Below are 144179 nucleotides of genomic sequence, written 5' to 3'. Positions count from 1 at the left end.
TGTATATTTACACCACAATCGCAACAAGGGGGAATCTTTCTATTCCCCACCAATACAGGGCAAAGGCACTTCTTCCAGTATCACGCCTAATTCTGTTTCATCCAGACAAAGGGAGGCAGGTCAAAATCAGGTGGTTTGGCAGAGGGATCATTAATGGTCAAGCCACAAGAAGGTATCTTGGACCGTTCCTCTCTCCAGGCATTTCTCGGACTTAAATTTGGGCAGATTTGTTAAGTGAAAAGCTTTTTTCCATGGTTGCCTATGGGATATCAATCTTGTAAATCAAATTTAACTCTTGTAGAAGACAAGGAAAGGTAGGGCAGGAACCTGGAGATGACCGAAGGATTCATAGGAATAATTCCATATATGTAATATATATGGAATTATATATATAATATATTAATATATGGAAACAGGAACATGGTGGCTCAGGGGCTAAGACGCCGAGCTTGTCGATCAGGAAGGTCCGCAGTTCGGCGGTTTGAATCCCTAGCGCCGTGTCATGGAGTGAGCTCCCATTACTCGTCCCAGCTTCTGCCAACCTAGCAGTTCGAAAGCACGTCAAAATGCAAGGAGAAAAATAGGGACCCCTTTGGTGGGAAGGAAACCGCGTTCCTCCGTGAGCCTTTCGCCATTGAATCCTGCCGACCACATGACCACGGAGACGTCTTCGGACAACGCTGGCTCTTCTTCGGCTTTGTCACAGAGATGAGCACCACCCCCCTAGAGCTGGAAACGACCAGCACGTATACGCGAGGGGAACCTTTACCTTTTATCTTAATATGTGGCCTCATTTCGTCTAGATGCATGCTTTCATCTCTACTTCTGGGCCTTCCCCAGACGGGGCCCTGACTTTGAAGTGATGGCTCTTGTTGGGTTCTTCCAACACAAGGCCCATTGTTACACGAACGCTTCCTCCCACCCCTCCGAGTCTGGAAAAAAGAAATGACGCTGGCGTCAAAAAGGGATAGAATAATTTCCACTCTTTCTGGAAAAGGAGCCCTCCATGGCCTTTCACACTGTCCTCTTCTTCAGACGGAAAAAAAAGAAATCGTGAACCGTTCAGACACAGAACTTCATTGAAGGGGATGAGTCTCTCTCCACTCCCCCGTTGACTCCTTGGCTAATTGAGATCTCTCTTCAGCCAGTAGACACATACTTAATTTTAGTCTCAGTGTGTTTACAGTAGTAGGGGAAGGATTTTAAGGGGTCAATACAATTTATTGTATGTGAATGGGGAATACTGGGGTTTGGGGAGCAGGAAAGGCTAAGGTTTGGCACGGAGAGATTCTCTGGTTTCCGCGTTGCGCTGATGCGTGCCAAGGGCTATCCCGAGTTTGCTTCTACCCAACCTTAAGTGTAGATAAGTTCCTTGTGCTGCCCTTGAAGGAATTTCAGAGGGCTCATCCAACAGTAAATTTTCACTGGATACTTTCGAAGCTCTTCTCCCAATTATTCATGAATTACACGAAGTTGGATCCCAACCTAGCTTTTGTTAACTCAGAACCCTTAAAAGCCACAGAGGGCAACTTAGGTGGGAATAAAGCCAAGCATTTTGAAAGCTCTGATTCTAATCAAGACTAAATCTGGATCTAAACTGTTCTATTTTAATTTATTGGCGTTTTAAGCCAATTTTCAACTAAGATTAGCACCTGAAGTTGTGTACGGTTAGACTGAAGGTAACTGTTTGATATTAACTTTACTTTTCTTTGGCACCACTTTATTGTGCTTTATAGCACTCTCTGGGCAGTTTACAGAGTCAGCCTATTGTCCCCAACAATCTGGGTCCTCATTTTACTGGCTTCAAAAGGATAGAAGGCTGAGTCAACCTTGAGCCAGTCAAGATCAAACTGTTGCTGTGGGCAAAGTTAGCCTGCAACATTGCATTCTAACTACTACACCTCTATGCCTGCCTGCCTGCCTGCCTGCCTTTGAAGGACAGAAGGCTGAGTCAACCTTGAGCCTGGTGAGATTTGAACTGCAAAATTGCAGTCAGTCGGCAGTCAGCAGAAGTAGCCTGCAGGACTCTAACCACTGCACCAGCGTGGCTCAGAGGTGGTATAATATTCAATCAGAGAGAAACTAGCATAACACCCTTTCCTTCTCCGACCAGCCCAGCAAACAATAGAGTGCTTATTGTCATTTTTTTTCACACTTATCTTGAGTCAATACAGAAGTTTTGCATTCCTGAAGTTATGTCAAGGGCAGCTGTAACAAGAACCATATTCACACGAGTGGCATTTACATGACCCTGGGGGCATTACAACCATCGTTAACACATGTTGGTTGAAAAGTGCCTGAATATCGATCCCAGGGCTGTGGGGAAGCTGAGACAGACATAAATGAGAGGCGTCGTAAGTCACTTTTTTCAGTCCCATTTTAACTTCAAATAGTCACTAAATGAATGGTTGTAAGTCAAGAACTCTCTAATATTATTTCATTAATATTATCTCTTCTCTTCTCTCTTGTTTCATTCTCTTCTCTTCTCTTTTTCCTCTTCTATGGGAGAAAGGAGAGAAAAGAAAAAATAGTTTCTTTTCTCTTTTCTTATCTTCCTCTTCTATTTTTTATCTTCTCTCCTCTCCTCCACTATTCTCCTCTCTCCACTTCTCCCCTCTTCTCTTCTTTTTCTCTCCTCTTCCTTTCCCCTCCGCCTTCCCCTCCCTTTTCTTCTCTTCTTTTCCCTTCCCTTCCCTTTTTTCTCTTCTCTTATCTTCTTCCTCTTCTCTTCTTCCTCTTCTTTTCTTCTTTCCCTTCTTTCTTCTTCTATTCTTTAACTTCTCTCCTCTCCTCCACTCTTCTCTCCTCCCCTCTTCTTTTTCTCTTCCCTTCCCCTCCCCACTCCTCTCCTCTCCTCCCCTCTTTTCTTCTTTTCTCTTCTCTTTTCCCTTCCCTTCCCTTCCCTTCCCTTCCCCTCTTCTCTTCTCCTCTTCCCTGTTCTGTTCATTATCCAAAGTATATCCCCACCTTTTGCTTGTCTAAGCATTTAACTTACTCAAGAGTCACAAAGTGAAGAAAACGATGTTCTGAACAGATCTTGTTGGGTTTCTGTGACCACCCAGTCTAAGGACCCATCAGTGTTCATTCCCACTTTTCCTTGCAGCAAACACCACTTTCTTTCTTTCTTTCTTTCTTTCTTTCTTTCTTTCTTTCTTTCTTTCTTTCTTTCTTTCTTCCTTCTTCCTTCTTCCTTCTTCCTCCCTCCCTCCCTCCCTCCCTCTTTCTTTCTTTCTTTCTTTCTTTCTTTCTTTCTTTCTTTCTTTCTTTCTTTCTTTCTCTTTCTTTCTTTCTCTTTCTTTCTTTCTTTCTTTCTTTCTTTCTTTCTTTCTTTCTGTCTCAGTGACATTTCATCGGCATGAAAGGCAAGTCAACGCAGCAGTTTGCAAACAGAAGAAGGCCTCAGAGCAAGATTGTTCTGTCAGCATCTTCCATCTTGGCCCACGATTGTGCTGGCCCAGTTCAGGGTCGGGGAGTTGAAAAGCCTTTTCATCATTGTATGGACAAAGTCCTACCATTGCAACTCTTCTCATCAAAGGACTTCTTATGTGAAAACTTATTCCCCCCCCTCCCATTCTCTCCCCGAAAGCCAAAAATTGTCCTCCAATCAGCACATAAACATTCATCCTATTATTTAACAGAAGCAAGTCAATCCTTTGGAGTCTAGGAATTGAACCCCCCAAAATCGGTTTTTCTCCTTGTAACTTTCAAGGGAGGAAGGAAGGGAGTATGGAGGAAAAAGAGAAAGGAAGGAAGGAAGGAATTGGGTAGGGAGGAAAAAGAGACAGGAAGAAAGGAAGGAAGGAAGGAAGGAAAGAAGGAAGGAAAAGAGTAGGGAGGAAAAAGAGACAGGAAGGAAGAAAGAAAAAGAGGAAGGAGGAAAAGGAAGGAAGGAAGGAAGGAAGGAAGGAAGGAAGGAAGGAAGGAAGGAAGGAAGGAAGGAAGGAAGGAAGGAAGGATGATGAGCTCTCTACCCTAATGTTCTATCACTGGAGGTTTTGAAGAAAAGATTGGACAACCATTTGTCTGAATTGGTATACAGTCTCTTGCTTGAGCAGGGGGTTGGACTAGAAGACCTCTAAGGTCCCTTCCAACTCCGTTCTTCTGCTTTCCTGTTGCATCTGAACCAGGCCATTGAAAACAGCCCAAGTTGCTTTTGAATCCTGATACTCCGTGATAAGTTACAACAAGCTAGCAGGTTGGCTTTGGAGAATTATCGCTCTCTCTCCAAGGAGATTTCCCAAGTTCAGCGTCACGGCCCTTTACCATCCACACACCCCTGCAGCTGTCTTCAGTTTTTTTTCTTCCCTGGGTCTGAACAACCCACCTTACGTAGGGAATTCTAATTACGGAAGCCCACAAGGTCATGCTTGGAGACGGTCTTGCGAAGCCTTCGAACTTGGCCGTGTCAAATGGTGATTTCATAACAAAGGAATGCTTAATTTCACACTTGGGATCACATCCTCCCCTCCTCCCCTCTGGCCTCTCCCCTCCCCTCATGCCCCCTCCCCCCAAATCAGTAAAGCATGTTGATGCAGGAATTTCCAAAAGTCAAAGACAGGGGAGAAAAATAATCAGTCATTAATCCGGATAATTAGATATTAACATTAGGCTGGGATGAGTAGAGGGCTGGAGGGAGGGGAACTGAGCTAAGGTTGAAAGACTTGGAGACATTTGAAGCTTTTTTCCTGGAGTTCTTGAGAACCTTATGCCACCAGACTCGAAAATCTAGACCTACAAAACCTAGAACTACGCCGCCTTCAGTCGGATCTAAGTATAGTATATAAAATCATACATTGCAATGTCCTACTGGTCAATGAATACTTCAGCTTCAACCATAACAACACAAGAGCAAACAATAGATACAAACTCAAGGTTAATTGTACCAAACTTGATTGCAGGAAATACGACTTCAGCAACAGAGTGGTCAATGTTTGGAATACTCTACCTGACTCTGTGGTTTCTTCCCCAAACCCCAAAAACTTTAACCTTAGACTGTCTACTATTGACCTCACCCCTTCCTAAGAGGCCTGTAGGGGGCGTGCATAAAGCGCACCAACATGCCTACCATCCTTGTCCTATTGTTTCTTTTTATTTTTCTTATATGTATCCATTTCATGTATTCATAACTATGTTTTTACTTATATCTATTATCTTGTAAGCAATTGACAAATCAATCAATCAAACAAACAAACAAACAAATAAATAAATCTTCCTTCAGTCCTTCAGAAGCCTCCTTTTCTTCTTCTCCAAATTTGATCAGATGGCTAAGTAGGTCGATGGCTGTTGAACTATTAGCAACATTATACAATAGATAGTCCTCAACCTGAAGGACGCGGAGGCTCACTGGCTAAGATGCTGAGCTTGTTGATCAGAAAGTTCGGCAGTTCGGCAGTTCGAATCCTTAGCATCACATCACGGAGTGAGCTCCGGTTACTTGTCCCAGCTTCAGCCAACCTAGCAGTTCGAAAGCTCGTAAAAAATGCAAGTAGAAAAACAGGGACCCCTTTGGTGGGAAGGAAACAGCGTTCTGTGCACCTTTGGCGTTTAGTCCTGCCGGCCACATGACCACGGAGACGTCTTCGGACAGCGCTGGCTCTTCGCTTTTGTAACGGAGATGAGCACCGCCCCCTAGAGCCGGAAACAACTAGCACAGATTTGCGAGGGGAACCTTTACCTTTACCTTAGTCCTCGACTTACGACACAAAGGAGCCCAACCTAACCCTACCCATCAGATTTTGCAACCACCATGGACATTCCTTCTTGGGCTCAGCCAGCCTTTTGCTCAAAAACTCTTCGAATCCACCGGTTGCTTGGCATGGTTTCTAGGTCACGCCGGCCCCGAATATCGAAAGAAGGAAAACAAGTCTTCTCGACTCATCGGGAAATATCCCTGGAATTTCTTCCGCGTGGGCCTGGATTCTGGATTCCAACCTGAATGTAGTCAAAACAAAACTGCAGCAAAGTCCAGGGGGAAAAGTTCAAGCTTTCCCTTGGATGGCTTTCACAGCTACGGGAGGAAAAAATAAATAAAGTCTGGTGTGTGCTGGAAAAAAACAAACGGACAAAGCTGAGCAGTGCTAGAAACAAGGGTAGGTTCATCTGCATGGACATGATGAGGTCTTCCCGTCGTGCTGTTGATGTCTAGAAAGCTTGCTTGGCCAGATCAGCTGAGCCAGTTGATGTCCCCTTCGTTAGCATCGGGGTACCATGCTGTACTCCAGTGTTTGATATCGTCTTCTACCAGGTGGATTCTGGGGATAATCGTCATCTAGAAGATCTTCTTGCCTTGCAGCTGTCAATCAGACTCTGGTCCTTTTAGCGGCCAAACTTTCAGCTCATCCTTGGCCCATCCAGTGTCATGTAATATATGGGGCCATATGCATGATTTTGTGTTTATTTATTTATTTCTTCTGTCGTGTTTTTGAAGTGTATATATTGGAGGGGGGGACCCTTTGAGTGCTGCATGCAATGAAATTTCATTTTAATGTTTGCCGATTAGTGTACATTCAAAGTGACAATAAAGCTATTGTACTGTACTGTATTGTATTGTACTGTATTCTATTGTGTTCCCTATTCCCTTTTCTGTTCTGTTCTACTCTACTCTACTCTACTCTACTCTACTCTACTCTACTCTCCTCTACTCTATTCTATTCTATTCTATTCTATTCTATTCTATTCTATTCTATTCTATTCTATTCTATTCTATTCTATTCTATTCTATTCTCTCTTCTCTTCTCTTCTCTTCTCTTCTCTTCTCTTCTCTTCTCTGAAATTTTGACATTTGGGAGAGCAATCCAGTGCCGTTTCCACATAGTGTGTATGTCAAAATAATCTCCTACAAGCCCTTTAGCAGTAGAAATAGATTTAACAGAATAACAGAGTTGGAAGGGACCTTGTAGGTCATCTAGTCCAACCCCCCGCCCAAGCAGGAGACCCTCCACCATTTCTGACAGATTGATAGTCCAGTCTCTTCTGGAAAGCCTCTAGGGATGAAGGTCCCAAAACTTCTGAAGGCAACTTCTGTTCCATGGGTTGATTGCTCTCACTGTCAGAAAATTCCTCCTTATTTCCAGTTTGAATCTCTCCTTGATCAATTTCCATCCATTATTCCTTGTCTGGCCTTCAGGTGCTTTGGAGAATAGCTTGCCTTCCTCTTCTCTGTGGCAGCCCCTCAGATATTGGAAGACTGCTCCCATGTCTCCCCTGGTCCTTCTCTTCCCTAGACTAGCCAGGCCCAGTTCCTGAAACCATTAATCGTATATTTTAGCCTCCAGTCTCCTAACCATCCTGGTTGCTCTTCTCTGCACTCTTTCTAGAGTCTCAACATCTTTTTTATAGTGATGTCTGGATGCAAATAGAGACTTGTTTCTATAACTGACATTGGTTTTTTGGGATATCTTCTAAGTAGCCAACCTCAAGCAAGAAGTGGTTGAGGTCTCAGGGGGCCTCTGGAAAGAGGCTGATGAAAACCTTTGAAAGTCACCTCAGGTTCCCTTCCCTGGTTGACCATCTGAGTGACCATCATTCCATCCTTGTGTCCACCTTCTTCCTTCTCCAATCCTGTAACGATACTATAAACATTTGGTAGAACACATAAGACTTTCCTGAAATGTTTGTTATTTCCAGAGGTTTGCCGGTGAGTCACTGTGGGGCACACTAACTTTTTTGTTACCTGGTGTGTACCTGGGGCCAGCTCCAAGTTTCTGTGGGCCCACCATGAGAGGCGTCTCTCCACAAAAGCTCACCACTTGTGCCCTTACTTTGATGTTTTCCCACTCTTCCTTGCTGATCCCCAATTTCTGTAGAAACAGCTGGCCAGGTGGGCAAAGGCCTTGCTAGAAGGAAAGCAAGCTGAGAGATGGTGAATGGACTCACAACTCAGATAGGATCAGGCATCTAGCCTTCAACATCTAAACAGAACAAACAGAGTTCAGTTCTCTCCTCACCTATTTGATTGGGCAATTCATTCATTCATTCATTCATTCATTCATTCATTCATTCATGTCTACCTCTCTTTTCTTCAGGATCTTCTTTGCCACTGTTGTTCAATGAATCACTGCAGTTGTTCAGTTAGTAATATGGTTGTTAAGTGAATCTGGCTTTCCATTTAATTTGCTTCTCAGAAGGTCACAAAGAGTGATTGCATTACAACATATTTAGCTGGGCAATTCATTCATTCATTCATTCATTCATTCAATTGTTCATCCATCCATCCATCCATCCATCCATCCATCCATCCATCCATCCATTAATTTATCCATCTATTTATTTAATCGTTCATCTGTCCGTCCATCCATCCACCAATTCATCCATCCATCCATTCAATCATTCATCCATCTGTCCATCTATTCATCCATCCATCCATCAATTTTTCATCCATCCATCCATCAATTCATTCATCCATCTATCATTCAATCGTTCATCCATCATCCATCCATCAATTTTTCATCCATCCATCTATCCATTCATTCAATCGTTCATCTATCCATCCATCCATCCATCCATCCATCCACCCATCAATTTTTCATCCATCCACCCATCAGTTCATTCATTTATCCATTCATTCAATCGTTCATCCATCCATCCATCCACCCATCAATTGTTCATCCATCCATCCATCAATTCATTCATCCATATATCCATTCATTCAATCGTTCATCCATCCATCCATCTACCCATCCAGAATGGAGCTGGAAGGTGATCTTGTAAAAAAAGGCTCAGGAGTTCTGGTATAAAATTTGGACATGGTTAGAGGGAATGACGGGGCTAAAAATTTGTTACAAACCAGAGATGTTCTTATTGGGAATAATGGAAGAGAAATTTAGCAAACCTGATACCTATCTAATTATACATGTAATCACTGCAGCAAGGATGATATTCGCCCAAAATCGGAAAACAAGTGAAATCCCTAGTGAGGAAATTACAATCAGTAAGATATTACAATGCGCCGAAATGGATAGGTTGACTTTAGAATTGAAGGGTCAAGATGAGTCAGAATACCATAAAATAGGGAATAAATTTTACTACTGGAGGGACGCAAAAGGGAGTTCATAAAATTGAAATACGAATTTAAGGTGAAATAGGCAAGAGATGAGGGACCTCATATTTGAGGATTAATGAGAAAAATTTAAAAAATACAACATCTAAATGTATATATGTATATAAATCTACATAACTTCTTTATCTTTCTAAATGCAAAATGTACTGACAGAAATGTGTGTCAAAGAAGACGACCACGTTCAATGTTTTTCATGTTTAATACTCAATAAAAAAAATTTTTTTTAAAAAAAGAACAGAATTAGAAGGGACCTTGGAGGTCTTTTAGTCTAGCCCCTATATACCTATATATACCATAGATCCTATATACCATAGATGCAATCCTAAAGCCATTTCTGCAAAGCAGAGATATCGGAAAAGGGAACAGGCAGAAGAGGGGAAAAAACAAAAAAAAACACCACGGTCCAAAATTTCTCTGAAAGAAATGCTGGTGGACAGCTGTGAGAGCTTGTCTTTTGCAAGGTCTGAGGACCTTCCAGAAAAATCCTTGGCTTGAAAGCTTGAATTCTACTGCCATCGTGTGGGAGGGAAAAAAAGGGTTTCATGGGCATCGCTTCACAACTTTTGGTCGCTGCTTGGCTCCCGTTTGGTGGCTGGCAGGTTTCATTGGGTGAATTTAGGGAAACTACCTAAAACCCTTCCACGCTATTTAAGGTTGGCTTCCCAAGCCAACAGCTGCGTAGGGACGGCTGGAAGGAAACCAGCGAGACGATCCAAATGGTTGCAGGACTTTGTCGGTGTTAAGGCTAGGCCAGCATGTGTGTGTGTGTGTGGGGGGTTGTCTCTCTCTCTCTCTCTCTCTCTCTCTCTCTCTCTCTCTGTGTGTGTGTGTGTGTGTGTGTGTGTGTGTGAAGGAGAAACAGCTTGCCTATGGCTTCCTGGAATCCAACTTCGTGCTTGGGGAATTTCCCAGTCTCTTAGAAAGGGTCTCACGATTGCACTGAAATGGACAAACTTACCCTAAAATTAAAAGATAAGGAAGAGCCTCCAAGAGGGCAAAAACAGCCTCCCGGGGCTCCGAAGGCTCTCTGGAAGCTGGAAACGGGCCCATTTACGGCCATCCGGGAGGCCCGTGTTTTGTCCTACCGAACCTCCGTGTGCTGTGCACTTACCTGCATCCAAAATGGGTCACCTGGGGACTCCTGGGAGGGGAGGGGAGGAGTGGGCAGGGCCAGAGAGGAGTGGGATTTGGGGGTTCCCCACACTGCACAGAATCTTAGCTACGGGGCTCACCCGAACCCCTGCGAACTCCTAGCAGCCCACCTCGGATCGTAGCCAGATGGAGTGGAATTTCCCCCTTGCCAATTTGGGCCCAGGAGATCCAGATGGGAAGGTTTCTCTGTCATTCTCGGTTCAATTTTTTTTACAACACAGGCAGTCCTCGACTTACAACAGTTCACACTCAGTGACCGTTCAAAGTGACAACGTCACTGGGGGAAAAAAAGGGACTTATGGCCGTTTTTTCACACTGACGACCATTGCAACGGTGCATTTCTCACACTTACGACCTAGGTTCATGGGATTTACCTTCGGACGCTCGACAGCCGACTCACATTTATGACAGTTGTTGCATCCCGGGGGTCCTACGTTCCCCTTTTGCGACCTTCTGACGCGCTGGATTTGCTTAAGAACTGTGTTACTAATGTAACAACGGTGGTGATTCGCTTAACAACCATGGTGAGAAAGGTCGTAAAACGGGGCAAAACTCCCTCAACCATTGTCTCACTTAGCCACGGAAATTTTGGGTTCGGTTGTGGTCGTAAATCCAGGATTATCTGTACTCCTTGCAGGGTTAGGTAAGCACGGAAAAATACAAGGGGCGTCCAGGTTGTCCTCTGCTGCCCCGTCTTCCACAAGTGGAACTTCCCAAAACTGGACAATGTTTAACCTAACATTCCTTAGTAGGATAGCTAATGGAAAGGCAATTTTGTTTTTTGAGAAGGTAATTTTAAAGGGTTCCTCTGTATTCTTCGGTTTAATTAAATAATTGCCATCGAGTCAAACAGATCCGGAATTAAACATTTGAAAGAATGTATGAAGCATTCAAATTTTTAAGTTTTAAATTTGTAGCAAAAAAAAAAAAAAGAAAAAAGTTTAGGACAATGTAAGGGTATAATATATTTCTTTACACCTTTAGAATAAGGTGCTTTTCCCTTCACAGTTGCAGTAATATCCTAGGAAATATTTTCTTTAGCTTGAGGTGCTTGCCTATGACCATAAGTAACAATGCAAAAGATCATCAATATTTGAGCTGCAGTGGTGCAGGGATTATAATGCTGTACTGCAGGGCTACTTCTGCTGCCTGCCGGCTGCCTGCAATTTTGCAGTTCGAATCTCACCAGGCTCAAGGTCCACTCAGCCTTCCATCCTTCCGAGGTCGGTAAAATGAGGACCCAGATTGTCTAAATGTAACGCAATGCAATTAAGCCTCTGAAGGAATGACACAGTGGCTCAGTGGCTGCTGAGCTCGTTGGTCAGCAGGTCAGCGGTTCAAATCCCCAGCGCTGCTTAATGGAGTGAGCTCCCGTCACTTGTCCCAGCTTCTGCCAACCTAGCAGTTCGAAAGCATGTAAAAAATGCCGGTAGAAAAATAGGGACCACCTTTGGTGGGAAGGTAACAGCAATCCTCTGTGCACCTTCGGTGTTTAGTCATGCCAGCCCCATGACCATAGAGACGTCTTCAGACAGCGCTGGCTCTCAGAAAGGCTCTGTCACAGAGATAAGCACCGCCCCCTAGAGCCAGAAACGATTAGCACGTATGTGCGAAGGGAATCTTTACCTTTTACCTTATTTTTCTTAAAAAAATAAATAAACCATGTTACCTTTTTTTATAGACTCCTCCTTTATGCAGATATTTCATCTAACCTGTGGTGTGTTGTTTTTTTTTTTAAATCTGGGATATTATAAATCATTACAATTCTGCACTTAGCGAAATTGTTTTTTTTTCAGGCAATTAATAGAAGTCAGGCACGTCAACGTTTCAGCCGACAGGTGTAAATATTCATTCCGTTTTGACAATGGGGCTGACGGAGAACAAGAGGGGGAAAAGAAAAAAAAGAGAGAATAATATCAAGGAACAAGGTAATCAATCTTGACGTGCTTATATAAACAAAACAAATGACCTAATTTGTTTTGGGTTAGAAAAAGCGGGCCTGTAACAGGAGGGGATTTGCGAATTTATATAAGAAAACATTGCAGCACCGACACCAAATTACATCTCAATCAATGTTAAAAGGCAACTGACATTTTCATTTTGATTTATGGATTAACCTTTACATCTAATGCAATCTTAGAATTTATTCCCCCGCCCCTTCCCAGCAGCAGCTGGTAGTACAGCAACTTACAGTTCATTGTGAGGAAGTTCACTAATTTAATAACTTCCAGCCACACTGCAAACACCGTGGTGAAGCAGCTCACACCGAGATTCAGATAGTGGATGGACTCTCTCTCTCTCTCTCTCTCTCTCTCTCCCACAGTGGTGCAGTGGTTAGAGTGCAGTACTGCAGATTACTTCTGCTGACTGCTGGCTGACTGCAATTTGGCAGTTCGAATCTCACCAGGCTCAAGGTTGACTCAGCCTTCCGTCCTTTCAAGGTGGGTAAAATGAGGACCCAAATTGTTGGGGGCAAGAGGCTGACTCTGTAAGCCACTTAAAGAGGGCTGTAAAGCTCTGTGAAGCGGTATATAAGTGCTATTGCTATCTATCTATCTATCTATCTATCTATCTATCTATCTATCTATCTATCTATCTATCTATCTAGCGATCTAGCGATCTATCTATCTAGCGATCTAGCGATCTATCATCTATCATCCATCCACTCACCTATTTATCTAAATTTTATTCTTTTCCCATCCATCCATCCGTCCATCCATCCATCCGTATCATCCACCTGTCTGTCTGTCTGTCTGTCTGTCTGTCTGTCTGTCTGTCTGTCTGTCTGTCTATCTATCTATCTACAGCATAGAAAATGTTCATCAGGTTTAGCAAAACCAGCAGATCTGAAACTTTTCCTTTAGCAGGAGATATGCCTCAAAAACTCAATCTTGATTTTATTCATTTCTATAAGAATAAAAGGAGGTCTATGGGTCAAATCAAAGTTGCATTTGTTTTACTCCAGATAGATAGACCAATGGGCACACTAGGAGATGCCTAGATATAACCAGACACACATTTTTAATGGCCTGGTAAAATGACCAGTTTGTTTGTTTGTTTGTTATTAATCTCTTATAACACAAATTTTAGCTGAGTGAGTTCCCAGTTAATTTTGTTTTATTTTATTGTTTCTTTGTAGTTTGGGTTTTGTTTTCTAGATGTAGCCTAAAGCTTAAAGCAGAAAATGGTTCAGGAGAAAGAGAGAGAGAGGGAGAGGGAGAGAGAGAGAGGTATATGAGAACATCTAATTTATAAGCTGTGGTTATCAACACACTGCAGAGGTTTCATTTTGTTCAAAGGAAAAATAGTTACTTAAAACAACAAAGCCATTGCCTTGTTTTTGTAATTTACACAAACCACGTTTGGTATTCAGAGGGATATAAAAATATGTAAGTTTGCAAATATTTGGCCTTCATTTAATTTCATCTGCAGCAAAACAAGGCTGTAGGTAATATGCAAAGGCCCCTATATTAGTATTTACTAAAAAACAAAAATCATTCCCTTTTCTTGTGTTATCTTAATCGATTTTGGATTTATTACTTAAAGAGAAATTAGAAATCACTGTACACTGAAAACCGAATCTGCTTGAAACTGCAACTTCTCTGATTTTTCACTCCATTTGAAAAGGAAAATGAGATTGTTTATCTGAATAAATAGGGAGGGAAGGAGATGGGTGGTTAAGAAATAGTAAGCATAACTAAGTAAATAAGTGGATTTTGGATCCTCCCAAATATATATATATATAAGAGTCGGCATGCAATATGAACATGGCATGGAACTTGGAAGTATATTTTATTATGAGACAATCCATGCCCCATGGGATCATCGCTTCAGAGATATTTTCATACCTAAACAGAGAAACAGAATAACCACAGGTACCAAAAAAACCAAACCCAAACCCAAAACAATAGGTGCAGGAATGACTTTTGACTTTCTGTAGGCTTCCACATTGAGTTTCCTTGTTAGAATCTGGCAGGGAACATAAAAACCCTTCCTTCCTCCCTCCCTCCCTCCTTCCCGCTCCCTCCTTTTTTTTCCTTCCTTCCTTCCTTCCTTCCTCCCTCCCCTCCTCCCTCCCTCCTCTCCCTCCTTCTTTTCTCCTCTTCCTCCCTCCCTCCTTTTTCTTTCTCCCTCTCTCCTTCCTTCTTCCTTTCTTCCTTCCTCCCTTCTTTTCTCCCTCTTTCCCTCCCTCCTTCGTTCCTCCCTCCCTCCTTTTTTCTTTCTCCCTCTCTCCTTCCTTCCTTCTTTCTTTCTTCCTTCCTTCCTTCCTTCCTTCCTTCCTTCCTTCCTTCCTTCCTTCCTTCCTTCCTTCCTTCTTTTCCTTTCCTTCCTCCTCCTTTCTCCCTCTCTCTTCCTTCCTTCTTCCTTCTTTCTCCCCTTTCCTCCTCCCGTCCTCCCTCCTCCTTTTTCTTTCTCCTCTCTCCTTCCTTCCTTCTTTCTTCTTCCTTCCTTCCTTCCTTCCTTCCTTCCTTCCTTCTTCCTTCCTTCCTTCCTTCCTTCCTTCCTTCCTTCCTTCCCTCCCTCCCTCCTCCTCTTCCTCTTCTTCCTCCCCTCCTGGAAGTCTAAAGGTCTCCTGGAAAACAAGGGTGAAACTAGAAGCTTTTACTTGACTTTTCAGCACAGCACTTTCCCATCAGTCTCTGTTTTGCATTCAAAGATGCCTTCCAAAACTCAAGTGGGATGCATTACGAGCACCTGGGGACACAATCCTACCTTTACAGTGCCACATTGCTGATCTCAGATCTGAATTAACACCCATTGAACAATCCCAGGTTTTGACATCATGAAAGACAATAACAGAAGAGTTGGCAGGGCCCTTGGAGGTCTTCTAGTCCAACCATTGGTTATTCTTAAGAATAGATTGGTTGTCCAATATTTTCTTAAGAATAAAACAGAGGGGGGGGAGAGGGAGGGAGGAGAGAGGGGGAGAGAAGGAGGGATGGAGGGAGGGAGAGAGGAGAGGAGAGAGGAAGGAGAGAGAGAGGAGAGAGATGGAGGAAGGGAGAGAGAGGGAAGGAGAGGGAGGGAGAATGAGGGAGGGGGAGAGAGAGGGAGGGAGGGAGGGAGGGAAGGAGAGGAAGGAGAATGAGGGAGGGGAGAGAGGGGAGGGGAGGAGGGAGGGGAGAAGGAGGAGAATGAGGGAGGGGGAGAGGGGGAGGGAGGGAGAGAGGGAATGAGAGAGAGAGGGAGAGAGATGGAGAGAGGGAGGGAGCTAGAGAGAGGGAAGGAGAGGGAGGGAGAATGAGGGAGGGGGAGAGAGAGAGGGAGGGAGGGAGAGAAAGGGAAGGAGAGGGAGGGAGAATGAGGGAGGGGAGAGAGAGAGGGAGGGAGGGAGACAGAGGGAAGGAGAGGGAGGGAGAATGAGGGAGGGGGAGAGAGGGAGGGAGGGAGACAGAGGGAAGGAGAGGGAGGGAGAATGAGGGAAGGGGAGAGAGAGAGGGAGGGAGGGAGAGATTTTATGTGCTAAGGGCTGAAGCATAGCAACTAGGAATGGAAGGATAACTCCTGAGTCCTGAAAAAAATAATAATCTGGAAGTTTCTTCTCTCCTCCTTCATCTTTATTCTGACGTCAAGGCCACTTACTAACGGCTTGTCCACGACGTGCTCCCCCACGGTGCCTCGCATCCTCCTTAATGGAAACCCGCTGATCCGTAAACCCTTCTGAGGGAGCCCGGCGCTCAGGGGCAGTGTGATATTAATGTTCATATCAGTGATTGATCAAAAAAGGATTTGCAAGGAAAGCATAAAGTATTTAATTATAATTAGACCAGGAACAGCTCCGTAATGGTGCCGGCATTTCAATAAGGTCACGTTTTGCCCATACACCTTTCATATTAAATGCCATTCGTTTCAAGGGCCTGAATTCGTTTTGGAAATCGTCAGCGTGCAACACACCAGGTAAATTAAAAAATGTCCCTGGTTTGGGTTTTTTTTTCTTTCTTTCTTCTTTCTTCTCCCCTTCCTGGTTTGGAAAGATGATTGATCTCCTTTGAAAAGCAAACACAGCAGCATCCATTGGTCCCAGAATGCCTTTGAGAAGAGTGTCAGGGATGTAAGAACTTTTTCCTCTCCTTTTGGACATAAATCGGGTCAAACAATAGCAATACCTCAACGTAGATTAGATTCATTTCTTCGGAATGGAGATGGATGTCTCCACTGAATGTTAACCTTTTCCTTTGGTGTTGTTTACTCCCCAACCCAAATAAATGAACAAAATAAAATAACCAGGGACTGATCTTACCAAGGTAAGGGAGCCAAAGAAAATTACGTGCAAAAAAGGAGACAGTAATTTGGAAGGGTCAAAGAGAATCAAAACTCCAGAGTCTGGAGATAATTTTAATCCTCGTTTTCCTTCCGATGTTTCTGCATTTGTGTAATAATTGTGCATCAGGTAATTATGACACGAGTGAGCTGGGAATAATAACCACAAGCAATTAATGTTGTGGTTTGCCAGCAGCTTGTACAGATGGCAGCGGAATTGGACAGTGGGGAAGAACGGGGACCAGTCAGGGAGTCTGGGGAGGACTCGGACGAGGGTCCTGCGTCCGATGCAGAGATGGGGCCAGGACCAACTAGGAGTGGAGTGCTGACTCCGGAGCCTCCAGAGTCTGGCAGCAGTGAGGCAGAGGAACAAAGGGAGCCTGTTCCAGTGTGCGTGTGCACAGAGCTGCTAGAAGGCAAGAGCCGCGGAGACAAAAGGAGTAAGGCTGGGAGGCGATTGCCCCTCCCCTAAGGTATAAAGGACAGGCAAAGGTAGAGAAACCTTTGTAGGAAGCAATGTTGTTCGCTCTGTTCAGATTAATCCTTGAAGCTCTGTGTGGACTTTGTACTTCAATTGGTTTTTTTACAGTTCATTTGGCACTCTAGTTGTTGGCAGCAATTCAAAGGAGAGAAAGGTGGGTGCTTATCTCAAGGGATTGTTTGAGACTCATTACGGGCTGGGAATGCACATATAATTCCCAGCGCTGAAATAAAACAAGAGTTGTTTGGACTAAGAGTGTGTTTAATTACAATCTCAGGAAGCCTTGGTCAGAACAAATAACCGAAGCATTGTGTGTGTGGTGTAGAACAGCACAACGATAAAGTTGGAGAAGAGGTGTGTGGCCGTTTAGTAAAACAAGAATTTACCCCAGGAAAATTGGAGAGGGTGCCAAAGAAAATCAAGAAGGTCTTGCTTTGATTCTCTTTGGCATATCCTACAGGTAGTCCTTGACTTAAGCCACCATGGAACCTGACATTTCTGCTTCTAAGTGAGATGTTTGTTGAATTTTGCCTCAGTTTAGGACCTTTCTTGCCACCATTGTTGAGTGAATCACTGCAACTGTTAAACTACAAAACACTGTTGTTGAGTGAATCTGGCTTCCCCGTTGACTATGCTTGTCAGAACGTCGCAAAAGAGGGATCAAGTGACACTGCAACCATCATAAATAGGAGACAGTGTCCAAGCATCTGAATTTTGATCATCACGGGGATTCTGCCTATGGTCGTAAGTGCCGTTGAAACTTTGAATGGTCACTCAATTAACTCTTATAAGTCAAGGACCACCTGAATGGAGAGGAGGGGAAAAGATTCCCCTTCAAAAATGCCTACTCATGATTGAACCTGCTGTCATTTGGGAACAGATACAATCCGGTTGCTGAATCCTGCTATAAAGCAATATTTTTCCATTTTTCATAAACAGAGGAAATGGAGTTTTCCCATTTTAGTTTTTAGCTGGTAAACTGATCTTCCAAGGAAGCAGAAAATTATGGTACAACTCCCACGTTATCTTCTGAGCTGGGATGCCCTTGCCACTCTCTCCGTGCATTTCAATAAATTTTAAAGTGTATAATTTTAATATATAGCTTTATTGATTCACAATCCATAAGTCAATGGGATGGGATTACCAATAAATTAGAGGTGGGGAGAGCAATCTGCCTGTCCCAAACTCATTTATAGAACTGGGCCCACAGACATACTCTCCTAAAATTAATACTTACATTAGGTTTTTAAAAAATATCAAAGAAGCAAAAAGGGAAAGCATTTTTTTAAAAACTGGGGTAAAATGCCTACAAAACCCTCATTGCATTGAAGATACTGCTTATTCTGCAATGAGGGAAAGGTTGCAAAAATGTACAAAAAATGCATATTTGAAGAAAAAGTGCACACGTACACACCAATACGAAACATTCGGGTTGACTTAAGCACACTGGGAAAAGGGACATCAACCTTCTGAAACCTCAAACTTTAATCAGTTAACAATTTAACCTTTTGTCCCTGATTCAACCTAATGGGGTTTTTTTTCGAGTCAGATTGTTATATTGGCTGATCATTCTGGAGTTTGAGGAAGGGATGCCATTAAAATGAGACTCTTGTCAAATTGGGAGCACAACAACCTTGTGGGTCCCACAGGAAATGCCACACATCCTGGAATTTCCATGGAAGAAGGGTCTAAAAAGTCAAGATGGCAGACAAGGGGTATTATAAACATTGGTATTTGTTTTGGGGGGCATGTCTAATTGAGAGCAATGGTTGAAGAAGCAAATTCTTTAGAAAACATAGCAGGCCATTTCAGGCATGAAGAAAAACACATGAAGGAAGGAAGGAGAAGGGGATGGAAAAGAGGATGGAGGGAGGGAGGGAGGGAGGAAGGGAGAAGGGGATGAAAAAGAGAGATTGAAGGAAAGGAAGGAAATAAAAGAAGGGGAAGGGAGGGAAGAGGAAGAAAGAAAGGAAAGAAGAAAGGAAGGAAAAAAGAGAAGGAGGGAAGAATGGATGGAAAAAAGGGAAGGAAGGAAGGCATCTAGCTTTATTCAAGAAGGAAGGAAGGAAATAAAATAAGGAAAGAAGAGGAAAGGGGAGGAGGAAGGAAGAATGGATGGAAGGAAGGTATTTAGCTATATGTATTCAAGGAAGAAAGAAGGAAGGATCTTGCTATATGTATTCAAGGAAGAAGGAAGGGAGGCATCTAGCTAGATCCATTCAAGGAAGGAAGGAAGGAAATAAGAAAAGAAGAGGAAGGGAGGGAAGAGGAAGGATGGGTGGATGGAAGGAAGGCATCTAGCTAGATGTTTTCAAGGAAGGAAGGAAGGAAGGAAGGAAGGAAGGAAGGAAGGCTTATATTCTAATGTTCCAAGTCAATATTAGGACAGCATCCAGTCTCCTTGATAACATTTTGGACCCCATTGTCTGTGTAGGGTATACCATTACTGTTCCATCCACCTTAAAGAATTTCATTCTTTCCCAGAATTCAAGCAGTGTTAGGCAGTTGGATGCCCCCGTGTCACCAGAAGTCATGAAGCAAGACCATCCAGAGTACTACTGTCTTCTCCAACAAGCCCCAACCCCAATAGATGGTTTAAACCCCGGGGTGGAAGGTGCAGGTCCCCACAAAACTGGAATTCGCCTTATTGCAAGTCATTTTGTGATATATTTTTTTCTGTCCCGGCTGCTTCACAATGTCCAAAACTGAACCTGTTGAACATCCAAGAGGTGGTATTTATTATCTTGCACATGGTATGGGGATCGCAGGACTGGCAGTGGGTCTGGAGATGAAAGAATGTAATCAATGCTAAATTTAATTTCGGAGTCAGATTTTCCGATGTTTGGGCTCTGTCGGCTGGCGGCAGCTCTTGGAAAAAACTCACCGGGCTCTGAAGATTGGAGCGGTTGGGATTCCAAACTCTCCCCAGGGCAGGAGATTTCGGGAAAGACGGAATCGGCGGAAGACAAAGTAGGCAAGGCAGCTTTTTCTCCAGCCATCCTTTGATCCCTTTTCACACTCCGCCTCCTTCGCCTCCTGTAATTCCCATTTTCAAACAAATCCAGCATGGATTCACACCCGGTGGCAAAACTCCAGTAATTTCCTTTGCCTTTGTCATTGCCTTCGGCTCGGGGAACCTGCGTTCGTTCAACCAAAAACAGCAATACTGTCAATTAAAAAGGATCTATCCACCCTGTCTGGAAACTCTCACAGTTTGAGATCTTCAAACATGAAAGATCTGAAGAAGGTTGGGCTCTACAGTGGGTTTCCGTGGGGAAGCTCCTTTGGACACGCGCTGGAGCTTGGAGGAGGTTAGGCCACCATGAGGAAGGTGACCTCTGAAGGTTAATGGCCAGCTGTACAGAAACAGGTTGTCCACCACTGCTGCCCATTTAGCTTTGTGGCCCTGACCTCTCAGCACGTATGCTGTGAATGTTGCCTTCTCCACATCTGCCTTCACTTAGATGTGAGGCTCATATAAACAGCTATGACACGTTGCTGAAATCCAGGCTCTCTAATTATAGAAATTGGAGGTAAATATACCCTTCAGTCTGCTACAGAATCTCTCTCTCTCTCTCTCTCTCTCTCTCTCTCTCTCTCTCTCTCTTCCTTCCTTCCTTCTCTCTCTCTCTCTCTCTCTCCTTCTTTCTTTTTCTCCCTTCCTTTTCTTCTTTCTTTCTTTCTTTCTTTCTTTCTTTCTTTCTTTCTTTCTTTCTTTCTTTCTTTCTTTCTTTCTTTCTTTCTTTCTTTCTTTCTTTCTTTCTTTCTTTCTTTCCTTCCTTTTCCTTCCTTCTTTCTCTTTCTCTGTCTCTTTCTTTCCCTCTCTTTTTCTTTCCTCCTCTTTTCCAGCAAAATGGCTGAACTTATATTTTAAAAAATCTCCACTTAATGGCCATTCATTCCCTCCACCTCTTCTTCAAATGAGGACAGTGGTTTTCTCCAAAATCGCCATAGTTTTGTTTTGTTTAGCTTTTTTTTTAAAAAAAAATGCCATAACCAGGATTGGAACGTTCACATTCATCATCTCTTGCTTATCATCTCTAATGTGGTTCTTCTTTGATCTGTTTTATGATTTCCTTACTTCTTCACTTGCAAGCTACTCAGGGTAGTTTGGAGTTGAGGGACCTCTTAATTTAATCAATCAATCCACTAATATTGCACTGATGATGTTCCCTACTTGGGTCATGGAACGTTTGCGAGAAAACCACCAAGCTCAGAGATCACCAAGGACCCCACACTCCTCCTCTTCTTCCTGCACTTTGCAAACCCAACTCCCTTCTAAGCACTGATGGTGTTACCTAGTTGGGTCATGAAATGTCTGCAAGAAAGTCACCAAGCTCAGAGAGCACCAAGGACTCCACAGTTCAGCCCTGAGCTACAACTATTCTCTTCTATCAATCCAATAATAACTTCACGGAAAGTAATTTGAAAGGCTTTCTCAGACAACCAAGGCTGAGCCAACTCATGCCCGCAACTGCAAATTGTAGGAATGACCCAACCCAGAACAGGATGAGTGCATGGATGGAGGGCACATGTTTGCAAAGGTGTGTCTTGAAGGCTTACCTTGACAAAACAGCTGTTGAGAGACAGGTTGTGACGAATGGAATTCTGCCAGGCTCGTTGATTCGTCCGATAGTACGGGAACTTCTTCATAATGAAATCGTAGATGCCAGAAAGAGTCACCTTGTTGGAAGGACTCTGCTGAATGGCCATGGCGATTAAAGCTATGTAGCTGCCCAGAGAAAGATGAACAAATGAAGAGCATCAGGACCTCATTGGATGCAAAGGGGAAGACACAGAGAGACATTGAAAATGGGATGATTCAGTAGACTTTGTAGCGCAGAGGCTGCTATCTTCAATGTGTTCAGTGAAGACTTAGTAAGTCTCTTCGAACACAAGGCACTGAACATTTTGCAGCAAACCATTATTACTTTTAAGTTTGATCTGCTGATTAAAACACAACTGTGACCATATAAATAGATGATAGATAGATAAGGATGGATAGATCAATAGATAGATAGAAGATAGAAATAGATGATAGATAGATGATAGATAGATAGATAGATAGATAGATAGATAGATAGATAGAGATAGATACTTGATAGAGATGGATAGATGGATAGATATGGATAGATGATGGATGTAATAGATATAGATATATAGATATAGACACACCACTGATAGTTTTCACACATTGTGTTGGAAAGGTAGAATGTAATTTGTTTAGTTTCTATACTGTTATTATTGGATTGATGGAAGCAAATATTTGTAGCACAGGGTTGAACTGTCATCAGTGCCATATTATTGGATAGATTGATAACCACAAACTACCCTGGGTAGCTTGCACATGAAAAAAAAACAATCAAAGAAGAACCTTGTATCGTTATACCCAGAAAAATGTAACCTTATAAGAAATGTGCAAAGGCAGCCATTCTCTTGCTTGGTGTCAGTGCCCTGTTTCTAGGTAGAAATCTGGTTTTTAAGTTTTATCCCTAATACAGGTGTCTTGTGTTCTCTCTCAGTCCACATTGCAAGCATGATTAGTGAGGAATATTGGCCAAATGGAAGCAACAGCTCTGAAATAATTTATTTTTTAAAAAAATAAGAAGCAAATATCCTGCTTATATTTTCCACAGATATAAAGTGACCACGATCACCCTCTTCGTTCTGTTATAGAATCTGTATTTTCTTCTCCGTAGGGAAGGGGAAAAAATGATTATTTAAAAATGCTTAGACACAGTCACTTCATCAACTCAAAGTTTCTGAGAGCTGTAACTTCTGTGAGCTGCAGGAGATTGTGACTTTTAGCCAGAGAAGTAATTATTTGGTGGCTATTTTGCAAGGATTAAATGCATTTGGGGGGGCAAAATTTGGGTCAGATTCTGCACCCCTGACTTCTATGGAAGTTATTTGCATAGAAAGCAAAAGTGAGTTACAAATAAGCTAAATTCACTCCTTGGGTATTTTTAATCAGGGTCAAGATGAATAAATCCATTTAATGCAAATATCTCACCTGGTGGAACTTAACAACCAAGGGCACCCTTTCTTTCATTGCTTTTTTAAAATTTATTATTATTTTGTTTTCTTCTTAGGGCGTTCATCCAGGAGGAAGTTTAATCATAAAAGCAACATCTAAAGAGTTAGAACAGTGGGTCCAGCTCATTTTTGTCTGGAGAAAAATTGGAAAACCCCTCTTTCTTCTCCAAAATGAAAGACGGGGCAAATTTAACTCAGGGTGCAAATTTAACCCATCAGAATTCATTGGAGGGGACCAATCAGTTGCAAAAGTCTAAAAGTAACTGAAAAAAATGGGATTTAAGAGATATAGCTAAGATACCAGTTTTCAGACTCAACAGCCACAACCCCACTTAGATTTGGGGGTGCACATCAGCATGAAATTCACTCTTTTTTGACCTAACGGAATGAGAACCTTCGTCTAAGGTTTCCCATCATTTTCTTTTTCCTACCAAAGAGCTATTTTAAAAATATTCAGGGGCTGGTTATTCCTCTATGAAAAGAAAAATCTAAAACCCGATCGACTTTCTAATCTTGCCTCCTACTCCTTGCTAAGATCTTTATGAAGGGCAGGGGAAGAAAGAGAGAGAAGAAAGAAAGAAAGAAAGAAAGAAAGAAAGAAAGAAAGAAAGAAAGAAAGAAAGTAAGAAAGAAAGAAAGAAAGAAAGAAAGAAAGAAAGAAAGAAGGAAGGAGGGAGAAAAAAGAAAGAAAAGAAGAAAGAAATAAAAAAGAAAGGAAGAAGGAAGAAAAGAAGGAAGGAAAGAAGGAAAGAGAGATAGAAAGAAAGAGGGAGGGAAGAAGAAAAAGGAAAGAGAGAGAAGAAAGAAAGAGGGGGGAGGAAAAAAGAGAGAGAAGAAAGAAAGAAGAAGGAAGGAGGGAGAAAAAAGAAGAAGAAAGGAATAAAAAAAGAAAAGAAGAAGGAAGGAAAGAAGTAAGGAAGGGGAAAGGGAAGGAAGGAAGGAAATATTTTCCCAGGCTCCAAAATTATGCACACCCAGCTTAAAGAGTTCAGCTTACCTGTAAGCAGGTCTGGTGAATCTTTTTTCTTCATCTGAAGTGCAGGCTGGGTAATCCTCTCCATCATAATTAAAGCAGTTATAAGGGTATTGTGTGTTATCAAACATTCTTTTTTTTTCCTCTTGGATTTCTTTTAGCTCCTGAGGAAGGAGGGAAGAGGTGGGAGAGCGATCTTTCTTTATGAATGCTCCACTCCTCCCTTGCTCCCTCTCTTTCCTTCCAACCCTTCTCCCCCCCCTCTCTCTCACACACACACACCGAGCACAATTCTACCCCCACTCTCGCACTTTCCTTAGGAGTCTCCAGTCCCGGGCAAAATTATTCCTCATAGGTTGGTTTTGTTCCATCCTCCCTGGCGTTCAACAACGTGCCAGTAGAAAGGCACCTTTCTCACCCAAGTCAGATGCGGGTGAGAATCTTTCTTGAACCTTTCAAGAAGGTTCAAAGCTTTTCGGAAAGCTTTCAACTTAGCGACTTTTTACCCTGGTAAACCAGGCACGGGGGGTCGGGGGAATCTGCTTGGGTGGTCCCAAGCGAGCGAGGCACTCTCAGGCGTTGCCTGTGGAGAGCAGGCAAGGTTAATGGGCTCGAAAAGATGGGGTTGCCTCTTCTACCTTGGCTTCTTCTTCTGGGGTTCAGTCCTTTAAGCGGAATGGCACAGGAGGGATGGGCCTTGAGTTCCTTTGGTCTCTCTCCCTCCCTCTTTATTTCTCTCTTTGTCTCTTACTGTTTCTCTCTTTCTATTTCTTTACTTCTTTCTCTTTCAGTCTTTCCCTTTCTCTCTCTCTCTCTCTCTCTCTCTCTCTATTTCTCTCTCTATTTCTTTACTTCTTTCTCTTTCAGTCCTTCTTTTTCTCTTCCCTCCCTCCCTCCCTCTTTTTCTCTCTTAATCTCTCTCTCTCTTTATTTCTCTCTCTCTCTTTTTTTTACTTATTTCTCTTTCCTTCTTTTCTCTTTCCCTCCCTCCCTCTTTCTCTCTCTCTCTCTTTATTTCTCTCTCTCTATTTTTTACTTCTTTCTTTTCAGTCCTTCTCTCTCCCTCTCTCTCCCCTCCCTCTTTATTTCTCTCTTTCTTACTATTTCTATTTCTTTCTATTTCTTTACTTCTTTCTCTTTCAGTTCTTCTCTTTCTCTCTTACTATTTCTCTCTATTTCTTTCCTTCTTTCTCTTTCAGTCCTTCTCTCTCCCTCTCTCTCCCCTCCCTCTCTTTATTTCTCTCTTTTTACTATTTCTCTTTCTCTCTTTCTCTTTCTTTACTTCTTTCTCTTTCAGTCCTTCTCTCTCTCTCTCTCTCCTCTCTCCTCTCTCTCTCTTACTATTTCTCTCCCTCCCTATTTCTTTACTTTTTTCTCGTTCAGTCCTTCTCTGTCTCTCCCCATCCCTCCCTCTTTTTTTCTCTTTATCTCTCTCTCTCTATTTCTCTCTCTCTTTCTATTTCTTTACTTCTTTCTCTTTCAGTCCTTCTCTGTCTCCCCCTCCCTCTTTTTCTTTCTTTATCTCTCTCTCTCTCTCTCTCTCTTTCTCTCTCTCTATCTCTTTACTTTCTCTTTCAGAGTCCTTCTCTCTCTCCCTCCCTCTTTCGTTCTCTCTTTCTCTCTTACTATTTCTCTCTCTCTCTATTTTTTTTACTTCTTTCTCTTTCAGTCCTTGTGTGTGTGTGTGTGTGTGTGTGTCTGTCTGTCTGTCTGTCTGTCTGTCTCTCCTCTCCTCTCCTCTCCTCTCCTCTCTCCCCCCTCCCTCCCTGCCTCCTTCTTTCTCACTTTTTAAGAACTTAAAATCCTGGGTCACCATCAAAAACTCTTGTGACAATTCTGTATACGGTGCACCTATGGTTTAAGACAAATTGGGGATGACAATTGAACGGAGGGTGGGGCGGGGCGGGTGCTTTCAAAATGAACCACTGTCAGAGAGGAAAAGGTTTTTTTTTCCCCCCAAAAAAAAGAAAGAAAGAAAAAAAGAAATTCAAAGCATAATAGCTGGAGGCAAGAGAGCTCCATGTGTGGGCTTTGATCTAGAGGATGAATTAGCTAATAACTGTGTGTGCTGGCATCAAGTCCTGTAACAATTTTGATCGTTTTCCTTCTTGTTCTCGGTTTCGTTTCTCTCTCTGTGTGTGTCTCTCTCCTTCCATTTCTAATTCTATCCTATCCTATTCATTTCTGATTCTCTTCTCTTCTCTTCTCTTCTCTTCTCCCTCTCCCTCTCCCTCTCCCTCTCCCTCTCCCTCTTCCTCTCTCCTTCCATTTCTAATTCTATCCTATCCTATTCATTTCTGATTCTCTTCTCTTCTTCTCTTCTCTTCTCTTCTCTTCTCTTCTCTTCTCTTCTCTTCTCTCTTCTCTCTCCTCTCTCCTCTCCCTCTCCATTTCTATTCTATCTATCCTATTCATTTCTGATTCTCTTTTCTCTCCTCCTTCCCTCCTTCATTCTCTCCTATCCTATTCATCTCCTCTCTCTCCTCTCTCCTTCCATTTCTAATTCTGATTCTCTTCCTATTCCTATTCATTTTAATTATTTATGGTCTCTGAGACCCACACAAGGCTTGTAAGTATTGCAGGAAATTTTGCCCCATACATATTTGAAATAAGTGAAGAGAAGCATTGATAGAATCTTATCAAACTATTACCAAAATCCATAATGTCTTGAATTCTACCACCGGAAGACCTGAAGTCTCTTTCTGCCATGCTGGCTGTTTAAGGTAACACCCCATTCACCCCCAAATACAGAAATAACTTTAATACTTCAATTGCACTTAGCAGATTTCAAGTGTTTTGCAGAAAAGAAACTGACTCATTGTATTCCTTTAGCATTCTGTTTGGCTGTTATAATTTTATCAATGTCACTGTAACCCAGCCAGGCTGTGATTGTAAAATTAAGATTTTCTTTTCTAGGCTGTTTCACCTTCCCTTTCCCCCTTCTCTCCTTGGCTTTTTAGAATGCATATCTCCGGAATGCAAAGCTATAAAAACCATTTGATCTGGGCGATTAAGCCAATGATAAAAATGTCGTGGAAGATTTGTTTTTAATATTTTGTTGTTAAAACAACATGAACCCAAATGGAAGGAAAAGCTTCACGTGAAATTGGGATGTTTAATCATGATGGCAGCTTTGGAAAGGACTTTTCAACCTGCCGCTGTTATCTGTTCACAAAGTTGGATTTATGTGTATGTGGGCATCATTTCATAATTGTTAGCAAAAGGGAGAGGAAAGAAAGAGAGAAGAGAGAGAGGAAAATAAGGAAGGAGGGAGGGAGGGAGGGGAAGCAAGAAAAAAGGAAGGGAGGAAGGAAGGAAGGAAGAAAAAGAGGAAGGAATGATGGAAGGAAGGAAGGGTGAAGAGAGGGAGGGAGGGAGGCAGAAAAAGGATGGAAGGAACGAAGCAAAGAAGGAAGGGAGGAGGGAGGGAGTTTGGATGAGGGGGAAGAGAGGGAGGAAGAAAGAAGAAAGCAAAAGAGGAAGGAAAGATGGAAGGAAGGAAGGAAGGAGAGAGGGAGCGAGGGAGGCGGAAAAAGGATGGAAGAAAGGAAGCAAAGAAGGAAGGGAGGAGGGAGGAAATGTGGAGGAGGGGGAAGAGAGGGAGGGAGGAAGAAAGGAAAAAGAGGAAGGATGGAGGGAGGGGGAAGAAAAAGAAGGGAGTCAGCTTTGCTATGAAACCTAAAACACATGTTATGTCAGGGATCCTATATTACATATTCCCAAAGTTAGCCCGGTATCCTGTCTCTCTCTGAGCTAGGAAATGTTGGTTACTGTTAGGGATAACATTGTTTACCCTAACTGGTTTGGGTAAAAATAATAAATATGGTATCATGGTTTGTTAGTTAAAGTGTGTGTAACTTTAACAGCAAGAATGTAATTAAGGGTGTGGTTGTAAAAGCGCAATATAAGAAGCAAGGCAATTGCAGCTCACTCTCTCTGGCTTGAAGATCCCTAATTACTGGATGGATTGATGACTGCGTTCTTGCTGTAAAGGAGTGTTGATTTTTCTCAACGGAGAGAAGATAAAGATTGGACTGATTTATTGTAAGTGAACTGACATTGGCTATTCAAGACGGACTTTGCAAATAGAGTATCCCCGACAAGACTTGTCTGAAATGGATATATGACTAATGGACCATTTATTTTGACTATGCTATAATTCTTAAATGGAATAAACTATATTTTTGATAGCACAAGCGTATCTGTATTTTTTACTGCGTGTTAACTAGAAAACTTATCTCACACATTTACCTGTCTTCCTATCTGACTTCGCTGCACGTTCTGTTTAGTTTGTTTTCCTTAACACCCGTTGGGGAATCCAGGCATAACAGTTACCACATTATAAAAAAGATGTAGAGACTCTGGAAAGAATGCAGAAAAGAGCAACAAAGATGATTAGGGGGGTGGAGTTTAAAAAATGTATGAAAAACCATTGCAAGAATTGGGTATGGCTAGTCCAAAGAAAAGGACTAGGAGCAACAAGATAGCAGCCTTCCAATATTTGAGGAGCTGCCACAGAGAAGGTGGGGTGTCAACTTATTCTCCAAAGCACCAGAAGGCAGGATGAGAAGCGACGGATGGAAACCAATCAAGGAGAGAACCAATTTAGAAATAAGAAGAAATTTCTTGACAGTTAGAACAATTAGTCATTGGAACTCAAGTTGCCTTCAGAAGTTGTGGTGCTCCAACACTGGAGGCTTTCAAGGAGAGATTGGTCAGCCAATTGTCTGGAATATTATAGGGTTTTCTGAAGAGGGGGTTGGACTAGAAGACCTCCAAGGTCCCTTCCCACTCTTGTTATTCTGTATATTCTGTTAAAATGCAAACCTCTCCCATGGGCCTGGGTGGAAAAAAATAAATAGAAATTCTTTTTTCTCCTGTATCTCTGCATCTCCTGTAACCTTGTTTATTCCTAAATTTCCGTCACTGCAAGCCAGCCAGGATCCTGCATTTCCCACAAGGGCCCTAAAGTCGCATTTGCTAGCCGTTTGGTCCCGGGATGGGAACCACAGTAGAAGCATCACTCCAAAAACCCAGAAACAAATATTTCGAGAGAAGCTCAGCTTACATTCACTTGCTTTCCTGTAGAGGGTGCAATCTGATAAGAATTTGGTTTAGCAAAGCCTCGCCTTGTTTCAAGCAGGATTCCCACTCAATCACAGCCCAAGAGAAGGGGACTCCTTGATAAGGATGGGCAGAATACTAACATGACTTTTGAAAAGAAAAGGGGGAGAAAAGATAGAATCAAGAACAAAGAAAAGGAGAGAATCGATGCTGCTGGAGTTGCTCATAATAAAGCCCTATTCCCTCCCACCCACCATCTCAAGAAACTACTGGAAAATGTCTTCTTTCCTTGAGGGGAAAAAAGGGGTCCTTCAGACAGTCATTCATGCCTTGGTCAACTCTCAGCTTGACTACTGCAATGTGCTTTATGTGGGGTTGCACTTGGAGACCATCCGGAAAATTCAACCAGTCCAAAATGCAGCGGTGCAGATAATCCCTTTTCTTTGTTTTTTGTTTTTTGTTCCAATCTGGATTCTTTCTTTCTTTCTTTCTTTCTTTCTTTCTTTCTTTCTTTCTTTCTTTCTTTCTTTCTTTCTTTCTTTCTTTCTTTCTTTCTTTCTTTCTTTCTTTCTTTCTTTCTTTCTTTCTTTCTTTCTTTCTCTCTCTCTCTCTTTCTTTCTTTCTCTCTCTCTCTCTCTCTTTTCCCTTCCTTCCTTTCCCTTCCTTCTTTCTTCCTTTCCTTTCTTTTCCTTTCTTGTTTTCCATATATTTATATCTATATTGCCCTCAACAGTCTGGGTCCTAATTCTACCAACTTCGGAAGGATGGTAGGCTGAGAATCAACCTTGAACTAATGAGACTTGAACTGCCAAATGGTTGGCCGTCAGTCGTCAGAAGAATGAGCCTGCAATACCGCATTCTAACCACTGGGCCACCACCATTAAATAATATATATTTAACATTTTGTAATCTGCCCAGAATCCCTGGGAGTTGGGCCGCCTATTAATTGACTAAATAAATAATGAAATAAGAGGGTGAATGAAGTCCCTTCATTTCTCTCTATCAATGTCCCCGGTCAACGATAAAAACGCAAACCGCAACATCGCAAGACAAATTCTCTCCTTTCTGCCCAGCGGTGCAACATCCCAGTGTAACTTGGGATGAGACCTTAAGCTTAGTGCACAAAATTGTCTGCTACAACGTCCTACCTGTCAACGACTTCTTCGGCTTCAACCACAATAACACACAGGCAAACAATAGATACAAACTCAAAGTAAACTGTTCCAAACTCGATTGCAGAAAATACGACTTCAGCAACAGAGTGGTCAATGCCTGGAACTCATTACCTGACTCTGTGGTTACATCCTCAAACCCCCAAAACTTTAACCTTAAACTGTTTACCACGGGCCTCACTCCATTCCTAAGAGGTCTGTAAGGGGTAGTGCATAAGCGCACCAGCATGCCTACCATCCCTGTCCTACTGTCCCATTTATTCGTACTCATTCATTATGTATATACTTATACCTGTTTATGCTTATGTGTTGGTATGTTATGTTCATACTTACACTTGTTTTCTCTTACATGCTTGACAAACTAAACTAAATAAAAAATAAATAAACTCAGCCTTGCACATTTGAAATGGGACCTTCATCCCGTGAAGTCACGGTGCCCATTTCATTGATCAGCCACCTCTGCAGTTAGTAACGGACGCCAGTGTGTCCCTTTCCCTGTCACTCATCATTTTCCAAAATCTATTTCCAGGGATAGGTGACTGAACATTTCGAGCCAACGATGTTCTAGGTTAATCACTAGGAGGAGCTGCAGCCTAGTTGGAACCATGGTGTGCTCCACGGGTGGGCATGAAACGAAAGAGCACATCAACGTCCTGAGGTCTGAAAAAGAAACCCAGGAAGGGTGCTGTTTTTGCACCCTTTCGCTAGAGACAAGAGATGGGGAAATGGGCTTCATCCAAAGAGGGAGACTTTCAAAAGTTTAAAGGTTCAATTTTATAATTGCCTGCCTTGCGAGGTACTCCAGGGAAGAAGCACATCCAGGAGTAGTGGCTGTAACTATGTTGTAATGTTGCATTAATAGCGTCTTGCAAATCTGAAAGTACCTCTCCCCTCCTGATCATTACTGTCCAATAAACTAGGGAGGGCCTTTTCCGAGATGTTTACAGTGTCCCTTTCCTTCAGCTGCCTCTTATCTGACCATTGTCTGGCCTGTGTCTTTTCCTTCTGTCTCCAAACGGTGATTCCCACATACCATTACATTATTAGTATAACATGGCTAGGTCCCTTGTGAGTGGTGCAGTGGCCGAGAGGTGGAGCTCTCTCCTCACAATCAGGAAGCTGTGAGTTCAATCCTAGGTAGAGGCAGATATATATCCGCTGAACAAAACTCCACCTTGGCGACAGGAAGGTCATCCGGCCAGTAAACGCTCGGCTCTATTCAGTTGCCCAGACTCTACCCCATAAGGGATTATGGGGTCATTAAAAGAAGATGAGGATGGCTAGGTCCCTTGTGACCACCAGACACAGAAGAAAAGGTCCTGGGCTCCTGAGAACATTCATATATGAGTAACTCATTAAAGAAAACATTTCAGTTCTTCTGCTAGGACTTCAAACCTTTAACCACCAGTATTGCAAACAGATGGAAAGGAGCTGGAATTTCTCAACCCATCGCTCAAGCTAGGACTGCAGTGGTTTTTGGTCCCTCCTGGAAAATTTGGAGAGGCTGCAAGACAGCAGCATTCAAAGATACATCTGGAAACATCCTCCGACGGAGAAACTCGGCATATGTTCAGCTCTTCTCTTCCCTCTCTTGCAATTGAAGGCCGTCTGCCCTTGGAGGGCTGAAAACATCATAATCAGAAATGGGACGTTGCTTTTAAAAAATGTATAAGCAGGGGACTTAAGGGCTGCTAGCCTTCATTCATAATTCACCAACGTTTATGTAGAAAGAAGATTTGATGCAGGGAGGGGTTATTTGTGTGTTTGCATACCAGGTAAATGGACCTCAAACCCTTTTTATATTCACCATGAATATATGATGATCTCAAGTGGATAGGAGCTCAGAAAGCACAGGTTAACGTGGAATTTCTCCTTCCTCTTCCTCTTCCTTCTCTCTTCTTTTTTTTTAAAAATTTTATTGGTTTTTAAAAACAAACATAAACAAACAAAACGTAAAAACATCAAGCTATCTTCCATAGGTGTACATACAGTGTGCCGGTTGGTTTACAAATTGTTTTGTGCTTCCATTTTGTAGTCTTCAATTACAATTACATTGCATATAATCTCATATTTTCAATCAAAAATTAAATACCTTAGTATCATTATTAATCAATCATTTGACTATACTTTTATTCATTCATGTTTTACAAGATAACCATAATTTGCTTAGTTTATTTTATAACAGTTCATATTATCTTCCCAAATCTATCCTAAAATCATTTTGTAGATATAATAAGAAAGAAGTACATCTTTATATATTTATTATTTTCTAAAAGTCTACATATTTCATTACTGTACTTTATTGTCTAACCATTGATAGAAAAGATCCCAAATTTTATAAAATTGTTTATCATCTTGTTCTCCAATTTCAAATGTCAATCTACTCATTTCAGCACATTCCAATATTTTCTTAATGATTTCCTCCTGTGATGGTATTTTCTCATTTTTCCAGTTTTTAGCAAATACAATCCTAGCCGCTGTTAATACATTCACAATCAGGTATTTCAAGTCCTTACTATATATTTCAGGTAAAATTCCCAATAAAAATATCTCTGGTTTCAAGTCTATATGTTTTTTGTCATTTTTTCCAACCACATGTGGATTTTAGTCCAGTATTTTTTAGCATCCGCACAAGTCCACCATATATGGTAATATGAGCCAGGTGTCTGATGACATTTCCAACATTTTTCAGATTTTTTCAGATCTTGTCGGGGGAAGGTGCCACCTGTAAAACATCTTATAAAAATTTTCTTTATATGCTGTTGACATTGTCATTTTATAATTTTGAGACCACAATTTTTGCCATTTCTCTAAATCAATCCCATATCCAAAATTCTTCCCCCAAGCAATCATAGTTTCTTTAACTTGTTCTTCTTCTAGTTTAATTTCTAATAAATATCCATACAATTTTTTAATCACCTTTTCACCAGTACCTGTCAAAATCTTATCTAAGTCAGTCAGTTTATCATAGAAACCTTCTGTTTTAGAACCTTTATCATACCTTGAATGTATTTGCGCATATGAGAACCAATTCATCTTTATACCTTGTTCCTCTAGTTTTTGCATAGATTTAAGTTCACCCTTTTCATTCAATATTTCACCATATCTAACTGTTTGTTCCTTTTTGTATATTATAGGATACGAAAATGCTTCAATAGTCGATAACCAGACTGGAATTGTCAAATAACATTGTCTTTTAATCTTCTCCCAGTTTAACCACAGAGACTCCTGTATATAATGTCTTCTAAAATACCCCTGTGTTTTAGTTCCTTTGTACCATAAAAAAGCATGCCACCCCAACAACAAATCATGTCCTTCTAATGTCAACAATCTAGTATTTCTTAGTGTTATCCATTCCTTAACCCACATCAGAATTGTAGCTTGGTAGTACAACTCCCAATTAGGCAAACCAAATCCTCCTCTAATTCTAGCATCTTGCAAAAGTTTTAACTTTATTCTCGCTTTCTTACCTTGCCATATATATTTCAACACAATTTTATTTAAATCTTCAAAGTAGTCTTTTCCAAGCCTAATTGGAATTGTTTCAAACAAATATAAAATTCTGGGTAATATATTCATCTTGATTGTTGAAATTCTCCCTATTAGTGACAGTTGTAAGTTTTCCCATTTCGCCAAATCTAGCGCTATCTGCTGTTTAAGTTTAATATAATTATTCTCTTTTAATGTACTACATCTTGCTGTCAAATATATCCCCAAGTACTTGATCTTATTCGTGACCTGAATTTTCAATAGATCTGCCAGTTCTTCCTTTTGTCTTAATAGCATATTCTTTGTCAAAATCTTTGTCTTATCTTTATTTATTTTCAAACCAGCCACCTTTCCATATGTCTCTATCTTTTCTATCAATTTTGATGCTGTTTCTAAAGGGTGTTCTAAGATGAAAACCAGATCATCCGCAAATGCTTGCAGCTTAAATTCTTCCTTTTTGATTTTCATTCCTTTTATATTCTTTTCATCTCTAATATTTCTGTTTAGCACTTGCAAAGTTAACACAAACAACAAAGGTGATAGTGGGCACCCTTGTCATGTTCCTTTTCTTATATTGATAGAGTCTGTCAGTTCTCCCTCTATCATTACCTTTGCCGTTTGCTTATAGTATATAGCTTCTATTGCTTGAATAAATTTTCTAGCAAAACCCATCTGTTCTAACAGTAATAACATGAATCGCCAATTCACATTATCAAATGCCTTCTGTGCATCTAGAAATATCAGAGCCATTTGTTTTTAAAGGATGTGCCTCGTAGTATTCCAAAGTATCCAAGATTACTCTCATATTGTCTTTAATTTGTCTCTTTGGCAGAAATCCATTTTGATCAGGATGGATAAAATTATTTAAATATTTTTTTAAGTCTTTCTGACAATATTTGGCCCTTCTTCAGTCTATGACTAGCACTTTTCCTAATTCAGCAACCAAACAGAGCTAATAGAAGCATTTCTCAAGCTTTAACAGGTGTAAGGCTTCAACTCCCAGAATTCCCCAGCCTCCCATCTTAAAATTTCCCTGACATGCTGGCTGGGGAACCCTGGGAGTCGAAGTCCACATTTCTTGAAGGTTGAGTGGTCTCTAGCAGAAGACAGGAGAGACAAATGGGCAGGCAGAAATAGAGAAAGAAGAGAGGTGTGGGATCTTTCCACTCTTTAAGCCATTGCTGAATAGAATTTCAGCTGCGTTGCCTCGCCTCCTTGGAATCAATATCGCATGTATTGCAAAAAGTTCTAATGCTTGTGTTAATGAGTTTACCAGTCCCTGGAGGCAGAGGTAGTATTCAGCAGGTTTTGGCTGGTTCTGGAGAACCGGTAGCGGAAATTTTGAGTAGTTTGGAGAACTGGCAAATGCCGCCTCTGACTGGCCCCACCAACCCCATCTCTTCTCTGCTTCCCATTGAGTCCCAGCTGATCGGCTGGGTCTCCTTTGGTTGCCCTGCCCAGGAGAACGGAGCTGGAAAGCAGGTTAGAGGGGTGCGGAAGGGAAATGAGGATTTTGCAGTATGCTTCCCCTGCCACGCCCACCAAACCACGCCCACAGAACCGGTATTAAAAAAAAATTGAATCCTACCACTGCTCTGGAGGTTTGTGTTGCAAATGAACACTGGATCGTGATTTCTTTTTCTTTTTTGCATACCTTGGGCTGTTTCTGTCATTCCCTCTTTTGCAGGTCTGGAAAGACTTACATATTTGCGTCAAAGCATTTAACGAGCAAAATCCCCGTCCTTAAAACTAAACGCAAGAAAACAAAACTTCTCGGTCTTAAGACTCAATCCCCTCTTCCTATCTCCCTTCTCAAGGAGCTGCATCCACAAAACTGTGTGGAATTAATCTGCCTTACTGGTTTTTCAAACCCTTCGAGCACTTTTGCCCCTTGTGACTTCAAAACTCTCCCTTTACAAACTTGGCAGGCGGGTGTGTGTGTGTGTGTGTGTGTGTGTGTGTGTGTCAGGAGCGAGGGGATCCCCAGGAAGAGAAAGAGGGCATTGATACAGATGCTGATGCAGCTTGGCTCAGCAGGTTCCTCCCGTATCTGTTCCTCTGCACGTATCAAACCGAAACCTGTCACTCACCACTTGTAATTAGAAGGGCTCTTGCAGCTGGCAGCCCATTCAGGTCAGCTTCTGCGCCCACACCTTCCTGGCCTTTGCTTCTCTGTTTCATTTTTAAATACAGGCAGTGCTTGACTTATGACCATCAGTCTTCCGTCCTTCCGAGGTGGGTAAAAGGAGGACCCAGATTGTTGTGGGCAAGAGGCTGGCTCTGTAAACCGCTTAGAGAGGGCTGTGAAGCAGTATATAAGTCTGAATGCTATTGCCCTTCCTTCCTTCCTTCCTTCCTTCCTTCCTTCCTTCCTTCCTGGGTGCGCAGGGGTTAGAATGCAGTATTGCAGGCTAACTCTACTGATTGCTAGCAGTTTGATCCTGACTGGGTCAAGGTTGACTCTGCCTTCCATTCTTCTGAGGTGATTAAAATAAGGACCCAGATTGTTGGGAGCAACAGGCTGACTCTGTAAACCGCTTAGAGAGGGCTGTAAAGCCCTGTGGAGCGGTATATAAGTCTAAGTGCTATTGCTATCCTTCCTTCCTTCCTTCCTTCCTTCCCTCCCTTCCTTCCTTCCTTCCTTCCTTCCATTGCTTATTGCTGATTGCTTATTGTACCCTATGACTATCATTAAGTGTTGCACCTTATGATTCTTGACTCTTGATTAATGTATCTTTTCTTTTATGTACCCTGAGAGCATTTGCACAAAGACAAATTCCTTGTGTGACCAATCACACTTGGTCAATAAAGAATTCTATTCTATTCTATTCTATTCTATTCTATTCTATTCTATTCTATTCTATTCTATTCTATTCTATTCTATTCTATTCTATTCTATTCTACTCTACTCTACTCTACCTATCCTACCCTATCCTATCCTATCCTATCCTATCCTATCCTATTCTATTCACAGTGCTTAGAATACAGTATTTCACGCTAACTCTGCCCATAGACCAGGAGTTTGATCCTGACCAGCTCAAGGTTTACTCAGCCTTCCATCCTTCCGAGGTCAATAAAATGAGGACACAGATTGTTGGGGGCAAGAGGCTGATGCTGAGAAGGCTGTATAAGCACTGTGAAGCGGTATATAAGTCTAAGTGCTACTGCTATCCTTCCTTCCCTTCCTTCCTTCCTTCCTTCCCTCCCTCCCTTCCTTCCCTCTATTCCCTTTCTCATTCTCCTTCCTGGTGGTGCGGTGGTTAGAATGAAGTATTGCAGGCTAACTCTGCCCACTGCCAGCAGTTCGAATCTCACCAGGCCCAAAGGTTGACTCAACCTTCCATCCTTCCGAGGTCAATAAAAGGAGGACCCAGATTGTTGGGGGCAAGAGGCTGACTCTGTAAACCGCTTAGAGAGGGGCGGGGCCAGCCAGGAGTGGGATTTGGGGGTTCTCCAAACTGCGCAGAATCTTAGTTAGGAGCTCTCCCGAACCCCTGCGAACCCCCAGCAGCCCATCCCAGGTGATGCAAGCGAATTTGGCCCCCAAAGTTGTAGGCTTCAGCCCCGGGAAAGAATACGAGGGTGTTAAAGAGTGATCAATTCTCACGTGAAGCTGGAAAAAAAACGAGTGACAAGGGAAAGAACACAAGGGACAGACCCGACCAAGCAGGGCAAAAAAGAAAAATTTCTATAGTCAGAGAGGCACCGCGGAAAAGGCCATCTGTACAAGCCAGAGGGCATCTGGGAGAATTAATGGGACTTAAGAGGCTCCTTCTGAGGCAGGTTTAGGCAGGTCAAGGTGGAATGAGCTCCAACTCATGCTTCAGAAAGAGAGAGAGAGAGAGAGAAACAGCCCTGGGCCTTGAGACGGTGCAGGTTTTTCTGCCGGAATAGGTGGAATCATGGAATCATGGAGGCCACGTATTTGCCATATCTTTATTGCACTGGGACCACACTGCAAACAAATCCACGGAAAGGAGGAGAAAGATGAAAGAAAGAAAGAAAGAAAGAAAGAAAGAAAGAAAGAAAGAAAGAAAGAAAGAAAGTGAAAGAAAGAAAGAAAGAAAGAAAGAAAGAAAGAAAGAAAGAAAGAAAGAAAGAAAAAAGAAAGAGAAGAAAGAAAGAAAGAGAGAGAGAAGAGAAAGAAAGAAAGAAAGAAAGAAAGAAAGAAAGAAAGAAAGAAAGAAAGAAAGAAAGAAAGAAAGAAAGAAAGAAAGAAAGAAAGAAAGAAAGAAAGAAAGAGGCAGGGAGGGAGAAAGGGAGGGAGAAAGAAGGAAGGAGGATGGAAAGAAAAGAGGGATGGAGAAAGAAGGAAAGAAGGGAGGAGAGATGGAAGGAAAAGAGGGAGGGACAGAGGGATGGAGGGAGGGACAGAGGGAGGGAGGGAGGGAAGGAAGGGGGAGGGGGTGGAAAGGAAGGAGGGAGGGAGGGAGGGAGAAAGAAGGAAGGGAGGAGAGAGAATGGAAGGAAAGGAGGGAGAGAGAGAGGGAGAAAGGAGACAGGATGGATGGAGAAAGGAAGGAGAGAGGATGGAGAGTGGGAAGGAGAAAGGAAGGAGACAGCATGGAAGGAGGAGGGAGGGAGGGAGGGAGGAAGAAGGAAGAAAGAAAGGAAGAAAGGAAGGAAGGAAGGAGGAAGCCATAAAATTCTACTGCTGCTGAAAGCAGCTTCTTGTTTTTTTCCCCTTTAATCTGTGTTTTTTTTTTTAAACTGGGATATGTATATATTTACATAAAAGTAAGCTATCAAAAGCAGACTTGAGAAAAAGCAGCAGCTCAGCTTCAGCAGTCCAGGAAGAGAAGAAAGAGCTGCTACCTTTCGGATGGATAAATAGTACAATTTATCTGTGGCTGTTTTTTTTCTTTTTTAAACATCACTCTGTAAAACCGCATTCAAGTATTCTCGCCGGTGCACGGATTGTCCCGCTCTCCTTTTTAACGAAGCTGCTGCACTTCTGCAGAGCGTTGTCCTTTCTGGGGTGGGGTTTGTTTGGGGTTTTTTTTGCTTTTGCCTTAGCCGTAGATGGATCAGTCTTGGAAATGTTGGGGAGCAAGTGGGGGACCTTTGGCAGCCCTGAAGGAGCAAGAGAAAAGGAGAATAACGCCTTCAAAGTAGACACAAGGAAGTATGATTTCACAACCACGTTGAAGGAAACCTCCGTAAGCGTGGCCTTCTCCGTTCCTGGCCCTTCCTTCTCTCCCTTAGTTAGGGAGAAAATATATATGCGCAGGGTTCCAAAATTCCTAATCCCTTCACCTCTTTCACTACTCCGACCACCCACAAACCCAGATTCAGATCTAGGATAGCTTCAAGGTGGGACTTCTCTTCTTTGGATTCCTCTTGGAGACCACCTTGAGAGTGGTAAACCTCAGTCAATCCCTTCCTCGTCCAAAGGTAGCGTTTTCCGTTTATTAAAAACAAAAGAAAGAGCAACACAACACAACCGTCTCCTCTATAAATACAAAATATTAAATAAAGACCGGCTTTCTGTACAAAGGAAAAGGAGGGAAGGAATGAAGAGGGTTGCTCCAACCAGTGAGACGATCCCGTTTCACAATCTTCCATATTTTTTCCCCCTCCTAATTTGATAGGATCAGTTTGGAAAACTGCGATGAGGACAAGTGGATGTCTTTTCCTCCAGATGCAGTCGGCGTCCAGGATAGGTGGACAGCTTTTTGGCATTTCCTACACGAGATCTTCTCAGCAGGGTGTTGCGCTGAAGGATTGGGGAGGAGAAAGAAGGTGGGGGCACGAAATCACTTGCCGCTTGGAGAAATGAAAGCTCAGACGGGAGAGAGAAGGTGGGGCTTGCCAGAAGCTCCGCCCACAGGTGGACTCCAAAGCCCTCGTTGGTGAAGATGGAGAATAATTTAGAAGCTAAGGCAAGCGAGGCTGGATGGAAAAAAAACCATGGCAGGTGGATGGACCACATCCACTTGAGAACACGTGGATTGCCCCGAGGGCTGTTGGCGGCCGAGCTTCCTGTTATTCTCAGTCTAGTCTGTTGCAGAGTCTACACCTTAGCTACTTGGAGAACAATTAGAAGAGCAATTTCTGAATTCACTGAATTCAAATGTGGCCTACACACAGTCTTTCGCGAGACTGTTGGGATGGTGGCTTGGTTGACGTGTTGGTCTTCTTCCGTGGCGTTGAAGGAAGTCTGTCCATTTCACTACCTCTCAGTCGTGATGGTGCTCCTAGGGGAGGCAAAGTCATTCTCCACCACCTTGTTGTAACTTTCTTTTTCTATACAGTCCCTGACGGCCTGGAGGACTACCCGGAGCCTCCGATCCATCGCTTCGAGGTGTAGTTTGTACAAGATGGGGGCGATTTTGTCCTCCAGCAAGGACTCTTCCATCAGCTGGCTCAGTTTGTACTCCTCTTTGGCCAGGAGCTGCAAACGCAGGTAGGTGGACTTCCGTATTCTAGGAAAAAGAAACAATTGGAAGGTGAGAGGTGGAGCGTGTTTGGGCTATGTTTTTTTTTTTTAAAAAAAACCAATCCTGTGTTTAGCAGAATTGGTTTCTGGAAGGACTAATTCTGGATTCCAACTACATGGGCTACCATGATTCAACTCTGAGCAGCTGGTTTAATCCATACAGAAAATTCTGTCTGTCTATCTGCCATCTATCTATCTATTATCTATCCATCTGAATATCATCTCTTTCTCCTTCCCTCCCTTTCTCTCTCTCTTCTTCCATCTATCTATCTATCATCTATCTATCTCTATCTATCTATCTATCTATCTATCTATCTATCTATCTATCTATCTATCATCTATCTCTATCTATCTATCTATCTATCTATCTATCTATCTATCTATCTATCTATTATCTATCTATCTATCTATCTATCTATCTATCTATCTATCTATCTATCTTTTATCTATCATCTATCTATCTATCTATCTATCTATCATCTATCTATCTATCATCTATCTATCTATCTATCTATCTATCTATCTATCTATCTATCTATCTATCTATCTATCTATCTATCTGTCTATCTATCTATCTATCTATCATCTATCTATCTATCTATCTATCTATCTATCTATCTATCTATCTATCTATCTATCTATCTATCTATCTATCTATCTATCTATCTTTTATCTATCTATCTATCTATCTATCTATCTATCTATCTATCTATCTATCTATCTATCTATCCCTCCCCTTCTCTCTCTCCCATCTATCATTTATAATCCTCCCCATATGATCCCCATGAAGAGAAGAAGAAGGAAAAATAAATGCCAAACATACCGGCAACACTGATTTAAAGGCACCAAGATAGACAGTTCGTCGTGAGAATATTTCCCAAACCTACAGGAAAGAAGAACACAAGAACCATTCACTAGAAATATACTTTCTGTCTCAAATTCTTGGCGAAAAGTCAGGGCAGAAGCTGAATGCACTCTTTATTGCAATGGTTTGAGCCATGGGCTGAGCCAAAGAGGTGTTTTTGCAGGAAACGTGGGCAGCCCTCCCGAAGCCTCACCACAAGTCTTCAAAGAAAATATCTTTTTTTTTTCTTGACAATCTTCACAGGTCTATAAAGCAATGGAAAGTTGAACTGCACTCCTAAGCACAGTGTCAGGGCTCTGACAATCCAGCCCCATTCAGATCATGAGTCTCTAGCTGCATCTTTCAGAGTTTAAAAAATAATAATAACTTATTAGGAGTGAACATGCCGGTGCTACCTGGGTTTAGCCGCCACTGAGGCACATCATTCATCTCACCCTTGACCCTGGTCTTCCCCCACCCCCTGGATGTATATTCTCCAATGGGACACATCCATAGCCAAGAGCCATCAATCATGCTCTCCAGTAATAATCTTGCGTGCCAGGAGCTTCGGCTGCCTAGCAATTATCTATGAAAAATATTTAAGATATGCATTACTCCCCCACTCCCTTTCTGCTGTCAACTCTAAAAGACCAGAGAAGTATTTTTGAGTTGACACACAGTCATGGTTTCACTTTGCTTAATGACCGAGTTGCTGGTCCCAACTGTGGTCACTAAATGAGGATGACCTATATAGGTTGCAGGTCTCTGAGCTAGAAAAAAAACTAGTGTTCTGGTTAAGTGACCTATGGGCAAATTTATGCCTTTTTTCAAGCAAAAGAAAAGTGGTGAAGAATAACCCAGAATAAAAAGGAAAGATGTAAGTTATGATCAACCAAACCCTCCCATAATTACCCTCTTCCATTGTCTAAGTGGATAATAAAAGTATTATTTCCAAACTTCTCAAAGGTCTCGTAATGGTGTCGATCCATATTACCTGGAAAGAGGAGGAAAAATAAGAAAAAAAAATGTTTAGCAGAATGTCCTATTGGAGATCTTAAGCAAATTATAGTATACGAACACAGAACATGGAATAATAGGTTTAGAAGGGACCTGCTCCTTGCTCAAGCACCATTCTGGCTGTCCAATGTCTTTCAAGAAGAAACTGGGTTACCTTGTGATCCTTCATCCCATGATCAAAATCAACCTAGAACTAAGAAGAAATTTCCTGGCAGAGGAATAGATTAGGGGAAGCCTTCAGAAGTTGTGGGTGCTCCAACCCTGGAGGCTTTCAAGAAGAGATTGGACAGCCATTGGACTCAAATGGTGGAGGGTCTCCTTCTTAGAGCAGGGGGTTGGACTAGAAGACCTCCAAGGTCCCTTCCAACTCTGATATTCTGCTATTTGTGTCACCTAAGGAAGTCATTAATGTTGTGCCACTGCCAAATAAGCCAAGGCAACAACTAGCAGCAAAAAAAAATAATAATCCACAAATTCTACACGTTCTACCACGAAAGGTAAAAGGTAAAGGTTCCCCTTGCACATATGTGCTAGTCGTTTCCGGCTCTCAGGGGCAGTTGCTCATCTCCATTACAAAGCCGAAGAGCCAGCGCTGTCCGAAGACGTCTCCGTGGTCATGTGGCCGGCAGGACTAAACGCCGAAGGTGCACGGAGGAACGCTGTTCCCTTCTTCCCACCAAAGTGGCCCCTATTTTTCTATTTGCATTATTTACGTGCTTTCGAACTTCTAGGTTGGCAGAAGCTGCTGGGATGAGTAACGGGAGCTCACTCCGTTACGCGGCGCTATGGATTCGAACCGCCGCACTGCCAACCTTTCTGATCGACAAGCTCAGCGTCTTAGCCACTGAGCCACTGCGTCCTACCACTAAAACTGCCCAAATTCTAAGTGGACTACTCCATTTCAGAAGGTGACAAACATACCCATCAGAAAATCAAATATGGTCATGTCCATTATATCCAAGATCCTGGTTCCCCGATCGTAAGGTGGCGTTTGCTTAACCTCTTCACAATATTCGGGGTCAACTTCCCACCTGGATGAGACAGGAAAAAAAAAATACAGATTGGGAAGGTTAGCCACCAACAGTGCTCTACGTTTTGATTGAGTGGGTGAGTGTGAGTTTAAAAGAGGAAATATGCCCATCTATATTTTAAAGATGTAACCCTCCTCCCACTTATGATCTTGTGGAAGGAGCAGAACGTTGCTGAACTCCCACAGGGGAAAATAATTTTTTAAAAATGCCTTGATAGGAATAAGAGTAGCTTGAAAGGGTTCAGAAAAAAAACCCCTCTATATTCCTATCCCACTATCTGGACTGGACTATAACGATACACAAAGAGGGGGAGGGGGCTTCCTTCCTTGCCACTTCTGTTAATTCTTAAGTCAATTTTAGCATTAATATTTGCTATTTGGACACGTTAATGTTTTCTCCTGTTGTTTAATTGGTGGTTAGCTGCCCAGAATCCTCCCTACGCAAGACAGACGGCCGATAAGTTTAATTAACAAATAAATAAATTTATGACCTAGGGTTGGTTAACTGGCTAGAGTGGCCTTCAACCATGAGATGGTCAGCAAATAAATTTGATAATATTAATAGAAGGAATGAATAAATGAATGAATGAGAAACTTCCTAACAGCGAGGACAATTAACCAGTGGAACAGCTTGCCTTCAAAAATTGTGGATGCTCCATTACTGATGGATTAGCATCTACTAATTGTGGATGCTACATTTTTAAGAAGAGATTGGACAGTCACTTGTCTCAAATACTATAGATTCTCCTGCTTGAGCAGGGGGCTGGACTAGAAGACCTCAAAGGCCCCTTCCATATTCCTATTCTATTCTATTCTATTCTATTCTATTCTATTCCATTCCATTCCATTCTTCTTGTACCCTAGGACTATCATTAAGTGTTGTACCTTATGATTATTGACTCTTGACAAATTTATCTTTTCTTTTATGTACCCTGAGAGCAGTTGCACCAAGACAAATTCCTTGTGTGTCCAATCACACTTGGCCAAAAAAGAATTCTATTCTATTCCATTCCATTCTATTCTATGCTATGTTATGCTTTGCTATGGTATGCTATGCTATGGTATGCTATTCTATTCTATTCTATTCTATTCTATTCTATTCTATTCTATTCTATTCTATTCTATTCTATTCTATTCTAGTTCTTCATTACACTGTTCTATTCTATTCTATTCTATTCTATATTCTATTCTACTTTTATTCTATTTTCTATTCTATTCTATATTCTATTCTATATTCTATTCTATTCTATTCTATTCTATTCTATTCTATTCTATTCTATTCTATTCTATTCTATTCTATTCTATTCTATTCTATTCCATTCCATTCCACTCCACTCCACTCCACGCTACTCTACTCTACTCTAGAAGCAATGAATGAATGAATGAATGAATGAATGAATGACAGGAGAAAAAATGCAAGGAAATTATTATTTCTCCCATACCTGCAAAATAAGTGCAAAATAAGTTGGATTCAAGTTTAATTAGGGCAAAAGCTTTAGTCCTACTGCATGAAAACCCAGAAGTTCTGGTGTTTTGGTTTTAGAGTTTAGAACAAACTCGACATCTGGGTTGAATGATGGCGTGGGCCATGCAGATAAAGCCCAGCCTCTGCTCTTCATCTTCCCACTGTGTCTCTTCTACATTTGGCACGCTGATGACTTCGTTCTGCTCAGCGGTGGTGGGATTAAAAGTCTGGCTAGGCACCAATGGTGAACTGACAGCTTGCTGCGTGGGGGTTGCAGCGGAAGCAGCAGGACGCCTTTTAGCCACAAACACTTACTCGGCTTTCTTGCGTTTATGGTAGGAACGTCGCCATGGGTTTCTCCAGGTTTTCCGTTTGGCTAAAGACAAATCGGGCAAAAAGGCAGCCATGGAGCCTTCAATCTGGTCTGGTTTGCCACAAAGGGCGTGCTCTGTTGAACAGTAGTAGGAGCATTCTCCGTAGAAGCAGATGTTATTGGCTGCAGAAAGAAGGAGAGAGACATGGTGGACAACTGATACGGGTGGAAGAGAATATCTGTGGCTCAAGGGGTCCTGGGTGCTCTTTGAGTTGGGTTGTTTTTTATGGATGCTTCATGACCCAACTAGGTAACATCATCAGGGTTGGAAGGGGATAGAGACAGGGAAAGGAGGAGGAGGAGAGCTGCGAGGTCTTTGGTGCTCTCTGAGCTTGGTGGTTTTCTTGCAGATCTTTCATTACCAAACTAGGTAACATCATCAGTACTAGAAGGGAGTGAGGTTTGCAGAATGAAGAAATAGGAGGGGGAGGAGGGGGAAGAGGAGGAGGACTGTGCGGTCCTTGGTGCTCTCTTGGTCCTTGGAGGTTGGATGTTTTCTTGTGGATGATTCATGACCCAACTACTGGTAGTAACATCATCACTGCTAGAAGAGAGTTGGGTTTGTGGAATAGAGGAGGAGGAGAACTATGGGGTCCATGATGCTCTTTGAGTTTGGTTGATTTTTATAGGTGTTCCATGACCCAACTAAGTAACATCATCAGTGTCAGAAGGAAGTTGGATTGGTGGGAGTGTTTTATTCTTGGTGGTTCCTTAATTAGGCTATTGTTTATTGTTAGCTTTTTGTCTATGTTGGTAGTTCCTTGATTGGGGTTCCGTTTACTTCTTGATTGTGGGTCTAGTGTGGAGTTAATCTCTCGTTATTTGGATGTTGATTGCTGAAGAGGAGGTGTTTTGGTCTTTTTGTTTCCTTCTGGTCTTTTTTTTTTAAATTGTTTCTTTCAAATGGTATGTAAATGTCATTTATCTCTACGTGCCTGTTGATGGCCGATTTGTCTGAGTACCAGACTTCCAGGAATTCTCTAATGTTTTTGAACTTGGCTTGGTTTATTAGGGGAGCAATCCCCACTCCCTTCTACCCTGATGACGTTACCCAGTTTGGTAATGAAACATTTGCAAGAAAACAACGTAGTTCAGAAAGCACCAAGGACCCCACAACCGACATCTTCTGGAATCAGAAACCGGATTTTATGGAGACCCCTAAGGGGGAACTAAACTCCTCCAAAAGAAGTGGGTGTGATGACCCGGGGCATGGCACAAAAGCAACAAAGTCACAAAAGTAGGTAAAGTCCCTTTAATACCTCCAACATGGCCCCCAATGTCCAGTTATCATTGGCTGGAGAAAAAACTCTCCCAAGAACAGTCTTTAAAGGGAAGAAATTCAGTCCGAACCCAAAGTACATATAGATTATAAATAAAAACCAACACAAACCATGCTGCAGCAATTAATGGGACAGGGCAGGATAAGGAATTGCAGAGTTCAAAAGCTAATGAAACACACGCAGTTGACAGGATGCCAGAACTCAGATAAGACTTGATAAACCAAAATAATTCATGCTTTGCTTCCAGCAAGGTGCTGTGTGCAAACACCCTTTTTAAATCCTGTTTTCCCAGCTGCAGCTAATGAAGGGAATCAGGGCCCTTTTCTCCCCCGTAACCCACATTGCTCCCTTCTCCATTCCTCCCTGCATGCCCTAGGATGAAGAAGGGGTGGGCCTGGGCCTTCCTCTGAATGCCCAGCTGGACTGTGCCTTTCCCCAGTTTCCTCCCCAGCCACCGGAGCTACACTCCCACTCCCTGTGAGCTACTCAACTTCCACCTCGGAATCAGATTCCAACAGGGGCATGACAGCGGGCCAGGGAGCGAGTAGAACAAGGAGAACCTCTGAAACAGTTGCCACAGATCACAGAAACATCCTTGGACCTATAGAAATAAGAGCTTTTGATCTGATCATTAAAGAACGAAAACCATCTTCCCATTGTCCCCTTGCCAAGGTCATTTTTCTGGGCTCAAGGGGATGATCTTGTGACTTGCTGAGAACTGGCTGACATGCCTAAGCCGACTGTTTGATTTCACTTTTTTATATTTGCCCAAATCAGCTTTTTCAACAGCTGCTGACTCAGACAAGCAAGTGTGAACTCAGTCCGCTTTCAAGCTGGCACCGGATGGTGAGAAAACTCTGCCAGCAGCGAGAAATCTGTGAATGAGGGCGAGTTGTGAACCAACTGTCGTTATTTCAGCTCCTGCACGCTGGCGTTTCTCAACCGCCAAGTGTGGTTCCAGTCACTGTAAGTGCTGATAGTGGTAGCACCGGACTTACGACCACAAGGGAGCCCCCAGATTTCTGTGGTTAAGTGGGACATTTGTGAAGCGAGTTTCACCCCATTTTACGACCCTTTCTTGCCACAGTTGCTGCAGTTTGATAAGCGAGTAACCCATTGAATCTGGCTTCCTCCCACCCATGGACTTCGCTTGTCGGAAGGCCGGGAAAAGGGATCACGTGGCCCTGGGAACTGTGCCCGTCATAAATAGGAGCCTTGACTTCACTTGTTTGAAGTCGGTTGCGTGACTTTGGGACACAGAAACGGTCGTAAGCACGAACCAGGTTGCCGAACGTCTGAATTCGGATCACACGATCAGGCTACAAAGGTGGTAACCGTGAAAAAGGGCCGCAGGTCACATTGTTCAGTGCTGTTGTAAGTGTGAACGGTCGCTAACTTTCCCATCCAGCCTCCGACAAGCGAAGTAAACCGGGGGGGACAGACGGGGACCTGGATTCACTTAACGGCTGAGTGATTCACTTAACAACTGCAGGGTCCAAAGAGGTGGTAACATTGCACACAACTCACTTCACAAACGACGGCTGCAAGTCGAGAACGACCGGTTTGTCTGACGTCAATTCCCAGAAACAATCGTTTCTCTGACGTCAATTCCCACACCATTTGAAACAATCGTTTCTCTCCCTTGGTGATAAGGACAATTTAACAGCTTGTCCCCTATTCTTCCCTTCCCGGCGTCAGAACCTGGGGAATGCAAATAATCCTGAGCACGTTCTTTAAAAAAAAATCTAAAAGAAAATTTAAAAAAGGGGGAAAGATTCTAATCTCCCTTTCTTCTTTCAAGCCAGTGAAGCAGAGCTGCTATTGTCAATTTCCCAAAGGGTGGGTGGGGGGAATGGGGGAGGGGGAACGACAGGGGTGGAAATCCATAAACCTCTGTGATTGGTCAAGAGGAACAAAAGTCCCCAGAACTCGCATTGATTTTCGGCAAATGATTATTTCGAAAATTACAGCCGGAGTTATTGAAGTTTTCTCTCCCACCTGAGTGCTAACAAATCATTCCTTCGCGCCATTCTTTCAGGCAAGCGGAGAGCTAGCAAAGATGTAGAAATGCATTTCAGGGAATGACTGGTCTATTTCCATTCATTGCACCGGGTGCAATGTTTTCCTTCCTCCCTCTCTCCCTCCCTCTCTCCCTTTTCCTTCCTTCCTTCCCTCCCTCTTTTTCTTCTCTCTCTGCTCTCCTACTCCTCCCTCTCTTCCTTCCCTCCCTCTCTCCCTTTTCCTTCCTTCCTTCCTTCCTTCCTTCCTTCCTTCCTTCCTTCCTTCCTTCCTTCCTTCCTTCCTTCCTTCCTTCCTTCTCCAACATCTCTCTCTTCCCTCCCTCTTTTCTTTCCTCTTTGCTCTCCCACTCCTCCTTCCTCCCTCTCTTCCTTCCTTCCTTCTCTCCCTCTCCCCTTTCCTTCCTTCCTCCCTCTCTCCTCCCTCCCCTCCCTCCTTTCTTCTCTATCTCTCTTCCCTCCCTCTTTTCTTCCCTCTCTGCTCTCCCACTCCTCCTTCCCTCCTCTCTCCCTTTTCTTCCTTCCTTCCCCCCTCCATTCCCTCTCTCCTTTCTTTTCCAACATTTCTCTCTCCCTCCCTCTTTTTCTTCCCTCTCTGCCTCCCACTCTCCTTCCCTCCCTCTCTTCCTTCCTCCCTCTCTCCCTTTTCTTCCTTCCTTCCCTCCCTCCATTCCCTCTCTCCTTTCTTCTCCAACATCTGTCTCTTCCCTCCCTATTTTTCTTCCCTCTCTGCTCTCCCCACTCCTCCTTCCCTCCCTCCTTCCCTCATTTAAACATTTAAATCCATTTTAAAAGTCCATTTATCAGTGGACTTTTTCTTGTTTTGACGGGGAACAAGAATTATGCTTCCCCGATTCTTGTCTTTATCATGAGAACTTTCCAGCAAGGTCTCCTGGATATAGTACTGAGAGATTTGAGCTCAGCAGCATCAACCAAGCAGCAACCTTGCTACTAAAACGGAGTGAAAGATTCCAGCCTCTTGGGAGATGCAAAGCGCACTCCAAGGTCTACCTGGAATGGTTTCCAAGACAGAACATCACCAAAGCAACTGTGGATTTTCAGAGGCATGAAACGCCACGCTGGGGTTTAAGATCCCTTTCCTCTCCAGAAGCTGATATAATTCAGGCTTTGCACACACACACACACAACACTATCTCCTTTTGGACCACGAGAGGCAGCCAATCAAGCCTTTCGCCTGGCTGTAAATTGGGATTTGATTCAAATGTTTACATCGGCACCACCATCTTCTGGGTTTAATTTCTGGGGTTGCTGCTGTTGCCGTTATTAACTAAAGTCAATGGGGTTGTCCTTGCCAAAGCCCCCAAGCAGATGAACGTAACCAGAGTAAGGAACGCTGCTTTTCGGTAGCAGCAATTCAGACGCAACCACAAAGCGACAAAACAAAGCAGAAGTGCAGAAACAGGAAGGTTAGGATCCAGTGGGAAGCCAACATTTCCAGTTGGATCCTGCCTACTAGATCCCTGGCTTCCCTCTGGATGGAAATTATTCCTCAATTTTGCTGAACGCATCGGAGAGGCTCAATCACGAGGCTGACAAATTGATAAGACCAGGATGGCCACAAACCTTTTTGGTGGACCTGAACATTGATAGGTGCGATAGTTGATGGTCTTCGTTTTAATTGCTGCCTATTTTGATGCCCAGGTTATTATCTAAGTCTTCCCATACCTGGTGAGATAAAAAATGTCCTCCATAGTTTCTTGTCACGAGTAACGTCCCTTATTTCTCTGGTCATATTAACCAGTCTGCCTGCAACTGGTGGGACACGACGAAAATCCAGGATCCTGTAAGAAAAAAGCAGGAAGAGATGGTTTTAATCTGCTAAATCCCACAAAACAAAATCTTCTGCAGGATGGGCTTTAAATATCGTAATGGGTGAGTCAGTTAGACCTCATAATAATGTGCCAAAAAATAATGCAAAAAAGAGGGGGGTTGGAATAAGTCAAGATTAAAACCTGGCTTGTTCATTCTGCTTGTTGGATTTATTGAGATTTGAACACACGGGGCCTTAAAGAACTTGAGAAATGGTCTAGTGGGAACCTCTCCTAGGATGTACCAGTTCAGTCCTTCAGACTTTGGGAGAAGGTTTTCTTTTTAGTGCTACAGATAGAGACAATTTATAGGGGATTGTTCACCACAAGGATAGGTCTTCCCAGTGCTAATATTCACTTGGTGGAACTCTCTACCTTTGAAGGTATATCAGAAATCACCATCAATTCTACTTCACTGTGGACTTCCATGTGATCTCACATGGAGGAGGAGGAGGAGGAAGAGGAGGAGGAAGAAGAAGGAGGAGGAGAAGGAGGAGGAGAAGGAGGAGGAGAAGGAGGAGGAGGAGGAGAAGGAGGAGGAGGAGGAGAAGGAAGAGGAGGAGGAGGAGGAGAAGGAGGAGGAGAAAGAGAAGAAGGAGGAGAAGAAGGAGGAGGAGGAAGAGAAGAAGAGGAGGAGGAGAAGAAGGAAGGAGGAGGAGGAGGAGAGAAGAAGGAGGAGGAGGAGAAGGAAGAGGAGGAGAAGAAGAAGGAGGAGGAGGAGGAGGAGGAAGAGAAGAGAGGAGGAGGAGGAGGAGGAGGAGGAGGAGGAGAAGAAGAAGAAGAAGAAGAAGAAGAAGAAGAAGAAGAAGAAGAAGAAGAAGAAGAAGAAGAAGAAGAAGAAGAAGAAGAAGAAGAAGAAGAAGAAGAAGAAGAGAAGGAGAAGGAGGAGGAGGAAGAGAAGAAGGAGGAGGAGAAGGAGGAGGAGGAGGAGGAGGAAGAGAAGAAGGAGGAGGAGAAGAAGAAGAAGAAAGAGAAGGAGGAGGAGGAGGAGGAGGAAGAAGAACAACAACAGCAGAATGACCTCCTACACAATCCTGTTGCAAAATACTGAAAATCTGACTCAATTATTTGGACGTCCAAACACTGCATTCAGCTCACTCCCCTGCCCCCCATTTTACCCCTCTCCCCCTCCCACCGTTTACCTGTCCAGGTGAAATGCTGCAATCTCAGCATTGTGTCTCTCGTAGTCGGAAAAATAAAAGAAATCAGGGGGTGTTTCCTGCTCTCTCGTTTGCCTACAAAGGAAAGAGAAAAACAAATGCTCGGGTGACATAAAATGGCAAAGGGGGAATTCCTGATTTTTATCCATCCCTAAAAATGCATGCAACTTGTATTACCGTGGAGATTTTGGGGAAAAAAACCTGTACAAAACATAGCCTTGCCACGTTAATTTGGGGGATCCTTTTGCTCCCTATTATCACCTCCGGGTTGGGGTGCAGAAATCAGAGGGTCACCCAGCTGCCCCCAACCAGAAACTGAGTTAGAGAGAGGCACAGAGAAAAAGAAGAAGAAAAAGATTTAATTTACATTTTTCAATACATGCTGGCTTAATTCATCCTTTTCCCCATCAAATATGCAACCCACAACCGAATTTTCCTTCGGTTCTCGCACACCCGCTGAATTTCCCTCTTGCCTTTCTAAACAATTAGCCCGCCTAGGGCTGGCTTTGTGAATAAAAATTCTCCGCTAGGAAAACAGCACACAACAAGGCAGACATTCAGGAAAATTGCTTACACGGTGGGGAAATTGTGAGAAAACACGTGGTTTTAAACACGCAGGCTTTTTATAAAGCCTTGCACACTGGTGTAAAAACAAGAGAGGGCCAGGGTGTGTTTGGAAAACAAACAAACCAGGGGGAAAAAAAAAAGAGAAAGCAAAATATTTTAAAGTCACAAGATGGAGGGTGTGTAAGTTTTTCCTGGCTGAAGGCAGACACACAGCCTTGAGGCTAACCAAAGTAAGTAGGATTAGGACAAACATCAATATCGTCGGATTTTGTTGAACTTGAACATGACTTAAAATCAGCTTCGATGCATACCACCGTCACAAAATTTGTTGTATGGTCTTTTGTTTTTTAAAAGAGGCATTTATGTTCACAGCGATTTAATCTCAGTGCATCGATTAGCTAGCTTTATATGAAGGGACAGGCTGTATACACACAATAACTTTCTGACCTACAATGGGATGGAAGCCAGATTTGAAGGAAAACTCACGTTTGCAATGCACGTGAGTGGTGTTGGAAACATTAGGTGTTAGTGCAATTGGTAGAAGAGAATAGTTGTAGCTCAGGGTTGAACTGTGGGGTCCTTGGTGCTCTCTGAGCTTGGTGGTTTTCTTGCAGACGTTTCCTGACCCAACTAGGTAACATCATCAGTGCTAGAAGGGAGTGGGGTTTGCAGGAAGGAGGAGGAAGAGAAGGAGGACCTAAAACTCAGAGTTTGGTTGCAGATGTTTTGTGATCCAACCAGGTAACATCATCAATGCACTGAGTAACTCAATGCAATGCACTGATGATGTTTCTCAGAGAGCATCAAGGACCCCACAGTCTTCCCCTGCCCCCCCTGTCCTCCTCCACAAACCCTACTCCCTTCTAACACTGATGATGTTGCCTAGTTGGGTCATGAAACGTCTGCAAGAGAACGACCCAGTTCAGAGAGCACCAAGGACCCCACAATTAGTGCAATCATTGAGTCACAGCCTTGTCAGATTTCTGGAGATTTTTTTTTATGAACATTTATTTGCAAGTTTCTCTGCTATTAATGAAAAGAACGGCCTCTTCGCTGGTTCCCAGACCGTGGTGCAAAGAAATGAAATCCCCCCTTCAAATATATCCAGGGATGAAGTTCTAACTTGGAAATCAGCTCCGTGGCTAACATTTCTGCAAAAAAGCTTAACCCTTCCACCTTGGGAAATCTTAAGGAAAATGTCGTAAGAACCCTTGTTTGGAAATCAGTTCCTCTTTGCTGAGTCAGCTGCCCACACAAACACAGGCTCCATAACCGAGTTAACTCATTTTCTGGGATTGCACAATGCACCAAACCACCATCATTCACCCCAGGGGTGAGGCTTCCCAGCATGTTAAGCTCTAAAGTTGAATGTTCAGCCAGACATTGCATGTTTTGGGATTTGTGGAAGGAGGCTGATACTCCATGGTAAACCCATGTAAAGCCTTGGGTTGTTGTGTCAGTGCTTGCTCCTAGAAGTACACAACCACAATCTGGTTTTCCCACAGACAGTCACATTCGTGTCTTGCAAGCCAGGGTTACTTCTTCTTAGAAAACTGGCCCCACCGAATGACGAATATTTGGGACGCGCTTGGCTTGAAGCCAGTCTAAAAAAAAGTGTTTGGGTTTTATACCAACGTGTGCAGGAACACAAGGGTTGGGGACAGGGGAGGGATTCGACCGGTTTGGACCGGTTCAAGCGAACTGGATGTTAAATTTGGCAAAAACTGGTATTGAACCAACTAGCTAGCCCAGGCCACCCCTCCCCTCCCCTTCCAGGAGCCCAGGGTCTGCACGGAGGTTCTGGGAGGGGGGAAAATGGGCCTCCCAGGAGTACTGGAAGTCCGGAAATGGGCCTTTTTTCCTGTTTCCGGAAGGCTTCCAGAGCTTCCGGTAGGCCACACCCACCATGGCCACGCCCACTCAGCAACTGGTTGCTGGGATATTTGAATCCCACCCCTGGTGGGGGGTTTAATCTCCTCCGCGTGTCAAACTTTGTGTGTGCATGTGTGTTTAGTCTAGAGAAAAATAGTTTCAGTGAATTTTTTTTCCACTTAGCCACATAAATTCTGGGCTCAATTGTGGTCATAAGTCCAGGACCACCTTGTACTGTCATTTGGACTTATTTTCTGCTACAAAACACACACACACACACACACACACACACACACGGATGCACAATCCAACCACCCCATTCTTCTCCAGGACCTTAGCATCTCGTTTGATATTGTTGGGTCAATTGGCTTGGCTTTGTTTTTAATCTTCTCTGTCAAAAGAACCGCGCAGACTGATAGCTTTGACAAAAGCTAGGCTGGCATCCTTTCCTCAGCTCCCTTAGAGGGTAAACTTATCTGCAACGAGAGAAGGCCGGGAAGGGGGGTGGTGTCTTAAAAAAAAAGACATTTTGGAGGGGAGGGGGGAACGCTCGCTTCAAGGGCACAGCTTTTATCTGGAAAGCAACTGTTAGTCCTTCTCGCTATACACGAAGTGCTCATTATATCTCCACGGGAAGGGTGCATTGTCAGAAATTTAACTTTTTCTATTAATTCCCTGCTGAACCTAGCCAGCCACAGATTACAATTCTCTGCAGTAAATGTGGTTTGGCGTTCCTACCCTGCTGTTGCTCTGGTTGATTGGATTTAAGTTCATTACATTTCCATGCAATTATCTATCTATCTATCTATCTATCTATCTATCTATCTATCTATCTATCTATCTATCTATCTATCTATCTATCTATCTATCTATCTATCTATCTATCTATCTATTCACACTCACACACATTCATCTGGATGGCTGGGCTTACGTTCATTGCATTTTTATAGATTCACATCCATTTATTTAAATAAATAAATAACAATAAACATCCATCCATCTGGTTGGTTGGGCTTAAATTCATTATAATTTCATGCATTCAACTCTCTCTCTCTCTCTCTCTCTCTCTCCCTCTCTCTCTCCTCTCTCTCTCCCTCCCTCTCTCTCTCTCTCTCTCACACACACACACACCTATCCATCCATCCATCCATCCACCTACCTATCATTCATTGCATTTTTATAGATTCACGTCCATTTATATAAATAAATAACAATAAACATACACACATTTGCACCACTCAGGTAACCCTGAGGACACAGACAAACCTCCAAGTGGCCTCAACAACTCTCTAAAAGAATGCAATTGGCCATCTGTCCACAAGGAACACAAATCCTTCCATTCCCCACCATCCAGTCAGAGGTGAAACTTCTCTGAACGTCTTCAAAGAAAAGAAAAGAAAAGAAAAGAAAAGAAAAGAAAAGAAAAGAAAAGAAAAGAAAAAGAAAAGAAAACCAGAAAATCCAGTTGTCTCTTGAAAAAGCACCTTTTCATGCTTTTGAACTTGGTGCTTGAAGCGGAAAAGAATGAAAATTTGATTTGGGGTTTCACCAAGTAGATTGACAGATCTTTACAGAAATGGCTGGTTCATATTATTACAAAAAAGCAAAATGTTGTGATTTGATGTTAATGCCTTATTTTACTGCAACAGAGACATTTCTTTTTTCTTCTTCTGATCCTTCCTCACTTCTCTTCCCCCTTTTTTCTCCCCACTGCTTTTCTATTTACTTTTGTATTTTATAATAGTTTATAACTCAATTAAAAAAAAAAAAAGTTAAACAGAAAAAGCACCTTTGGGACAGCCGTGACGTGGATGATGGAGAATCTCCACAGATTTCGTTCGCTAGAATATTCACATTTCTATTATGTCCCAAAATCTCCAGCAAGAGCTTGAAAATGTGTGGGGCGATCCGAAAGATGCTCGCAATGGCCTGACCCACTTTGGCTGAGCTAAGAACCGAAGTGATAAACTAGAACTGAAACTGACATAAGTCACGAACTCTTGCATTGTGGCAAATTATTTTAAGACCGATCGGCCCACCGCTAATAAAAATAGGGGTGTTGATTCTTTAAAAGGAAACAACACACTTTCTGAGCAAATCTGTTTTATGCAGGTGAGGAGAAATGGCTGATTTAGGGAAACGGAATCTAATTAGTTTCTGAGATTTTGAGCTTGGCAACCCATAAATTAACCTGAAGTGCATTTTTCACAAAATGAAATATAGGTTTCCTTCGACTTTCAATCAGAATGGAGCCCGACAGTTTCCATCGCTAAGTGAGACAGGGGCTCAGGGAGTTCCCCCCCCCCCGGGACCACTTTTCTAGCCACCGTTGTTAACTGGATCACTGTAGCTGTGAAATTAGTAACCCATTGGTAAGTAAATCTGGCTTCCCACATTGACTCTGCTTGTCAGAAGGGGGCAAAAAGGGGATTACATGACCCCTGGATGGGGCAACCGTCATAATGTGAGTCAGTGGCCAAGAATTTGGCCACGTGACCTTGGGGATGCTGCAATGGTCATAAGTGTGAAACAGCCCTAAGTCACTTTGTTCAATGACTTCGAACTGTCACTAAATGAATGGTTATAAGTTGAGAATTCACTACACTACCTGGGTCTACCATTGACTCCAACTATCCCACGAATGGAAGAAGGCGGTCAACTTATTCTCCAAAGCATCTGAAGGCAAGAAGTGGAACAGCTTGCCACCAGAAGTTGCTCCATCACTAGAGGCTTTTAAGAAGAGATTGGATAGTCACTTGTCTGAAATGGTACAGGGTTTCTTGCTTGAGGAGGGGGTTGGACTAGAAGACCTCCAAGGTTCCTTCCCACACAGTCATTCTGGGTCAAACCTATTCTCCAAAGGACCAGAAGGCAAGAAACATTGGATGGAAACTGATCAAGGAGAGAAGCAACCTGGAATTAAGGAGGAACTTCCTATCAGGGAGGACAATTAACCAGTGGAACAAATTGCCCCATCACTGGAGGCTTTTAAGAAGAGTCTGGATACCAATTTATCAGAAACAGGATTAGGTCTCCTGCGAGAGCAAAGGGTTAGGCTAGATGACCTCTTTCCAACTCTGTTACTGAATGAAAGGAAGTTCCTATTTTCTACGGAGAATTGCATGAAATGCCTAAAGACTGCATGAAATTGGCTAGAAACTGCATGAAATCAGTCAAGAACTGCATGAAATTAGAGGCAATGTCCCTTGGCGCCGGAAGGTAAGCGTTGTCCATCTTTGTGGTCAGAAATGCCTTCATCAAGAAGACAAAATGCTGTTGATTTCCATGGGCCTGCTTGTCCTCACATATCCCCCCCAATGTTTTTCTCCAAACATCTATTTCAGCAACTGTAAATTGGCGGTGCGATCATTTGCTATTATCCTGCTCCTAGCTTGACCGTCAAGGAAAATCTTTCATTTCTCTCTCTTTTTCCACCCCTAGGTGCCTGCATGGCCAGGAACCTTTTGAAAAAAAGAGAAGAAAGCTTTGCGGGGGCAAAAAAAAAAAAACATTAGGCAGGATGAAAACACACACCCGCATGCACACCCATGCAACAAAACACATAGGATTATTTATGTGGCAAGTGTTCAAAAAATATTGTTGCCTTCTTGGGTTGATAAATAAGTTCATTATGCAGATGACATTCCCAAAATGCTGGGCATGTCACTGCAGGAATTTAATCACCACCTGTAAAATATATGTCTGCTCCTGGATGTTTTGCCGGTGGGGTGGGGGGAGCAAAAGGGACAGGAAGATGAGATGCTTCCTCCGAATATACCCAACTCATCCAACAATCTTGACGTGTTATGAATTATAGAAGCCCCAATGACAGACCATGATGGGTGTCATCAAAGGTAGTTAATCAAAAGAGAATTCTCAGATGGTGCTTCATAACATGAAGATTTTGGAACACAAGTCCATGAATCAGGGACAACAGTAGGCCTTAATGAGTAGGCGTGCAAAATCTCAGTTTTGAGTTAACAGAAGAGCAGAATTGGCAGGCCTTCTACTAATCCAATCCCCTACACAAGCTGTGAAAAGATTTAATTCTCCCCAGTGGAACTTTACATATATTCCCTTCCTTCTCTTCTCTTCTGTTCTCTTTCTATATTCAGAATTACAGAGTTGGAGGATCTTTGAGATTTTTTTTTTTTTTATTTATAAAATAATTAAATTATTGGTATAATTAAAAAAAAAAAAAAAAAAAAAAATATTTAAAAAAAAAAAAAAAAAAAAAAATAAAAAAAAAAAAAAAGAAAAGAAGAAAAGAGGAGGGGGGGGGTTTTAAATTTTGTTTTTTTTTAAGGTTTTTTTAAAATTCTTCTTCTTCTCGTCCAATCCCCTGCTCAAGCAGGAGAACCTATGTTATCCTGGACAAACAGTTGTTTCCGATCTCTTCTTCAAAACCTCCAGGGATGGAACACCCACAATTTCTGGAGGCAAGACGATTTATTGTTCTAACTGCCAGGAATTTGTTTCTTTATTTCTAGGTTGCTTCTCTCCTTGATTAGCTTCCATCGGTTGCTTCTTGTCTTGCCTTCAGTGGCTTTGGAGAATAGGTTGATAGTCAAGAATAGTCTTTGAATAGTCAAGACTTTGTTGATGACCCCAACCATGTCAAGGACCTTGGAGTTCTCATCTCTAATGATCTAAGTGCTAGAGCCCACTGTAACTACATAGCCAAAAAGGCATTAAGAGTTGTTAACCTAATCCTACGTAGCTTCTTCTCTGGTAATATCACACTACTAACTAGAGCATACAAAACATTTGCAAGACCAAACTTGAATACAGCTCATCAGTCTGGAACCCACATTACGTATCTGATATTAACACAGTTGACAAAGTCCAGAAATATTTCACAAGAAGAGTTCTCCACTCCTCTACTCGTTGCAGAATACCTTATGTCACCAGACTCAAAATTCTAGACCTAGAAAACCTAGAACTATGCTGCCTTCGGTCTGATCTAAGTATAGTATATAAAATCATACATTGCAATGTCCTACCTGTCAATGAATACTTCAGCTTCAACCATAACAATACAAGAGCACACAATAGATACAAACTCAAGATTAATTGTACCAAACTTGACTGCAGGAAATACTCCTTCAGCAACAGAGTGGTCAATGTCTGGAATACTCTACCTGACTCTGTGGTTTCTTCCCCAAACCCCAAAAACTTTAACCTTAGACTGTCTACTATTGACCTCACCCCTTTCCTAAGAGGTCTGTAGGGGGCGTGCATAAACGCACCAACGTGCCTACCGGCCCTGTCCTATTGACTCTTTTTATTTTTCTTATATGTACCCATTTCATGTATTCATAACTATGTCTATACTTATACCTGTAATCTTATAATCGCTTGACAAATCAAAATAAATAAAATAAAAATAAATAAAAATAAATCCTCTCTTCATTGTGGCAACCACTGAGATATTTGAACACTGCTTGAGTTGGTCAATCTCTACATTTTTATTGTTCTTGACTTTTACACATAACCTGCTCAAAGACGTTTGGAGTTGAGTGGTCTCTGCAGCTAATAAATACATGGGTTAAAAAGAAGAGAAATAAGAGGTGCTGCCAGCTCTTGTTCACAGATATATTTTGGCTAGATGATGGTTAATGCTCGGGACCTTCAGCTAAGGTTAATATATAAAAATGATCAATCCTCTCTTGATTTTGATCTTCCTTGTTTATATGACCTTTTTATTCCCCCCCCCCCCCAAGGTAGCTCACGTTGTATTATAGATACTTTATTTTACTTCCTCCTGGTAGATTTTTTACTATAGATATATACTTTACACCGGTTGTTAACTTTTCAAATTATATCCATTGCTTTTTTGAGGAATAGGTTGTAGACAAGCTACAACCTCCTAACTCATTTTGATAGAGTGTCCAAAACTGCTTTCTCCAGAGCTCCTAGTTAACCACAGCTATAACAATCAGTATATTTCAAATATTTCCTTTGTGAGGTCTCTTTAATCAAACTGACTTAATTGCTCCCTGATGCCATTAAAATTCTGCCGTTGCATTTCTTCGAATTTGGAGATACAGAGCAGGAAAAAGAAACTCTCCAAAAACATTTGCACAAGGGTACTGCAATGTATACAAACAAGCCTCTTTCAAACAAAGACGCATTTAAAAACACATGAATTTTTGAGCATTTCTTTAAAAGCTGCACAAATCCTTGCACAAATGAAATGGGATGGGCTTGTAAAAAGAGGTCAAATATATGCAGACTTTGACTTAGACAAAGCCAACATTGTATTTGTTTGTTTTGCTGAACAGCAGGTGAAATCGCGAAGGCTTTTCATTGCTTTGAAAAATAATTCAGAAAAAAAGATAAGAGAAGCACAAACAAGCCTTTCTTTGAAGGTTGTTTTTCTTTTAATGAGCAAATGGGAAAAGTGAAGTGGCTGCTTTAACGGCCACATTCGAGAAGGAGATGCTTTAAGGAGCCAACTCTTCAAAGCATCTGCCCTACAAGGAAGCCTGGGAGAGGTTGTGCTGGGCTTTGCGTTCTGGCACAATTCTGAAAGATCTCTTTTGTGCTATCTGGTCATTAGGTGAGGATGATGGATTGATGACAGAAAGACAGACGGACGGACGGATGGATAGACAAACAGATGATAGACAGAGAGATAGATAAATGAAGGTAGGTAGATAGGTAGGTAGGTAGGTAGGATAGATAGATGATAGGTAGATAGTAGGTAGGTAGGTGATAGATATGATATGATAGATGGATGGATAGATAGATAGATAGATAGATAGATAGATAGATAGATAGATAGATAGATAAGGTAGGTAGATGATTGGATGGATGGATGGATGGATAGATATGATAGGTGGGTTGAAGGAGAGATAGCTAGATATAGATACGATAGCTAGCTAGCTATGGATAGAAAAGAAAAGAAAAGAAAAGAAAAGAAAAGAAAAGAAAAGAAAAGAAAGAAAGAAAGAAAGAAAGAAAGAAAGAAAGAAAGAAAGAAAGAAAGAAAGAAAGAAAGAAAGAAAGAAAGAAAGAAAGAAAGAAAGAAAGAAAGAAAGAAAGAAGGGGTGGGGGATGGATGGAAAGATAGATGGGTGGAGATACATACACATACATACATAACTTTTATTTAGGTGATAGGTGGGTGGATGGATAAATAGATGATAGATTGGATAAATGGAGAGAGAGATTTGTTTTTTTTCTCTCTCTCTCCTGAAAATGCCCTTCCCTAAGATTTTGTAAATTTAGCCTCCCATGTTTTAGAGAGTCTGGGCATAGGACTTCGTTAGGAGCTGCCAAGCAATCTTTTCTCCTCAGTCCACAACACCCTGTAATTTCTGCCTTTGCTTTTTCTCTCTTTCAGTGGAGCTCAGCCACAATTGCAGGGTGCACCTCAGGCTGCAAACAGACTCGAGACAACACCCCAGTTCCTCTTCTTTCGACCCAGGGAAGGAGGCATTTCTCGGTAGGAACGTGGTCGACCTTCAACTGGTTGACCCTTTTGAAGACAGCAACCTCAACACTCAACGTCTGGCAGGCGTGCGCCTAACTTTCTCGGCTCCGCTTCCAGGATTAACCCGCCATCTATGTTTGCTGTTGGGTTACACCTCAATTGTGGCCAGAGTCGCGGGCATCTTAAATAAGCAACGGAAATGAGGGGATAGTCAAGAGCTTGAAGGGAGGAAATGTGGGCTGAGAGTAAATAATGTCCTACAGAGGCAAGAAGCAGATGGGTCCAATGTGGGCGAGGCCATGGAGAAGGACCAGGAGAATTGAATAACAGAATGCCACAATTGGAAGGGACATTGAAGGTCTTTTAGGCAGGGGTGGGATTCTACAGGTTCGCACCTATTCGCTGAACTGGTTATTAACATTCTAAGCAGTTCGGAGAACCAGTTGTTAGCAGAAATTACTGGGCTAATCCTGTAGGGAAGGCAGGAAGGAAACATTCTGGTGTTGCTTACAGAAACTGCCTCTCCATTATATTCTTGGCAGGACTAGACTTCCTGTCTCGGGAACTTCTCTGGAGTTTTTCCCCCCTCTTTTGCTCGTACTTTGCTTGTGTGGAATGACCATTCAAAGTTACAATGGCACTGAAAAAAGTGACTTATGACCATTTTTCACACTTACGACTGTTGCTGCATCCCCACAGTCATAAGAAACCAGGCGAGGAGATGCGTGCCTCAATGTGAGTGATGTTGAGTTGGCCAAGCCCAGCCGGTCACATGACCAGCAAGCCATGCCCACCAACTAAACCACGCCCATAGAACCATAGTTGTTAACAAATTTGAATCCCACCCCTGCTTCTAGGGCAACCCCCTGCTTGAGCAAGAGATCCTATACCAGTGGTGGAGATCCTATAGGAGATCCTATACCAGTTCCTATACCTTTTTGGGCTCTTGTGCCAAAAACTGTGCATGCACTTGCACGCTCGCACTCGTGTGCCAGCACCCAGAAGCCAATGCACACACCCCCATGCCCCCTTCGCATGCATATGCAATCACTACCCCACCACCACCACCCCGCCGCCCCCTTACCTGCACCTTGCCTCCCAGCTGACTTTTGGCCAGTTTGAGGCCTTTTTCGGCCTCCCAGAGGCTTGAGGAAGGCTTCTGCAGGCTTTGTAGGCCGAAAACTAGCCCCGTTTCGTTACGTCTGGTATTTTCGGAAAAACAGGAAGTGACGAAACGGGCCTAGTTTTCAGCCTGCAGAAGCCTTCCTCAAGCCTTCAGGAGGCCGAAAAAGGCCTCAAACCGGCCAAAAATCAGCCAGGAGGTGCACGCATGTGCGGTGAGGTAAGTTTTCCTGCAGATCGCGTGCTGGTACAAATGGTTCTGCGTACCACAGGGTCACCATCGTAGTCCTATACCATTTCAGGTAAATTTCAGTACAGGCTTTCCTACTCGAGCAGGGGTTGGACTAGAAGACCTCCAAGGTCCCTTCCAAATTTCTTATTCTGTTAAATGGTATAGGGTTTCCTGCTTGAGTAGAGGGATCCCTTCCAACTCTGTTATTCTGGTAAAAAACAACAACCAAGAGGCCATCACCCAATGGCTGTTAGCATTTTACTACAATTCCCTTTTTGGTTTGTGTTAAGTTAAGGCTGTTCTTGTTGGTTGAAAATAATTCATGGAACCTGGTAGAAGGACCACACACACAAACACACACACACTCACACACTACTTTCCTGGGTGGCCATAAACGAGACCTTAGACAGGAGATACTTCCTCCAACATCCGTAGTCCAACCAATTAAAACCCTAATGTGATCATTATTGTGCCATCAGCTATTTGTGGGGAAAAAAAAACATTTCCACCCCATCAAGGCCCACAAAACCCATCAAGCAGATAGCTAAACGGTTGTTTGGGGCCCTCAAGGAAGGAACAATGTGGTTGTTCTCAACAACAAACCCCAAAGGCTGTTCTGAGGCATAAAGGAAGGCCAAAGCATTCACGTCATCGCAATGCAATCTAGAATTGCCCGGTGGCCAAGAGATGAAATTAATTCGAGCAGCATGGATGCACAAAGCGAGAAGAACGACAGTCTTGGGTTTCATCCAGCCCCAACTTCGGTGTCCAGGTGTCTCCCGAGCCCAGGAGAACATCAACTGAAGTCTTCAAAACAATAAGAACCTAGCACTTTTCAGCCTGTTCAGTGTGGGCGTACTCCATCTCCCCCCTGGAGGAAAGTTGGTGGAAAGGAACGGAAGCTTATAAATAAACTTGGCGTGTTATTAAGATGACCATTCCCTGGGCTGTGGTTGAAAGGATGCACGTCTCAACCTTCGTGCAATAATTTGTTTGTCTTTTCTTGGCTTTGTGTGGGAGAGATGCTGCCCAGAAGATGTGAAGGAGCAGAAAATAATATATCTGGTTTGGAGAAAGCTTGGGACTGATGGGATGGAACAGCATCCTTTTCCTTTACTTTTGGGGACAAAGGATGACCAAACCATCATTCCAAATCCCAGATGTTTCTGGGATCTATTTGCAGGTTGAAATAGTATAAGTTTTCCTCAGGGGTGGGATACAAATTTTTTAACAACCAGTTCTGTGGGCGTGGCTTAGTTGGTGGGCATAGCTTGGTGGTCATGTTATTGGTTGGGCATGGCCAACTCGACATCACTCACATCGAGGCACGCATCTCCTCGCTTGGCCTCTCATGACTGTGGGGATGCTGCAACAGTCGTAAGTGTGAAAAAGGGTTATAAGTCACTTTTTTTCAGTGGAGGGGGCAAAACTCCAACATCTCACTTGGCAAGAGAAATTTTGGGCTCAGTCGTGGTTGTACATTGAAGTCATACCTGGATGGATTCTGGGAATTATTTTGTAATAAGTGGTTCTATAACCTGGGGGCTGGGGAGAGAGGGGTGTAAAAAGGAAAGAAAACCAATATTTTGGATCCTCATGAGTGGGACTCTGGCAGGTTACGATCTATTAAAAGCAACCATTAACAATCCAGATCATTATTTTTTTAAAAAAAATTCTTCACAGGATCACACTTCCAAGGATGGGCTCAACTAGCATCCTGGCCTGCTGATATTGCTGTACTACAACACCCAGCAACCCCAGCCAGTTAAGGATGGGCCGGAATGGTTCCACATACCTGCTCTGGCTAGTTGTACGATTTTTTTTTTATTTTTTGAGTTTTCCAGTGGTCTTGCTAGGGACAAGGAAATACATTCACCTGTTATTTGGCAGGGGAGATGGAATATTAAGTAGGTGCGCAAAAGTCACTTCTCTTCCTCCCTCCTGAGTTCTGCAGAACCACTTAAAAGGAAATAATAATTTTGTTCTCCTGCAGCAGAAACAAAGCAAGGGAACAAGCTTATTATTCTGGCGATGACTAATGCCAGTTCTGAATGGCTCGGTTAAGCCTCCGGGAGCCTTAAGTGACTTTGCTAAAATGCAGCTCAAACACCGTTTCTTTCTTTCTTTCTTTCTTTCTTTCTTTCTTTCTTTCTTTCTTTCTTTCTTTCTTTCTTTCTTTCTTTCTTTCTTTCTTTCCTTCCTTCCTTCCTTCCTTCCTTCCTTCCTTTCTTTTTCTTTCTTTCTTTTTCTTCTTTTCTTCCTCTCTCTCTCTTCCTTTCCTTCCTCATGTCTCTATCTTCTCCTCCCTCCCTCCTTTCTTTCTCATCTTCTCTTCTGTCCCTCCCTCCTTTTGAATCTTTTTCTTTCCCACATCTTTTCTCTACCTTTTCCTCCCTCCCCCCTCCCTCCTGTTTCTATCTTCCCCTCCCTCCTTTTGCTTTTTCCTTCCCTCCTTCCTCTTCCTTCCCTCCCTGTTCCCTCCCTCCTGTTTCTATTTTCCCCTTCCTCTGTCCATTCTTTCTCTATCTTCCCCTCCCTTCTTTTGCTTTTTCCTTCCTTCCTTCCTTCCTTCCTTCCTTCCTTCCTTCCTTCCTTCCTTCCTTCCTTCCTTCCTTCCTTCCTTCCTTCCCCTCCTCCCTCCATTCTTTCTCTATCTTCCCCTCCCTCCTTTCGCTTTTCCTTGCTTCCTTGCTTCCTTCCTTCCTTCTTCCTTTCCTCCCTCCATTCTTTCTCTATCTTCCCTCCCTTGTTTTGCTTTTTCCTTCCCTCCTTCCTTCCTCTTCCTTCCTTCCTTCCTTCCTTCCTTCCTTCCTTCCTTCCTTCCTTCCTTCCTTCCTTCCTTCCTTCCTTCCCCTCCTGTTTCCCTCCTGTTTCTATTTTCCCTCCCTCCCTCCCTCCCTCCATTCTTTCTCTATCTTTCCCTCCCTCCTTTCACTTTTTCCTTCCTTCCTTCCTTCCTCCCTTCCTTCCTTCCTCCCTTCCTTCCTTCCTTCCTTCCTTCCTTCCTTCCTTCCTTCCTTCCTTCCTTCCTTCCTTCCTTCCTTCCTTCCTTCCTCTTCCTTCTTTCCCTCCCTCCCTTCCCTCCTTTTTCTATCTTTCCCTCTCTCCCTCCCTCTCTTCTCCTCCCTCCTTTCCTCCCTCCGTCCCTCTGTCCCTCCCTTCCCTGCTAAGCCAACCTCGACACACCATGCCTTCACCCCACCCTCCCTCCCTGCTTTTTGATTGCTATTCTAACCCTCTGATTTGGAAGGACAATGTCCCTCTGGGAGCAATCAGAAACAGAGGGCAGCCCACCGCCTTGGTTGCCCAGCAGGCTTCCTCCTCCTGCCCCCTCTGCATTTCCAGGAACCCAGGCCTCGTTTCAGAAATGGACCTTGATGGGCATGTTGCAAACTTCAAAACCTCACTGGTGCAATTCACCACTCGCAAATGATACCAAGGCATCACAGACTTCCTCTCCGTCTTGACAGAAGACAGAGACACATCAATTCAATTAACGCACTGACATTTGGTGTGTTAGAGTCTTTGAAGTCTGTCCCGTTTCTTCTGGCCTCTTTAGGTTGCTTCCAATTATTTTCTCTGGGTAGAGTCTTTGAGCTGACATTATTGCTGGATGTGGAGGAGATAAATGCTACTGGAGGTGCCTTCTGTTCTACACCTGCGATCCCTTGGACATCTCCTAGCTACTTACACTTCTCTGGGGGAAAAAATGGATCTAGGAAGAGTTTCTGCAGAGGTCTTCCCCTGTCATCCCTCAGAAGCATGAAAAGCCATGCAGATTTTACCTATTTGGGGAGACCACTCAGAAATATTTTATGAGTTGACAGTGTCACAATTTTGAGAGGAGCTTCTGGTTAGGGGGGCAGGGAAAGAACAGCGCGGCAGGAGGAGACTATGGTGGAGGAACTGGACTTCCGGTCGGCTCCAGGACTGAATGGGGGGCTTCCGGTTAGGACTTTTGTGGCTCTTTGAGTGTTTAAGGTTCCCGACTCCTGCCCTAGTCTTAGTCCAATGGTTTGGCTAAGCCCAAATTTTGCTGAACGACAACTCCCAGTGATTCCAGCCAAAGGTAGTCTTTTGTAGTTTGGAAACTTCCGAAAACCTACGCATCTCCCATCCCTCATCCCTGGAGTGTTCGGCTGAAGATCAAGGAGACCGGGGGGAAAAGAAGATTAGTCTTATCTTTCTTCTTGAGCCTTGCAGCTTCCCTAGTTGGGATGAAGGGGATGATCAAAGGACTGAAGTCCACTCTCCAATGGCAGGGTCAGATCCAGGTTGATTCCCCCAGCAGTTGCATTTCAAGTTCAGAAAGGCAAATATACCCGATTAATACATGCATGCTACTGTCAACTCATGAAATATTCCTATGGTCTTTTTAGAGTGGCCAACAGAAAGAGAGAGGGGGGAGCAGTGCAGCAGCTTGCAAAACCGAAACTACATTCCACAAATGCTTTCAAAGATAGTAACTAGGTGACTGAAATTTCTGCCACGCAAAATTAGAGCATGATTGATGACTCTTGGCTATGGATGTGTCCCATTGGAGAATATGAATTATGATACACCCAGGGGGTGGGAGGAAAACCAGGGTCAAGGGTGACAATGGATGATGTGTCTCAGAGTCGGCTACACCCAGGCAGTACCGGGATGTTAATTCCCAATAAATCCTTTTTAGGTTTTGGAAGTTTGGCTCGAGACTCATGGTTTAAATGGGGGTAACTGCCAGAATCCTGATAGCTAGCCAGCCACCGCTGAGACACATAATTCATTGAGACACATATATTTCGTTGTTTGGTGGATCCAAACTCATGGTCGTCCACCATTGGTTATTTTCATAGCCAGCGAGGCTGCTCAAGGAATTTCATAAGGCAGGCAGGCAGATAGAGAGACAGACAGACAGATTCCCAACTTACTTCATTGGCTTGAACAAGGCCTGTCCATAATTCTGGAATGTCATGATGAGTTTGAGCTGGGTCCCTCCCGACTTCATGGCTAGGGAAGGAAAAGAGGAGGAAAAGTTTCAGGGGAAAAACAAAATCCATAAAGCTGCACCATATGGTTTGGCTGACACCTAGCAATGTTAACTGAGAAATTACCCGTCTGTGGAGATACATTTATTTATGTTGCAATCAGTATAAAAGGAGAAAAAGGAATAATGGATGGAAACTGAACAAGGAGAGACGCAGCCTGGAAATAAGGAAAAATTTTCTGACAGTGAGAACAATCCACTGATGGAACAGAAGTTGCCTTTGGAAGTTGTGGGAGCTTCATCCCTGGAAGCTTTCAAGAAGAAACTGGACTGCCATCTGTCAGAAATGGTGTAAGGCCATGATGGCGAACCTATGGCACGCAGAGCCATTTGTGTGGGCATGCAAGCCCCAGCCAAACTTATCTGCAGTGCAGTCTCAGGAGGCCAAAAAAATGGGCCTTCCGGAAATACCAGAACTGCCGAAACGGGCCCGTTTTTCGGCCTCCAAAGGCTGCAGAGGCTTCCCTTGAGCCCCCAGGAGGGCGAAAATGGCCTCAAATGGGCCAAAAATCAGCTGGGAGGTGTGTTGCATGTGCAGTGTAGGTAAAGAGGTGGGGTGGGGTGTTGCGTGTGCATGCTCAGGGGGGCATTGTATTGTGGGTACTGACACGCAGGTGCTTTCAGCACACCCCAACAAAAAAGGTTTGCCATCATTGGTGTCGGGTCTCCTGCTTGGGCAGGGGGTTAGACTAGAGGACCTACAAGGCCCCTTCCAACTCTGTTCATCTGTTATCTATTAAAGGTCTTCAAGGATGCAAAATGTCTTCCAAGGAAAACCAAGTCCAGTTGCCTTTGGGAAAAAGGGCTTTTGGGCCTTCTCTGTGACAGCCCCTCAAGTCCTTGAAGACAGCTATCCTGTCCCCCCACCCAGTGGAGGGGATTAAAATTGTTTTACCACTGGTTCGGCATGGCTTGGCGGGCATGTTTTGCCTAATGCGCACAAGGAGCTTTTCCTTCTCTCAGCTGATCGTCGGCTGTTTTTTTTAGCCAAACCAGTCCAAACCAGTAGCCTACCATCACTGACCCACCCCACCCCAATCCTTCTGGGATGTTCATAGCAAGAGAGACAAAAAAAAAAGTCAAGACAGCATCTGTGACCAATATCTGATTACCATAATACAGGTTAAAAAAAAAAAAAGGTGTGGAACACGAATCACATGGACCTCCCTCCAAAAAGGAAAGAAAGGCTTAAAATCTGAAATCCGGCCAGTTGATTTTGCATCCTAATTTGCTTTAGACTTCACCCCCTTTTCCTTTTGCCCATTTTATCTCACCCTCAAACTGCAGCTATTAGCTATACATTCCTTTAATTACTCCTTCTGGTGTAATCTTTTTTTTTTTTTCCCATGCTATAAAATGTTATGCAAATTTGGTCCATTTAATTACTCTTCTGCTTCGGGAGAAAGAAAAAAAGAGAGAGCAAAGGAAAGAACTTCCAGCTTTGGGGTTTTTTTTTTCTTTTTTTGCTGATCCCAGGCTTTCTCTCACATTTTACTCAACTTCTCCTACGGGGGGAAAAAAAATAAATAAATTAGAAATTAAAGGCCGTCCAGCAATCTGTGCTGAAAACGGCCTGGACGGAGCATGGAGATTTCCCATATTAGATTAAGCTGATGTGCCGAGTAGGCTAATTTTTTTTTTTTTTGGGAAGGCTAGACAAACACACCATCATTCTTTTCCTTTCTTTTTTTTTTCTTTTTGAAAGAAAACAACAACTCCAGGAGTTTGCTAGGTGTGACTCTTAGCTCTCTGGCAAATTCACAGTCGCTTGGAGCACTGGCTCAGTTCTGGCTTCATCCCTGAGACGTGCACAAAAAATAGATTAGACATTAAAAAAACATGATAGAGCACACTCGGCGGGTGGAGTTGCTAGAACATGTTTCCAGCCTTCTCGGAAAATGTAAGAGGTGGCCTCGTTTTCAACCGGAGTTGACTGAACAAGGCAGCAAAGTTTGGGAGAGGTGGGGGAGAGAGGAGGGGGAAGGGTCCACCCCAGGGGCAGCTCCAAGTAGCTGCCAAAGCTCCCTGAGAACCCAACACAGATGGCCAACATCAACCTTAGGGCTTCTGTCCCCCCAAGTCTGAATCAGCCAAGGGACAACTGAGGTCGGCTTGGAAGCAACTTGGAGAGGGAAGCGGGAATGGCCTTGAGGAACAGGTAGAAGAGTTACTACATGAGAAAACTTCTTAGACAAGAGCAATGACGATAGCAATAACATTTAGGCTTATATGCCACCCCATAGCACTTTAAACAGAGGTGGTCTTCAGCCGGTTCTGACCAGTTCTGGAGAACCGGTAGTGGAAATTTTGAGTCGTTCAGAGAACCGGATGGCCCCACCCTCATCTCTTCTCTGCTTCCAGAGTCCCAGATGATTGGCTGGGTCTTCTTTGGTTGCCCTGCACAGGAGAAGGGAGCTGGAAAGCAGGTTAGTGGGGTGGGGAGGGAATGGGGATTTTGTAGTATCCTTCCCCTGCCACGCCCACCAAGCCACACCCACAGAACTAGTAGTAAAAAAAATTGAATTGAATTCCATATCTATCTATCTATCTATCTATCTATCTATCTATCCATCCATCCATCCATCCATCCATCCATCCATCCATCCATCCATCCATCCATCCATCCATCCAGAGGTGGTATTCAGCCAGTTCTGATCGGTTCTGGAGAACCAGTAGTGGAAATTTTGAGTTGTTCAGAGAACCGGTAAATCCCACTTCTGACTGGCCCCACCCTCATCTCTTCTCTGCTTCCCGAGTGCCAGCTGATTGGCTGGGTCTTCTTTGGTTGCCCTGCACAGGAGAACAGAGCTGGAAAGCAGGTTAGTGGGATGGGGAGGGAATGGGGATTTTGCAGTATATCCTTCCCCTGGAGTGGGGTGGAATAGAGATTTTGCAGTATCCTTCCCCTGCCATGCCCACCAAGCCACACCCACCAAGCTATGCCACACCCACCAAGCCACACCCACAGAACAGGTAGCAAAGAAAAAAAAATTGAATACCACCACTGACTTTAAAGCAATCCCTGGGTAGTTTACAACATAGAAGCATCTTTCTCCCAACAATCTGGTTCCTCGTTTTACCAACATCGGAAAGACGGAAGGTTGAGTCAATCTTGAGCTCCGTCAGGATCAAACTCCAGGCTGTGGCCAGAGTTTGTCTGCGATGCTGGACTTTAACTATTGCACCAACACAGCTCTTCTAGGAAGACGGGCACCGAGAGTCCCTACGGGTCACTAAAAAAAACCTTCTTAATTTTCATGAAGATAAAGGGAGGAGGGAAGCACATTCAGACTTGCAAGATTTACTACAGGTACGCCTTGATGTACAACTGTTTGCTTAACAGTTGTTCCAAGTTAGCACGGAACTCCCTAGAGCCGTTTTTAGACTTACAAGGACCACAGAACCCCGAAGTTCACATGATCACTGGGCTCGAACCAGCTCACCTTTACAGCTGTTTGCAACATCTGCAGTTGCATTATCACAATCTGTGACCTTTTTTTTTTTTTTGCTGGTTTCTGGCTGTGACTTGCTGTTTCCAGCCAAAAAAAAAAAAAAAAGCCCAATGGGGAAAATTTGTTTAACAACTGCAGCATTCACTTAACAAGCATTGTAAAAACAGCTGTAAATTCAAATCTGGTTGTCTGAATGCTTCGAATTATGATGTCTTACGGCTGTCATTCCAGGCCGAATGAGGGTTGTAAGTCAAGGCTGACATGCATTGTTGTACCATAAAAGCGATTTGACCTTAATGACATTGGATTCCAAGTTTGATCTCCCTGAAGGGTTGGATGGCCATGGATAGAATTTCCCCAAAGATCCAGGAATGGTGGTAAACTGGCACATTCTGGGATGATTGACACTTCCACAGCCGAGCTGTTATTAGAGATGTTTTCATGCCTGCAGCCAACCGGGATCATATATTCTGATTTATTTTTATTTGCTATGTTAAGCACTTTGAGGTCATCCATCAAACGGGGCCTCCTAATGAGTTAGGCCCATTATCATTCACCCAGTAACCAATCCTCTCTCTTTCTCCAGGAAGTTAATGGATTGCTTGTGCTACCACCTACCCAAATAACTCAGAAACCCTCTGGGGATACTTAAAAAGAGAAAAGCCAAAATGAGAAGCGAATCTGAATGGAAAGCCAAGTTGAAATCGCTAAGCTTGAAATCCAAAAATAAAAGAGACAAGAATACCAACTTAAGGCACAAATTACGGTCATAAATTAGCATTAGAAACTCCTTCAGGTGCCCATGTGCAACCTAATAAAACTAGGAATGCTGATGTCAACTTATGTAAAAGGTGGAAATTTTTCTAGGTCAAAAAGGGGTATATAGAGTGGTGGGATTCAGCCAGTTTGCACCACTTCAGGAGAACCGGTTGTTAAGTTTCTGGTGAACTGATTGTTGGAACAAATCATTAGGGCAGAGAACTTTAATTAAAAGAGAACTTTTAATTGTTGAATTATTTGAATCCCACTGCTGGGTATATAGCTAAGATAAACACAGAATAATAGAGTTGGAAGGGACCTTGGAGGTCTTCTGGTCCAACCCCGGGGAGATCCTAGACCATTTCGGACAACTGGCTGTCCAGTCTCTTATTAAAAGCCTCCAGTGTTAGAACATAATACAACTTCTGGAGACAAGTTGTTCCACCGGTTAATTGTCCACACCGTTAAGAAATTTCTCCTCCGTTCCAAGTTGGATCTCTCCATTGAACCTGCACGATCTGGGAAGTGTGAGATGACTCAAAGAAGAATGCAAGGGCAGGGTAGCAGAATATAATTAAAGGCTTGGCTCATAACCAGGGAGAGTCGTGGAAAACACTCCACCGTGCAATGCTGAAACTCTTCCACCATTCTTTTCAGCCGAAAGCAGCAAAGAGGTAAAAAGTCAGCTGAAATTCAGATTCCCTCTTCTTAATGAGATTTTCCTCTGCAGAACTTGATCTCGCCTGATCTCGGTGGAAGTTTGTCATTTGCTTGGGTTAATCTTCGTGTAAGATGGCCTCACCTCATTTCTGTTTTCCATTCACTTGGCACAGGGGCTGCTGAGATGCCTACAGATTAAAAGGATCATTTGCATCTTTATGGGCTTTCAGGATGGCGTAAATAGTCCTGGATAATCTTTAGCCTGAGTTAATCATACATACTGGGGGACTCTAAAGTTATGTGGTGTGTGTGTGTGTGTGTGTGTGTGGAGAGAGAGGGGGGGAGGGAGGGAGAGAGAGAGAGGGAGAGAGAGGAGGCACCCAGATTAGCATAAAGTTCAAGATTTAAATTCAAATGAATAGACAACAGAATAACAGAAGGGACTTGGAGATCAGGTAACCAGCTATCCAGCTGTGCTTAAAAACCTACAGTGATGGAGGCACCCACAACTTCTGGTTTCTTGCTTTCACCATCCGGAAATTTCTCCTTAGTTCTAGGTTGGATCTCTCCTTGATCAGTTTCTATTCTAATCTCAAAAATAGGCCCTGTCCAATTGAGTTTTATATCCAGATGTTTATTAGCCATTTCAAGATCCTTCCACTTCTTTCGTAATCTAAAGAAAGTGGAGTCAATCAGTAAATCCATCCATCCATCAATCAATATTTATTCAGTCAATGACCCGCAAAATGTAAAATTTATTCGGCTAGTGGTCAGCACGTTATTGTATTTATTTGCTTCGCTCCGTTTTTGCTTTTTCAAATGTTGCCCTCCATCCAATGGGCTTCGCCTTTTTAAAGGGAAATAGTTAACACCATATGGTTTTGCTTTTCTAACAGTGGTGGGATGGATGATGGACCCCCTAATTCCTGTGCTGATAAGACATTAGATTCCAGAATGTGCAACGTTTCAACTCGAAGATGTGACTCCAAGCCAATTTCCTTGATTCGCTGCATCAAATCAGCTTTCCTAACAGAAACATCTAATCAACAGGTTGGGATAAATGCCTTTCAATCAATCTGACAGTCCCAAAGATCGCTTTACTTCTCTCTCTCATCAAGTTTTCAAATCAAATCAAAGCTCTGACTTGACTTATGAACTGATATGAAAACACTAGAGTGGCGCTGAGCTACATCCTTCGATCGGGATTCTAGTTCAAATTCTCAGGAAAGACTTGGGTGGAAAAGAGCAAGCAAGAGGTGTGTGTAAAATGCCTAATTTATCTGCCTGTGGAGGTTCTCAGTCATCCAGTCCTAAAGGTGCTTTTTCAACAAGCAACTGGACTTTGTTTTTCCTTGAAGACTATTCCAAGAAGGTTCCACACCTATTTTGTACTATCCAGCTGATCCTGAGGGCTCAGATAAACCTCCAAGTGGCCTCAATGACTCTCAGAGAGAGTGCTAAAGACCAGATGACTGCAAAAAATATAAATCCTTCCATCCTTCACCATTCGGTCAGAACTGAAGAAGTTTCTGGGATAAGAAACAAGATGTCTTTCAAGGAAAAACAAAGAAAGTCCAGTTGCCACTTGGGGGAAAAAAAAAACACCTTTGGGACATGCCTCGTTTATCATTCAGAAGATCTCAGCTTCGTGTCTGAACATCAGAAGCAGAAACAAATCATATTTCTCTACTTCCACTGCCAAACGTTTTCTGCATCTAGAAAAGACGAACACCAAGGACAGAATTACAATCAGACTCTTCTTATTTAAGAACTGTTAGAGTGCTATAAAAGGGAGAAATCAATGTAGAATTCTTACTTGAAACACAAATGACCAGGATCACACAATCTTACTTTTGGCACATTACGCAATGACCCAGATCTCTGGAGAAAGATCTGATGCTAAGAAAGATGGAAGGAAGGAGAAGAGAAAAAAAAAGATCAACAGCACGGTGGGTGGACACAGCTACAGCTGTCATGAGTGAACTGTTGGAAGATCTGAAGGACCAAGTTAGGGAAGATTGTAATCAAGAGAATCCATTGATGTGGTTGCTAAGAGTTGACCACAACTTAATGACACCTAATCAATACAACAAGAGGAAAAAGAAAGGAATAGTAGAAGAAACCACCTCCAAAAGGATAATTAAACTAGTTAGCTCAATGCTGATGAAGCACATGATGCTAAGTTATCACATGATATGTCTAGTTTTGGTTTAGTAAAATGTGAGAACCTGGGACTTTTGGCCTGCAAAGGCCTAAGTTCTAGTCTCTCCACTAGCAATAGCAATAGCCCTTAGACTTATATACTGCTTTACAGTGCTTTTACAGCCCTCTCTAAGTGGTTTACAGAGTCAGCCTCTTGTCCCCAACAATCTGGATCTTCATCTTATCCACCTTGGAAGGATGGAAGGCTGAGTCAACCTTGAGCCTGGTGAGATTTGAACTGCCAAATTGCAGGCAGCCATCAGAAGCAATACTGTACCACCACACTGCGCTACCACGGCTAAAGATTCTAGTCCTTGTGATTCTGAATCAAAGATTAAAACAAGAACATGGATAATTCCCTTCTCCTAGGTCAACCTCTTTCTTCATTTTGCCCATAATTACCAGCCAATATTAGCAACTGTTCTGCAGGATTTTAGACAGGACTTTTCTCCAGCCTTGGACCAAATTGTAGGACTACTTCATGAGAAGAAGCTGGATGACCTAAACATTCATCGTAAGTGTCACCTGTAGAACATTTAAGTCATCCAACCTTTTCTGGACTCATTTTCTGGATGTTCTCCCAGATAATACCCAATATTTGAGGGGCTGCTACAGTGGGGAGGGGGTCAAGCTATTCTCCAAAGCCCCTGAAGGCCAGACAAGGAACAATGGATGTAAACTGATCAAGGAGAGATTCAACCTGGAAATAAGGAGGAATTTCCTGACAGTGAGAACAATCAATCCATAGGACAGAAGTTGCCTTCAGAAGTTGTGGAAGCTTCATCCCTGGAGGCTTTCAAGAAGAGACTGGACTGCCCTCTGTCAGAAATGGTGTAGGGTCTCCCGCTTGGGCAGGGGGGGTTGGACTAGATGACCTACAAGGTCTGCATAATGGTCTATGCAAAGTCCTCATCCTTCCCATAACTCTACAGTACCTTTTTTAAAAAATTACATGACCCACCCAAGCGGAAAGTGCTTGAGATGTTAGAAATGAATTGATTCCATTTATGGGCTCATTCCAGCCAGGTAGGATGATAAAAGAAGACTTGCAGACAATGCCATTCCTTAGAAATCAAGGGTGATCCTCCTAATTTTAATAAGCAAAAAGGAGCGCCTGGAATTATTAACATGTTGCGTCTTGATGCTGTGTACCATGCAGAGTTTCTAATTAAGGAGCTTGTTGGCTCATGCAGGTGGCATGATTAGAGATGCAAATTTTCAACTGCACAAAGAAAATGGCTAATTATGGTCACTTCTGTACTTTAGTTCTGTAATTAGAGGCGCAAAACGCCCCTCACCTTTCCTTGAGCCAAGTCCTGCTTGCCTTCGGTTGAAACCTTGAAGAGATAATTAAACCTCTGAAGAGAGTCGTGCCGAGTGAAACAAAAAAAAATAAAAAAAGGAAAAATGGGTTTTACAAGGGACAGAAACATGTTCTAATCCTTCCAAATTTCAATCTACTACAGGATTGAGACGTGCTGTAGGGACGCAGTGGGTCAGTGGCTAAGACGCTGAGCTTGTTGATCAAAAAGGTTGGCAGTTCGGCAGTTCGAATCCCTAGCGCCGCATGACAGGGTGAGCTTCTGTCACTGGTCCCAGCTTCTGCCAACCTAACAGTTCGAAAGCACATAAAAAATGCAAGTAGAAAAATAGGGACCCCTTTGGTGGGAAGGTAACAGCATGTGCCTTTGGCGTTAAGTCATACCGGCCACATGACCACGGAGACATCTGTGGACAGCGCTGGCTCTTCAGCTTTGTAATAGAGATAAGCACCACCCCCCTGGAGCCAGAAACGACTAGCATGTATGCGCGAAGGGAACCTTTACCTTCAACCTTACAGGATGGGGAGAATTTAGATTTAGACTAACTTTATTGTCACTTTGAATGTACACTCACCGGCGTACATTAAAAATGAAATTTCATTGCATGCAGCTCTCAAAAGGCTCACCGCCTCCAATATACACTACATCAGGGGTCTCTAACCTTGGCCACTTTAAGACTTGTGGACTTCAACTCCCAGAATTCTGTGGGTATGTGGAGAAACAAAACAACTCCACAAGGAGCAGCCAAAAATGTTGGAAATATTAAAAGACACCAGGCACCTTCTTTCATATGTGGTGGTTGTGCTCTAAAGCAAAGAAATTTTGGAACAAAATAAGGATTTGGCTGCAAGAAATAACTGGGGGGAGGGAATAGAACTTAAGCCTGAAATGTTCCTATTAGGGATAATTCGAGGTGATGACAAGAAAGAAATTGAATATGTTGACAACAGCTAGAATAACATATGCTCAAAACTGGAAATCAGAGACTAGTTCTATATGAATATGGAAAAGCCGATGCCACAACGTACTGCAAAAATTGTAAATATGATTTGTTTTTAAAATTGTAAAACTTTAATAAAATTATTTTTTTTAAAAAAGAAGTGTGGACTTCAACTCCCAGAATTCTGTGGGTACATGGAGAAACAAAACAACTCCACAAGGAGCAGCCAAAGGCATAGCGCTAAATAAAGAAGGCAGAATACCTGTTATATCCTGGAGATAAAGTGGAACATAGTTTAATGTATTTGGCTTAGCCTTGAATGAAAACATGGGTGGGGCGAACTGCATTCTGCCAACTTCCATTTCAACTGAGACAGAAGCCCAGTAAACTTCATTCAGACACAGAGTTGACCTATAACTTATGGGTTGGCCTAATTAACCTCTGGTCATTCACCTTCACCTGCTTTCAGATGGGGATGTCACAATTCTGCAGGCCATGAGCTTAATGGCATTGAGAAATAGCACTGTTGGTCTAAGACAGGAGTCTCCAATTTTAAGACTTGTGGACTTCAACTCCCAGCATTCCTCAGCCAGGCTGACTGAGGAATTCTGGGAGCTGAAGTCCACAAGTTTTAAAGTGGCCAAATTTGGTAACCCGCCCCTCGTAGGTCAACTCTGTATCTGTATGAGGTTCTAAGACCAGAAGGAGAAACTCAACAGTTGCATTGCAAAGGGGGTGTGGCCAGAGGACCTAGGTGGAGCTAAGGGCCAAGGTGGGTGGGACAATGCATTAAAAAAAAAGACTCTAAATATCATAACTATAAATATAAACGTCACCGACGGTCAAATTCAACTCCTGCAAAAGAAGCATCTCCCAAGCCAGCCATAGAAGACACAGTTGCACCGACACACAGATGGCAATGGTAGTTGAAACGGCAACCTACCAACACTGGTGATTTTCTGGGTAGCCAAATCGTGCAGCAAGGTGCCAATCGCTGGGTTGTGCCTGGAATACAGCTCGTACCGGTTAATGCTAATGTGGAATTTGAGCCAGTTTGGGTAGGAATCGACGGACGTTTCACCTGTGGGTAGGAAGTCCTCATCTTCGTTTTGCCTGCCAAAAACAAACAAGAAAGATACAATAGAGAAGGTTAGGTTTTGTTCACGGGCCAGCAACTGATTTTGTAATCCTTTGGGGACATGGATGCCAACCTAGTAAGATGTTCCAAATAGGTCAAGTGGCATTCTTCTCTACGTTAGGAATCCAAGAGATAGACTGGGTTCAAGAGAGACCATGATCAATCTCACTGTTTCTCAACCTTGGCAACCTTGGAAGATGGGTGGATGTCAATTCCCAGAATTCCTCAGCCAACCATGGTTTATCAAACTGTTTCTCAACCTTGGAAGATGGGTGGACGTCAATCCCCAGAATTCCTCAGCCAATCTATCTCACTGTTTCTCAACCGTGGCAACTTGAGGATGGATGGATGCCCAAAATTGAATTCTCAGAGTTAATGTCCCCCCATCTTCAAGTTGCCAAGATTGAGAAATGTTGGTCTATCTGACCTAAGTGGCTCATGCTGATTGTTTGTTCATTATGGACCACCACTTCTTCTACACTGCAACCACTACGTAGGACTTTCCACCAACTGCACAAGGCAGCCCACCAGTCTCCTAGCAGATGTATGAGGTAGTCACGCTGCTATGAAGGCTTCTCCATCTCTTGAGATTTTAAGAACACAGCCACTTCTCATGGGTGGTTGAACATGGTTTTGATGCCCATCTAGGCTGAAGGCTGGCTAGTTGACCTTTAGCAACCGTCCAGCACCATACTTTTATGTCTCTATTTCTTCTCAACATACAGGAAGAACATTGCTCACTTATTTACAACTTACTCCATTCCCATTTGCAGTCTAATGAAGCTCAGCCCACTTCAGAAGAAGCTGTATGCCTGGACGCCACCTTAAAATGTCAAGGAATAATTGCTAGAGGACCTGCAGGAAATGATCTCTTACTAAACCTAGATGGGATTGTCTTGTAAGGGATTAAACTGGCATTAAGAAAAGGAACACAAGGAAGAAATAAGCAGCTGCCCCCAGACTAAGGTCCTTTCACCCACAAGGAGCTGGAAGTCCTTGTGAAATCACTTCAGAGCCTCATGGTTTGCATTTCTCTTTAAAAAAAAAAAAAAAAAGATTAACAACCATCTCACCATTTCAGCTGCTTCTTGCCCTGCCAAGAAACTGTAAGCATGTTGGAAACAGAAGAGTCTCAGTTTCTTAGGAAGAGTAAACGGTTATGTCAAAAACATTCATATTTGACAGCAGGCCAAGTGCAGAGCAATCCAAATCTCCCTCTCTCTGTGCGTATGTTTACACTGAGGCAGAAGCTCCTAACAACCCAACCCCAAACCTCAACCGTACCCTGGAGAACTCTGGGGCTCAGGAATCCTGAGAGGAACCCCTTTCAGGCAAGCTAGCAGCAGATGCATTCACACCACAGGTTAAGTTGAGTGAGGGGTCCTTGGTGCTCTCTGAGCTTGGTTGCCAGGACTAGCACTGATGATGTTACTTAGGTTGGGTGATGGAATGTTTGCAAGAAAATCACCAAGCTCAGAGAGCACCAAGGACCTCACAATTCTCCTTCCCTTTCTGCACTCCACAAATCCCACTCCATTTTAGCATCAATGAGGTTCCCTAGTTGGGTAATGAAACGTCTGCAAGAAAACACCGAGCTCAAGGACCACCAAGGACCCCACAACCATATTACTCCTCCTCCTCCTCCTCCTCCTCCTCCTCCTCCTCCTCCTCCTCCTCCTCCTCCTCCCCTCCTCCTCCTCCTCCTCCTCCTCTTCTCCTCCTCTCCACAAACCCACTGCCTTCTAGCACTGATGATGTTCCCTAGTTGGGTAACAAAACGTCTGCAAGAAAACACCAAGGTCAAGGACCACCAAGGACCTCACAACCCTATTATTTCTCCTCCTCCTCCTCTTCCTCCTCCTTCTCCTCCTCCTCCTCTTCCTCTCCACAAACCCTCTGCCTTCTAGCACTAATGTTGTTCCCTAGTTGGGTAATGAAACCACCAAGCTCAGAGAGTACCAAGGATCTCTTATTTCAACCCTGAGCAACAAATATTCTCCTTTATTGGTAAGTTGGGTGAGATTTCATGTTGGTTAAGTTTCTCAACATCTTCTTCAGTGGTTTAAGATACTCTTTACAAAGACCTGCTCTTCTAGTTGAAGACACAGCACATTTTGCAAAACCAGAAAATTGGTTTCTTTAGGGTGTGATAAGAATTTAGCCACAAACTTAAGCAATCCCTGTGCTTTTTTTTTTTTTTTTTTTTTGAAAAAGTGACCTTTGATACCTAACTTCCCGTTTGCAAGGGGGAGTTAATATTTGACTGTTCTGTCCTTCCACCGGCTATTTTTTTTTACCTATGTCTATTTAACTTGGGAACAAGAGTTCACTTGGTTAGTTGTGGAATTTTAATGGCATTGTGTTGGAAAACTCCAAAGTATCTGTAGGAAACCGACATACACCACAACCGGATGTGAAGTGTCATCCACATTACGGAGAGTGGGATGAAACAACTTACAAATATCACAAGAGATATTTGGAGGTGACTTGGAAGTTATATCAGGTAGAGAATGTGGTGGCCACATTGCCTGAGGCAACCCCAGTTTGACATCACTGGATTGATTGCTATCCTGCTTCTGAGTCCAGCTCAAAGAGTTGGTTAAGTACCCATTAAGGCCATAGACACCATATCAGTAAGTTATATCGAAAACCACCTTGCCAAATATGACTCAGCTCCTCCAGTCCGAACATCTAGAGAAGGTCTTTGGAGGGTTCCACCTCAAAGGAGCTACGTGGTCTCTGACTCAGGGTTTGGTCTTTGCAGTGGAATCCTCCACACTGTGGAATATGCCCTTCCCCATCGAGACATGATCGGTTCTGATGCTCCCCGTATTTCAGAGGGAAGCAAAGAACATCTAGCTCACGCATTACTTTAACCTATGAGGCTGGTAGACAACCATCAATTATTGCATTGGGTTGTATCTGTGTCAGCTTTATCAGATACCCCAGACAGGAAACAGGACCAGATAAGCTAATTCTAATTTATTGTAAAGCTATGTTAACAGAATCTTGCAAGTCTGAAAACACAATTTCCCCCTCCACACCAGTGGTGGGATTCAGATTTTTTTTTTTTACTACCGGTTCTGTGGGCGTGGCTTGGTGGGTGTGGCAGGGGAAGGATACTGTAAAATCTCCAGTCAGAGGTGGTATTTGCTGGTTCTCTGAACTACTCAAAATTCCCGCTACTGGTTCTCCAGAACTGGTCAGAACCTGCTGAATACCACCTCTGTTGTTGTAATGACGAGGCAGTCAAGTTGTTTGATCATGAACAACTGAATCATGATCATCTTTATTGGAGTCTAGTCTTGCATTTATACACATTTTTAATTATCCTCCATCATTGGTTAACTTTTGTTACTGCTTGACTTTCGTTACTGTTTAGCACAGTAATTAATTATCTCTAGTTAAAGTCTAACATATGTTTACTTCCTCTCTCTAATCCTCCTTTAGATTAGTGACTTTGTTTACCTGAGTTGTATTTGCTTGGAAACATTCTTTATCAGAGGTTTGCCATCCGAGATTGGAACATTCCTGCAATTACAACTCTACACTCTGTTCCACTCCCTTTACAACACAAGAAACTAGTTTCTCTACCCATTATGCAGCTGTGGGCTATGCCGTCTCTTCTTTCATCAGTCCTTGGGCAGCATCTCCTTATCTTCCAAGACTTTCTCGGACACCATTATAATCTGGAAGATGTTGAATTTATATTTTACCAACAAAGAAAGAAAGGGAGACTAGTATAGATGTTATTTCAAGCTATTTAGCTCTCGTCAACTAGCCATAACCTTTCTGAGATTCAAACCGGGAAAGAAACAGGATGCTCCATCCCATATTTGGTTGCCCTGATAGACGGGTCTCACTGGAAAAAAAGCACTTAATCTGGAAGGTGGATTTTTGCTTCTGATATTGTTTGGGATTTAATTCCATCGGTATCCATCATCCAAATTGGGAGAGATTAAAAATACAGGTAGCCCTTGGTTTATGACCACAATTGAGCCCAACATTTTCGCTGTTATGTGAGAGCTTTGCTTCATTTAACGACCTTCTTTGCCATCATTGTTAAGTGAATCACCGCAGTCGTTAAGTTAGTAACACGGTTGTGGAGTGAATCTGGCTTCCCCATGGATTTTGCTTGTCAGAAAGTATCAAAAAGGGGAGAATTGCATGGCCTGGGGACACTGCAACCGTCATAAATATGAACCCAGTGCCTGAATTTTGATCACGGGACCGTGGGAATGCTGCAACGGATGTATGTGTGAAAACTGGCTGCGAGTCAATGTTTCGGTGCCAATGTAACTTCAAACGGTCACTCAATGACTGGCTGAAAGTTGAGGAGTATCTATACTACACCAATCAGGGGTGTCAAACTCAAGGCCCATGGAGTGCTTAGATCTGGCCCATGAGGCTTCCCAAAAAACTGTGAAGGACCGGCCCACAGTGCCTCCATAAGCAAAAAATGGAGATCGAGAGGCCCTCCCAACAGAGGTGGTATTCAGCCGGTTCTGACCAGTTCTGGAGAACCAATAGCAGAAATTTGGAATAGTTTGGTGAACAGGCCAATACCACCTAGGACTGGCTCTGCCCCCATCTCTTGTCCACCTCCCAAGTCCCAGCAGATTGGCTGGGTCTTCTTTTGTTGCCCTGCACAGGAGAATAGAACTGGAAAGCAGGCTAGTAAGGAAATGGAGACTTTGCAGTATCCTTCCCCTGCCATGCGCACCAAGCTATGCTCACCAAGCCACACCCACCACACCCACCAAGCCACGCCCACAGAACCGGTAGTAAAAAAAAATGTGAATCCCACCACTGTCTCCTGAGCTCTGTTTTCAGCTGCAATGGCCTGCAATTATCTGCCAGCGAAAACAGATGTTGATTTTCGCTGGCAGAGCACATGGGTCACCACAGGTGCCTCAGACATGAGTGACGTCGAGATGGCCATGCTCATCTGTCCCCCCCCACTTCCTCGAGGTCAAACACAACCCTGATGCGGCCCTCAATGAAATCGAGTTGGACACCCCTGACACAAGTGAACTAACTAAATGAAACGCCGCCTGTTGTTTCAGAACATTTACCAAATCGCCAAAGGAATTGCGCCGTTGACCCACGGTTCATCGCTCCGTTGTTTTCCTCTGTCACTTTGCTGTGTCCAATTGGACACCAAATTGCCTGCAGGGATCAGCACAACAGCTAACAGCATAACAGCTAACAGACCCGTTTGGCGAACGGATTCAAAAGCAAGAGGGTATTGGGTTTTTCAAAGCTGCCTGCTTCATTTAAAGGAAATAAGGTTATCTGTGCGCTTCCTTTTGAAATTCACATTGAATTTGGTGGGAAAGAGACAGCATGTCCTCTGCCTTTTAACCAAGTCAGGTTTGAAGACTAATCAACTCAGCAGGGTGAACGCCAAACCTGATGACTAGAGTCAACGGTAAGGATCGGTGGTGGTATTCAAATTTTTTTACGACAGGTTTTGTGGGCTTGATGAGGTGGTGTGGTTTGGTAGGTGTGGTGTGGTTTGGTGGGAATGGCAGAGGAAGGTTACTGCAAAATTCCCCTTCCCTCCTGCACCCCACTAACCTGCTTTCCAGCTCGGTTCTCCTGTGCAGGGCAACCAAAGAAGACCCAACCGATCAGCTGGGACTCAATGGGAGGCAGAGAAGAAATGGAGCGGGCAGTGGTGGTTATTCAATTTTTTTTCTTACTGTGTATGGCTTGGTGGGCATGGTGTGGCTTGATTGGACACACAAGGAATTTGTCTTGGTGTAAATACTCTCAGTATACATAAAAGAAAAGATATATTCGTTAAGAGTCAAGAATTATAAGAAGTTGGGAATGTTCCAACACTGGAAGCTTTTTAAAAAGATGTTGGATAACCATTTGTCTGAAGTGGTATAGGGTTTCCTGCCTAAGCAGGGGGTTGGACTAGAAGACCTCCAAGGTCCCTTCCAACTCTGTTATTCTATTCTATTCTATTCTATTCTATTCTATTCTATTCTATTCTATTCTATTATTCTATTCTATTCTGTTCTATTCTATTCTATTCTATTCTATTCTATTCTATTGTACTCTACTCTACTCTACTCTACTCTACTCTACTCTACTCTATTCCTCAATTAGTTCATTCATTCATTCATTCATTCATTCATTCATTTATTCATTTTCTCCAGCTGCCTATGTCAATTGATGACTCTGGAGAGCTTACAGTTAAGGGTTTACAAACAGCAAAAGCTTCTACCATCCAACAGTAAAACTAACCCAAATCCATCGTGGCTTAATGCTGGAATATCAACCCACCGGTAGGCTGATGCCACCAACGGAGAAGTAAATTTGCATCTCCTTGATCTATTCTAATGCTCTAAATTGGATGAATTTTCTTTCAGCGGACCTCTTTAGTAAGGCAAGAAATGAATCTGCTTTGGAGTTTTCTGGAACACAGCCTTGTCAGAGACAGAGAGAAAATCGAGTCTGCTGTTTTTTTCTGCTGGTTTTAGGAAAAAGCCAAAGGCCTAAAATAAACATCAGACAATGGCCGGTCAGCTGATCTTAAACTAGGCAGAGTTATTATCGCTTTAACGCGAGGCTGCCCCACGGAAGGGCTGGGACTCTCTTGCCCAAAGGCATCCAATGAGATCTGGAAGCAAGGAACAAAGGAGAGATTGACAAGCCGCTGAAAGAACAGAGCCAAACAAATGGTCAATGCCGGCTATCTTTTCTTCAAGGAAGCTCAGTGACGGGGAAGTAAGCTAAACATTCATCTCTTCTGGCTTTCTTTTTCTGCTATTTGGAGGTACCTTGCCTCAGAATAGGGAGGCTCGACTTAAGGATAAGAATATAAGCCTGGAATGCTTCAGGCAGGCCCTTTAGCATCTCACCCGCTCCTCATTGGTGTGGTCACCTTCCGTTTCACTTTTTCCTTCCTTCCTTCCTTCCTTCCTTCCTTCCTTCCTTCCTTCCTTCCTTCCTTCCTTCCTTCCTTCCTTCCTTCCTTCCTTCCTTCCTTCCTTCCTTCCTTCCTTCCTCTTCCTTCTTCCTTCCTTCCTTCCTTCCTTCCTTCCTTCCTTCCTTCCTTCCTTCCTTCCTTCCTTCCTTCCTTCCTCAATCCCTCCCTCCCTGATCCTTTCTTCCTTCATCCCTACCCTATCTTTTTCATCACTCCCTCTCCCCTTCCTTCCTTCCTTCCTCAATCCCTTCCTCCTTGTTCCTTTCTTCCTTCATCCCTACCCTATCTTTTTTCATCACTCCCTCTCCTTCCTTCCTTCCTTCCTTCCTTCCTCAATCCCTTCCTCCTTGTTCCTTTCTTCCTTCATCCCTACCCTTTTTCATCACTCCCTCTCTCCTTCCTTCCTTCCTTCCTTCCTTCCTTCCTTCCTTCCTTCCTTCCTTCCTTCCTTCCTTCCTTCCTTCCTCCTCAATCCCTTCCTCCTTGATCCCTAACCTATCTTTTTTCATCACTCCCTCTCCCTTCCTTCCTTCCTTCCTTCCTTCCTCCCTCAATCCCTTCCTCCTTGTTCCTTTCTTCCTTCATCCCTACCCTATCTTTTTCATCACTCCCTCTCCCCTTCCTTCCCCCTCCCTTTCCTTTCTTCCATCATCCCTCCCTCCCTTCTTCCCTCCCTCCCTTCCTTCCTCCCTCCCCCTCTCCCCATTTTTTCCTTCCTTCCTTCCTTCCTTCCTTCCTTCCTTCCTTCCTTCCTTCCTTCCTTCCTTCCTTCCTTCCTTCCTCAATCCCTCCCTCCCCGATCCTTTCTTCCTTCATCCCTACCCTATCTTTTTTCATCATTCCCTCTCTCCTTCCTTCCTTCCTTCTTTCCTTCCTTCCTCCCTCCCTCCCTCCCTCAATCCCTTCCTCCTTGATCCCTAACCTATCTTTTTCATCACTCCCTCTCCTCTTCCTTCCTTCCTTCCTTCCTCCCTCAATCCCTTCCTCCTTGTTCCTTTCTTCCTTCATCCCTACCCTATCTTTTTCATCACTCCCTCCCCCTTCCTTCCCCCTCCTTTTCTTTCTTCCATCATCCCTCCCTCCCTTCCTCCCTCCCTCCCTTCCTTCCCCCATTTTTCCTTCCTTCCTCTCTTCATCCCTCCCCTCCCTCCCTCTCTTCCTTCCTCCCCTCCCCTCCTCTTCCCTGGCACTCCTCACTAAATAACCACCTTGTTTGATAACAGAAATTCTGGTCCAAATGCTCATAAGCCAAGGACTATCTGTAAATCTTTGCTGGCCCCATTTATCTCAACATTTATTATTTAGGATGCGGCCTTAGGAAATGAGAACCAGTTTCTCTAGTGGTTACAGATGCTGGATTAAGAACAGGGAGACCCAAATTCTAATCCTGCCTTAAGCAGGAAGCCAGCTGGTGGATTATGGGCCAATCTTCTTCTCTCAAGAAGAAGGCAAGCAAAGCGCTTCTCTTCTGAACATCTTCGCCAAGGAAATGTCATCATGAATCAAGATAAACCCGAAGGAACGTATCAACAACAGCCTCAAGAAACAGCCACCAAGAGGCGTAAACAAAACACAATTTTGTTCTCCAAAGTTCAGGGGAAACGAAAAATCTGCCGGGCCTCCCATAAATCCAAAGGCTTCATCTTCGATTCAATTTTATTCCACCGGCTGCCTATAAATACAGAATGATGGATAGGTCTCCAACAGACACACACTCTGCTAAGCCATTTACATATGATTAGAGTATTAGGATTCTGAAATAAAACAGAAAAATCACTACCTCCACCATTATGCCCCTAGGATTCTGGGTCGCTGTCCTATTTTCACGCTGCAGCCCAGCAGCTACGAATCTCAAGGTTGCAACGAATTTGCCTGAATCAGTAAATAACATGAATAGACTCTCTCTCTCTCTCTTTTTTTTTTCCACCTCTTTTTTTCCGAGACTAAACTTCCAATAGAATTTACTTCAGAGGAAAAATGGGCAGAACTGTCCCTCTGGGGTTGCAATATTTCTGCATGGCAATATTTCAAGAGAGGGGGAAAAAATAGAGAGAGAGAATTACAAAAAAAAAAACAGCCTTGAACTGGCTGGAATTGCTAGAAGCTAGAGACCCCAGGTTTATCAGTTTAAGTAATCCTTGATTTACGACCACAAATCACCTTCTTTTAACAACTGCATAATAGGACAGAGACGGTAGGCACGATGGTGCACTTATGCACGTCCCTTACAAGGTTATATACTTATAAGTCAAGGGCTTATATACTTATATACTTAGAATAACAGAGTTGAAAGGAACCTTGGAGGTTATTTAGTCCAGGGGTCACCAACCTTTTGGACCTCAGGGACCACCAAACTCATACTTTTTAATCTTGTGGACCACTAATATGAATTTTGACTGACGGTGGCTTGCTGACGTTGGTGGGAAAGTCAGTCCCTATTCCAGAGCTGCAGCGGTCACAGGACTGACCCTTTGGTCATCCTGGAACAGCTGCTCCTCCACCCGGGTGCACCGGCCTGCCATGGACTGGAGGAGCTGCTCCGGGATGACTGAAGGGCCAGTCCTGTGACTACTGCGCAACCTGGATTAATTGCTTCGGGGGGGACGGGGACATTTTTCTGCAGGCCACCAAAATTTTCTCATGGACCACCAGTGATCCCTGGCCCACTGGTTGGCGACCACTGTTCTAATCCAACCCCTTGCTCCAGGAAGAAGCCCGATATCATATCGGACAAATGGTTGTCCGATGTCTCTTTTTGAAACGACTTATTTCTTTTCTTCTCTTCAGGTTATCTTCCACACCCACTGAACATATTTCATCCATTCCTCCTTTCACCCTCATCACCCCCATTCAAAGTCTGTGACGAGGAAGGAAGTTACGAGGAAGTCTTGCAACAGCGACACCCTTGTAATGTCTCCAAAATTGTCCATTCTTCCCTTGGATATCGGGTAACACATTTTTGTGTGCATAAATGCTCACTGGGAGAAAAGGACTTTCCGAACAGTATCTAGGACGTTTTAGCATCCTGATCCAAAAACACTTGAAACAGATATTTTTGGGATAAGAGATGGCAATTATTATAGCCAGTTGTGAAGGAATTGTCTTACAAGCTGGACAATGAAACTCCCCATTTCCATTCAGCACTCAGAGACAAAGTCAGTGGTGCGATTCAGATAATTTAACAACCGGTTCTCTGTCCTAATGATTTCTTCCAACAACCAGTTCACCAAACTGCTCAGAAAATTAACAACCAGTTTTCCCCGAACTGGTGCAAACTGGCTGAATCCCACCACTGGACAAAGTCCATCCAAGTAAGAACTTATTAAAGAAGTCATATTGGCACATCTGGGAAAACCCGAATCAGAGAGTTCCAGGTTTTCCCTTCCCCAAGAAAAATTCAAAATCCATCCCCTATACCCATCAGTCCATCACATGGCCCAATCAAATCTTAGTCGCAACTGGAGACATTCCTACAGTCACTCCCCTCCAGGTGCAGGGCAACATGTCCTTGACTCTCTGAGAAAGAATGTTGTTGTGTCTAATCTACTACTCACTCAGAATTCCCCTCTTCCAAATTCCCAGGCACTAAACCAAGGCAGCCTTGAAGCTTCTAAGTAAAATATGACTTCCATGCCTGACACAATTCCTTCTCCTGTACCACCAGCTAAAATCAGAGAGCTTTCTTCAGTAGGTGGCCACCTGTACTATACCTGTGAACTTCGGGGACGATTAATTATTTTTTTAAGCCGATGCATCTTCCCTTTAGAGACCTTTTAGGAAGTTATGGAAGCAGGAAGGTATCTTTGGCCTGCTTTCTGAAAGAGCTTTTCATAAAGTGGAATATTTGAGTCCCTGACCCACCAACTTCATTTCCATCCTAGCTGAAGAACATGAGACCTATAATCAAACAACGTCGGTGGGGCCAAGCTCAGAGGACAAGACCAAGAGAAATATATTTCAGCCCTGGTTCTGAAGTTTACAAAAGTGGGACGATTTTGGAAGTCCACCTGGGGTGGTTAAGAGGACTAGCATGAAGTTGGATTAGTTGAAAAGTTTTTAAAGAGGGCATTTTCTCTTTCCAGTAAGATTTATTTCACTCTTTTCCAAAGTCAACATTTCGGACATTGGAACAAAAACAAAAAACAAAACAGCCTTGAAAAAGAACCGCTTGGCTGCTTAACCAAGACAAAAATATTCTTCATTTTTATGAATGAAAAAACCTTCTGGGCCAAGACAGAGATCAAGGAGACTATTCTTCCTTTGGCTTTTTAATTATTATTTTTGGTTCCCCTGTAGTTGGGGAGGAAAAGCGTTTAAATATTTTAAATGCTGAGATAATGTTTTGTAGGCTGCTTTGTGGAGTCTCTCGTTCAAAAGGCAAGCTATGCATTTCCATTCATAAATAATAAGAGACGGTTGGCCCCGAGCAAGAAGGAGAAATTGACTTATACAATCCTGTTGTTATTAATGTTATTGAAGGAAGGGGGCAGCCTTGGATGGACAATCACATCGGCGGTGCCTTTGAACCCGAAACACCTGAAAATCCATCCATCCATAAATGGAAAGATGCAAGTCACTCTTGGTGTCAAGATTTCAAGACGGACTCAACTCTGGAAGAGGTCACAGGTTTTGGAAGTCTACCTGGGGTGGTTGAGATGACTAGCATGAAGTTGGACTAGTTGAAAAGTTTTTAAAGAGGGCATTTTCTCTTTCCAATAAGATTTATTTCGCTGTTTTCCAAAGTCAACATTTCAGACATTGGAACAAAATACAAAAAACAAAACAGCCTTGAAAAAGAATCGCTTGGCTGCTTAATCAAGACAAAAATATTCTCCATTTTTATGAATGAATGGGCCTTTTGGGCCAAGATAGATATCAAGGATTTTTTTTTTTTTGCCAGTACTAAGACATGATTTTCAATCTTCTAGTCTAGTTTAGAGGCTAGAGAGATCCTAGTGATTCCATCCAGGAATTAAGAATATCCAACCCTGATTTCCTTTCCAAGCTCAACTAAGGTCTTTGGACTTCTGCCTTATGGCCTACATAGACAACTGCCATGGTCTGGCTTTAATAGGACCACAGATTGTTCAGCCCCATTTGAATAAACCACAGCTGGTTGAGTTCAGACAATACCAAAAGTGTTGTTTACAAGTCACAAAGGCTGGATTCACATAGCACGGCAAAAACCCAACATATCTCAGCAGGTTGCGTGAATCCAAGTCAAATGTAGCTCTTCAAAAGCTCATCAGATATTTTTAAGAAGTCAAATTCATGGACTATACCTTCAGATCAGGGTTGCTAGTGTTTTTATGGAACTTTTGGGAGAACATAAGAAAAGTCATAACATGATCTCTCTCTCTCTCTCTCTCTCTCTCTCTCTCTCTCCCATTTTATCTTGGAAGCTGACGTCAACAAGATCCTGTCATAAAAACCATGGTCATTTAATGAGATGTTTGTACTTTTAGAAATGGTGGGGTGGAGATTATACAACCACAAGGATCGTAAGAGAGAACCTGGGATAGGCTAAAAAGAAATGCTTTATCTCATTGTTTTTATTCCTGCTTTTGGGATGGAAGATTTAGAGAAAAACTAGGATGAGAAAGGACTCATCATCTGTCTACCTCTTCTAGGAATTAAATGTCTTGCCTTATCTACAATAGCTCTATCTTTGCAGAGGTGGGAGGGGCAAGCTGTTTCTTCTTTTTCTTCCCTGATTTCATCTTTCTTTTTTTTACTTCCCACCCCATTCAACAGTTTCATTTGTCAATTTCATTCGCCAATTTCATTCGTCAATTTCATTCATTGTCCTGCTTCTCATTTTATTCCACTACAATTCTGTCACGAGGCTTGGAAGACTGACCAGCCCAAAGTCAGCCAATGAGTTCAGTGGAACAAAAGTAGGCTAAAATGATTGCAGTCCAATTCTTTTAACCTACCAAAAACACACCAGCTTTTTTCCCCTTCTTTTGGCTGAATTCACTTCTCCGGCTACCTTAAAATAAAATCAATCTCTCTAACAATCTTTTCCACGTTCTTTCTGGATAACATCCTGTTTGACAATTACCAAAATTTCCTTGCCTTCCTAACGTGGCGCTTTCTTCAATGACCAAGACTTATCATGTCTGTATACCCTGGACACCTTGGCTGAGGATGATGGGGTTTGCAATCTGGAAGGCACTGAGAGGAAGAGAGAGAGAGAAAGAGAGCGAGAGAGAGGTAGTGGGAAAGGGAGAGAGAAAGAGAGGGAGAGAGGGAGAGAAAGGGAGGGAGGGAGAGGGAGGGAGGGAGATCTTCCTCTTGTATATCAATCAAAAAGAGCTGATTATGTTTTCAAATACCATTTTTGGGAGACCAATGCAAGACCAAGAAAGTAACCCGGTCTTTGATGGAGGGGAGGCTAATCAGTCACAATAAACCCTTCTATTTAAATTTTGGACAAGGGGGTGCTTAATTCATTCAACTTTTTTTTTTTTTTTTTTTTAAAAAGGCAAAACCAGAAAGAGAAGCAGAATGGGAGCAAAAATCACTCAGGGTTAGCTGAGTCTCAATCGAAGCACATTTTGCAGGCATTTTTTTTTTTTTACTTAAGGTGAGGAGACAATTGGCTTGAAAGCAGATAGAGAACGTTCTGACAACCTTTGTTATTGCTGGCAAAGGTTGCGGGGAAGGGGGTGTCAGCCAACAAGAAGCAATCTTCCTCTCTTGTTCAGGGGAGCAAGAACTGAGAGCCCATTCTCCTGTATAAAGCAACCCACCCCCCTGCTTTTATAAGTGGGGGGGGTTAGGATGATCGATCCAGGCAGAGCTTCTGCTATTTTTTTAAAAAAAATCTTAAATGCAGCAGGAATTGGAGAGAAGTGACTTGCCTTCTTCCTAGCCTTCCCTCCTCTGGTTTTCAGTAGGGGCTGTTTTTTTTGTTTTTTGTTTAAAGGAGAGGGGTGTTTCCAGCTCATCCATGCCTCTGTTCTGTTTCTTCCACAGGAGGAAGGGGGGAAATGAGAGGTAGAAAAAGAAGAACATTTCAATTTGATAATCCTCCGGGCTAATGGAAGAGCACTCAACGCCAATTAGTCTGCATTCATGGTGTTTTTTTGTTTTTTTTTAAGGCCGACTGTCCACCCAGCGCCAATGTCAGCCGTTCAACGTCAGCCACGCTTCGTCCTTCAGAAGGAACATCTCCATTATGTGAGGAAGGAGAGTTGGGTGGGTGGGGGTGGAAGGTTCCTGCTTCCCCCTCACTTGAGCTAAATTTGGCTTTAAGGTTAAGGATCTGACTCGGACATCCCTCAAAGGCCAAAGACCAAGGCTTAGTGAATCAATTGCAGTTGGCTTGTGAACCTCCCAAAGACATCAACCTGGCCATAACTAGGTCATTCTATATGCCGGTGTTGGGTTCCTGCAGGACCACAGATGTCTTCAGCCCTAAGGGACTGAACCATCATGGTGTGAGGGATGGACACCAGGAAAAGATTGGATTGGGAATCTCAACCCATTTGGGTTGAGATTGGGTTGGGTATCTCAACCCATTTGAGTTGAGATTGGGTTGGGTTTCTCAACCCATTTGGGTTGAGATTGGTTGGGTATCTCAATCCATTTGGGTTGAGATTGGGTTGGGTATCTCAACCCATTTGAGTTGAGATTGGGTTGGGTTTCTTAACCCATTTGGGTTGAGATTGGGTTGGGTTTCTCAACCCATTTGGGTTGAGATTAGGGTTGGGTATCTCAACCCATTTGAGTTGAGATTGGGTTGGGTATCTCAACCCATTTGAGTTGAGATTGGGTTGGGTTTCTCAACCCATTTGGGTTGAGATTGGGTTGGGTATCTCAACCCATTTGAGTTGAGATTGGGTTGGGTTTCTCAACCCATTTGGGTTGAGATTGGGTTGGGTATCTCAACCCATTTGGGTTGAGATTGGGTTGGGTATCTCAACCCATTTGGGTTGAGATTGGATTGGATATCTCAACTCATTTGGGTTGAGATACATAAACTTGGGCTGATCAATCACATGTCTTGGCTTCACACACCCAACAGCATCCATCTTGGTGGACAAGCCACAATTTTCTAGGTGCTCATCACATTAAAGTCCGGCATGGCCAATTGGCTCATCATCTAGGGGCCTTCAAACCTTGGTGGGCGACCCCAACAGCTTGCATTCACCAGACAACACCTGAAGGACACACAACAACTTGGGGATGATGAAGAACCCTCAAGTGTGCTCTCCCACCGCCCAGCAACCACTGGATTCTCTACTCTGGGCTTATGCAAGCCCTACAAAACCCCCATCGAGGTTGAGCCGGTCGTGTGAAGCTGAGCTCACGCCCGGATGCCAAGTAGGGCGTGCCATGCCCGTCTTGCAATGCTAACCCCCACCTCCCTCGTCCTTCCCTTTCCCCAATCTTATCTTTGGCCCCCCACTCACTCACCACTCGGGATTCTCCGCCGCCTTGGGGTTAAATCGGATGTCGCTGTTGACGTTGAACAAGAGGTCGGCCTCGTCCAGCGGCGGCGCGGCCAGCTGGTAGAGCGGGTGGGCGAAGAGCGCAGCCAGGCGGGAGCCGGTGCCCGCGGGCGCCGCCGCCGCCGCCGCCGCTTCTTCCTCCTCCTCCCGGTAAACCGGCAGCAAAGGAGGCGAGTGGGGCTCGTTCTGCAACCGGCCGGCTCCTCTCGTTTTCCCCTTCGCGTGGAGCGCCGCGGTGCTGAAGGTTCGCCGCGGCGCCGCCGCCTCTCCTCCCCGCTCGGCGTTGGCGTGGCTCGGCCCTTTCTCTCCGGAGCGCGAGCTGAGGTTGGAGCTGGGCTCGCTGCTGAAATCCTGCAAGAGCCGCAGCGTGTGCTTGCTAGGCCAGCCCGCGGCTGCCGCGGCCGCCTCCGAGGCGCCGGTTTTGGATCGGGCCGGCTCCTCCTGCGCTGCAGCAGCCGGCGGCGGCGGAGGCTCCGGCTCCAACGAAGACGGCGGTTCCTTGGGCCAGCCGCGCCGCTCTTCCCCCGGTTGGGCTACAGCGGCGGCGGCGGCGTGCGAGCAAGAGCAGCCTGGCTTTGCATCCGCCGCCCCAGCTTCGGAGCCCGAGGCTCGCTTCTCCAGCTTGGGCAAGAGGTCGATGAGGATGTGCAGAGTGCACGCCACCAGGAAAACCAGCAGGATGAGAACGCGGAATTTGCGCACCAGGATTAGCTTCATGGCTCCGGGAGAATTGGGGGGAAGGGGGTCCCCAAGGCAAGCTGGAAAAGCGACCGGCGAGGTGGGCGGCTCAATTCAGCAGCCTGGGCTCGGAGAGCGGGAGAAGCGAGGCGGGTGGGGTGGGGGGTGTCTTTGGGGCAAGCGTTGGTTCTTGTTTTTTTCCCCTTCCCTTCCCTCCTCTCTTCTTTTATTCACAATCCAGTCGTCTTCCACTCCGACTGCCACGTTCCGTCCATCTCGCGAGAAAGGCCTGGGTTAGTTCCTCCCGGCCTTCTTTGGCCGCCGTTGTCTCCAAAAGGTTCCTCCAGGCTTTGGGCCGAAAATAAAATAAAATCAAAACCAAATCGAAGGAAGGAAGGAGGAGAAAAGGGGGCTCCTGAGCCAGACCCCCGCCGGAGCTAACCAGCCAGCCAGAGATCAGCGAGGCGAGCCTTTCCAAACGGGACGCCGCCGCTTCCAGGCTGGCCAACGCAGCATCGATCGCCTTTGGTCCGGGAGGGGAGGAGGAGGAGGGGGGCTCAAAAGCAAGCCAAAAAAAGTAGAAAAAGGTCCTCGGAGCGCCCCAGGGTGGGGTAGGGGGTGGGGGGCTTTAATTCACGGAGGAAGGGGGGCGGCGGGAGGTCAAAGCAGCTGCGGCACTTCTGCGCCCCCTCCCCGACGTGGTACCGGAGCGCCCCCCCCAAAGCGCCCCGTCTCCCGGAGAAGCAGTTGGGCATTCGGTACCGGGGCGCCTCCAGAACTGGCCAGCCCGGTTTGTTGCCGGAGCCTTCCTTGCCACAAGCCAAAGGGAGCCGCAAAGCCCATCCGCCGGCCGCTTGGCTTGCCCTCACCGCCGGCACGAAGGAGAGCCGCCACTACCCGGAGAAGCTTCTGCGGCCCGGTTGGAGGTCCTCGCCTCCGGCGCGCCTCGTCTCCAAACGCGAAGCGGCCCGCCTGCTCTCTTCTCTCCAGCCCTTTCCGGAGGCTGCAGCTGCTGCGAAGGCTGGAGCGCAAGAGCCGCCGCCGCTTGACAGCTAGGAAAGGGGGAGGGGAGGGGAGGAGGAGGAGGAGGAGGAGGAGGCGGAGGAGCGGCGGAGAAGCAAAATTTCAACTCCCCCCACTCCCCGCCAGCCGGGGGGGAGGGAGAGGGGGTGGGGAAGAAGGAAAGAAAAGGATCAGCGCCCTGCGGTTCCCATCCTTTCTTTTTTTTTCTTTCCAGAAAGAAATGTTCGCGCGCCTCCTCCCTCTTCTTGGGGCAGCCCCGAGCCGCCGAGGTGACCCCAAACCCGAATGCAAAAAAAGGGGGGAGAGGAGGGATAAAGAAAAGGAGGCCACCCACCCACCTATCCCTCCCCTCCCCTTTCAAAGGTCAGTTCCTGACAAGCCAGGCGACCCCAGCAGCCAGCGGCTGCAGCTCAGCTGGCTCCGATCGGGTTTCGCTGGAAGGTTGGGGGGAGGGGGGGAAGGAGGGAAGGTGGGGCGCTGGCAGGTGCAGCGGGGCGCCCCCTCCCCTCCGTTTGCAGCCTCGGTGAAGGCGGCGGCGGCGGCGCTCGCGCGTTGGTAGGCAGAGAGAGAGAGAGGGAGAGAGAAAGAGAGAGAAAGAGAGACGTTCCTGCCTCGGGGTGGGTGTTAAATATGAGGAGGCAGCAGTTCGCCCACACGTCACTGATAAAGACATTGGCTGGAGGCTACCGGGAGAGTAAGAGGAAAAGCTGGCGCTGCCCCCCCTCCCCATTTCACTTCCTCCTTTCTCCTTTCATCCTCCCTTCCTCCTGTCTCTTTCCTCTTAATTCTACTGCTGAAGTGAAGAGAAGAGGTTGAGAGTTGGTGATTCCCCTGTGGGTGGACAAGAAGGGGGCAGAAAGCGCCCCCACCCCCACCCCAGCTCTGGGAAACAGCTGGTGGTGGGCTCAGGAAAATAACAGGACAGCAAACCTCATGGCTAGCTTGGCAACTCTGTGTGTGTGTGTGTGTGTCTTTGCTAGGTCTTTATTTATTGGCTTTGAAAGGCTAAGCTGGTGCTGGAGAAGACTCCGGCGAGTCCCTTGGGCTGCAAGGCCATCCAAACGGTCAGTCCTTAGAGGGGATCAACCCTGACTGCTCTTTAGAAGGCCAGACCCTGAAGATAAAACTCAAAGACTTTGGCCACCTCATGAGAAGGAAGGAAGGACTCCCTGGAGAAGAGCCAAATGCTGGGAATGATGGACGGCAAAAGAAGAAGAAGGAGGAGGAGGAGAAGGAGAAGGAGAAGGAGGAGGAGAGGAGGAGGAGGAGGAGGAGGAGGAGGAGGAGGAGGAGAAGGAGAAGGAGAAGGAGAAGGAGAAGAAGAAGAAGAAGAAGAAGAAGAAGAAGAAGAAGAAGAAGAAGAAGAAGAAGAAGAAGAAGAAGAAGAAGAAGAAGAAGAAGAAGGGGACGTCAGAGAATGAGGTGGCTGGATGGAGTCACGGAGGCAGTGAGCTTAAAGGGACTCTGGAGGATGGTAGAGGACAGGAAGGCTTGGAGGAACGTTGTCCATGGGGTCACAATGGGTCAGACATGACTTCGCCACTAACAACAATCAAAGGTTCAGCAGGAGATGGACTGGGAGCCACGGAACTTGCACGTACTCTCTTAGTGCCCAATGGATTTTGGGGTGGGGGTAGGGAAAGCGGAGCTTAACTTTCGGCCCCTCCCGTGCAGTTTTTGTGGTGGGGACACAGAAGTGAAGGGCTGCTGCTGGCATCTTTCTCCAGCTTCCCATCCTGCCCTGGGATTTCACTGTGGTCTCCTTTCTGAGTGTTATCCAGGTCTCCTCGGCTTTGCCCCAAGAGATAAACCAGGGTTGGCCAAGTGCTGCCATCTGCTGGGCAATGTGTTTTTAAAAGATCTATTTTATGTCTACATCCACAGCTGCTTTGGATAGTGAGAAGGGCAGCATATAAATTAAATTAAAGTGTCCATCCATCCATCCTGTATATTGGTCAACTCGACGCAAACGTAGCTAATAAACTCCCTTTTTATGACCCTGTCATTCCTTAATTCGGCGTAGAGTCGCCCCGGGGGCGACTGAATAGAGCTGAGCATTTACTGGCCGGATGCCCTTCCTGACATCACATGGAGTTCACAGCAGATATATATTTTTTCTTTGCAGCCTAGGAGAGAAAATTTTGCCGCTACCTAGGATTGAACTCTCAACCTTCCAAAGGGGAGGCAAGCATTTTCAACAGGAGGCCACTAGAATACCTAACAATTCCCCCCCCCACTTTTCCCCCCCAACAACAACCTTGTGAGTTGATTGGGCTGAGAGAGAACGAGCAGCCTAAAGTCACCCACCCTGTCTTCATGCTTACGGCGGAACTAGAACTCACAATCACCTAGTTTCTACTCCCGCACCTTCACCACTCTACCAAACTGATCCTATATGCAGAAATCCTTTACATAAGAGTAATAATAGTCCTGACAAATTCACTAGATGCCCCTCTCTGCTCCCGAGAGGAGGAAGACCAAAGCAATTGTGTTATCCAAGGCCACATGAGTGGGAACAGGGATGTCGTGGATAAATCACTTTCTGACATCACACCCACATTAGCATCCTGAATAGCTTTTGCACATCTGCCTGCACATTCATCAGCCTCCACAGAAGCGGGGACTCTGGTTTCATGGTTTCCCTTAGTAGGAAAATTGTAAACAGATCTAAGGAAGCCAAAGCAGGACCAACGATCTACCCCAATCTTGCAGAGGTCAACGTGGATCTGTTCAGTTGGCCATTTTGCTGGAAACAGAAGAATAGGAGGGCGTGAGATAAATTGAGGTTCTCTCCTTTTATCACTTGCATATTCACGTGGACAGGTTAAATTGTGCCCAAAGAAGAAATTCATCTCGGTGAAAATGACACAATTCCTGAAGAGGAAATTCATCTTGGTGAAATTGACACATTTCCTGAAGAGGAAATTCATCTCGGTGAAATTGACACATTTCCTCATCTTGGTGAAATTGACACATTTCCTGAAGAGGAAATTCATCTCGGTGAAATTGACACATTTCCTCATCTTGGTGAAATCGACACATTTCCTGAAGAGGAAATTCATCTTGGTGAAATTGACACTTTTCTGACAGAACATGTTGCCTTCTGTTGGTACAGAACAGAACAGAGTGGGAAGGGACATTTGAGGTCTTCTAGTCCAACCCCCTGCTCAAGCAAGAGACCGTATACCAATTCAGACAAATGGCTGTCCAATCTCTTCTCCAAAACCTCCAGTGATGACACACCCACAACTTCTGAAAGCAACGTCTGTTCCACTGGTTAATTGTCCTCACTGTTAGGATGTTCCTCCTTAATTCCAGGTTGGATCTCTCGTTGCTTAGTTTCCATCCATTGCTTCTTGTCCTGCCCTGAGGTCCTTAGGAGAATAGCTTGACCCCCTCTTCTCTGTGGCAGCCCCTCAAATATTAGAAGACTGCTATCATGTCCCCCCAATCCTTCTTTCCACTGCTCATTTGTCAAGAAATTTCTCCTTATTTCTAGGTTGCTTCTCTCCTTGATTATTTCCCATCTATTGCTTCTTATCCTGCATTCAGGGGCTTTGGAGCAGGAGTCACCAACCTTTTGGACTTCAGGGACCACCAAACTCATCATTTTAAATCCTGTGGACCACTAATATGAATTTTGACTGACGGTGGCTTGCTGACATTGGGGGGAAAGTCAGTCCCCTATTCCAGAGCTGCAGGAGTCACAGGACTGACCCTTTGGTCATCCTGGAGCAGCAACTCCTCCAGTCCATGGCAGGTGCACCCGGGTGGAGGAGCAGCTGCTCCGGGATGACCGAAGGGCCAGTCCTGTGACTCCTGCAGCTCTGGAATAAGGGACCGACTTTCCTACCAAGCCACCCTGGGGTGGATTTCCTTCCCCCACCATTGGTCTTACCTTCTAGTTCCAGCTCCCATGGCTCTACTCAAGGTAAGGTTTGCGCTCGGCCGAAGGGTGGGGGCCAGCGGGTGGGTGGACCATGTGGGTGGTGCAGCCTTGTATTCCTGTGCAGCCGGGCTTAATTGCTTGGGGGGCGACATTTCTCTGTGGACCACCAACATTTTCTCATGGACCACCAGTGGTCCCTGGCGCACTGGTGGTCCCTGGGTGGTCCCTGGTGGTCCCAGGCCCACCGGTGGTCCCTGGCCCACCAGTGGTCCCTGGTGGTCCCTGGTGGTCCCTGGCCCACCGGTGGTCCCTGGTGGTTCCTGGTGGTTCCTGGTGGTCCCTGGTGGTCCCTGGTGGTCCCTTGCCCACCGGTGGTCCCTGGTCCCTGGCCCTGGCCCACCGGTGGTCCCTGGCCCACCAGTTGGCAACCAGTGCTTTGGAGAATAGATTGACCCTCAAATAATGGGAGACCACTAAGAGATGAAGTAAGAGATGAGAAGCACACTTGTGCGTGCTACTTTCCTGGGAAGGGAAGGGGGGATTGCACCCCTTTTAGATGTTAGCGATAGGTAGCATATACTGCAGCAGCTGTAAACTGAGCTTAATGTGTTGCTTATTTTAACAGAGTCTAGGCGTATGTTTTCTTCTTAACGTTTTCCCAAGGGTAATGCTTCCAAGATAAAACAAGTCTGATTTTTTTTTGTAAACTAAGAGGAGCAAAGAGATAAGCAGAAAGAAGCGTAGCTATTAAGGAGACAAATCCTGAGCCTTCAACCCATCGTGGTTGAAACACTGAGACAATTCTGGGTTGGTTCAAAGGCAGCATCATTGACAGTGACGGTCGCCTGCTTGGATTATTGATACATCCGCTATTCATCCTATTGATAGATTTCGCCTTTTTGAGGATGCGTGGCCTATTGGCCACCGGCCCCTCTAGCAGCTGAATCAGAGGAGGAGGAGGAGGTGTGGGTCAGCATCCAGGCAACAGAGAGGGGGGCGAGAGGGAGCGGGAGAGAGAGAGAGGGAGCCTGGGCTGGCCGTCAGACCTCAGATGGAGAGTTGACAGTCCCTGGGTCTGGAGGTGGCTGATGAAGAAGAGGAGGAACAGCTGGGTACAGTGCCTGACACGCAGAAGGCAGAGGAGAAGAGAGCAGTGGAAATCTATCGGCCGGTCCTTGGGATGGAAGAGCAGCCACCAAACTCCTGTAGATTACAGCACAAGATCCAGGATATCTCCACAACAAAATTCACAAGGCCATCACACAGCCCATTATACCAACATCAACTCCACCAACCAATCAAGAGGCAGCAGTGCAGCCAACCAGCCCAGCACACCAGCTCCCGACACCAGTATTTATAGAGAGACGGCAGCTCCGATCACACACTGCTTGCACTGGCATGAAGCTGAAAGCACCAGCCTGAGGATGGTGAATGGGACCTCGCTGAAACGTCACCAAGATACTCTTAATCTTACACGGGAAAAGACCCGAACATACCTATACATATATATATATACTAATGCTGATGCTATTCAAAGGGAGTGGGTTCCCACCATCCTGTGAAGCATACCGAAGGCAAATCAACATGAAAATAGAACTAAAGTCAGAATGTTCTGTGAAGACAGATGCTGTGTGCCTTTAATTGAACTGGTAACCCCTCTTGTGTAAAAACATTCTGTGCGTAGGTTCACCGGTTTACGCAGCTTTAGGGTGGTTGTACTTCCGCTCCTGTGGTTTTTAGATATATCCAAAGGAAAGCAGTGATTCACTGCTTGGAACCCAAACCTTCTGAGTCACAGGTCAGAGGAAAAGGACAGAGAGAAAGCAACAGACAGACAGTCAGAAAGACAAGGACGGAGGGAAGAATGGATAAATAAATAGAAAGAAAGAAAGAAAGAAAGAAAGAAAGAAAGAAAGAAAGAAAGAAAGAGAAAGGGGGAGAGAGGGAGAAAGGAAGAAAAAGGGGGAGAGAGGGAGAAAGGAAGAAAAAGAAAGAAAGAAAGAAAGAAAGAAAGAAAGAAAGAAAGAAAGGAAGAAAGAAGAAAGAAAGAAAGAAAGAAAGAAGAAAGAAAGAAAGAAAGAAAGAAAGAAAGAAAGAAAGAAAGAAAGAAAGAAAGAAAGAAAGAGGGAGGAAGGGAGGAAGGAAGAAGAAAGAAAGAAAAAGAAAGAAAGAAAGAAAGGAGGGAGGGAGGGAGGGAGGAAGGAAGGAAGACAGAAAAGAAAGAAAAAAAAGAAAGGAAAGAAAGAAAGAAAGAGGGAGGGAGGAAGAAAGGAAGAAGAAAGAAAAAAGAAAGAAATAGAGTAGAGTAGAGTAGAGTAGAGTAGAATAAAGAATAGAGTAGAATAGAATAGAATAGAATAGAATAGAATAGAATAGAATAGAATAGAATAGAATAGAATTCTTTATTGGCCAAGTGTCATTGGACACACAAGGAATTTGTCTTTGGTGCAAATGCTCTCAGTGTACATAAAAGAAAAGATCCATTCATCAAGAGTCAAGAATCATAAGGTACAACACTTAATAATAGTCATAGGGTACAATAAGCAATCAAATCCTACTCGGAAACAGTCAATATAAATCGTAAGGATGCAAGCAACAAAGTTATAGTCATAGAGTCACAAGTGGGAGGGGAGGGGTGATAAGGAGTGATGAGAAAATTAATAGTAATAGTAGTGCAGACTTTCTTTCTTTCTTTCTTTCTTTCTTTCTTTCTTTCTTTCTTTCTTTCTTTCTTTCTTCCTCCTTTCTTTATCTCTCTCCTTTCTCCTTCCTTCTTCCTTCCTTCTTTCTCTTTCTTTCTTTCTCCTCCCTCCTTTCTTTGTCTCTCCTTTCTCCTTTCTCCTTTCTTCCTTCCTCTTTCTTTCTTTCTTTCTTTCTTTCTTTCTTTCTTTCTTTCTTTCTTTCTTTCTTTCTTTCTTTCTTTCTTTCTTTCTTTATCTCTCCTTTCTCCTTCCTTCTTCCTTCCTTCTTTCTCTTTCTTTCTTTTCCCTCCCTCCTTTCTTTGTCTCTCCTTTCTCCTTTCTTCCTTCCTTTCTTTCTTTCTTTCTTTCTTTCTTTCTTTCTTTCTTTCTTTCTTTCTTTCTTTCTTTCTTTCTTTCTTTCTCTCTCTCTCTTTCTTTCTTTCTTTCTTTCTTTCTTTCTTTCTTTCTTTCTTTCTTTCTTTCTTTCTTTCTTTCTTTCTTTCTTCTCTTTCCTGACTCCTGTCCTACTAAGTTCTCTCCTTGATCCTCATCTGCAAACCAGCCTGACCACACGGTCCGTTCTTCCCAGCTGGCCAAAAATGAACCAGTCATGTGAGTCGCACAAGATCTGATGACAGGCTGTTGGCAAACTCGGATCAGTGAAGAGTGGAAATGTGGACGCATGGAAGACACCTTGTGGGTGGGAAGTATCCGCTTGCAAAAGCCCAGATGAGGTCATCTTCTCTGCCACACGCAGCTGTCTTCCTGTGAGCAGTGGGGGAGACTTCCTTAGCAGACGGGGTTGCAAGCTGCCGAGCCGTGAGTTGCCTCCTTGTGTAAATATTCACCTCTCTGGCTTTGATTCTGGCTCAGGATACCTAAGATCCCTTGGCAACTGTGCTGGATTTGGGGGAAGGTGGACAGCTTGATAATTTCCCATCTGACCTCACTGCTTGAGCTTCTGCAGTGAGAAAGTTGGCAGGCCAACTGAGAAAGGGAGGAGGATAGGATAGGATAGGATAGGATAGGATAGGGATAGGATAGGATAGGATAGGAAGGAAGGAGGAAGGAAGGAAGGAAGGAAGGAAGGAAGGAAGGAAGGAAGGAAGGAAGGAAGGAAGGAAAGGAAAGAAAGAAAGAAAGAAAGAAAGAAAGAAAGAAAGAAAGAAAGAAAGAAAGAAAGAAAGAAAGAAAGAAAGAAAGAAAGAAAGAAAGAAAGAAAAAGAAAGAAAGAAAGAAAGAAAGAAAGAAAGCAGAAATCTAATATGTTGGAAGGATGGAGAAGGGAGGAAGGAAAGAAAGAAGGAATCTAATATGTTGGAAAGAAGGAAGGAAGGAAGAGAAAGGAGGGAGGGAAATGAAAGGAAAAGGAAGGAAAAGGAAGAAGGAAGAGAGGGAGGAAGGGAGGAATCTAGTTATATGTTGGAAGGGAGGGAGGGAGGGAAGGAGGGAAAGAAATAAGAGAAGGAAGGGAGGGAGGAAGGGAAGAAGGGAGAAAGGGAAATGGAAGCAAGTGAAGAAAGGAAGAGAAGAGAAGAGAAGGGAGGAGAGGGGAGGGGAGGGGAAGAAGGAAGGAAGGAAGGAAGGAAGGAAGGAAGGAAGGAAGGAAGGAAGGAAGGAAGGAAGGAAGGAAGGAAGGAAGGAACTACTACAGCTGGGTGAAATAGAAGAGCTGAACCAAAACTATTTGATGCATAATTGACGTTTCTCTTCCACAGAGGGTCCGGACAAAACTTCCTTCGCTAAATGTCAACTTTTCACTGGAGGTACAAGCTTCAGCAACTTACTACGCCGCTTCTCTTCCTTTCCAGTTTCAGTGAGTTCAAGAACAGTTGCCTGTGATTCAATCCCTTCCCTTTTTGGGATTCTTTTTAAAGCCTTAATTAAAGGCCAAAACACTCTCAGGAGGTTGAGTCTGACTCCCAATGACGTGCGCGTAGACTTCGCAGCAGTGGTTTGTGGTGTCTTCGGGGATCTTGGTTGTGATTTCCTAGTCTAGCCTGCAGAACTAAAAGACTGTCTGATGGTCTCTCGCCCAAGTGCTAACAGGGACCAATCCTCTTTAGTTTCCAACCTCAGCCAAGTTTGGCCAGATGCTGCCAAGTTCCAAAGCCAATTCTTTACTGGAAGGAAAAGAAAAAATGCTCAACGACTTACGGAATAGAGAATAACAGAATTGGAAGGGACCTCGGAGGTCTTCTAGTCCAATGCCCTGCTCAGGCAGGAGCCCGATCCCATTTTAGACAAACGGCTGTCCAGTCTCTTCTTGAAAACCTCCAGTGATGAAAGACCCACAACTTCTGAAGGCAACTTCCATTCCACTGATTAATTTGTTCTCCCTGTCAGGAAATTCCTCCTTAGTTCTAGGTTGCTTCTCCCCTTGCTTCGTTTTCATCCATTGCTCCTTGTCCTGCCCTCAGGTGCTTTGGAGAATAGCTTGACTCCCTCTTCTTTGGGGCAGCCCCTGAGATATTGGAACAATGCTATCATGTCATCCCTAGTCCTTCTTTTCATCAGACTAGACATACCCAGTTCCAGCAACCATTCTTCGTATGTTTTAACCTCCAGCTTCTTAATCATCTTGGTTGCTCTTCTCTGCCCTCTTTCCAGAGTCTCAACCAGGGGTGGGGTTCTACAGGTTCGCACCTATTCTCTAGAACCGGTTGTTAACATTCGAAGCAGTTTGGAGAACCGGTTGTTAGAAGAAATTCCTGGCCTAATCCTGTAAGGAAGGCAGGAAGGAAACATTCTGGTGTTGCTTACAGAAACTGCCTCTCTGTTAACCATTATTACATTCTTGGCAGGACTAGACTTCCTGACTCAGGAACATCTCTGGAGTTTTTTTCCCTCCTTTGTTGGTACTTTGCTTGTGTGGAGGGACCATTCAAAGTTACAATGGCATTGAAAAAAGTGACTTATGACCGTTTTTCACACTTACGACAATTGCAGCATCCCCACAGTCATGAGAGGCCAGGTGATGAGATGCATGCTTCGATGTGAGTGATGTTGAGTTGGCCACACCCAGCATTACATTACGTTTTTGAATGGTAGGGATGTATTTGCTTTCTGTCTCCAAGAGCATGTTTCTCCATTCCTCATCTAGAGAAATATAATATTCTGAAATATATTTTTTAAAATATTCCTCAAAACATTTCCTTCTTCTAGGGGGGTGGGTGCTGACTTTCTACTCATCTTATCTGCTTTTCGTTTCTTATTTAAGTAAATCTAAAATAACGCCGAGTCTCTTTTCCACATTTGAGTCTACTTCTCTTTTTTCCCCTCTTTTGAGGAACTGAAAGGCTAAAATAAATGTGGTGGGAGTGGTGCAATTTCACCCCCCCCCCTCCACTTGAAATCTGCATTTCACCTTTCAACAATCTGTCAGAGGTGACACTTTAGAGAAGAACGGGGCGGGACCAGGACAAGAAGCTGAATTTGGCTTGCTGTCATTTTCTGTTAAAACTGAATTCAGGTGATGTTTAAACCAACAGGGATGGAAGACTGCATCCAGTTTTGCTCACCATGATATAAAAAAAGGATGTTGAAATTCTAGAAGGAGGGCAGAGAAAAGCAACTAAGACGATTAAAGGCCCTGGGGATGAAAACGTATGAAGAACGGTTGCAGAAATTGGGGAGTATGTCTAGTCTAGTGAAAAGAAGGACTAAGGGTGACATGACAGGAGTATTCCAGTATTTGAGGGGCTGCCCCAAAGAAGAGGGAGTCAAGCTATTCTCCAAAGCACCTGAAGGCAGGACAAGAAGCAATGGGTGGAAACTAATCAAGGAGAGAAGCAACTTAGAACTAAGGAGAAACTTCCTGACATTTCCAACCATTAATCAGTGGAAGGACTTGCCTTTAGAAATTGTGGGTGCTCCAACACTGGAGGATTTTAAGAAGAGATTGGACAACTGGACAACTGGAATGGTATCAGGTCTTCTGCTTAGGCACGCGGTTGGACAAGAAGATCTCCAACATCCCTTCCAACCCTGTTATTCTATTCACTGTTCCTATAGCTAAGGGCCTTCCATAAAGAAGAGGGGGTCAACTTATTATCCAACGCATCAGAAAGCAAGACAAGAAGCAACAAATGGAAACTAATCAAGGAGAGAAGCAACCTGGAACTAAGGAGAAACTTTCTGACAGTGAGAACCATCAACCAGTGGAACAGAAGTTCAAAAGTTGTGGGAACTTCATAACTGAAGGCTTTCAATAAGAGACTGGGCTGCCCTCTGTCAGAAATGGTGTAGGGTCTGGTGCTTGGACGGGGTGGTGGTGGACTAGATGACCTACAAGGTCCCTTCCAACTCTGATTATCTGTCATCTGTAATCTTTGCATCAGGGCAAAGGTGTGTGTGAGTTGCTCAAAGTTCCGCTGAACGTCCCTTTCGAAGATTCTTCCCATCCGGTTTTCTTTGGGCTGAAATGGATGCTCTATTTAGCATATCTGCAACTTGCGATAAACAAAATTATAGTCTGTGCTACAGACGAAGCAGTATTGCTAATGTCCCTTTGGGGAACAGAATCCATTAGCAGTGTATAATATGCCCTGATACATAGATTTGTCTCATTAAGTTCTTCCTCCTCCTACTCACCCACCTTCTTCTCCTCCTTCTCTTCCACCACCAGTCTTTCTCCTTCTCCTTCTCCTTTCCCTTCTCCCTCTCCTCCTCCTCCCTCCTTCCCTTCTCCTCCTTCTCCTCCCCCTTCTCCCTCTCCTCTTCCTTTCCCCTCCTTCTCCTTCCCTTCTCCTCCTTCCCCTTCTCCCTCCTTCCCCTCTCCTCCTCCTCTCTGCTTCTCCTTCTCTTCCTTCTCTTCCTTCTCCCCTTCCTCTTTTCCCCCACCTCATGCTCCTTCTCTTTTTGCTTTCGAAAGTAGATAATGCGAAGATTATACTGTTTATAAAGGCTATAATAGCAAAACCAACGCTTAGGCAGCGTACGTCGCTGTGTGTGTGTGTGTGCGTGCGCGCGTGTACGCGCGCCTGGCATAGCAATCTGTATTTAATAGATTGTTTTGCATTGCATTTGCACGTACCACGTATGTGCCTGTTTGCACAGCGGTACCTTAACACATTTAGGTTAATGTGTATACACCATTGCACCAATGAGGACGACAACAACAGTCACCGCCACCCTGGTGGCCCAGATGCAAATGGGAGGAATCCGGTGCCATCTCCGGAATAAATCCTAACGCATAAAGGATCAAGATTTGCTCCCACAGATACAGCTGCAGATTTTGGAGATGTGCCGATGAACTGCCTAACAAACTGCAAATGAGATGCTGAAAGCTGGTCGCTTTGAAGTCAGTGACAGTTTTGCAGATCGGTGCCAATGCTGCTGTCAGGTTTTAAATCTCCCTAGGAGAGAGAGAGAGAGAGGGAGAGAGAGAGGGAGGGAGGGAGAGAGAGAGAGAGAGAGAGAGAGGCCTTCTCCATCTGGCAATTTCTGCTCTCTGAAAAAGGGGTGTGGGCAGCAGAGGATTGGCGTATGCCACAAAGGGGGTACACTAGCCTGCCTCCCCCCATATGCAGTGAAGGTTGGTGTAACGAGGAACAGAAAACGGACAGAAGAGAATACTTGTAGATCAGGGTTGGTGCTCTCTGAGCTTGGTTGGTTTCTTCCAGATGTTTCATGACCCAACTGGGGAATTCATCTGGGCTGGAAGGGAGGGGAGTGTGCAGAGGTGAGGAGGAGGAGGAGAACAATGACTCTGGGGTCCTTGGTGCTCATGGAGCTTGGTTTGGTGTGTTTTTTTTTTTTTGCAGAAGTTTTATTATTCAGTTAGGTAACATCTTCATATTAGAAGGGAGTGGGGTGTGTGGAGAGGAGGAGGAGGAGGAGGAGGAGGAGGAGATGGCATGATTCACGTCACAACGGCTTAACCACCATGACAAAAAAAAAAAGATTGCAAAATCGGACAAGGCTTGCTCAACAACCAACTTCTTTAGCAATGGCAATTCTGGTCCCCGATTATAGTCACAAGTCGAGGACTACCTGACCGCTGGTTTAATATGTTGCATCAAGTATAATGTGTGTGTGTGTGTGTGTCTGTGTGGCCATATCAACACACAGGTTCAAACACATATTACCAATAAAATTCTAAACAAACCATTTAAAATGAGAGTAGGGTAAAGTACAATCGCTATAGGATCAAATACAATAATCTAATACATAAATATGTCAAATAGAATGAAGTGACATAAGATCAGGGGTGGGCTTCAAAAATTTCTGGCTGGGTGGGCATGGCCTAGTCAGCCTCCTGCACCACAGCAGAGGGAGGGGGCGTTTTTGCCCTCCCCGGGCTCCTGAGGCCTTCCTCGACCCTCCGGGAGGGCAAAAACAGCCTCCCCGGGCTCCGGAGGCTCGAGGAAAGCCAGAAACAGGCCCATTTCCAGACTTCAGGAATTTCCAGGAGGGCCATTTTTCACCCTCCCCAGAGTCTGGAGGCTTCCCTCGGGCCTCTGGGAGGGTGAAAACGGCATCCCCCAGCCTCTGGAGGCCCTCCGGAAACCGGAAACCGGAAACAGGCCCGTTTCTGGCCTTCCTGAACTTCCGGGAGGCCCGTTTTTTGCCCTTCCTGAGCCTCTTTGCATGCCCTGCGCTTACCTGCATCCAAAATAGACCACGTGGGGGGGCATCCTGGTTGGGGGGGCAGGCGGGGCCAGCTATTGGGATTTGGGGGTTTTCTGAACTGCCTAGAATCTTAGCTAGGCGCTCTCCCGAACCTCTGAAAACCCCCAGCAGTCCACCCTTGCATAAGATTATATTTCTGTATTACCCCTGCAATCTACCCCAATCAGGCCCACATATGCCAATCTCAGTTGGGCTATGTCAGTCAGAAATTGTGCTTGTGTATTAAAATGTCGTTTTCAGATTCTGGTATATGTCGTTTTAATACGGCAAGATTCGAGCAGCTGGATCCAAGGGTTAGATTTGGGAGATCCCATTCCATCCCATACAGTGAACGTACATGTTTCCGTGGAGCAAGAAGAGAAAGAAATATAATATGCTTATGAAATGGAGCAATCTCAAGAACATCGCCATCTCTCAAGCTTCAAACCCCGGAGCGCAGAGATCCTGTATTATTAGAGGAACCAGGAATTGTACAAATGACAGCTGCAATTTCTCGTTGAGTTTTTATCCCAAGCCGAAATCAGATCACGGGGCTTTTTAATGAAAACATTTGATGTTCGATAGAGTTTATCTCTTTGCTAACTCAGAAAATCTGTGGCAAATTCAAGAAACAAGTGTGTGTTTGTGTGTGGTGTTTCTCTCTCCAATGCTGATGAAATGCTCTGGGTAATTTGAGGAGGCTTTCATAATTTACTTCTCTGTCATTTTTATTGCCTTTTTTTTAAAAAAAAAAAAGAAAAAGAAAAGAAAAGAAAGAAAGAAAAAAAAGGCTAGAATTATTGTGCCACCATGCAAATTAAGAAGCTGTCTCAGCAACCCAAATAAAGAAAGAGAATGAGAGGAGACACTACGACGACAAAGGACTCATTTAGACAAAGAACAATCACCAATCAAACCTGGAGAAGTGGAATGAAACTGCATTTCTCACAGGCAAGACCATAAAAAGAAAATGCCACAATGCACTGTGAGAAAATTAGGGTTAGAGGGATGGAAAGGAGATGACAAATTGCTGAGAGAGGTCCTGTCTTCCACTCTCCCACTAAGCTGGGACTCAGCTTCAGAATTAGCTCTTGGGACTAAGGGTGGCATGATAGCAGTCTTCCAATATCTCAGGGGCTGCCCCAAAGAAGAGGGAGTCAAGCTATTCTCCAAAGCACCTGAGGGCAGGACAAGAAGCAATGGGTGGAAATGAATCAAGGAGAGAAGCAACTTTGAACTAAGGAAGAATTTCCTGACAATGAGGACAATTAATCAGTGGAACAACTTTCCTCCAGAAGTGGTTGATGCTCCATCACTGGAAGTTCTTAAGAAGAGACCAGACATCCATTGATCTAGACTGGTGTAGGGTCCTCTGCATGAGCACTTAGTTGGATGAGAAGAACTCCAACTCTATTGGAAGACTGCAAGAGAAGTCAGAGTAGGAAGGGACCTTGGAGGTCTCTAATCCAACCCTCTGTCCATGCAGGCTGTCCAATCTCTTCTTGAAAACCTCCTTCCACCCACAACTTCTGAAGATAAAGCCATTCCACTGATTAATTGTTCTGACTGTCAGGAAATTTCTCCTTAGTTCTAAGTTGCTTCTCTCCTTGATTAATTTCCACCCGTTGCTCTTCAATGCTTCTCTCTCTGTCTCTCTCTCTCTGTCTCTCTCTCCTCTCTCTCTCTCTCTCTCTCTTTCTTTTTCCTTCCTTCCTTCGCTTTTCCACCATTTTCGCCTCTAATTATATGCTGATCAGTTAATAAATATTTTTGATAAACATAAAATAAAACTTCATATATTGTTATCAACATCAACACCTCTTTTTACATCTTACATTTTTCAATATGTGTAGTTACGTATTCCGTTACTATTACATCTTACTCTTGCTATAAATGTTTTTAAAATTTGAAAACTTAATAAAATGTATTTTTTTTAAAAATAAAAAAATATTTTTTTAAAAAACAGATGAAAAGAATCCCTTGGAGGTGGATGGCTAATAAAGTGAGATAAATAATAAAAAATAATGATTGTTTACAAGAAAATCCTATTGAATTCCTCCAGCGCTTTTCCGATGGAGCTGAATTTCAGACACGCCTTAAGCTATTCCTCTCTCCTCTCTCTCCTGCCCAGTTATTTGCACACTATTTGCACGTTATTGTCTCACTTTCAGGAGTGAGTCTCCTTTGCCAAAGGGTAGGACCCCTACTCTTTCATTCTTCCTGAGGGTCTTTCAATTATATTTTGTCCTAATGCCTGTGTATTTAATTCCACTGATCCCCGGCTAATAGTTCAGCTCATTGTCAAATACCCATTAACATAAAATCAACATAGCAATTTTGATCAAGTCCTTCTATCATTAACCCATTTAAGGGGGAGCTGCAGCTCCCATTTCAAATACGCTTAATTATTGACTTAATAATAGTAGAAGACTCTTTGGTTCTATACAAAACAAGAGAGGAAAAATTAACCGTTCGCACGCTACCACAAACTCTCTTCTCAATGTCATGACGAATTCTGAATTTTGCCAAACTTGTTCTTTGCGCAAATGTAGCCTATCAGGCATCATGTAGGACTTAGGTTGTTTTCCTAGCCAATCAGAGACAGCTACGGGGCTGATGAAAATCAAGACTTGGAATTTGAGTAAGAAAATAGAAGGAGGTTGTGTTCTATTAAAACAGTGAGGCAGATATTTTTGGGAAATGAAATCCAGTACAAAAGAAAGAAAGAAAGAAAGAAAGAAAGAAAGAAAGAAAGAAAGAAAGAAAGAAAGAAAGAAAGAAAGAAAGAAAGAAAGAAAGAAAGAAAGAAAGAAAGATAGATGATAGATAGATAGAGGATGGATAGATAGATAGATAGATAGATAGATAGATAGATAGATAGATAGATAGAGATAGATAGAGATAGAGAGATAGAGAGAGATGATAGATAGATAAATAGACAGAAGATAAATAATAGATAGATTTGATAGATAGATGGTCTAGGGTCTCCTACTTGAGCTGGGGGTTGGACTAGAAGACCTCCAACATCCCTTTCTACTCTATTCTGATGGATTTGACATTACTAACTTAACTACTGCAGTGATCGACTTAACAATTGCGGCAAGAAAGCTCGTGAAAATGGTGCAAAATTCACTAAACGGTAGTCTCACTTAGCAGTGGAAATTTGGGGCTTGATTGTGGCTGTAAATCAAGAACTACCTGTAGATGGGCATAAAACTGGACGCTTTGTCTTTAAGAAAAGAAAAGAAAAGCAGTGAACGACATTTAAATTTCCTACTCTAGGGGAAGAAGGAAAGCTGTTTTTTTTTCTTTTGAAAACCTCTCCTGTGCTGTCAATCACCCTCAGCCAGATCTGACCTTGAAGCACAGTGACACCGGACAGAATTAAATTACTACAATGTGGTTCTGTTTAGTTTATCTTTGGGACTGGTGAAAATAAGACGAGAGGGTGGTAGAACTTCGTCTCTAAAGGGCTTCATGCTACCCACAATGTTCGGATCCAGCATTTGGCTCAAGGCAGGACCTTCCAAGGGGGGGAGAGAGATGGGGGGGGGATATAAATGTTTTTATATTTATATTTTCCCAAAGGCCCAGGAATGAGAGGAGAGAGAGGTTCTGTTATGGATGCTTCTTTTAATTTCCTCTGGGGGAAATCAATCAAGCTAATGCAGGCTTTGCCCTGCAAAAAATATATATATGCAAATATCCAGGTGGGTTTTCCCGACACGATCCATTGGGGTTATATCCTTGCCCCTCTTTTCATAATAAAGAACAGGGGAAATCAGTTGGCTCCCAATTTCTGCATCGATTTTGGGTGGGTTCTGAATGAATGAAGAAAATGAGGGGGTGGGGTGGGGAAATCCTCCAATTTGCATAGTTGCCATGGAGAACAAGACAGCTGCCTGCAGATGCCCACGTGGTAAATCCCCTATAAATCTCACACCCTGGGAGGAGGGTGTTGCACTTAAGGTATCAGGTAGCCCAAGAAATATGCACTCTGTGCTCGATTCAACTGTGAGAAAATATTTTTCTATGGGGGTCTTTCTTCCTGCAGTCTGACAATACTGATGCTTTTGAGCAGACAGCCCTAGAAATGACAGATATAAATGCAATCCCAAACACCAATGCACAAAAAATCAGAATTAGCCATTAAGAAATGCACAGAGTAGGCTTTCGTCTTTTTGAATACAGGAGCCACAGGACTCTTCCTCCTCTTCCTGCTCCTCCCTTCCAACACTGATGACATTGCCCAGCTGGGTCAAGAAAACCACCAACCAACAAGGACTTCACAGTCCCTTCCTCCCTCCCTCCTCCCTCCCTCCCTCCCTCCCTCCTCCCTCCCTCCCTCCCTCCCTCCTTCCTTCCCTTCCTTCCTTCCTTCCTTCCTTCCTTCCTTCCAACACTGATGACATTGCCGAGCTGGGTTATGAAATGTCTGCAAGAAAACCATCAACCAAGGACCCCACAGTCCTCCTCCTCCTCCTTCTCCTAAGTGTTCCTACAAAAGGGCTTCAGAAATATTAGAAAGACAATAAAATAATAAAATGAAATAGTAAAGAAAAATGAATCCAATCCAAATGCCGCTCTCCTTTTCAAGGCCCAGGTGATGGTATCTAATAAACCTCGACTGATCTTTTCTTGATTTGATGTTGAATTCCATGGCCAACTGAAGTCAACTTTTCCACCCCATTCCTTTCTTACTGCTATCATCATCGTCGTCATTTTCATGGCCTCCTTTTCCTCCACGTCAGCTAAAGACAAAACAAATTACCCTTCTTCAAATTAACTGACAAGCTCAAGGAAAATCAAAAGAGCCTTGTTTCTGCCTACTTTTCAGGCCATTATCAAGGGCGAAGTAAACCCTACAGCTGTTTTCATTTAGGCAAATGTTTGTGCAGCCTAGGTCTGCAAAAGCAGATGTTAAGTATCTGGAAAGCTCCCTGGCTGTCAGGTTTGAATTCTCAGGAATCCAGAGATGGTTTGCAAATCTAAATCATGAGAACAGACCAAGGGGTTCTATCCTGTCATATTTTGATGCTTCGTTACTTTATAAGCAATTTGATGTGGCAAACATGCCAAATATTCTTTCTTCATTCTCTTTTCCCCACAACAACAACAACAACCCTGTGAGGTGGGTTGGGCTGAGAGTGACTAACCTCAGGTCATGCAGTTAAGGCAGGACTAGAACTCACAGTCTCCTGGTAATTGGTCCAAAATCACCCAGCTAGCTTTCATGTCTAATGCAGAACTAGAACTCACAGTCTCCTGGCTTCCAGGCCAGCACCTTAACCATTACACCAAACTGGCTCCCTTCTGATGTAAGCTTATGCAATATTCCACCCAGAGTACAATCCCCAATTCTTAACTTTGCAAAACCAAATTCCATGCCTTCACAGCAGCAACCACTTGCAATGTATTTTACGGGGCAAAACCAGATGCAAAAACTAGGTGCCTTAGGGGGAAAGGGGAGAAAACCAGAAATGTGTGTTATTTTTTTTTTTTTTAAATGAAGCTCAGAGGTGGCAATGGGACCAGTGTGAAGACCAAAGCAACCAGAAACTCGAGACAAACTGAACTTGTTGGTTTATCCTTGGCCACCGGAGCCTCTCCCAACATTTTAACCCAAACCACTATCAGATGGAGCCTTCAAATTCATCTTTTGAAATTCATCATGCTGATGGGTAAATTTCTACCTGCCAGAGATTTCTCTGCACAAGAGCCAGGATCCCTGTTTTGTATTAATCCTGACAGTCTGCAATCCCTGCTTGGAATTGGATATGGCTGGGTTAGAGGTAGAAAAACTATCACCATAGCAACACAAACATCTCCTCAAATCCTCCCACTTGGGGTCCTAGGCAGAATTGGAGGCCCATCTATTCCTGCTTTCCCTAGCAGTGGTGTTCTCTTTTTAAGCTTCTTTTAGGCTAATTAAATACCACTTGACATTGTGTAAATAATAAACAGAGACAGTGTTCTCTGCGGGCCTCACCGAAACCATTTCAGAGGGCCTCTTGTGCCAGCTAGGATGTTGACATCCCAAAGAATAAGAAACCTAATTAGTATCACCTAGGAGGCGCATTCTGGCATAATCGTGGCTGCAGACTCTGAACAATTAATCATTTAGCTCAGATAGGTCACCCAGTTCATTTTTCAATTTCTTTTTCGATCCCACATGGGTTCCAACTGGAGAGGGGATTCGCGAAGCAAAAACAAGGCTCAGTGATTGGGGGGGGGGGTTGCAACCCCCTCCACCACCACCTCAAAATAAAAATAGAGACAAATGGTTAATCAGAGAGAAATCGAGACCCGAGATTTGGCTAGTTAGTTGGGTGTTTCTATTCCAAGCCCTTCAGTCAACCTGAGCTTCATTGCAATTCAGTTCGGGGTTGGCCCTGTGGAATCAGACACTTTTAAAGCATTGCCTTCGAAAATTGGGGCACGGGGAGAACAGAATTCTTATAAAACTTCTGCAATTGAGACGTTGAGAAAGGATCTTCTGGATTACCAGACCAAGGGACGTTCAAGGGAGCTCTGCAAATCCTTGAAAATGAAGATTCAACTGAACTTCTATGGTGATTCTCAGTCATTCAAGTCACGCTTGGCCCAGAGATGCTTTTTCAAAAGGCAGCCGGACTTTGTTTTTTTCTTGAAGATGTTTTGCTTCTCATCCAAGAAGCAGAAGTGAAGAAGCTTCTTGGATGAGAAGCAAAATGTCTTCATGGCAAGTCCAGCTGCCTTCTGAAAAAGCACCTTTGGGATTCAACTGGATTGACTGATTGAGTTGACTGAATGGATTGATTGAGCGACTTGATTGAACAGCATCTTCGGACTGAATTACAACCTTGATTCAATGTTTCCGATGGAACTGAAGTCAAATCAAATTAAATCACAACGTTACATTGGAGGTTGGCTGATCTTCCCATCTCTGTACCTTGTTCAGAATCAGATGTCCTACCACCACATTTGGCAGTGTGCTTTATTCCCTGCTTCTTAAGTTGCATCATTTATGACAGCCATCTTGGCAATCTGTGCTAAATCTCTCTGTGTCTCACTCCAGGAGACAATGAGTTCTAGTCCTGCCTTTGCCATGAAAGCCAGCCGGGTGACTTTGGGCCAATTTCCAGGAGACAGTGAGTTCTAGTTCCACCTTAGGCATGAAAGCCTACTGGATTACTTTGGGCCAACCCAAGGACTAGAACTCACAGTTGGTGAGGAGACGGCGAGTTTTAGTCCTGCCTTAGGCATGAAAGCTGGCTGGGTGACTTTGGGCCACTGTCTCTTTCTCAGTCCAACCCACTTCACAGGGTTGTTGTTGTGGGGAAAATAGGAGGAGGAAGTATTATTAGGGTATGTCCCAAAGGTGTGTTTTCCAGAAGCAACTGGACTTTGTGGTTTTTCTTTGAAGACCTTTCATTTCTCATCCAAGAAACTTCTTCAGTTCTGATTGGTGGTGGGGAATGGATAACCATGATCTGGATGACTAAGAATCTCCATGGAGTATTCGGTATATTTGCTGCCTTGAATTACTCATAATAAAATAAATAAAGGCAGGATATAAAAAGAAATCTAATAAAATGTAAGATACAAATAAGCAAATAAGGGATTTAACAAACATTAGAGGTCACAATTTCAATTTCATCACTAATTGCTTGTGAATAGCTGTACGTATAGTTTCGAATCTGAACATTATTTTTAAGCAATAAGCAAAGCATAAGCATCAGGAACTATGTTCAGCACAGTATACATTCCAAAATAAAATCATGAACCACAATAAATTCTATGCATACCAATAAAAGTCTATTCGAATGCAGAAATCCTATTATGCTGAAATATAGACTTGGGGCAGACAGAAAGCCAGATTTTTGGGGGGAGCCCAAAAGAACCAACTGCCAGCCTTTTTGTAAGCATTGTTGAGGGGCCTTCTTGGAAACTTTTCATTCTGGAAGCACTGAGACACTTTGTGCTTCTTTATTCAGAAGCTGTCCTTGGATGGCCTTCCATAAATTAGCACACATGGCTATGGTACCCTAAAGACAAATGGGTGGGAAGACCTTTGCCAGCCAAATGTCTCTGCATTCAATTCCTGCTGAAGGCAGGAGAACAAGGCTAAAAATAGAGGGAGTGACAACTCTTCCAGTCAGCTTCAAACTATCAAGTGAACTGTCTTCAAATTGGTATTCAGAGTCATCTTAAAACAGTTGCAGATGTGATGGGCCCTTTTTTTGCCAGGTCAAACTCCAGAAAAATCTGGAAGGATATTGCACTCTTCCTGAGAGTCCTATGTTCTTTGATGAGAAGAGCTGGCCTCAAAAATCCTTCCTTCCATCCATCCCCTTGACCTTCCTTCCTTCCTTCCTTCCTAAACCTTCGAAGTCCACCTTTCTTATCCCTTGCTTTGGCCTCCTCAAGTTTTTCTTGGGAAAAAAAAAGGATTTTTACAGCACATAAATCCATTTCCACCTCTACAGGTGAGAAAGTCTCAACTCTTTACCTGTCAGGAACTAATTCTGATCTACAAGTAGCTTGATGGAAATGAGTCACAGCACAATCTCTTCCTGCTAATGAGAAACCAAGAGCAGAAACCAATAGAAGGGTAGTTCAGTACCATGGAGAGTTCCCCAGGGGCAGCTCACTTTAAGAATCCTGTGGCCATATAAGTAGGAGCCCCCTCCCTCCCTCCCTCCCTCCCTCTCCTCTCCCCTTGTCCTTCCTTCCTTCCTTCCTTCCTTCCCTCCCTCCCTCCCTTTTCTACCTTCCTTCCTTCCATTCCTCCTCCTCCTCCCTCCCTTCTTATCATTCCTCTTTCCTTCCTTCCTTCCTTCCTTCCTTCCTTCCTTCCTTCCTTCCTTCCTTCCTTCCTTCCTTCCTTCCTTCTTTTTCCTTCTGCAACTTTAAGAAAGATTTGTGATCATCGCCAATGCCTTTGCAAATGGGATTCGCCAATATTTTTCCCTTCGCATTTTCAGGTATCAATCCAGACATTGGAAGATATCAAATCGATCGAGACAAAACCAGAAAGCATCTTGCATTCCTGAAATCTAATTTCACCCCTGGTTAAGTCGATGTTGGTAGCTTTCGTTCCTGCCTGTAACAGGCAAGAATATACTGTAGTTGACATTTACCTTTGTTCCAATCCAACCTGTTCTCATTCTTGTTTGTTTGTTGTTTGTTTGTTTTTAAAAGCTGGTGAAGAGCGTCGGAGACTTTTGTTTGGACTGCATGATTAAATAAGCTGCCCTAATTGTAAATATGCAAATCAGAACCGCGATGCTCCAGATTGCACACGAGTCTAAATTTTGCAGCACAACCTGAAACACGCACAATAAAATGTCTGTGTAAGGAATAATCACCTGGAAGAAAACATGCCTATCCACTACAGGTAGTAGGGACAGTTGTTCGCAACAAGAAATGCAAATTGTTTGCAGGGGGTGGTGGAGGGAGGGGGTTTAAGTCCAACTGCTGTGAAAATTCTGTCAAACCTGTTATGTTAGTTCTTTCATCGTTGTATCCCTTTTCATTTTCTCCCTGAGATCACTGGGTAAAAATAATCATTCTTGAGAAGAGGCCCTTTCAACATTTCTTCCCCCCCGATGACTGGATCTCTGCCCAGACTTATTTTGGATTATTTATTTATTTTTAGATTCAATGGACTTTGTCAGAATTCCAGCTGAGGAGGTGGACAAGCTCTTGAAAATTCAGAGGTATGGGCAGCTGGAATGAAAAATGAGAAGACTTGAATTCACCGTGTTGGCCTAAAGATTGATGTCAGATCAATTGTGGGTCCTTCAGAATTGGTGGAAGCTCTTCAAATTCTGTTGGCCTTTACTCAACCTTTCTGAGTTTGGTCACTCTCTTTCTCCTTAATTTTGAGCAAGAAGAAGAGCCCACTACTACTACCACAATCACAAGTCTTATACGTTTCACACACCCCAAAATGGGATAATCTTACTGTATCTCAGAAACAAAATGGAAAATGACACAGGCTGGTGGACTGCCAGGCATCAGTTTTGGAAAAGGCAATGGAAGGAGGGAAAGGAAGAAGAAAAGTTGTGATTTATTTTGAGTCAAGGCAGATTGAAAGAAAGGCATGTTAGTTTCTTGAGAAGGTTGGCAAATTTGGAATGATTTCCATTCGCATTTCAGTCCCTCATTTGTGGGGTACCTGGTGCTCTCTGATTGGATGAGAAGTGAAACATCTTCAAAGAAAAACCAGAAAGTCCAGTTGCCTCTTGGAAAACATGGTTGGGACAACCATGACCTGGATGATGGAGAATCTCCATAGACATTCTCCTGCTACTCCTCCATCTTGTTGAAATAATGCTCTCCATGATAGCAGAAACGGGGAGAAAAAGTGATATCAAGAGATGAAGAACTTCTGCTGCTGGGATAATTCTAGGATCCTTGTCCGGAATATAAATGAATGCATTAAAGCCCAAATGCAACAATCTCCGCTTTAAGATGGGAGGCCAAAATAAATAAATACATAAATAAATAAAATCAGAAAGGCAGCTCCATCAAACGACATTCATTGTGTCAGCTACTCAGGAAACATCGGACTTTATGTTCATCGGGGGGAAATTGTCAATGTGCTCTTAAAATAGTCATAAAATTGGTAGGTTGCTGCCCAAGTGTACACAGCACAATGTGGAGTCGGAATGGCACTGTTGGATGATTCAGTGGAGACAAAGGAACTTCAGGGCCCCTTCCTTTCCCGAGGACCCAGACAGACACCTGGCTGTATGAATAGATGTTGACATTCAAAGGATAGCAGGCTTTGAAAGGAGAACACAGGCGGACAGAGAGAGGGAAGCAACCATTAAGATCTGCCACGGAGTACATTGGCGAGGGCACCTGAAGAAAAGGAAGTTTGAAAGAGCTTCTCATCTAGCTATATTTGGAGTGTACGCACAATATTGATGTTCCGAAAGGGATGATTTCAGAGGTGGTATTCAGCTGGTTCAGACCAGTTCTGGAGAACCTCTAGTGGAAATTTTGAGTAGTTCAGAGAACTGGCAAATAGCCCCTCTGACTGGCCCTGACAACCCTATCTCTTCGCTGCCTCCCATCGAGTCCCAGCTGATCGGCTGGGTCTTCTTTGGTTGCTCTGCACAGGAGAACGGAGCTGGAAAGCAGGTTAGTGGGGTGGGGGAGGGAATAAGCATTTTGCAGTATCCTTCTCCCAGAATTGGGGAGGGAATGGAGATTTTGCAGTATATCCTTCCCCTGCCATGCGCACCAAGCCACACCACACCCACCAAGCCACACCACACCCACCAAACCATGCCCACAGAACCGGTAGTAAAAAAAATTGAATACCACCACTGGATGATTTGGCTGGCTATGATTTGAAAGTTCTTGGGTGATCCCCTACAGTAGTATTTCTCAACCTTGGCCACTTTAAGACGTGTGGACTTCAACTCCCAGAATTCCAGTGCAAGAGAGACCACATCTATTTATTCTTCTATCTGTGTTCTTCAACCTTGGCTACTTTAAGATGCATGGACTTCGACTCCCAGAATTCCAATGCCAGAGAGAACATATCTATTTCATCTTCTAGATCAGTGTTTCTGAACCCACAGACAACTTTAAGATGTGTTGGACTTCAACTCCCAGAATTCCCCAGACAGCATGGGGAAAACGTCAACCAGCTGAGGAATTCTGGGAGTTGAAGTCCACACATCTTAAAGTTGTCTGAAGGTTAAGAAGCGCTATCCTATACCCCTGGCTTCTGCATAATGCATAGCAATAGCTTCCATGGAACAAGAGAGAAAGCTACACCCAAATGGCCTTTCTGAATTTCTAGGGCTGAGAAAAGAAGATTTCAGAGGAATTGGATGAAGGATTTCCCTTGTTGTTAAGTAAATGTAAGAGCACTCTAATTCACCCAGGAGAATTTTATTGATAGTCTTCTTGGAGAGGCATTTCAAAAGTCCATTCTCTTTCATCAACTTGGATGAAAACAGGGAGCATTAACCTACATTTTGCAATATCACAACTGAGTGTTCTTCTGTGGCTCTTGATGTGTATCGTTCTTCTAGTCTGGGGACTCATTTCCCCCCTGCTGTGGTATCCCCCCAGCTTTAGAGCTAAGACAAGGAGCAGAAGTGGCAGGATGTCACATGTAAACCAACAAGTGGTGAATGGTGGAGGTTGAAGTGAAGAACATCTAAGGAGGTTCATCCCCAAGAAGTGACCTGCATTTTGAACCAGCACAACTGGTCAAGGTTGTTCCATCAGACAAGAAGGCACCGCAATTAGGTTTTTACATCCCTCGCTTTTCGGGATCCTGCTGGGTTTTTCTGCTCAAACCTGGTGACAGATTTGTGATAGCCGAGTGTCCCTGGGCTCTCACTGCACATGGCAACACGTAGAATGAAATTAATCAGACCTCATTTCTGATCAGATGCAAATGAAATTAGAATTCATTCCAGGCTTCCACTTCATATAACTTTTTATTATAATGTGACAAAAACCTGGAGACATCCTTTCTGGGAGTCAAACTGATTGTGATTGAGGGCTGAACATAAAAGCGGAAGGTCACCTCATCCCGAGTTCAAGATTGGCTCTTGGCTACTCCTAAAATGACCCCTTTGGATGGAGGACTGCCCTCTGTAAAGCTGGACAGGAGGCCACCCCACAAGTGACTTATCCAGGGCTTCCTCTTGATTCTGTTGAACAGGACTTCTAATTGCTTAAGCCACAAAGACTCCCTCTGACTTCTACAGTGAGACGCACTGAAACACCACAGTGGAATTAAAATGCCAACCTCAGTGGTTCTATCTAGTTTTCCCCCCATTCGTACCCTACCCGACTTGCTCTCCATATCATTCCATCGTCTGGATGGATTCTGTTGGATGAATGTCCTCTTAGCTTGACATCTAGGACCAGACTTGACCACTGCAAGCAGATCAGGAGGCTCAACATTATTTACACGGATGATCTCACTGACCTTGGGAACAATACTAACCATCCCTTGAGCAAAGATAACCAGCTTTCTTTCATGTTTCCAGATGCAACCCTTTGTTAATGTATCTCTTCTTCTTATGGAGAAGCCTGGAGTGATCTAGTTGCCCAAGGGCAGATGTTCACATCATAGCAAACCAACAGAATGATTGACGTTAATTGTGAGAGCACTTGGCAGTTTTCCACAAAACGGCTAAACAGAGAATAATTTGCGAGCTGTCCAGATAGATCCCTTGAAGGTCTGAATGGGGAAAGATAGTTACCATAATCCAAGCAAGAGCATGCTGTGGTTCATATTCCTTGCAGATGCTCCTTGCGAGCATGGCATTGATCAAGTGGCTATTAAAAGGAGTTGTGTTAAAAGTGAGACAATTGGTAGCTGAGGTATTGTAACCCCGTCTTCTAGGTTAGAGGTAGCCCATGTAGGTAGCGGAGTTAAATGGGTCATCGGCCTAGAGTCTTTACGTTCCCACAAATAGTCTAAGTCCAACTTCAAATGAATTTAATTGATTCTTAGTTGGTGCCAATTCATTAATTAACCAAATAACAGAGATGGAAGGGACCTTGGAGGTCTTCTAGTCCAATCCCTAACTCAAAAAGGAAATCCTATATCATTTTGGACAAATGGCTGTCCAATCTCTTCTGAAAACTTCCAGTGATGGAGCACCCACAACTTCCGAAGGCAAGCCGTTCCGCTGATTAGTAGTTGTCACTGTCAGGAAATTTCTCCTCCTCCATCTAGTAAACTTCTCCATATTGCAAACTTCTCCATCTAGTAAACATGATTGCACCCCGCATATTTAATCCTTCTTTTTTTCTTGTTCCGCCACAATGACAATGGGGATATTTTGAAGGGATTCTCGTGGAAGCATTTTGCTCCACGGTGCACTTTCAAGTTGGCCCGGTCTATTTTATGGAGATGTTTTAATTAACCATCCTGGGGGACAGCTTTCTAGGAGAAGCCAACATTTCCAACAAGATCATATTTGATGCTGAAGAAGAAATTATTCCAAGATGATGGGGAGACACCGAGAGAGCAAGACAATGACAGCGTGAAGATAGAAGGAGGAAATTACGCTACGGGGAGCTTTATGTTTGATATAAAACTGTGAGACAAGGCAGTGATTAGAACCAGAAAAATAAGCTTTGTTCAATAGGGGATTAATAGCAGACTACAGAGTGGGTGGCCAAGCTGTAGCAAAGACGCCAGAAGCAGCAGAGGTAAGGGAATTCTGGGAAAGCCTCCAGCTGGCCTCCTTTCCCACCCCCCAATTGCTGTCATGTCATGTCAACTCTTGAGACGATCACATAGCAAAACCTTTTTGGGTAATGTTCTGTCTCCAATCTGGGTCTTGACTGTTATTTTCTGGATGTTGAAGTCCACAACTCTTAAAGGTGTCAAGGTTGGATACCCATGTTTAAAAAGGTTTTATGATTTTTCTTTGGGTTTTTTTTTTAGGCTAATACAAAGGAGGAGGAGGAGGAGGAGGAGGAGGAGGAGGAGGAGGAGGAGGAGGAGGAGGAGGAGGAGGAGGAGGAGGAGGAGGAGGAGGAGGAGGAGGAGGAGGAGAGGAGGAGGAGGAGGAGGAGGAGGAGGAGGAGGGGGAGGAAGAAGAGGAAAAGGAAAAGGAGGAAGAAGAGTAAGAGTAAGGAGGAGGAGGAGGAGGAGGAGGAGGAAGAAGAGGAGGAAGAGGAAAAGGAGGAGGAGGAAGAGTAAGGAGGAGGAGGAAGAGGAGGAGGAGGAAGAGGAGACAGTAGAGGAGGAGGAGGAAGAAGAGGAAGAGGAAAAGGAAAAGGAGGAAGAAGAGGAGGAAGAGTAAGGAGGAGGAGGAGGAAGAGGAAGAGTAAGGAGGAGGAAGAGGAGGAGGAGGAAGAGGAGACAGTAGAGGAGGAGGAGGAGGAAGAGGAGGAGGAGGAGGAGGAAGAGGAAAAGGAAAAGGAGGAAGAAGAGGAGGAAGAGTAAGGAGGAGGAGGAGGAAGAGGAGAAGGAAGAGGAGGAAGTGGAAGAGTAAGGAGGAGGAAGAGGAGATTATAATTAATTGTAATTTGTGTAAATTACAACTTACAAACCACTATGGATGGATGGAATCACAATTCAGGTAGTCTTTGTAACAGTTCATTTAAAAAAGGCAGTGATTAGAACCAGAAAAATAGGCTTTGTTTAATAGGGGATTAATAGCAGACTACAGATTGGGTGGCCAAGCTGTAGCAAAGATGCCAGAAGCAGCAGAGGCAAGGGAATTCTGGGAAAGTCTCCAGCTGGCCTCCTTTCCCACCCCCCAATTGCTGTCATAAGTTGAGGACCAGCTCTATCTGGTTTTCTTCTTTTCCTCAGTTTCCATTCCTCACTTTTTTAAAAAAGAGAGGGATGAATTAACGGGTGAGGGCTACCAAAGAGAAGATTGTGGAGGAATGTGCTATAAATATTTACATAAGCACATCTCTAGGGTTACATTACACAGTTCTATATCGCAGCGAACATGTGGGCCATTCTCCTAAAACTGCTTGCAAAACGGCATGATTTTTCACACGCCAGATGAAAGTATGAAAAAGTGGGGGGGGAGGAAATTCTCCACCTGTTTAAGATTTGCCTTATTTCACCAGGATGTTTTTTTGTCAGAGCACAATAAAACATGCTGATAGTATAGCTCGAATAGCTCACCCGTGAGGTCTTTACTCCCACCACCCATGAAATTCAGACAGGTAGTCCACATTTAATGATGGTTCAAAGACACGGTAGCTGCGGAAAACGTGATTTGTAACCTGTCCCCACAGTTACAGCTGTCGCATCATCCACAGGGCCATGAGATCGCAATTCGGGTGCTTGGCACCCGCCTTGCATTTACAACAATGGGGGCATCCTGTGGTCATATGCAGAGGTGGTATTCAGCCGGTTCTGACCGGTTCTGAAGAACTGGTAGTGGAAATTTTGAATTATTCAGAGAACCGGCCAATCCCACCTCTGACTGGCCCGCCAACCCCATCTCTTCTCTGCCTTCCATTGAGTCCCAGCTGATCGGCTAGGTCTTCTTTGGTTGCCCTGCACAGGAGAACGGAGCTGGAAAGCAGGCTAGTGGGGTGGGGAGAGAATGGGGATTTTGCAGTAACCTTCCCCTACCATGGCCACCAAGCCATGCCCACCAAGCCATGGCCACAGAACTGGTAGTAAAAATTTTTGAGTCCCACCACTGGTCACGTGATTATAATTTGTTACCTTCCCAGCTGTTCTGTCTCATCTATCTCAAACCCCTCTCCACCACCCATGGAAAAATCGATCAACTTAAGACTACAGGTAATCCTTGACTTACAACCACAATTGAGTGCAAAGTTTATGTTGCTAAATGAGGGTACAACTTTTTTTGTCACAGTGTCACAGTGTAGAGCAGGGGTGTCAAACTCATGTTGTCATGGTGGCATCACGTGATGTATTGGGACTTTTTTCTCCTTTGCTAAACCATAGGCCAGGAGTTTGACAGCCCTGGTGTTGAGTGTAGAGAGTAAGAGAGTAGAGTAGAGTAGAGTAGAGTAGAGTAGAGTAGAGTAGAGTAGAATAGACTTTATTTTCACTTTAAATGTATATTAATCAGCATACTTTAACATGATATTTTGTTGCAGTCAGCTCTTGAAAGATAACCCTTATGCATATACTCGCTTACACACACATATATGACACAGAAAAACATTACAGTCTAGTTCAAATGTATACATATACATGGCAGAAAAAAAAGAATCCTACGAATTTACAGGACAGATGGCATAAGGAACAAAACTGTTACAGAATCTATTACTCCCGTAATAGATAGGTACTACTTAGATGGGAAGGCAACAGCATTCCATGTGCCTTTGGCATAGAGCCATGCTGGCCACATGATCACGGAAAATGTCTTCGGACAACACTGGCTGCCTCGGCCAAGAAATGGAGATGAGCACCACACCCTAGAGTCAGACGTGACTGGACTGATGAGTCTGCACCTTTTGCTTCTCTGGTCAATAATCCCACGGATGATCTAACAAAGAATCAATGACCCAGCTCAGATCTCCAGTTTCAAAGCCTGGGAGGATCCTGGAACCAGCAGATCCTGGAGAAGATGACTGTGATCCAAAAGTTATGTAGAGACTTCAACTGCTCCTGCCAAACTTTTCAGTTTGATATCTGCTTGTTTGCTCAGAGAACTTATTTTTTTGAGGGTGGGGGGAGTGGAAGAATTGTCCTCCAAGCTTCGCTACAACTCGTCAAGTTACCTAATTTGACGTGACGTGTCCTAATGTAGTATGATCGGGCCTAATTTGATCTTATTAACTCCCATCGTAATCTATTAGCCAAACATCAGATTCCATTTGAGGAATATGCACGTGCCATACACAAGAGGCACCTTCAGATCCTGGACATTAATGGAATTCATCAGAGGTGCACCAAATTTAGATTCTTCTCTGTACAGTAAGGCAGGAAATCGGGATCGGAGGCAAAAAAAAAATTCTTTTTTTTTTTTAAAAGGAGACATTGATGTCCCTCATGTCATTAGGTGAAAATGGAGGCTGTTTGATAGGGGTATAATTAGAGGAATTCTACAGCAACCTGAAACACCTTGATAAGATTAGCAGAAGACAAAAAACTCTCAAAGGGTTTTTGCCAATCTCTAAGTCATTACCCAATGGAACGTGATGTGAACCTCAAGTAGACATTGGATGGTTGAAAACGTGGATGACCTTAGTGAAATTTCCCAGAGGCCAGAAAGGGAGTCCATCCAAGGAGTATAAAACTACTGTATCCACTTTATATATTCTTGTGGAAAACTTTCAAAATCAAAGATATCCTTCTGATGTTGCAAGGACACAAGAGCTGATATTTAGGATTTAGCGAATGGAACGCCTTAGCATCATCTATTCTATGTTCATTCTTCTTGGACCCAAGTGACCTAAAAACGCAAAGGTTAGGCACATTCTTCAACTTGTAAACATGTTTTCCATTTCCTATTTGGTTCCTTTTGAATAGTGGGAGCCTCGAATTGTATATATATATATATATATATATATATATATATATATATATATATATATATATATATATATATATATATATATATATATATATATATATATATGAATGAGTGTACTTGTTGAAGGAGGGTTGAAGTACAAGCCATGTTACATCCTTGCTTTTGCGTCTAATTTGCAAGGATCTTTTGACTCGTCAAAAGGCAGGGGTGGCATGGGGTAGGATGAGATGACTTCTAATTTGTTTGCACCAATAGCAGAATTTCCTCCTGTTTCAAATAAGTTAACACTGGAAAGAAGAACCTCGGTTTCTATCAGAAGAAAGGCCCTCCAGAACTCTATACACAGAGCTGCCAAAATTCTGGATCCAAGTTTCCACATACGTCTCATTAGGAGGTCCTTGGTGCTCTTTGAGCTTAGTAGTTTTCTTGCAGACATTTCATTACCTAACTAGGTAACCTCATCAGTGCTAGAAGGGAATGGGGTTTGTGGAATGGAGGAGAAGAGGAGGAGAGGAAGAGAACAACTGTGGGGTCCTTGGTGCTCTTCAAGCTTGGTTGTTTTTATGGAGATGTTTCATGATCCAACTAGGTAACATCAATGCTAGAAGGGAGACACAGAGTAAATAGCACTCCATTCTAGCATCATCCCAAAGGTGTTATTTCAAGAGGCAAGTGGACTTTCTGAAATTGGACAACCGCGACCTGGATGACTGAGAATCTCCATAGACATTTAGCATTGATGATGTTACCTAGTTGGATCATGACACATGTCCAAGAAAACAGCCAAGTTCAAAGAGCACCAAGGACCTCATAATGAGACCTATGTGGAAAGTTGGATCCAGAATTTTGGCAGCTCTGTTCTGGAGGGCCTTTCTTCTGATAGAATCTGAGGTTCTTTTTTCCAGTGTTAACTTATTTGAAACAGGAGGAAATTCTGCTATTGGTGAAAACGAATTAGAAGTCATCTTATCCCATCCCATACTACCCCTGCCTTGATACAGTCAAAAGATCCTTGCAAATTAGATGCAAAAGCAAGGATGTAATATGGCTTGTACTTCAACCCTCCTTCAACATGTTGACCACCAATTGGGTCAGGACTACAGTTCTCAAGGTTTTGAGAGTTGTGATTTTTTTTTCACACATTTGGAGTCATCGGGCTCAAGTCATTGGAGCCTGATTGATGAGCATATTGAGATTAGTAGCAGCTCCCACAGGCTGTTTCTCCACCTTCCGGCTTTCCTTCAAGTGTGATGGTGATGAAAAATGCCAAGTCAAGAAGTGTTGCAATGAGTCAGGATTCATGTGCAATGTGATTGCTTCACAATAGCCAAGAACTGATCACACCCACAGCAGAAAGAATGCTGTGTTACAGGGGAAAATGTTATTTTAGAGCAGGGGATGGGAAATACGTAGGACTAGACTTCAGATGATTATGTCCCATGACTTTTCTGTCAACTCTTGAGATGATCACATAAATAGATCTTTTTGGGGGGAATGTTCTGTACTCAGTCTGGGTCTCAACTGTTGTTTTCTGGAAGTCCACAACTCTTAAAGTTGCTAAGGTTGGATACCCATGTTTTTAAGGGTTTTATGATTTTTCCTGGCGGGGTTTGGAGGAGGAGGAGGAGGAAGAAGAAAAGGAAGAGGAAGAGGAGGAAGAGGAAGAAGAAGAACAAGAGAAGGAGAAAGAGGAGGAGGAAGAGGAGGACAAAGAGGAGGAAGAGGAGGAGGAGATTATAATTAATCTTAATTATAATTAATTATAATTAAGGTAGTCCTTGCAACAGTTCATTTAGTGACCATTCAAAATTATAATGCACCTCCAGCCCTTTATTTGATAAATTAATAAATAATTTTATATTTTGAAAAACCAATAAAAGTCATACCATGTTTCCTCGAAAATAAGACCCTGTCTTATTTTTTTTTTAGCCACCAAAAAAGGCACTGGGTCTTATTTTGGGGAGATGTCATCCACTGACTAACCTCACTTGTGCGTGTCTCGCTCCCGGCCTCCTTTTCATTGTCAGAGGCCTTCAGGAACTTCTTCTGCAGCCGGCAAGGCTTTCCTGCAGCCAATAACAGAGCTCTGGATCGATCCAGAGTTATGTTATCAGATAGAGGCCTTCAGGAAAATCTTGCCAGCCTTGCCGGCTGTAGAAGAAATGGGCCGGCAAGGCAGGTGTCGGGATGTGCGAAGCCTGGCTACGACTGTCCAAAAGTAAGTAGTAGGGCAGCTCCACCACCCTTCAACCCCACTCTAGCTTAATTTTTACCCGTGCACTCTGGAATGGTTGGGATCTTAATTAGGGCTTATTTTGGGGGCAGGGTTTATATTGGGTGCACATATAAAAAATCAAAGCTAGGGCTTACTTTCAGGATAGGTCGTATTTTGGGGGAAACAGGGTACATAACAAGATGAATTAATAAATTAATTTCTGGGTTCCTGAGTTAAGCTACCTGTTTAATGTGGAAGCAAAGTCCTCTTAGGTGAACGATCAACTCAATGGAGGAACAGAAGATGAGTGGAGAGCTGTTTTCTTCCAAATTAAATCACATTTTGCACGTTGGGTGCTGCGCTTAGCCTCTATCCCATGAAGAAGAGAATCTCTCTGGTGTCAGTGCGATGTTTTCCCCTTCTGATTAAAGCATTTCAGACAGGGGAAATGTGGATGCATTTTTCTGATTTGTGGAAGCCTGGAGGGAATAAAAGAAAGCTGCTTTCTTTCATATGTTATTTCTGGTTTCTCTTACCCAACTGCCACAAATCTCATGCCTTATCGGAACTACGAAATGTCCCTGTCATTTTTTTAAAGTGAATCTTGGAGATTTGGCTCTCCTCCCAGGTCCTGGGATGAGAAGTTCTCTGGGGATTAGTATTTCTGGATTTAATATTTATAAATATGTGTGTAGTGTGTGTGTTGTGTGTGTTGTGTGTGTGTGTGTATGTGTACGTGGACCTGACAATGATGATGGAACATAGCAGGCCGTAATACCCATAGGAGTGAGAAGGAAGTTTTTTAACATCCATCCATCCATCCATCCATCCTTGGATCTTTCTGATTTGCACAATTTTTATCTGGCCTTCAATCTTATTGGGGTTGTTTGAATGTTGTATTTTATATTTATAGATTTGTGTGTGTGTGTGTGTGTGTGTGTGTGTGTATCTGAGATTAAGGTAGAGATATACCATCCATAAGGGTGAGAAAGCAATTTTTATGTCTGTCTGTTTATATATATTCTCTCTCTCTTTCATCTATTTTCTCTCTCTCTCTCTCTCCTCTCTTCCATCCATCTATCATCCATCCATCCATCCATCCTAGTACCATTTTGATTTACACCATTTTTATCTCCTCTTCAATCTTATTGGGAATTGTGAAGATTTCAAGCTTCATTAGCTCTACCATTTCTTGGTTATCAAGGATTTTCTCGCTAATATGTTTTTTTTAAAATATAGTTGTTTGTGGAGAGATATCCCCCAAACAAGTCAGATAACAAAAATCACACACACACACACACACACACCCAAAAATACATACCCTTACAGAAAGGATAATCCATTCTTCCATCCTTGTTTTAAATCAATATAGCAAATTGAATATGAATCAAATTGTCAGATTGCATTGATTCAAGTAGACAATTCAAGAACTTTAAACTCGATCAATGATTCTGAATTGAATTAATGGTCCAAACTGGATCAGAGTCAAACTGGACACTGTCAACCCTTATGCTCTTTGGCTATGGACCTTCCTTTGCCACCCAGCCTTGCAGAAAGATTATATATGTGCCACCTCGTACAGGACACTCTCCTAATATATGTTTGCTATAAGCTTATCAAATCCCATCATTTCCCGCGCCCTCCGCTGCCCTGGGGTTGTCAGTTTTATGAGAATGGCTCTACATATGTGCGTACGAGATTTGATTGCCTTCAGAAGGCTGACCTTCAAAATCATATAGGCACGGCAGATATATTCAGATTCACATTTCCCCGAGTCTTTCAATAATAGACTCAGCTCCAAATATGTTTTTGCTTTTTAAAAAAATGCATCCGCACACACACACACAAACACACTCCCCAGAGAGAGGGGGGGAGAGAGGGAGAGACAAAGAGAGAGAAGGAGAGAGAAGAGAGAGAGGGAGAGAGAGGAGAGAGAGAGAGGGAGAGGAGAGGGAGAGGGAGAGAGGAGAGAGGGAGAGGAGGGAAAGAGGGAGAGAGGAGGGGAGAGAAGGAGAGAGGAGAGAGGGAAAGAGGGAGAGAGAAAGGAGAGAGAGAAGGAGAGAGGGAGAGAGGGAGAGGGAGGGGGAGAGAAAGAGAGGGAGAGAGGGAAAGAGGGAGGGGGAGAGAGAGAAGGAGAGGGGAAGAGGGGCAGAGGAAGAGGGAGGGAAAGAGGGAGAAGGAGAGGGACAGAGAAGGAGAGAATGGGAGAGAGGGAAAGAGGGGGAGAGAGAGAGGGAGAGGGAGAGAGGGAGGGAGAGAGAAGGAGAGAGGGAGAGAGGGAGGGGGAGAGAAAGAGAGGGAGAGAGGGAAAGAGGGAGAGGGAGAGAGAAGGGAGAGAGGAAAGAGGGAGAGAGAAAGGGAGAGAGAGAGGAGAGAGAGAGAAAGGGAGATAGAAGAAGAGGGAGGGAAAGAGGGGAGAAGGAGAGGGACAGAGAAGGAGAGAATGGGAGAGAGGGAAAGAGGGGGAGAGAGAGAGGGAGAGGGAGAGAGGGAGGGAGAGCGAAGGAGAGAAAAGGGGAGAGAGAGGGAGGGAGAGCAGGAGAGAGGGTGAAGGAGAAGTAAACCTCAAGTTACAATCATTCTTTTTGTGTTCAGAGTTACAATGGTGTGAAACAAATGACTTACAACTGGTCCTTGCACTTATGACTGTTGCAGCATCCTCATGATCACCTGATTAAAATCCAGACATCACATATTTAGGAGGGGTCCCCCCCCCCCCCAACGAGCCACATGAGAAATTGGGACTGTTATGTAGGGCTGTCGTTCCATCCTGCCCCACCCCTGCCCCCTGCTGCTACTGCCCCCTCCCCACTACTGTGGGTTGAGGGACAACCCACAAGCCGGAGGTGGCCCACGGGCTGTAAAATGTCCAGCCTACCACAGACTGTGGTTTGTCTATGCCTGGATCGCAAAAACATCAATGGTTGCAGAACTCGGTATGTCTAGTCTAGTGAAAGGAAGGACGTTGGGGTGACATGATAGACGTCTTCCAATATTTGAGGGGCTGCCCCAAAGAAGAGGGAGTCAAGCTATTCTCCAAAGCCCCTGAGGGCAGGACAAGAAGCAACGGGTGGAAACTCATCAAGGAGAGAAGCAACTTAGAACTAAAATAAATTTCCTGACAGTCAGAACCAATAATCAGTGAAACAACTCGATTCCAGAAGGTATGGAACAGAGGTGGGATTCAGCCGGTTCTGCCCAGTTCTGGAGAACCAGTAGCAGAAATTTTGAGTAGTTTGGAGAACCGGCCAATCCCACCTCTGCCTCCCATTGAGTCCCAGCTCATCAGCTGGGTCTTCTTTGGTTGCCCTGCACAGGAGAACGGAGCTGGAAAGCAGGTTAGTGGGGTGGGGAGGGAAATGCACTATATCCTTCCCCTGCCACGCCCACCAACCCAAGCCACAGAACCGTAGTAGTTCCGTAATTCCACTGATATGGAAGCTCTAACCTGCCTCCAGAAGTTTTGAATGCTCCAACACCGGAAGTTTTTAAGAAGAGATTGGACAGCCATTTGTCTGAAATGGTATAGGGTCTCCTGCTTGAGCAGTGGGTTGGACTAGAAGACCTCTAAGGTCCCTTCCAACTATTCTATTACTTAAATTCAATTATTAAGTCTCTCTCTCTCTCTCTCTCTCTCTCTCTCTCTCTCTCTCTCTCCTCTCTCCCTCTCTCTCTCTCTCCCTCTCCCCTCTCCCTCTCTCCCTCCCTCCCTTCCTCCCTCCCTCTCTCTCTCTCCCCCAGGTTTGAATAATCCTGCAGAACCAAATAGATTAGACTTAGAGACAAACACTTTCTGAAGTTGACGTATGTAAACGGGAAACAAACACTATTTGCTTCCTTACTTATTTTCTATTCTTCCAATTGTTTCTCTTATTAAAAAAATGTCAGATGTCAAAAAGAGATTGGATTTAACATTCTGTCTGCCTTTTCTTCTTTTTTGCTGTAAGTCAGCAGATGTTGGCATGGATGATATCATTTGACGTTATTTGAATTTTGCAAACTCCTTTGCATTTGCTCACCATGTGTAAATTCAGAAAGCAATCCCCAAATTAGCAAAAGGAAACAGCAAAGCATGACAAACAGGTCCAAGATTCTGCAATGGTTAAGGAAGAGGCTGTTCATGACCAAGCATTCTTTTTAATAATAATAATAATAATAATAATAATAATAATAATAATAATAATAATAATAATAATAATAATAATAATAATAATAATAATAATATTTGGGAAAGACCATTGCAAATGGTTTGCCATCCTGAATGTTTTTTATGCAGGTGTGGCTGGAAAGCTAGAAAGCTGAATTGCAAAAGTCCCAGGTGATCGTGTGTCTCTCTGTGTGCATACATATGCACATTATCTCTGTGGCACCTTTGGGGTTAATTAAAATTTGCCTGCCAGAGTCTCTAAAGAGGCAAAGATTGGCTCCCAGGCTGTGCATACTGGAAGCTGCAGGTGTGAGCCACATGGTGGTCTTCGAAACGCAGCTTCTGGTGGAAACACAACGTAGCAAACCCATTTCGTAGTAAACCCACTTCTTGGAGAACAAAGAGGATTAGGAGAGCAGAGGCTAAAACATACGAAGAACGGTTGTAGGAACTGGGTATGTCTAGTTCAGTGGTGGCTAACCTCTTTGAGCTCCAGTGCCAAAAATTGTGCACTCACGTGACAGCACCCAGAATCAGCGGTGGGATTCAAATTTTTAACAACTGGTTCTGTGGGCGTGACTTAGGTGGTGGGCGTGGCTTGGTGGTCATGTGACTGGATGGACTTGGTGGCTTGGTGGTCATGTGACTGGCTGGGCGTGGCCAACTCAACATCACTCACATCGAGGCATGCATCTCCTTGCCTGGCCTCTCATGACTGTGGGGATGCTGCAACAGTCGTAAGTGTGAAAAAGGGTCATAAGTCACTTTTTTCAGTGCCATTGTAACTTTGAATGGTCCCTGCACACAAGCAAAGGACCAGCAAAAGAGGGAAAGACAACTCCCGAGAAGTTCCTGAGACAGGAAGTCTAGTCCTGCCAAGAATGTAATAAGAGTTAACGGAGAGGCAGTTTCTGTAAGCAACACCAGAATGTTTCCTTCCTGCCTTCCTTACAGGATTAGCCCAGTAATTTCTTTGAACAACCAGTTCTCCGAACTGCTTAGAATGTTAACAACCGGTTCTAGCGAATAGGTGCAAACCTGTAGAATCCCACCCCTGCCCAGAAGGCAATGCGTGCACCCCACACACACACACCCTGCGCATATGCACGCAATCCCCCACCCCCTTACCTGCACTGCACCTCCCAGCTGATTTTCAGCCTGTTTGAGGCCTTTTTCGGACTCTCAGGCTTGAGGAAAGCCTCTGCATCCTGAAAAATAGGCCCGTTTCATCACTTCCGGTATTTCCAGAAATACAGGAAGTGGCAAAGCGGGCCTATTTTTCAGGCTGCAGAGGCTTTCCTCAAGCCTGAGAGGCCGAAAAAGGCCTCAAACCGGCCAAAAATGAGCTGGGAGATGCGCACATGTGCAGTAAGGTAAGTTTGCCTGTGGCTTGTGTGCCATAGATTCACCATCAGGAAGGACAAGGGGTGACGATGATAGCAGTGTTCCAATATTTGAGGGGCTGCCACAAGGAAGAGAGGCTCAAGGGTTTTTGCAAAGCACCTGAAAGCAAGACAAGAAGCAGCGGGTGGAAACCTAGAGCTAAGCAGAAATGTCATGACAGTGAGAACAATTAATCATTATTTCCAGAAGTTGTGGTTGCTCCATCACTGGAGGTTTTCAAGAAGAGACAGGACAGCCATTGGTCTGGAATGGTCTAGGGTTTCCTGCCTAAGCAGGGGGTTGGACTAGAAGACCTCCAAGGTCCCTTCCAACTCTGTTGTTCTGAATATAGAAGGAGAAGAGAAATGGAAGAGAATAGAAGGAAGGGGACGTATGTGTAGCTCCAAAGGGGAGAATTAAATCTTTTCAATGCTTTTGCACCAAGGAGTCAGTTTATTCCTGGTACCCTGACCTAACAGCCTTTTGAAAACCTTCCTGTTACATCATTCTGGAAGAGAGAGAGAGAGGGAGGGAGGGAGAGAAGGAGAGAAAGAGAGAGAGAGAGAGCAAGAAGAAGAGAGGGAGAGAGGGAGGCAGGGGGGAGGGAGGGAAAGGGAGGGAGAGAGGGAGGGAGAAGGAGAAGAAGAGAGAGAGAGGGAGGAAAGAAAAGAGAGGGGGAAGAAGAAGAAGAAGAGAGAGACAGACAGAGAGAAAGGAAGGGAGAGAACAAGAAGAAGAGAGGGAGAGAGGGAAGGAGGGAGGCAGGGAGGAAGAGAGAGAGGGAGGGAGGAAAAGAGAGAGGGAGGGAGAGAGATTATAAGCAGTCCAAAGCTAAAGAGCTGGAGGGGAAAAGAGAGGAGGGGAAAAGAGAAATAAATACTCCCTGTAGTTGGACAGCCTCAGGCTTTAAGGCACCAGAGAGACTAATTATTTTTGAATGCTTGTTGTGATGCTCTCTCCAAAGACCATCTTGTTTGGGGTTCCTCCTTTCTAGGAAGATCTTTTACAGAGAGACTCGGCTCCCAAGAGTTTAATCTTTCTATAAATTCCACCCCATGGTGGAGAACAGATTGGTGAGGTCTGATCTGAACCTCTGATTCAGTTCAGATGTTTGAATTAAGGCAACTTCATTTAGCCACGTCTTGTTTATTTAGTCATCAGACGTTTATTCTGCCTTTATTACTTTATAAATAACTCAAAGTGACATTCATAATACTCCTTTCTCCTTCCCTTGTTCCCCACAACAACAACCCTGTGAGGTGGGAGAGAGAGAGAGAGAGAAAGAGAAAGAGAAAGAGAGAGACTGGGCCAAAGTCACCCAGCTGATTTCATGCCTAAGGCTGAACTAGAACTCACCATCTCCAGGTGGCCCAAAGTCATCCAACTGGCTTTCATGGCCAAGGCGGAACTAGAATTCACTGACTCCTGGTGATTGGCCCAAAGTCACTTAGTCAACTTTCATGCCTAAGGCGGGACTAGAACTCACTGTCTCCTAGTAATTGGCCCAAAGTCACCCAGCTGGCTTTTATGCCTAAGGCAGGACTAGAACTCACTGTCTCCTAGTGTTTGGCCCAAAGTCACCCAACTGGCTTTCATGGCCAAGGCAGCACTAGAATTCACGGACTCCTGGTGATTGGCCCAAAGTCACCCAGCTGGCTTTCATGCTAAAGCAGAACTAGAATTCACGGACTCCTCACTATTAACCCAAATTAATTTATTTGGCTTTCATGCCAGATAAAGGCGGGACTAGAACTCACCCTCTCCTGGTTTTTAGGTCAGCCCCTTAACCCAAACACCAAACTGGGTCACCCTTAAGGTAAGAGTATGCAATAATCCACCTACAATACAATTTGTTCCTTGCAAGGGTGGGACATGAGAAGCATCTGGATAGAAAAAAAAATTATGTGGTTCACAGGGGAGAATTTGCTTCACCGTGTTGGATATGCTCTGGGAAAGTGAGAGCTATTCAACCTCAGAAGAGGGAATTGTGGGCCAGGTAATCAGGAATTTGCCCAGACCAGAAGGTATTGATTTACATTTACCTTTTGCAGAACTTATCCAGGCATGCCTCTCAAGATAATTCATTAAAAATATATATATACTATTTCTATTTATAACATCCAAAGGCACTCAAGAAGCACTTGGGGTGTTTCAGCTCAACGCCCCTTAGCTCAAAACAGATGCAGCATAATTAGGTGAAGGTAAAGGTTCCCTTTGCACATCTGTGCTAGTCATTTCCAGCTCTAGGGGGCGCCGGTGCTCATCTCCGTTTCAAAGATGAAGAGCCAGCGTTGTCCGAAGACGTCTCCGTGGTCATGTGGCCGGCAGGACTGAATGCCGAAGGTGCACGGAGGAATGCTGTTCCTTTCCCACCCAAGTTGGCCCCTCTTTTTCTACTTCCATTTTTTTACGTGCTTTTGAACCGCTAGGTTGGCAGAAGCTGGGACCGGTAACGGGAGCTCACTCCATGATGCAGCGCTAGGGGTTCAAACCGCCGAACTGCCGACCTTCCTGATTGACAAGCTCAGCGTCTTAGCCACTGAGCCACTGCGTCCCTTCGCAGCATAATTAAATTTCCCCAATTCCTGGGGTCACGCTACTTCATTACTCCTTGCATGGTCTTCTAGACGTGCCTTGGAATAGTTGTCATCCAGATCCAAGCATCTGGCTCCAGGAAAGACACTTGATTAATAATACATGGCCAACCTCTGTCTTCAAACAACAAGAGAGACAGGCGCGGCTTAAGATGCTGCTCTGTTCTCTCTGACAGAATGATGTTTCAAGAAAAGCTCAAGGTGCAAGTAAGTGTTTTCCTGGCTCTGTTTCTGTTGCAGCTCCAAACCACATGCCTCGTGCAACAGGCAACGGATGTTCCTGCCTGTTTCACTAAAGCTGTCAGGAGCAGAACAGCTCGTGGCTTAAATCAACCATTTTATTCTATTTTACAAGCACGGGAACAAGCAGATCAAGTTGGCAGCTGGGTGACTTCGAGGTAGTCTCCCTCTCCCTTGTTCAACTCAAGCCACGCCACTGGGCTGTTGTAGTGGGGGAAACGGGAGAAATATTTGTCACCTTGAATTATTTGTAAACATAATAGCCATAGCACTAGCCCTTAGGCTTATATACCGCTTCACAGTGCTTGACAGCTCTCTCTAAGCCGTTTACAGAGTCAGCATGTTGCCTTCAACAATCTGGGTCCTCATTTTACCCACTTCGGAAGGACGGAAGGCTGAGTCAACCTTGAGCCAGTAAGAATCGAACTGCTGGCAGTTGGCAGAATAAGCCTGCAACATTGCATTGTAACAAGTGCATCACTATGGCTACTTCCCTTCCTCCCTCCCTCCCTCCCTCCCTTCCTCCTTTTCCTTCCTCCCTCCCTGTTTCCCTCCCTCCTTCCTTCTTTTTTTTCTTCCTTCCCTCCCTTCCTTTCCAAGCAACAGCAGACTTATATACTGCTTCACAGGGCTCTACAGCCCTCTCTAAGTGGTTTACAGAGTCAGCCTATCACCCCCAACAATCTAGGTCCTCATTTTACTGACCTCAGAAGGATGGAAGGCTGACTCAACCTTCATCCAGTGGGAATCGAACTGCCAAAGTGCTGACAATTGGCAGCCAGCAGAATTAGCCTGCAATACTTCATTCTAACCACTGCACCAGCTAGATGACTTTGGCAAAGACCAAATACAAATAAACAAATAAAATAAACTCTCACAGCTGAGTTTTTAAAGGATACCTGTTTAAAGGAGGAAGGCCATCCAGATTTTCCCAAGATCAGAATCCCACAAAGAAAAAAAAGACTTAATTTCTTTTGATAGCTGTTAGGGTTTGAGGATTAATCCCTAGAAGAGTATTGCAGCAGTAGTCAAGCCAGGAAGCCAAAGGAGAGCGGAAGGGCCCCAGAGTATACACACACTGAACACAAACACTGTTTGTAGTTTAAATAGTTTTTAATCCAGTTAGAGTTTAAGCATTGTCATTCAGTCCATTAAGTCATTCACAGTATTTCCATCCAGTAAGACTCACTAGTATAGTCCAAGTTAAGAGTCCTTGCAATATCTTTATCAGCCGATAAAGATATCTTCTCCTCCTCCGGTTTCACTCTCCAGAGAAACAAACGCTGGATATTCAGTAGAATTACGCAGTAAATCAGCAAACAGTAGCAAACAATAACAGTTCAGTCACAGGCACTCACAGTCAGTAATCACAGTTAGTCACAGTAAGACACAGTTAGTCGCAGCAGCACACAGTTACAGTTACAGTAAACTCACAGTAAGCTTTCCAGCTTCTAATGCTTCCTTATATTGTAACTTCTAACCGCACCCTTAATCGGCTAATTGCCTGCTGCATTGTGCTTAAAGTGATAAGCACTTAAACCATGATATCTAAGTTTTATATATTTATTCACCCAAACCATATTTGGTATCAATGTTATACCTAACATACTCCCCTTTTGGGTGAAATAAATATATAATACCTTACAATCTAATCCCATATTTTTCACAACTCTCCTGGTGCTTACTGGCACCTTGGGCTTTAGTAAAATTATCAGCTAAATTGTCCTCCGACATACAGTACTCTAGCTGAATCATCTTACTTCTTACAGATTGTCTCACGTTTAGGTATCTTAGATCTGTATGCTTGCTCCTTGTTTTTACTCCAATATTTGTGGCCATTTGAATTGCTGCCTGATTATCTTCATGAATAATTATAGGATAATCTACAGTTATACCTATATCAATTAACATTTGTTTATACATTATTAATTCTGTACATAACAATGATAAACAGGAGAATTCTGCCTCCATAGTAGACAAACTTATATGCTGTTGTCTTATTGACTTCCAGCCTATTAATGTATTACCCAGCATTATGGCTGTTCCTGAAGTCGACTTTCTAGTGTCTTTTTCTGATGCAAAGCTAGCATCTGCATAAGCACTCAAAATTAAATCACCCTTTGGTTCTAAATACAATGAATAATTCATTGTCTTTTTAAGATATCTTAATATCCTCTTAGCTGCTATCCAGTGTCTTTCACATGGTGCAGAATTGAATCTAGCCAACTGATTCACGCGTACGATATATCTGGTCTAGACCAATTACTAATATAACTCAAACTACCAATTAAAGATTGATAAATCACCTTATCAAACTCAGGGCTTTGTACATCAGTGTTGCTAAACTCTTGACTCATTGGAGTCTTAGCTGGCTTACAAAGCTCCATCTTGTAATCTTTTAGCAATTTGCTTATCTTATCTTCCTGAGATATCTTAAAACCTTTCCGTGTTTTCTTTATATTCAAACCGAGATACTTCTTTATCTCCCCTAATTGCTTGATCTTTATTCTCTTTCCTAATGATGCTATTATTTTATTTGCTTCATCATTAGTTTCAGTTATCAATGCAATGTCATCTGTGAATAGTAATAATAATGATACTTTCCCATTTGTCTCCCTCTTAAACAGACATGGATCGGCTAAACCAGCTTTAAATCCTATATTGTCTAGTACCTTTACAATATACTGGTTCCATTCATAGCCTGATTGTTTAAGACCATAGAGACTTTTCTTTAACAACCAACAATCATTATTATCCTTATTTTCACTTTTAATACCAACAGGTTTTTTCATATAAATAGTATGTTTTAATGGGCGTGCAAGTAAGCAGTTTCCACATCTAGATGGTTAACTATATAGTTTTTACTAGCTGCCCACACTAAAGCTGCCCTCAAGGTTGCTGCTTTAAGACTAGGTGCAAACACCTCATCATAGTCATTAGCATTCTGCCTAAAACCTTGGGCTACTAACCTTGCCTTATGGATTAAATTACCATCTTTATCTGTTTTTACCTTAAATATCCATTTGCAGCCAATGGATTTCTTTCCTGCAGGTAATTTGGCATTTTCATACACCTTCATATCACTTAATGAATTCAGTTCCTTATTCATTGCTGCATACCATCTTTCTTTTTCCTTATTAGGATACTATTTAATTTCTTCAACAGAATTAGGAACTTGATTAATCTGGCACACTGTGTTAGCCTGGTACCTATCAGGCGGTCTAGATATACGTGTAGTTCTTCTGGGAATTACAGGGCTTACAGGAGGACTTTGTTGAACTACTACCTGTTCATCTTCCTCATCCTGTTCAGCTATTGAATCTGTTTCTTCCTTTATGGGCACTATTTCATCCTGTATTTGTCTCTTTACTTTATTTTTAAAGTTACAGGGATAACTAATGGGATTTCTATAGGATTCAATAATTACATCTTTATTGGCATCCTGTTCTAATTCTCCCATCCTTCATGTTCTAGAAATTGGGCACTAGCACTACATAACACTTTAGATGTGCCTTTCTCCCAAAATCTATATGCCCTATGGTTTGCCTGATAACCAACGAAGAAAAATCTTTTAGCTCTATGTTGCCCTTTTTTTCTGAGTTGTGCAGGAATATGCACCCATGCTGGTGCACCAAATGTGTGCAGGTAACTTAGATCAGGTTTCCTGCCATGCCATCTGGTGAATGGAATTTCACCTGTTGTTGTATTAACAACGTTGTTCAATATGTTATTAGCACACATTGTAGCCTCCCCACAAAGAATCAGGTAACCCAGAATCATTTAACATTGTTCTAACCATTGCCTGTAGTGTTTGGCCTCTTCTTTCAATAAAAGCGTTATGTTCTGGCCTGTATGGAGCAGACTTCTTATGCTCTATTCCAGCTACCTTAAGTCTGTTCTGGAATTTGTTATTAACAAATTCCGTGCCATTATCTGTCACCAGGGTTATCAGTTGTCGCTTAGACTTTCTTTCAGCAAACCTAAGCCAATTGAAAAATGTTGATATGTTTCAGTTTTGCTTTTCATTAAATAGCAAAACCCATATCTAGAATAATGGTCCATAATGCTCAGTATATATCTAGCACCCCCATACTGGGTTTCTTTGACCTATTATGTCTGCAAATACTACTTCTAAAGGTTCTTTTGTTTTGAAACCATTTAGTCTATTTGCAGGCAATACTTTGCTCTTATCTTCACAGCAAACATTACAACGTAAATATTTATCACAAGGTTTTAACCTTATTCCTTCAGATAACTCAACTGTAAGCTTTTAGCATTTTAAAATTTACATGCCCCAAACGCCTATGCAATAAATGGATACATTCATCATGAGGCTTAATATTATTAAATACAGTTTGTGCCTCCCTTTCTTACTATTATCTAATACATATAATGTTCCATTTAAAGCTGCAGTTACCCTTTTGTTATCTTTTTCAATTATGCAATTATTATCTTTAAAAGTAATTACATAACCTAATTTATCTAATACCCTTACTGAAAGCAAATTAAACTTTAGTTGCGGTACATACAACATTTTTATATCCTGGTTTATGTACGGACAACGTGCAAAACCTTGACCTTTCGCTTTCAGGTTCCAGCCATTGGCAAGAGATATATGTTGAGAACTTGTAGACATTTTTATAAATTTTGTCTTATCTCTTGTGATGCAGTGGGATGCGCCACTGTCAACCACCCATAAATTATTCTTCACATCAGAGTTGCTAAACGTGGCTAGTTCAAATGCTTTCTTTGGCTTTTTTACATTCTGGCTTTTTCTCTTTTTGCAGAATCTTGCCAAATGTCTCTGCCTCCACAATTAAAACACTTTTTAATTGTGTATGCTGTCGAAGATAAATTCTCTTCTTCCAGGTGCTTTACTTTGCTTTGCTGGTTTCTTTCAAACTTTGAAGATAATTTCTCTTCTTTCTTATCTTCTCTCAGCTCGTCACGCCACGCCTTCTTCTGGCTTCTTCTAGTAGCCTGCCTGTAATCTCGGTTAATGAGAGGCTTTCTTTGGCAATACTTCCAACGAAGTTACATAGTCATCATAGCTTTGATCTAATGAAGATAATATTATGTAGACTTGTTGCAGTTCATTAAATATAAGCTCTTTTTCTTGCAAATCTTGAAAAATGCTCTTCATACAGTTTAAATGAACTAACATATCTCCATTCCTCTGAAGATGCGTCAAAAAGCTTCCGTGTAAGATTTATATGTGCTCCTACACTGTCCCGAACATAAATCTTCCTGAGGTTCTCCCAGCAGTTTGCAGCATTTTCTTCTCCACGAATATGGACAAGCTGCTGATCACAGAGAGTCAGTCCTATGATGCATAAAGCCTGCTCATTCTTCAGTTTAAAGTTTTGTAACTTTTCTTTATCATCATCATTAGCAGGATCCCAGCTACTCACATCTGGTGGGTTTGCTATAATGTCCCACAAACCTTCTTTGCGTAGAAGTAAACTACATTTCATTGACCATGAAACATAGTTTGTTCCATCCAGCCTGGATATCATGGACAGTTGTGACAAATTTACTTGTGCCATTACTCTTCAGATATTTTGACTATTTTAAACTAATTAAAACAGTTTGTTTTTACAGTAATGTGCAACTCACACCAACTCTCTCTGCTATATCCTGGTTAGTTAGACTATGCTGCTGGGCCCATAACCATTGTTAGGGTTTGAGGATTAATCCCTAGAAGAGTATTGCAGCAGTAGTCAAGCCAGGAAGCCAAAGGAGAGCGGAAGGGCCCCAGAGTATACACACACTGAACACAAACACTGTTTGTAGTTTAAATAGTTTTTAATCCAGTTAGAGTTTAAGCATTGTCATTCAGTCCATTAAGTCATTCACAGTATTTCCATCCAGTAAGACTCACTAGTATAGTCCAAGTTAAGAGTCCTTGCAATATCTTTATCAGCCGATAAAGATATCTTCTCCTCCTCCGGTTTCACTCTCCAGAGAAACAAACGCTGGATATTCAGTAGAATTACGCAGTAAATCAGCAAACAGTAGCAAACAATAACAGTTCAGTCACAGGCACTCACAGTCAGTAATCACAGTTAGTCACAGTAAGACACAGTTAGTCGCAGCAGCACACAGTTACAGTTACAGTAAACTCACAGTAAGCTTTCCAGCTTCTAATGCTTCCTTATATTGTAACTTCTAACCGCACCCTTTAATCGGCTAATTGCCTGCTGCATTGTGCTTAAAGTGATAAGCACTTAAACCATGATATCTAAGTTTTATATATTTATTCACCCAAACCATATTTGGTATCAATGTTATACCTAACAATAGCAATGAAGTTTCTTTTCCTACTCCTGTGACTTTGTCACCTTTCTTTGATCAACTTCAAGAGGTGCATTGATAACCTACTGAGATCAATGGCTGAAAGAGAGTGACAACCCGAAACAGCAGATGATCAAATTTTATGGAGCCTCTTTGAAGCTTCGAATGTACTTCTGAACTTGTCCCCTAACTTCACCTCACTTGGAAAGGAAAAAAAAGAAAAAAGAAACTTCAAGACATGTAAATTCAGGGCTGTTAAAAAAAACTTCTGAGCTCAGAACTCATTTCTCCTCGACTACAGCTCCCATCTCAGGTACCAACCTGTGTTTGCAGAATCGATATGGAAAGAGATTTTTAAATGACAGGAAGTTATCAAAACAGCTCCACTCGATCGTGTAAATATTTCTGGCACCGTCAACCTCACCCTCACCTTTAGCTCGGAGTTCGGTGCTGACAGAAATGGAAAGCCAAGAAATATATTTTGTCTGCTGGGGATGAATTCTTTGATATTTCAGGCTTAAAACCGTTTGAACAACTCATCTGACTTCTGAAGGTCAGAAGTGAGAGGACAAACGTGTTCACAGACAGGCGGTATTACCTCCCAATGTCTCCAAAATGCCGGTGCCATTTTGATAGACCGACCTGCCGTCTATCCATTGTGTAAGAGGTGGTGAATCTCCATGAAAAGAATGCAGAAGGATGGACACAGATTTTGTCAACAGAGTTAAAATGAGCTCTTTGTTTCATTCCCAGCAAAGATCATTTGTCTGAAATGGTATAGGAGCAGGGGCTGGACTAGATGAGCTCTTAGGTCCCTTCCAGCTCAGTTCTGATTCTGATTTTGACTGTACCATTCTGTCCAGTCTAGGGCCCATGGCGGAAGGTACATCTGATATCTTCCTGATCTTTTTGAGACTTAACTTTTTCTCCCTTTCTACTCTGGAGTGGTTTCTGCTTTTTTCCACGTGAGTCTATTTCTGTACTTGGAAAAGCTGCACTGCCGTACAATCCTTTTCCAGTTCGTGGATTAAAAATATCAAAGCTAAATTCCCCATAGTGTTCTGGAAATGTAGACAATTGCATTTATTTCCATGGGTCTACTTTTGTTTCTTTCTATCTTTTTTTCTTTAAATCTTACTCTAATAATTTTTAATCTCTCTCGATTTACACTAAATTTAACATCTCAATAC

The 144179-nt window shown here is 43.6% G+C and overlaps 2 protein-coding genes across 2 annotated transcripts; both read right to left on the bottom strand.

Annotated features, from left to right (window-relative positions):
• Positions 1-19400: 19400 nt before the first annotated feature.
• Positions 19401-24092, bottom strand: FOXL3 (forkhead box L3). The gene is made up of 3 exons (XM_026691946.2): positions 23986-24092; positions 21516-21684; positions 19401-20089 (listed from the first exon to the last, which is right to left on the bottom strand). The coding sequence occupies exons 1-3, from the start codon at positions 24090-24092 to the stop codon at positions 19643-19645; spliced, it is 723 nt and encodes a 240-aa protein (XP_026547731.2). The 3' UTR covers positions 19401-19642.
• Positions 24093-39073: 14981 nt separating this feature from the next.
• On the bottom strand, positions 39074-94381 carry FAM20C (FAM20C golgi associated secretory pathway kinase). The gene is made up of 10 exons (XM_087942197.1): positions 93239-94381; positions 77677-77846; positions 67283-67361; positions 51124-51216; positions 49839-49954; positions 44797-44977; positions 42908-43017; positions 41882-41963; positions 40949-41008; positions 39074-40111 (listed from the first exon to the last, which is right to left on the bottom strand). Exons 1-10 carry the CDS (start codon positions 93988-93990, stop codon positions 39859-39861), a joined length of 1896 nt encoding a protein of 631 aa, XP_087798323.1. The 5' UTR covers positions 93991-94381; the 3' UTR covers positions 39074-39858.
• Positions 94382-144179: the final 49798 nt, after the last annotated feature.

Source organism: Notechis scutatus, chromosome 12 (genome assembly GCF_049901735.1).
Source record: "Notechis scutatus isolate UNSWTSFEM ecotype Mainland chromosome 12, rNotScu1.2, whole genome shotgun sequence".
Classification (NCBI taxonomy): Eukaryota; Metazoa; Chordata; class Lepidosauria; order Squamata; family Elapidae; genus Notechis; species Notechis scutatus.
This window is presented reverse-complemented; position numbering and strand designations above follow the sequence as displayed.

Bases quoted from the DNA above. Each gene is read 5' to 3' on its own strand.
- FOXL3 (XM_026691946.2), bottom strand. From the start codon at position 24,092: ATGTTTGATAACACACAATACCCTTATAACTGCTTTAATTATGATGGA. The intron at 21,685-23,985 runs GTAAGCTGAACT...TTCTCTGGGCAG, and splicing joins TTCACCAGACCTGCTTACAG to CTACATAGCTTTAATCGCCA. The intron at 20,090-21,515 runs GTAAGCCTTCAA...GAACGAACGCAG, and splicing joins TCAACAGCTGTTTTGTCAAG to GTTCCCCGAGCCGAAGGCAA.
- FAM20C (XM_087942197.1), bottom strand. From the start codon at position 93,990: ATGAAGCTAATCCTGGTGCGCAAATTCCGCGTTCTCATCCTGCTGGTT. The intron at 67,362-77,676 runs GTAGGTTGCCGT...TTCCTTCCCTAG, and splicing joins CCAGAAAATCACCAGTGTTG to CCATGAAGTCGGGAGGGACC. The intron at 40,112-40,948 runs GTATGTTTGGCA...TCTTTTTCCTAG, and splicing joins CCTTTAAATCAGTGTTGCCG to AATACGGAAGTCCACCTACC.